General features: G+C 34.7%; 4 protein-coding genes and 2 long non-coding RNA genes across 8 annotated transcripts in view; 1 reads left to right on the plus strand and 5 right to left on the minus strand.

Annotated features, from left to right (window-relative positions):
• Positions 1–3532, minus strand: part of LOC144569113 (uncharacterized) — a 4831-nt gene extending 1299 nt beyond the window's left edge. The window contains exons 1-4 of one of the 2 annotated variants that reach the window (XM_078319304.1): positions 3345–3531; positions 856–2372; positions 166–444; positions 1–80 (exon numbers count right to left, since the gene is read on the minus strand). The exon at positions 1–80 is cut by the window's left edge and continues 1 nt beyond it. In XM_078319304.1, coding sequence (XP_078175430.1) covers positions 1–80; positions 166–444; positions 856–1758 — 1262 coding nt within the window. In that variant the 5' untranslated portion in view covers positions 1759–2372; positions 3345–3531. Of the gene's footprint in view, positions 81–165; positions 445–855; positions 2373–3344 lie in introns of both variants that reach the window. The other variant, XM_078319305.1, reaches the window with a different exon arrangement.
• Positions 3533–25531: 21999 nt separating this feature from the next.
• On the minus strand, positions 25532–31865 carry LOC144569451 (uncharacterized protein At2g33490-like). The gene is made up of 10 exons (XM_078319803.1): positions 31487–31865; positions 30736–30808; positions 30405–30479; positions 30101–30162; positions 29930–29998; positions 29400–29428; positions 28365–28599; positions 26971–27231; positions 25827–26649; positions 25532–25716 (listed from the first exon to the last, which is right to left on the minus strand). Exons 1-9 carry the CDS (start codon positions 31613–31615, stop codon positions 25876–25878), a joined length of 1707 nt encoding a protein of 568 aa, XP_078175929.1. The 5' UTR covers positions 31616–31865; the 3' UTR covers positions 25532–25716; positions 25827–25875.
• Positions 31866–55477: 23612 nt separating this feature from the next.
• On the minus strand, positions 55478–61832 carry MAB1 (Transketolase family protein). Of its 2 annotated transcripts, XM_078319804.1 has the most exons (15): positions 61666–61832; positions 61267–61322; positions 61079–61156; positions 60495–60575; positions 60368–60394; positions 60211–60273; positions 59695–59781; positions 59252–59377; positions 58808–58941; positions 58395–58467; positions 57826–57891; positions 57640–57678; positions 56953–57077; positions 56467–56581; positions 55478–55803 (listed from the first exon to the last, which is right to left on the minus strand). In XM_078319804.1, exons 2-15 carry the CDS (start codon positions 61315–61317, stop codon positions 55735–55737), a joined length of 1134 nt encoding a protein of 377 aa, XP_078175930.1. In that variant the 5' UTR covers positions 61318–61322; positions 61666–61832; the 3' UTR covers positions 55478–55734. The 2 variants fall into 2 exon arrangements, with proteins under 2 accessions (XP_078175930.1, XP_078175931.1); XM_078319805.1 differs by lacking the exons at positions 61267–61322; positions 61666–61832 and having other exon boundaries at positions 61041–61146.
• Positions 61833–73274: 11442 nt separating this feature from the next.
• On the minus strand, positions 73275–74804 carry LOC144569585 (uncharacterized). The gene is made up of 2 exons (XR_013516099.1): positions 74566–74804; positions 73275–73912 (listed from the first exon to the last, which is right to left on the minus strand). It is a non-coding gene; the product is annotated as an uncharacterized LOC144569585 (long non-coding RNA).
• Positions 74805–75074: 270 nt separating this feature from the next.
• Positions 75075–77076, plus strand: LOC144569615 (uncharacterized). The gene is made up of 2 exons (XR_013516105.1): positions 75075–75363; positions 76588–77076. It is a non-coding gene; the product is annotated as an uncharacterized LOC144569615 (long non-coding RNA).
• A 33604-nt stretch (positions 77077–110680) lies between these two features.
• Positions 110681–113159, minus strand: LOC144569564 (uncharacterized). Its single transcript, XM_078319961.1, has 6 exons — positions 113081–113159; positions 112445–112992; positions 112113–112276; positions 111824–111940; positions 111332–111395; positions 110681–111009 (listed from the first exon to the last, which is right to left on the minus strand). The coding sequence occupies exons 3-6, from the start codon at positions 112269–112271 to the stop codon at positions 110744–110746; spliced, it is 606 nt and encodes a 201-aa protein (XP_078176087.1). The 5' UTR covers positions 112272–112276; positions 112445–112992; positions 113081–113159; the 3' UTR covers positions 110681–110743.
• Between the last annotated feature and the right edge of the window lie 5541 nt (positions 113160–118700).

The following is a 118700-nucleotide window of genomic DNA, read 5'->3' on the forward strand; positions in this document are numbered from 1 at the left end:
TTGGTGCCTGCTGGCATGTCGGTGAGATCATAGTTAGAGAAGAAAGTATGAACAGGCGTTTTTTCTGGATTACTTACAACCTACCAAAAAGTAAATAAATTAAATTTTACAGTAATGATTTACTTGAAAGAGAAACAAATTTACAAACCGGCACTCGGTACATACCAGTTGAATACGTCCCTTGACCGGTATGCGCAAGCGGCTCTTGGCAGATCTTGACTCATCATTGGCACTAAGACTCCTCCTGAATTTGGCATTAGGACTAGAATTAAGGTTACGGTTTGTGCTCTTATTTGGAGATAACCTCCCGGCTAGGTCAATGGAGGCATAGTATAACAATGAAGTGTCACCGTCTATACTTGTGACAGAGAAAGGTAGTTTCTGTGTTGGAGGTGCGAAAGTACCACCTGTTATGTTTAGTACCGCCAGAAAACCATCTATGTTCTGTTTTAAGAAACATAAAAAAAGGGAGAGCTAGAGTTAAACAAAATTACAGGAGTTCAAAGTACAAATTGTTTCTAGAACTACTTCCATTTGATACATTTTCATCCGCCGTTATTATAGCACCGGTCAGGTATACATGAGCACCTGTTGGTACCAATCAGCACATTTATTTTACTTTTTTGGATTTTTCGACCTTTTTTATGTTATTCAAATAAAGTTTACTTGGAATTCTCAAATAGAATTGTGTTTGTAGTAGGAGGTCGTCTGTACCTATGTATTGCTGGATAACCATCAACAATCTGTATGTTTCCTGTCTAGAACTGAGCTTACTCGGTACGGTATCATGGCGGTACCAAAATCCATACTTCACATCTCATTTAAAGATGAAATAAATGTTAAAAAATAAGGGACCTGATTTGTGTTCCCTGAAGAGAGACGGCCCGACAAGAGAGACTCCTCAAATGAGCCAACCAGCGACCTCCTCACATGACATTTTGCAGGTGAGCCCACAAAATTAGACATATATGCAGCACCACCCCTACCCAATTCCCCACCACGAGGTGTGAACACCTCAAACTCATCATGACATAATAAACTAGGGCTCTCTTGACCATCTTCTTCTAGAATTTCATCCTCCTCAAAAGGAAATTTCTCCTTTAGCCCCTTTGCTTCTTGCAAATCCAAAAAATGGCCCTCAAAGTTCAACCCTCTCACATTTCTCATTCTATCATGAAGTTTGGGGCCGAGTGGAGAGAGAGATGGAGGGGGCGAGTGCTCTTGCTTGGTGCTAAAATCTCTCTCTACAAATATGGGTCCATCTGTGAATGAATCAGAATTTTGAAACCCGAGATTTCTGAACGAACCAGAATCACCGAAATACACCTTTTTACAAGAATCAGTACTGAGCCTTCTCACCGAATCACAATTATTATCCAAATTTTGTGTACTGCTGTTCGAATGAGAAATATTCAATAAATCACCATAGAATTGCTTCCTTAGGACAGTGTTGAGAGGAGAGAGGAGCCTCTTTCTGACAAGGTGGGGACCAACATTTGTCTGGCTGGGTACATCTGAAGACGAGCTAGACCGGGATTCAAAACCCACAACTCGTACTTTTGGGAGGTGTTGCCTCTCATTCGAATTGAGTTTCAATTCACCGACTGAAGGGAGTGACATTCGACTAGCTGTATTGGAATTGGAACTTGAAACTGAAATTGAATTTAAATTTGAACGGACGGAGGTTGAGATGAAGGTACTCAGTGCCATTGCTGTACCTCCGTCAGATTGACCTGAAGAAACTTGAGGTAAGCCCATAATTCTATAGCCTTTTGCCCTTTCTGTACTCTCTAACGTTCAAACATGCAAATGCTATCTGAATGTTCTTCTATTACACCCCTCCTCTCCAAATTCCTGGAAACTGAAAGATTCAACTGCTCAGGTCTGAAATGTAGGTTTTCTGTTGAACCAATACCCTTAGCAATTATCCGTCAACCCCAATATTTATTAAAATTCCTCCATTGCTCAATGAAACTTTACAACATCAGGGAGATTTCTACCTTGTCCTTCCTTTTCTTTAAATTCCCCTTCTGTATTAACCTTTTACCTTCTCCAAATTCAGAGTTTTTTCAATCACTTGAAAGCACTTTGGGTACAAATCTTCCTTGTTCAATTTTAGCCTAAATAAATCTAAAAATACTCTTAATGTGCCTAAACTAAAGTTTCAACAATGAAAAATTCAGAAATCTGCTTAAGTACATCTGTCCACTTCACCGCATATCAAGTTCAGGCAAAATGTGTTTCGGTATATCATGATCATTCCTTCCATTACAAGTTGCAAAATCAAATTTTGATTGGTCTTCTGCGCTTTTTGATGAAGAGCAAATGGACTGATTTATCATCTTACCAGAAAGAGAGAGAGGTAATAGATCCTGAAAATGCACAAGAAAAAAAATGACAAATAAACAACCTTATTTTCGAAGTCAAGTAAAGCTTTAAGCTCGATTGAACAATTGAACAGTTAATATAAAGGAACACCTGGTAAGTAACAATGTAGACACTATAATGGACCTATTTGGTACAACATTTAACTTATTATATCTAATTATAATGTAAAAAAATACTAACAAAAGTAAGGAATTTGAAAGCTTAAAAGTCGGATTTTATATCTTCCAAGAGGCAATGTATTTCATGGAAACTAAAACCAATTTGTTGTTCTTTTTCTATTCACTGAATAATTTTAACTGTGCCGTTCGCCGCCATACCTTTTTCTATTTTCCCTCTCTTTAGGTTGTTGTTAAAGAAGTGTTTTATAAGAAAGAATAGGCAATTATTGAACTAAGAAGTACACCAAGATACACTTCTAAAACAAAGAAAAAAAAAATTCACACAATTTTTGAACAAAAGCACGATTAGCTTCAACCAACTGTCAAAAATGTTTCCCAAATCATGAGAATTTAGAAAATTTTGGCTGATCAGAGTAAAAACCAATTAAATCGAGACTGGAAAATTATCTACAAAATATTTTTAACAGTAAATCAAATAGTACCAGTTAGAACTCCCAATTAAATGATGATTTTACAGAAAAAACCGCAATGGTTCAATCTGATGTATTCTTTTTTTTTTTAGAGTTGTTTGACAGTGGCAATCTGATGTATTCAAAGTTCTCCCAGACGAACTAGAAGAGGGGAAAAAAAAAGAAAAAAAATCACAAAACTAAAAAGGCGCAATCAGAATGAAACTGCATGAGCAAATCGATCAAGGATTTTAGTCTCCTAAATCAACAACTTGCAACCAGAAATTTACCCTTTTAATCCAAAATAAATAAATAAATAAAGCAAGAAATTACGCTAAGAACCGTAATCAATCAATTTTCAAATTATATCGATTCCGATTATACAAACCTTTCGAATCAAAAGGCTATGGTCCTAGTGTTCACCCATATTTTCACTATTATCGCTCTTTTTCTCATTCGTTAGTTCTTCACCTCTATCTAACCTTTTTACAATATCTCTCTCTCTCTCCTCTCCTCTCTCTGTAGCTATATATATTTTGAACCAATCGTTTTAAATAATAAATAAGAAAAAGAAATGGTACCTTTTTTTTCTCTGTTTTTTAGTTGGTCTTGATTTTGTTAAAGAAAATAATAAAAATGGGGGTGGGTTGCTTTCGGTGGAGACGCCAGAAACATTACAGTTGTGTCTGGAAATTGATTCCGGTCCACCTGAACCGGGTCCGACCCAAATAACATTTTTTTTTTTGGTTGAAAACGGTAGACAGTTTTATTGATAGAAAAAAATTACAAAGTAGTTGTTACATAAGATTAGACAACTAGTGTCTATAAAAAATAAAGTAAAGATGTTATTCCTCTTGAGTCTATCTCCTAAATGCCCTCCTAACTAACTAATGCATAAAGTACGATAGGGGACCACTAATTACATGGGGGGACTACTAACTACTTAGGAGACCACTTATATTTGAAAAAAATTACAAGTGACGCACACATGTATGGATATTTATACGCGCAAGTATTACCATATAATATATTAAGTATTCATACCTAATACATTAAGTATTAAAAATAAAAACTGGACATTAACTTTCTTTTACATTCTCATCTTTGGAACATGCTAGCATGCTATGCATAGCATAGAGCCCCTTCATGCAACGCCTTAGATTTTGACTTTTCAAAATCCTAACGGTCGATCCGAACCGTTCATCTTGTTCTCCATATTAATATGTGTTTGGGGACCAAATTTTACATTTTTTGGAATTTTTTTACTATTTCTTTATATTTATTGAAAATCGCTGTTTTCAGCAAATCTGGACCATAAAAAAACAGTGATTTTCAATAAATCTAAAGAAATAGTAAACAAATTCCAAAAAATGTAAAATTTGGTCCCCAAACACATATTAATATGGAGAAAAAGATGAACGGTTCGGATCGACCGTTAGGATTTTGAAAAGTTAAAATCCAAGGCGTTGCATGGAGGGGCTCTATGCTATGCATAGCATGCTAGCATATTCCCTCATCTTTTATACATTTTTAGAAGTGAGTTTTTATTGTCCGTTTAATCTCATCAATATTTCTAACGATCTGTGATGAATTTTGCGAATCTAAAATCACAAACATCTTCTACGTAATTTTCTCTTTCAAATGAGATCCATGATGAAGTACTTTCGAGTTCTTCGTCGTTCAAGTATTCATACCTCAGTGTGTAAATATTCATATCTTGTCAAGTATTCTTCTTTAAAATGCCGAGTATTCACACTTAATAAGTAAAGGGTAAATATTTATATTGTAAAATGTAAATGTATTGATAGGTACTGGGAGCGTCTAGGTGTTTATTACCAGCATGTACAAATTTGTTGATAAATATTGGAGATGGTTGAGGTTTATTAAAGTTTATTTTTAACATTAATATTTGTACATAAATTCATAGGTATGTATACAATTGTTAATATGATTGCTATTATCTATAAATAACAATACACATCTTCACACTTAAGTAGGAATACTAAGTGTTTTAGATATCAATAAATCAAATAAAGTATGTATGAAAAAAATAATAACATAAATGACTAGATACGAATACTTCATGTATTAACTATTGGTAAAACATATGCATCACAGTAACACCAAAATTTGTATAAGTAGATATGAATACTTCATGTCTTAAAAATTAGTAAAAACATATGCATCACAGTAACAACAAAATTTGACCAACTAGATATGAATACTTGTTGTCTTAATTATTATTATTTACCGTTTCATATATTAATAGCTTGAATATCATCAATTTTAAAAAATGTTAAATTAAGATACATTACAATGTAACAATTCATACTTCAATTATTAGTATGAATATTTTTCTGGGTACCTATCAATATGTTCAAGTACCAAACAAATTAATTGATTTAAGTTACATTACAACATAACAATTCAACTTCAATGTGTAAGTATGAACAATTAATGTGTTATATATTTTTTTGGAAATATAAATGTCATATGTAAACAATTCATGCAATTGGCTTGTCCTTGGTTTTCTGCATGTGGTCCCTATCGTAGTCGCTTTCAAGCGACGTTTGTGGCCCCCCCAAAGTCAGTAGTGATCTCCCAGGTAGTTAATGCCAAAGACACATCTGTCGGTTTCTCAGAAATAATTTACAACATAAATATTCACACTTTACTGAGTAAGTATGAATACTCGGCATTTTAAAGAAGAATACTTGACAATGTATGAATATTTTCACACTGAGGTGTGAATACTTGAATGACGAAGAACCCGAAAGTACTTCATCATGGATCTCATTTGAAAGAGAAAATTATGTAGAAGATGTTTGTGGTTTTAAATTCGCAAAATTTCTCACAAATCGTTAGAAATATTGATGATATTAAACGAACAAAAAAATCCGCTTCTAAAAACGTGTAAAAGATGGATGTACAAAAGAAAGTTGATGTCCAGTTTTTATTTTTAATACTTAATGTCTTAGGTATGAATACTTAATATATTATATGGTAATACTTGCACATATAAGTATACATACATGCACATGCCAGTTGTATTTTTTTTCAAATATAGGTGGTCCCCTAAGTAGTTAGTAGTCTCCTATATAGTTAGTGGTCCCTATCGTATTTTATATATCAGTTAGTTAGGGGGGACATTTAGGGGACTGGAGTAGGGGGACTGTTAGTTGATCCCTAAAAAATATACAACTAAAGAAAAAACTCAAGAGATATGTGTATCCTGTGGATGCAAATGATCATTCTTACTTGATTAGTGTGATAGGAGTCTGACGATGATTTTTTCTGAATAATTATCCTTGCTTGATTAGTGTGATGGTTTTCTCTACATGGAAAAAGAACCAATCTCGGTTGCTTTTTCTATGTCGTGAGCTGCCTACTTCCTTCTAATGACATGAAAAGACAATTAGCCCCCCTAGTTTTGGAATAATTGATGATAGATTACATTACCACCTCTCTAGTCTCTAGGCACACCCACCACAGCATGTGCAAATGAACCCAGAGTCAAAAGTCAAAACTGCGGTATTTTCTGATTTTACAGCCTTCCAAGAGACCAAGACTGCGTCGATTACAATAAATTATTTTACAATTAAAGTTCCTTCCAAGTGGAAATTTTTTTTCCGTAAAAATTAATAAAAAAAAGTAGAGAGAGAAAACAAAGAGTATATTATGATTTTGATTGGTAGAAAGATTAGTAGGAATTCTACCGATATTAAAAATTAAAAAGTTTTGAACGGTATAAAATTCACCGATCTTAACTCCGATCAGAAAAAAAAAATGTTTTGATCGGTACTACTCAAACCGATATAAAAATATAAATATTTTAATCCAATTATATATTATATTAATATGAATCATGATTGATTCAAATTAAAACTTGCCTCAATGTTTTGATCGGAAATTTCCTTACCGATCTATACTTCAAATTTGTTTGTTTCTGCATTTTTGGCTAGTGTTGGCATGAAAAAAACTGAAATGAAAATAAGAAATGAGTTAGGATCGGTATATTTTATACTGTTCTAATTTTTTTTTTTTTTTAAGATCGGCAGAATTCATGCCAATCTTTCTACCAATTAAAATCATGATATACTCTTTCTGTTTTTCTCTCTACATTTTTATTAATTTCTACGGAAAAAAAAAATTTCCCTTCCAAATTCCAACACTGGTCTCATAAAAGAAAATTAAAAATTTATAAAAAAATTATCGGTTAGCCGGATAAATTATTACGGGGTGTTTGACAACAAAGGATTAAGAGCTTAAGAGTACTAAGGAACCGATGTTTTGTTATCTTAATATGTGAATAAAAGCTAAGAAAGCTAAAGAAAGGGTTAGAGGTGCCTTAAGGTCCGGACAAAAAGAGACTAAAGGAGATATTCTTAATCCACGCTAAGGAATCAGTGTTTGGCTACAGAAGTTAAAGAAAGCAAATTAAGTCTTAAGAAGACTTAATCCTTTGTTGTCGAACAGCCGTACAATTTTTAAGTTATCCAGGTTTTCGCGTTTTTTCGAAATCTATCCAAATTGCAATTTTTTTTTGCTGCTTTAGACTGAATTACCGTAATTTTTTTTTTTGCAGTTTTGAAATTCCAAACCACAATTTTTTTTTTTTTGCGGTTTCAAAAACAAAAGAAAAATAGCACTTTGTGTTAAATGCTCAAACATAAAATAACACTCCAAATCAACGCTATTTTTAAGTTAACACTAACCCAGTCTCATTCAAACGGAACATGCACGTTATATAATATAAGTTGTATGCAATAGAAAGTGTGATAAAAGATATAAACAGTGTAAGTAGATGTATGTGTTTTGAGAAGTTTTAAAAAATTTACAATTTAAGTATAATTATTTAGAAAATTTTAATTGAAAAGAAGAAAAATACAGTAATATAATAGTATAATTTTGGAATTATTAAATAATAGAATCTGATCTTTATTTTATATGCCTAAATGTATGAATATTTTGAAAAGCTAGTTTTTATTATTTAATATACGGTGCAAACTTTTGTACATGCAATTTTGTAACCGAAATTTTTATTTTTAAGTAAAGATTGAAGGTAAAGCACCTAACTATTTAGGGGGGATTTCATGTATCTCCTTCAAAAACTTCAATATTACATATTTCCCCCTCAAAAATTTAAAATATCATATTTACCCTTCGAAATCATAGAAACTCACATATTTACCCAAAAATAATAAAATAATAAAACTTAACACCTAAATTTACCAAACAATATTAATTAATTTAAAAAGACCATCATACCCCTCTTCGTTCTCTCCTTTTCTCTCTCTGGAATTCAGATCCTCCCCTGTGCCTTTCCATTTCCTGGCGCCAAACAAAAATTGCTCCAAAAGAAAACCTAGCGCCTTGCTCCTCTTGCATATGGCATCCTCGCCCCTATCTTTGTATGTTCTGCGCCTCTCCGATAGTGCATCAGACTTGAATCGCTCCTTTTTGTCTACTCTGCCCAGTGTCGATTCCTTTTTGTACCAGTAAAAAGTTTCATGGTTTAGAAGTAATTACAGTAGTATGTTTTTGTTGAAAATAAATAGAATAAGTGTTGAAAATAATAAATAGGATTAGATAGGATTAGGGACTCGATTAGCCTCAGCGGACCCTTTTTTAGGGTATAATCATCATAGGCTAAATTAAGGCAATAAAGGGAGCAACTAATTATAAAGTTACTCAACCTTTTTTCCTTTACAAAAAAGTTACCGTTACTTTTCTTTCCAACAGCCCTTTTTCACTTTTGACCATATAAATACCCATTGTAACAACTCAGCCAATATTAATAATATACAGAATTTTTCTCTCAATTCTATTATCTCAGAATTACTGAAAAACATCATGGTATCAGAGCAGGATTAAAATCCCGACTCAAGAGAGAAAAATCAGCAACAGCACAAGCAGCTGTAAATCAGAATTTCCGAAATCAAAATTCTTGCAACAGCACAAGCAGCTGTAAATCAATACCAGTAACAGCACCAGTGGCTGTAAACCGAAAATCACAATGTCACAAAGTCATGAGAAACTCACAGGGGTAATGCTAGATGGCAGAAATTACCATGTGTGGGCAAGGCAAGTAATTTTCTCCTTAAGTGGCCGAGAAAAGAGTGAGCATATAGATCCTGAGGGCAAGGCTCCTAAACAATCAAATCCCCCAACTGAACCCGAAAAGAGAGCACTTGCAAGATGGAAAGTGAGCGATCATACCGTCATCACTTGGTTACTTGCAACAATGGAACCAAAGGTATCTGAGTTGCTCTCTTTTAAAGATACGGCATTAGAGATATGGCAAAGAGCCGAACAACTATATGGCCATAGAAAAAATTACTCACATATCTACCAAATTCAACGTGATTACCAACAAGCAAAACAGCAACAAGGGCAACCAACAATGGAATTATACGGTTACCTTCAAAAGAAGAAAGATGAACTTAGGGTATACCGGCCTCCCACAACCGATCTCGCTGAAATTCAAAAGCGAGAAGAGCAAGATGACATTTTTCAGTTCCTAGCAAGCCTCGATTCCACATATGAGGCAGTGAGGTCTCAAATCCTGTTACTAGCCGAATTACCAACCCCAGATGAGGTGGCAGCCATGGTAGATAGGGAAGAAACTAGAAGGGCTGTCATGGTGGTTCAATCCCCCGAAAAAATTGAAACCAAAGCATTCTCAGTAATGGCGAGACCAAACCCTAGCCACAGGTCGGAGGTAAGAGGAGACCAAGCACCGGTGAGGTGCGATCATTGCCGAAGAGAGGGACATAGCAGGGACCGATGCTGGTATCTCTACCCTCACCTCCGACCCAAGTGGCACAAGAAAGGCGGAGCCGGAGATCGAAAAGGGGAAAGAGGCGGCTGGGAACGGGGCATAGGCGAAAGAGAGAAGAGAGGGTTTTTAGCGGATGGAGAAGGCAGCGACTGTGTCGCTGGGAGATCTGGACCGTCCGTTGAAATCACCACAGCTTCAGACCCACGGGATCCCATGAGGCATTTGATCCAGCAGCTCTCCATGTTGCTAGATAAAAAACAGGAAAAACAAAAGACCTCTGGTATGGTTTGTGTTACAAATCTAACTTATTTTTCAAATAATTCTAAATGGATATTGGATTCGGGTGCCACAGATCACATGACCGGAAATAAGAAATTATTATCCTCTTTTAGGAAATACGAAACCAAAAAATTTGTAACTGTGGCAAATGGTGATGAAATGGAAATTATTGGAGAAGGCTCAATAATTATTTTCTCAAAAATAATACCAAATGTCTTGTATTTAAAAAATTGCTCATCCAATTTATTATCCATTAGTAAAATCACAAATGAGTTAAATTGTGAACTCATTTTTTTGACAAAAAATGTGATTTTTCAGGATCGGATAACCAAGATTATGATTGGTGAAGGATTTCTAGAAAATGGGCTTTATTATTTGAATGAAGAAAAATTCAATCTCAATACTACCAAAAATGAAGAATTAGGAGTACTTTGGCATAGAAGAATTGGGCATCCTTCCGACAAGATTTTAAAGAATGTTTTTAATTTTTCAAAAATAGATAATAGAAATTGTGAGACTTGTAAGCTAGGAAAGCATACTAGATTGCCCTTTAAATTATCAAGTTGTAAAAGCGGGAAACCATTTGATTTAGTCCACTCGGATGTATGGGGACCCGCCCCAATTAACTCTTATAATGGATACAAATATTTTGTCATATTTATTGATGATTTCTCTAAAATAACTTGGTTATATTTATTGAAAGATAAAAGTGAAATATTCTCACAATTCTTAGATTTTTATAAATTCATAGAAAATCAATATGAAGCTAAACTTAAGATTTTTAGATCCGATAATGGAACGGAATTTGTAAATCAAAAATTTTCAAAATTCTTTAAAGAAAAAGGAATTGCACATCAAACAACATGCGTTTACACACCTCAACAAAATGGTGTTTCCGAGAGAAAAAATAGACATTTACTTGAAATTACTAGAGTACTCTTATTTCAAAATAATGTTCCAAAAACTTATTGGTCGGATGCCGTTCTTACCGCTACATATTTAATAAATAGATTGCCAAGTGTTAACTTAGAATACAAAAGCCCATTAGAAATCCTTTACCAAAGAAAACTTAATATAGAGCATTTGAAAATTTTTGGTTGTACATGCTATGTACACAAAAATAATAAACAAGACAAGTTGGATCACACCTCAATTAAGACCATTTTTTTGGGTTATTCATCACAAAAAAAGGGATACAAATGCTATGACCCTAAGAACAAAAAATTATACATTTCAAGAGATGTAACTTTTGTAGAAAATGAGCCATATTACAAAGAAAAAATACATGAGGAGCCTATTATAGAATCTTTCGAAGAGAATATTTTACCCCAATCCAATCCTTTGATAGAAGAGGTAAGACCAATTGAAATTGGAACCACAACCGAAAATGAAAATGAAAATGAAAATGAAAATGAAAATGAAAATGAAAATGACAATGACAATGAAAGTGAAAATGAGGAGGAATTAGAAGAAATTTCATCAAGTGAAGAAGGTCAAAATATAGAAGGAACACCTTTGAGAAGGTCCGTCCGAACAAAGAATCCTCCAACAAGGCTAAGAGATTTTATAACGTACAAGGTACAATACCCTATACAAAATTTTATTTCGTATGATAATGTCTCCTCCAACCATAAAGCCTTCTTGACCTCAATTGAAAAAGAACAAGAACCAAATGATTATCTTGAAGCCGTTAATAACCCGGTTTGGATCAAAGCTATGAAAGAAGAGCTAAAAGCTCTTGAAAAAAATGAAACATGGGTAATCGTACAATTTCCACAAAATAAAAAACCCGTAGGGTGTAAATGGGTATATAAGATTAAATATAATAGTAATGGAACCATAGAACGGTACAAGGCTCGCTTGGTGGCCAAAGGATACACACAAACCTACGGTATAGACTACTATGAGACGTTTGCACCCGTTGCCAAAATGAATACCGTACGAATTTTATTTTCAATTGCGGTAAATCAAAATTGGAAACTATACCAAATGGATGTCAAGAATGCCTTTCTTCAAGGAACTCTTGAAGAAGAGGTATACATGAACTTACCACCCGGCCATGAAAAAGGAGATGATAAGAGCTTAGTTTGCAAGTTAAACAAGTCAATTTATGGATTAAAACAATCTCCAAGGGCATGGTATGGAAAACTAAGCTCCTATTTAATTTCTTGTAATTTTAAGATGAGTAATGCCGATCATTCCTTATTTGTTAAAATTATAGGTACTAACACTACTATTGTACTAGTATATGTTGACGACCTTATAATCACCGGAAATAATCAAGAAGAAATTAAAAGAATAAAATTGCAATTAAAAGAAAATTTTGACATCAAAGATTTAGGTTATTTAAAATATTTTTTGGGAATAGAAATAGCATATTCAATTCAAGGGCTATTTATCTCGCAAAGGAAATACACCTTAGATTTGTTAGAAGAAACCGGTAAATTGGGTAGTAAACCGGCCTCCATACCAATAGATGGCAAATACAAACTAAATACCGAGGATGGTGAACCATTAGAAGACATAAACCAATTCCAACGACTTGTAGGAAAATTAATTTATCTTACGGTAACTCGTCCAGATATTTCATATTCCGTAAGTCAAATTAGCAAATTCATGCATAATCCAAGAACACCACACTTAGAGGCCATTGATAGAATATTAAAATATTTAAAAGGAACCCCCGGCAAGGGAATTTTTATGAAATGCAATAATTCTAATGAAGTGTGTGGCTATTCCGATGCAGATTGGGCCGGAAGCTTCGATAGAAAATCGACAACCGGTTCTTGCACCTTTGTATTCGGAAATTTAGTCACATGGAAAAGCAAGAAGCAAAATGTGGTGGCAAGATCAAGTGCCGAAGCGGAATATCGTGCCATGGCATCTACCGCAAATGAATTAACATGGATCAAACAATTACTTTCGGATGTTGGGATTCAAGCTCAATTGCCAATGCAAATGTTTTGTGACAATCAATCAGCTCGGCATATTGCATCCAACCCGGTGTTTCATGAGAGAACTAAACACATTGAAGTTGATTGCCATTTTATTAGAGAGAAGATTCAATCAAAAGAAATTGAGACTCCATTTGTAAGAAGTGGAGACCAATTAGCGGATGTCTTTACGAAGGGTTTAGATCCTAAACCATTTCAACAAAATATAGACAAGTTAGGGTTAATTGATATTTATACGCCTAACTTGAGGGGGGGTGTTGAAAATAAATATAATAAGTGTTGAAAATAATAAATAGGATTAGATAGGATTAGGGACTCGATTAGCCTCAGCGGACCCTTTTTTAGGGTATAATCATCATAGGCTAAATTAAGGCAATAAAGGGAGCAACTAATTATAAAGTTACTCAACCTTTTTTCCTTTACAAAAAAGTTACCGTTACTTTTCTTTCCAACAGCCCTTTTTCACTTTTGACCATATAAATACCCATTGTAACAACTCAGCCAATATTAATAATATACAGAATTTTTCTCTCAATTCTATTATCTCAGAATTACTGAAAAACATCAGTTTTGAACATATGTTTGGGAATTGGAGTGATTTGGCGCCAGGCAATTAAAAAGGCACAGAGTGAGAACGGAGAGAACTTATGGGTATAATGGTCCTTTTTTATTAATTAATATTGTTTGGTAAATTTAATTGTTAAATTTAATTATTTTATTACTTTTGGGTAAATATGTGATTTTTTTATAATTTTGAAGGGTAAATATGATATTTCAAATTTTTGAGGGGGAAATAGGTAATATTGAAGTTTTTGAGGGGGATACATGAAATTCCCCCAACTATTTAATACCATTTAATACCAGGGGTTGTTCGACAACACCTCTTAATCCTAGTTAGGATTAAGTCTTAAGGAAGCTTAAGGAACCGATGTTCGGTTGTCTTAATCCGTGAATGATAGCTAAGGAGGCTAAAGGAAGGGGTAGAGGTGCCTTAAGACCCGAGCAGAGGATTAAGATCCGGGCAAAAGGAGGCTAAAGGAGGTAATCTTAATCCGTGCTAAGGAACCGGTGTTCGGCAGGATTAAGATACTAAGGAAGCTAAATGAGACTTTTTAGTCTTAAGGAGGCTTAAGGAAGCCTTGTCGAACAGCCCTACAACAAAGGATCTCCCATCCGGGTTTCGAACCCATGACCTCTCATATAGAGACCATGTGCCTTTGCCACTAGACCAAAGGCTGGTTCTTGTAACCGAAATTTTTATTAATACCCTTCTAAAAAAAAAATAAACAAAAGACTTCTAATTCCAAAGAATTCAAAAAATACTCAGACCACAACAATAAATGCATGCCTTCCAGGATTGGAGCCATCATTTATCATTGCGGCCCTGCAAAAATCCAAAAAAACTCAAACAATTCGTTGTTTTTAATTGATTTTTGGGTTTTTTCGGAGCCGCAACAATAAATAGCGGCTCCCAAGAACAGAGCCACAAATTGTCAGAGCGGTCTGGATATTTTTCGAATTCTCTAAAATTGGAGATTTTTTTGTTTATTTTTTTTTGGAAGAGTATTAATAAAAAATATGGATTTGATAATGCATAAACATGTACGATCAGATTTGAAATCTATAAAATCTTTCGTAGACATTAAAACGGTTGATTGACTTAACCTTCAATTTTACTATTAAAAATAAAATAAAAACATATACGATCGTGCCACATAAAATACTTCACCTATGAATCATCAACATGGTTATAGTTTAATATTATAAATATAATGACGCCATTATATCATTATTTAACACATCTTTCGATTCAATTCAGACATTTCAAATCAGATAAAATTCACGCCATATTATACAATCACATAAAAGAAGTAAGGCAACTTTTATATTTTTTTAGAGACTTTTTTACTATTTTTTTTAGCATATTTCAATTTATTTGTTTGAAACTAAAAAATTAGCTGTTGTTTTACTATTTTTTTAGATAGGAAGAAAATTTCCACTTTCAGAGGGTCTAGAATTTTTAGATTAAGTGATTTCTTATCTATTTAAGAAAATAGTAAACAAAATTAAAAAAATTGTAAATTTTTTTATATTTCATAAAAAAATCATATTAAATGATTCAAATTGAGTGTTTGAACTTTGAAAATAAATATATATACATTCATAATACATATCAATGTGCAGTTGTGCACTTAGGCACTTAGCTCTTGACATTTGCATTTAAAAAAAAAAAGGTTATTTTGACAATAAACTCAGAACCGACAAAAAATATTAAAATAAATATAAATAATTTTATATAGATTAGATATGTTGCAAAATCACACTAATTTTAATACAGGAATTTATTTAAATTACAGTAAAAAAAAATATCAAAATATTTAATTTTAACTTACAGATTGATTGCAGACGGGTGACGTATTTAATTATAATGGGCGAGAAGGGTAAAATGGTCATTTCACAAAACGAAGCCCACAAAAACGCATCGTCTGCATCAACTCAAAAGAGCATCTTTTGAGTTAATACATATCATCCGTCCAATTATAATTCGCAGTGATCAGACGGTCTAGATACATTATCTCAAAAGAGTCTCTTTTGAGGTAATGCAGAGGATACGAGCTTGATCTATTCCATTAATTAGGCCGAATCTGCACCGTTGGATTCATATCCTCTCTACTTGTCTAGATATACTGAATCTGAATCTGTAACGGAAAGACCGGTACGTGGCATAATAAGGCATTAAAGATTAGAGACACGTGTCGGGTTAGAGAAGGTGCGTGTCACGCGGCAGCCAAACTGGGGTTACAGGTGTACGGCTGTAATTTAAATTTAAAAATTTGCTATTCATAATTGCATTTATTAATTGGGATTGATGCAGCGTATGGGATTAGGACTCGTTGCTTCCTGTCACGAATTCCAGATAATTTTAAAAATTGGATTAAAAAAAGATGGAAAAAAAATTCGATGATTTTTTTTTTTTTATAAAAATCCGTAGATAATTGTATTGATAAAAAAAATTATAAAGTAACTGTTACATAAAATTAGACAAATTAATTATAAAAGAAATATAATTTGACCATTCTTACTTTATGAAGAAGTATAAAATTAATAATTAATTTCCAATTCCGGTCAAAGAAGAATTTGAGAAGTAGAAATAAATATGTCAAAAGAAAGTATGGATTCAAAGCAATTCCGGTCAAAGAGTTTTAAAGCTAAGGCAAATGGATTAATGCAATCATATATATTTTAATTAATTTCCAAAACGGTCTTTATGTTGAATTCATATATATCCAGTCATGCATGTACCTAACTAATATTGACATGGTAGAATGAGATCCGAATCAATTATTTAAATCTAGCTCAAATTTTAAAAACCAAAAAATCTAGTACTTTGTGTTGAAAAAATCTCAATTTCTATCTTAGATTTCAATCTTTCTTATGAAAAAAAAACGGTTGCTATAGTAATAAACAAAAACCAAAAAATCCAAACAACATGAAATTTGGTCTTCAAAAAAAATAATATATATATCCAAATCGAATACAGATAATTATTTAGAACCGAACAAATCAAATGCATGGTTCTCCCAAACTCGTGGAGCCCATCAATAATTCAATGAGGAATTGAGGATGAAATGTGTATCACTTTGTATGGCTGTACCGACGCCATGATGAATTGTTTAATTAAAAATTTAAAATCTTGAAAGAAATTGAAAGAGGGTTCATGTCTTATTCAAAGACAATGCTATCAAATTCATAAAAATATCTTTATAAAGCAAAATATTATCAATTTTATAAGAAAAAGCTTTCTCTTTATTAGTGACTTTCTGTATTTTAATAGAAGTTGGTAGGCTTTTTTTATCTCAAACATTAAATGAATAATGGTAAGTTCTTTTCTTTTTTTTTCAAATTATGCAAAATTTATCTACACAGAAATATTGAAGCACCAAAGTGGACATAAACTTAAAGCATGTTTCTAAATTGCCACAAAATTATTATCATTTACCAAAAATAATATTTGTTCAATTCACGTTAATTAAATGGATTAATTTGGCTCATTAATTTATAATTCATGTCATTTTAAATTTCAATCAATAAACAAACCAATTTTAATACAAGCTGGTGTTTAATGATTCTAAACGAATAATACAAAGTATAAATAGTTTAGCAACCTTAGATGAAGTAGCTATAAACAAAAAATGGGAGATGTTTATTAATTCTAAACAAAATCATTGGAATATGGGTACCAAATATGAATAGGGTTTCTCCTGTGAGTTTGTGGACCTTTTTTGTCACATGCCAACAGCTTTGGTTTTGACCTCCTCTTGCCTGAAGGAATAGTATCCTCTGCAGAGTTGTTTCGTGCGGAGCTGTACAGAGTTTTTAATCTGGTTTATTTATTTTGGATCAGACGGAACATATCAGATTTTGTCTGAATTGAAAAAAAAATTCTCAAAATTTGGGGAGCTTTTAATCTGGTCTGTCCGATCCGAAACGAACAGATCAGATTAAAAGCTCCGCACGGAACGACTCTGCAGAGGATACTATTCCCTTGCCTGAAATGGTCATCAAGTGTATTTTAATATAGTATTTATATTTTAAAATTATATATCTATATATATAGAGAGAGAGAGTTGGTCTATGGTGCATTGCAATGTATAGCTCCTCTTGTACATTGGACTATAAACCGTTGGATTCCAAGTTCAAACAGTCGATCTAAAGGGCTCAACATGTTCTCCATATTAAAATGTGTTTGGAGACCAAATTTTATATTTTTGGAAATAATTTACTAGTTTTTTAGAATTTTTGAAAATCGTTGTTTTTCAAAAATTTCTGGACTATAAAAAAAACAATGATTTTCAAAAATTCTAAAAAAATAACAAACAATTTCCAAAAAATGGAAAATTTTGGTCTCCAAGCACATTTTAATATGGATATCAAATTGAATGGTTTGGATCGGTTTTTTGAAAATAAAAACCAACGATTTATAATCCAATGTACAAGAGAGACAATACATTACAATGCACCATAGCCCATCTCTCTCTCTCTCTGTGTGTGTATATATATATATATATATATAGAGTTAGGCTGGGGTGCTATGGATAGCATAGAGGCCTCTATGCTACGGCTCAATATTCGAGTTTTCAAAATCCAAACGGTCGATCCGAACCGTTCATCTTATTCTCCATATTAATATCTGCTTGGAGACCAAATTTTATATTTTTATGAATTTTTTTACTATTTATTAAGTATTTTACAAAATTGTTGATCCAACTGTAGCTGCACAAAACAGTAAAACCGTTGGATTAGCGATTTTCAAAGTGGCTTAATAAATAGTAAAAAAATTCAGAAAATTATAAAATTTGGTCTCCAAGCAGATATTAATATGGAGAATAAGATGAACGGTTCGGATCGACCGTTTGGATTTTGAAAACTTGAATATTGAGCCGTAGCACGGGAGGCCAATATGCTATCCATAGCACCCCAGCCTAACTCTATATATATATATATATATATATAGGTTGCCATGCTTTGCAAATTAAAGTTGGTGTTTTAATTTGCGCTCATATATCTAGTTTCAAAGTTTAAATAGTCAATATAAACTTCTCAACATGTTCTTCATATCAGGGCTGGCCCTGGTGCTGAGCAGCCAGGGCGACCGCCCCGGACACCAAAAGATACTGTCAAGCGATTAATCGATATGCGGCCAGCTAATCGGATTATGTGGATGATTTTGAATTTTTATTAAAATTGTGCGTGCGTGTGTGTGTTGTGTGAATTCATAATTTATTTAACTCATCAAACTTATCAAATAAACTTAATTTAACTTAGTTCTATTATTATAATATGACACTACGCTTAACAATACACACACTTTACATGTGCACAACATATATATTTAATAATTTTATTTTTAGAATTAAGCGTTTTCAAACACTAATAATATATTATTTGAAAGACATGAAACATTACAACATAAAATCACAAACATCTTAATTTTATATATGAACATGTCGTACTAATTGAAAAAAAAATTAATACTAATAATATATTATTTGAAAGACATGAAACATTCCAACATAAAATCACTAAATTTAGTTTGTGATAACAACTTAATTTCATATAGGAACATGTTGCACTAATTGAAAAAATTATATCAATAAATAAGAAAAAATATATGGTATATAAATAATAGAGAAATTAATCAATTAATTCAAAGTAAGTAAGAAGAAATATATATATATATATATATATATAGAGAGAGAGAGAGAGAGAGATGTGCTACGGTGAGACGCGGAGTAAAACGCGTTTGTACTCCACGCTATTTTTTCATTTTGAAAGTCCAAATCGTCCATCCAAACCATTAGATGTGATCTCCATAATAAAATATGCTTGGAAACTAATTTTTACATTTTTTGAAATTTTTTTACTATTTATTAAGCCACTTTGAAAAATCTGAAAATCCGGGTGAACAGTAAAAACAGTAAAAATTTCTGGACCACCAGATCAGCGATTTTCAAAGTGGCTTAATAAATAGTAAAAAAACTCCAAAAAATGTAAAATTTGGTCTCCAAGCACATTTCAATATGGAGAACAAGATGAACGGTTTGGATTGGTTGTTTGAATTTTCAAAATGGATTTTTTGTGCTATGGAGTAAAAAACCCCTTTTACTCTATAGCTCACCATAGCTCATCTCTCTCTTTATATATATATAGAGAGAGAGAGAGAGAGAGAGATGGGCTATGGTGCATTGCAATGCATGGAGGGGTTTGTGCATTGGACCATAAATCTAAAATTCAAAATCTAAATGGCCGATCCAAACCGTTCATCTTGTTCTCCATATTAATATGTGGTTGGAGACCAAATTTTACATTTTTCTGAATTTTTTTACTATTTATTAAGTATTTTACAAAATTGTTGATCCAACGGTGGCTGCTGATTTTACTGTTTTGTTAAGCCACCGTTGGATCAACAATTTTGTAAAATACTTAATAAATAGTAAACAAATTCAGAAAAATGTAAAATTTGGTCTCCAAGCACATATTAATATGGAGAACAAGATGAACGGTTTGGATCGGCCATTTGGATTTTGAATTTTAGATTTATGGTCCAATGCGCAAACCCTTCCATGCATTGCAATGAACCATAGCCCATCTCTCTCTCTCTATATATATATATATAATGGGAATAAACAAAAAAACGGACGATCAAACGAGAATAATTGAGAATAATAAAAAATAATGGCCGATTAATTGGAAAATCCACTAATAGATCTTTAATAAGTGTATTCGTAACGGTTTGACCCCCAAAATCTTCAGGACTAACCCTGCTTCATATTGAAATGTGCTTGGAGATCAAATTTTACATTTTTTTGAAAAAAAATTACTATTTTTTTAGAATTTTTCAAAATCAGTGTTTTTCATTACATAAAAAATTAAGAAAAATACTGATTTTAAAAAATTCTAAAAAAATAGTAAATTTTTTTCAAAAAATGTAAAATTTGGTCTCAAGCATATTTCAATATGAAGAACATGTTGAGAAGTTCAGATTAACTATTTGAACTTTAAAACTAAAAATATAAGCACAAATTAAAACACATTTTAATTTTCAAAGCATGGTAAGCCCCTCTCTCTCTATATATATTATTAAAATGAAGTCCTATATATTGATTGCCGTGTAGAAAAAATATTGGGTCGTGCAGTGTCATGTTTGACACACGTGTCATTATTTATGCTACATAGATATGAAAGCCATGCATAACTTTAATTTACTGATTATAACGTTACTAATCATGTAAAATCTCTAATAAAAATAATGATAGAAACAAACTTAAATTGACCAATTAATTAAAAAAAAAAAAACTCATGCCTTGCACAATGGGGAAAAGAAAGCGCGTCATTTTGACAAATTCACCTCTGATTGGGGAAGAAAGAAGCTTTGCAAGGCTGGCCAAGCCAAAGCAACAGACCAAAGGCTGCTTTGCTTGTAAGCTATAGTCTCTTACAATTAATACATGCATTGCATGACCATTTATAATTGTCTTCTCATTGTAGGTTTATCAAGCCCCATCACCTAATTATTTCGTTTTTGATACTTTTACTTTTACTATGCCATGTCTTAAAATAGACGTGTATGGTGTACCGGATTTCATGAGACGTACCAGTTCAGACAAGGGCGGAAAATTACTGAGGTAATTGGTGCTAGCTGTAACATAGAGAAATGATGTAATTGTATACGATTTGATGTTAGGGGTGGATCTAAGGCTTAGTCGAAGGTGGCTAAGTCACCTCTATGATTCTAAAATTTTAATTATTTCGTTTTTGATACTTTTACTTTTACTATGCCATGTTCGAAAATAGACGTGTATGGTGTACCGGGTTTCATGAGACGTACCAGTTCAGACAGGGGCGAAAAATTACTGAGGTAATTGGTGCTAGCTGTAACATAGAGAAATGATGTAATTGTATAGGATTTGATGTTAGGGGTGGATCTAAGGCTTAGTCGAAGGTGGCTAAGTCACCTCTATGATTCTAAAATTTTAATTATTTCGTTTTTGATACTTTTACTTTTACTATGCCATGTCCGAAAATAGACGTGTATGGTGTACCGGGTTTCATGAGACGTACCAGTTCAGACAGGGGCGAAAAATTACTGAGGTAATTGGTGCTAGCTGTAACATAGAGAAATGATGTAATTGTATAGGATTTGATGTTAGGGGTGGATCTAAGGCTTATTCGAAGGTGGCTAAGTCACCTCTATGATTCTAAAATTTTAATTATTTCGTTTTTGATACTTTTACTTTTACTATGCCATGTCCGAAAATAGACGTGTATGGTGTACCGGGTTTCATGAGACGTACCAGTTCAGACAGGGGCGGAAAATTACTGAGGTAATTGGTGCTAGCTGTAACATAGAGAAATAATGTAATTGTATAGGATTTGATGTTAGGGGTGGATCTAAGGCTTAGTTAAAGGTGGCTAAGTCACCTCTATGATTCTAAAATTTTAATTATACGTATAGAAATTTAATTGAATTTTACAGGGGCGGAAAATTACCGAGGTAATTGGTGCTAGCTGTAACATAGAGAAATAATGTAATTGTATAGGATTTGATGTTAGGGGTGGATCTAAGGCTTAGTTAAAGGTGGCTAAGTCACCTCTATGATTCTAAAATTTTAATTATACGTATAGAAATTTAATTGAATTTTACATTTTTTAAACTTTCTATATAGTCTAGTCATTCTTAAGAAATGACAAATGTTTAGTTGTAGCATAGTGGTTGAGAGATCTTGGATTCAAATCGCACTCATTACAATTGTGCATTTTAATTTTCAGTCACTTCTATTAAAATTGTCTAGTTCGGTTCATATTTGATATTGTGAGCAAATTTATCAATACAACTTTGATAGTCACTGCAAAATTATAAAAAAAAAAAAAAAAAAAGGCGTGTATGTCATCACAATGTTTAGATTTTGTGATAGAATAGCTTGCTTGGAATAAGTTTTAAATCGATTAATTTATGGAACTAGATCAACGTATTTTTTTTTTCTTTTCTTTTTGGTTTTCTCTAGAACAAAATTCTGATTAACCCAATTTAATAGATTCGGATTAATAGATTAAACACTTCTATAACGCTTCATTATTTTTTTTTATGGTCGGCTGGCAAGTAGCTAGCTGACAATATATTAATAAAAAAAAATTATTTATATTTACATTCTCCAATGGAGCTCCTCTATAGTAATAACGCTTCATTATTAAAGAAGGCGAAATTCCACAGCTAGATGTGAAAGCGATTGGCACTTTTGCGTGCTTTTTTATTCTTTTTATAATAAGAGGCGCAAAAGAAAAGTTACCACAACAACAGAGAAGAAAGGTTGTAATGTAACCTTCTTTTATATACAAAGTTAAAAAAAAAAAAAAAAAGCTTTATTCTTGATAGAAGAGTTTGGCAATTTGGTTTTTCTTTCTAATTTTTTTTCCTGTTCTGCCGATTTAATAGTTCAAGTCAGAACCGGACTCTCATCATTTTCCTTTAAAAAACAAAACAAAACAGAGGAGATATCATGGTGTGGTCCTTTAATAGAATAATGGATAATGCAATCAATATCAAGTTTAAAAATAATGATCATATTGAAGAATACTATGACCTCAAAACTAAATTTTGCAATATATGCAAAAAAAAAATCAAAGTCAGAGCACGTATTAGAATAAGAACTTTAGAGAGGTGTAATTGCAAGTATAATATTCTATCTATCAAACAAAACCATGGGCCTGGAATCAGGGATGAAAACGGATCTATCTATCAAACGAAACCATGGGCCTGGAATCAGGGATGAAAACAAATCAGATATTATCCAACCGAATTCGGATTCGTATTCAAAAATTAGATACGGATATCGGATATTCGAATATCCGTGTGGATAATGGTACGAATATGATTTTGAATTTTAATTATCCGTATCTGAATAGTAGATATATAACATATAGTTTAATATATTTTATAAAAATATGTATGTATATATCTATAGGTTTTCGATATCCAATCCGTATCCGTATGTATCCGTCTAATATCCAATTTGTATCCATATCAGGAAAAAAAAAACAGATATAGATATGATTTTACCACTATCCAATCCGTTTTCACCCCTACCCTGGATACACTCTCCTCTAATTCAAAGTCTTCAACAAATGGAGTGGTGACAGTTTGATGGGCATCGGATCAAATTCAGTCCGACGTCCGGTTAGAGCCGTCCAATACGCATTAAGATTCATGCATACTTGATAAGCACAAATCTTAAAGTTGTACGTGCATCTTGATGCATATCAAACTGTTTCAACCTGATATCAAATCAAATTTGATCCGATGTCCATCTGACCGCCTTCGATAAAACATAGAATCACTTATTGCAAAATTAGCCTCCTTAATGATTTTATTGCCACGGAGATAGGAGTAGTAGGTCCAATGGGCATGGAACGTACTTTTAAGTTCAATTAGCTCTAACACCGTACGATTAGCATTAAGATCTGTGCGCACGAAAATTGATACAAACACACGGATTTTAATACAAAGAGCACGAATCTTGATGCAATTAGATAGTCACTAAACTATCGAACCAAAGTAGATCCGATGGGCATCGACCTACTCTAAACACAGTGCCATGCCCCCCCACTTTCCTCTATAGTTCACGGATGAACTACAACATGGGACCATTGTCTAATTTCTTATGCATGTATGTTTATATTGCTTTTCAGATGAAAGGTTTGATAGCTTTTGAATTTTAAATACCTTTTTAGAGAGGAAAAGAAAGCAACTTAAGCTTATCCGTTGAACTTGTCACACCGAAGACAACCACTTGATGTGATTCTTAATCAACTATTCTATTATCTTAAATACTTGCGTTCTTATTTTTTAAATGAAAGGAATGATTGTCGCCAGCCCACAAGTTCTCAGAAATTGAAGGACAAAAAAAATCCTAAAAATGAAAATAGAATTAGGAATCTCTTCTACCAACAAAAGAAGTACAATCCTACGGTTCCAGGAAGTTCACACAAGCATTTATAGCATGAAGAATGTGTATTCTTTTTTTTTTTTGGGGGGGGGCTGAGTACAAGCTGATAGCACAAAATATTACAAACAAAATGGAGATTGTCAAAATTTTAAAAACAGAAAATTATATTGATAAATAGTAACGATACAATATATTTTGTTAGAGCCAATTAATCAAAAGAGGACTTACTCAATCCTTAAGAAACTTGCTCATCCAGCAATAGATCCAATGGAAACTCACTCACCCTAAGGCCTAAACTTAACATCACACTAAGACAACAAAAATTAACTCTAATCTGCCTCTTCTCTAATCAAAGGGCTTATTTATAATAAACAAAAAAATAGTCATTATAGAAGTTTGCAAATATGACAATAAATCCATCAAGATTTAAATGGATTTCACTAATTACTATGCACGATATCCTCTTTTAATTGGCGTTTTATTATTGTTATTTCCTGCCAAATTAGACCAAGTGTTCTTATTTGATTTTGTATGTATTGGCTCCACCACAAGCTCACAGGTATAAAGTATAAACACTCCACATACAGAACTGTTCGGAATTTGGTCATGAATCTTCATACAAGCAGGCATTTATAGCATGAAGAGTATATTATTGCTCTATTACATGTATATAATTGTTTTAATAAGGTTCAAACTTTTCCTCCATGAACTACTCTTTTGGGGATGTGAATCAGCGCAGGTCTTCAATTGAAATCATGAATAATATACAAGAATCGGTGTAATATAGACATAAATATTAAGAAAATGGTGGTATACTGTAGATTTGCACCCTAACCCTTCTAATTAATGGTCACAATAGTGCGCCAATTATCGTCGATACTGACATACTGTAACCAACAATCAATGGTAAGTTATCAAACACAGGCACACACATGCGACCACGAACCAGAAAAAGGGAACAATAAGAGTTAACAGAAATGCGTGTTAAAAGAAATACCGTGCATCTCCTTGCAAATGGATTAACGGAAATGCGTGTTAAAAAAACAAAAAAACAAAGTAGAAAACAATTTGTACGCATTTATTTAGTAGACCAGATTATCAGCAATCATTAGTTATTACTAGAAAGAGAGATTATTTGTGCAGGCTAACTAATCTAATTAACAACTAATATACAAAAGCCAAATAAACTCGAGCATCGAACTATTTATCTAACACTTAATTTCTATCTCGGCATGCTGGCACCTGTAATGAAAAGACAATGACAAAAGACATTGATAAACAGTAAAAAAATTCTTTTTTGCCAACTCAATGAAACTAAAAAACAAGACCGAAGAATGACAACATATATTCACCTTATTTAACTGTGCCAGCTCTCAGTGCCTACTCAGAATCTGTGCATAATTAAGGTACATTCCTTAGAGCAATTGGTGTGAGAGGTGGTGACTCATCTTTTCTCAAGTTCATCTCCTTGAACCCCTCAACCAATTTTGCATCCATGCCCCCATCTTCTCTCCTATTCGTGACCCTTGATGGTATCGAGTAGCTGCGCGCCATAACAGCCCCCACTACCGGTGGCGCTGGAAGAGGTGATGGTACATTTTTCGACGCACCGACTGATGTCACTGTTGCTCTCTTCTCCTTTTCTCTTTCTTGGTTTGGTTTTGAAACCAGAGGTGCTGAATGCGGAACAAGAATGGGAGAGGATCCTGGAGAACGAGCTGGAGGGGGCCGTGGGAGCTCGTGAAGTTCACTAATCTTAGCCTTCTTAGTATCAGAATCATAAGAGTTTCTATTTCTATTTTTGGGATTAGCAACGTTGCTTTCCTTTAAGGGTAATTTTTGTGGGGTTGGCAGTAAATGTTCATTTTCCTTTGGGCTCTTAATTGTGACATTAGGATTTGGTTGCAGTGGGGAGGAGAACCAGAGAGGTTGAGACTGAGAAGTGCGGTCTGGCTTAGAAACAGAAGGACGGGGGTGACTAATCTCTCCAGTTGGGGTAGGGAGTACATACGAATTGGGATTTCTTTTAACAGACGAGTTCCTTTGCAACATTTCATTTATGCGGTCTGAAGGGTCTGGACTTTTGTTTGGTAGGAGAGGTTCTGATTGGCTAATGATTTTATTAGGTGCTCCAATAAAGGAAAGAGTATCAGACTGGTTACTGTCAACATGCTCCTGTAAGAAAGGAGCATTTTAATATAAACATACAAACATTTAATAGAACTATGACAAAAGAAGAAAATATTAGAGAATTCTGTCAATGATAATTAGTGCTGGTCCGGGTCCAGTGCCATCGGGGCACGTATTGGTGTGGTTGGTACCAACTAACATGTAATTAATGCTGGACCCAGCCAGATCAAAATAGGCAGGCCCTACCGGAAAGGGAAGAGTTCAGAATTGGAAGAGAAACTAACATTAATTCTGTCCAGAGGATTCTTTTCAGCAGTACAGTACTGATTCCAATCTGCTGAGTGTGGTACCAATTAAATATCTTACCTCAAGTGACTTCCTAGGAAATTGAGCAGTAGCATTGCTAGCCCTTTTGCACTGACCATAGTCAAAACTCAACTCACTGCCGTCATTGCTGATATCATCACGGCCATCAGGATACATGTCTCCATTGTCATCGTCGTCGTCGTCATCCAAATCATAATCGAGTTCAGTGAAATGGTAATCGATGTGCTGCAATTCAGCCACTGCTTTCACCTGTGGCTCTACTGCCTCTAAAGAGCTTACCCCTTTTCTGAAGAAGTTCAACTGCACCATGGTGCAAACCAGCAGTTAGCATATCTGTGGTTCCACGCATGTATTATGCATTTGGGAGTCCTTTTGCTGCTATTTACTACCTTTAATTCGCTATATATAATGTTTTTTCTGACACAAAGGCCACTAACGGCCCCCAGAAAAAGGTCATCATACTTTCATGAAACCGAAAGATTCCACATGGTAGAACAGTGCACTGGATATAAAATGGATACCACACCAAAAATAAAAAGATGAGCTTATTTTAGTCAAAAAAAAATAACTAAGATAAAGAAAAAAGAATGTGATCATAGGCTGAAATCGGAGCAGATATAATCCATCCAAATCAACCCTCATATCCATGTGGGATGCAGATATGGATGCAGACATATATAAGATACGGTAAAAGGAGCAGATATGAATAGAGATAATTTCTAGTACCTTAAAGATTGATACAGATATGGATATCTCAATCTGTATTTGATCCTACCAAAACTATAATTTTTCTTTTAGTGGTTGAAAAAAAATCTAATATTTTTGTATGTTTGTTATCTATAATGCAAATAAAAGAGTACATCCCTGCTCGCTATTCATCTTGCAAATGAAAAAATTATAAAAATGCTTATTTTGTTGTACCTGCATTATAGTTATTAGCCAACATCCATGAATAAATTGGATCATTTTTTAAATTCATGTCCAAAAAATCCATTCGGTATCCACACCCGCAATTAGGGCAGATAGGAATCATAAATTGCAACCTCTGACTAATATCTGATCCATGTCTGTTCAATGAAATGCAGAAATAAAAGTATTACCCGCTCCATTTTAACCCTGCAAACTTCATGTCAAAAGGTACTTTGACATGAAAAGGGCATATAGATTTACCAGTGCTATGTTATTGCCAGACAACAGTTGCATGTTAAAACTCATACATGCAAAATTAAAGTAGACAGAGAGAGAGAGAGAGAGAGTCATGCAAGGGTCCGCAGGCACCAACATGTACCCATGCACATGCACACAAGAACATGCAGGAACAATTAAAGAGGCGGGTGGCACTTACAAACAAATAGAAACATGATATATAACCACAACCAGAACACACATGCATACAACACTGATACATGTGACAAAAGGTTAGAGCAAGAGACCTGGGCGGCATGGTGGCGAGTGGCTTGTGTGAGAAGACTCCGAAACTGGCCCTGTTTAAGGGACTTCAACCGAAATACAAAAAGCGTTGCCTCTTCATTGTACTCATCTTGTGCTTGTTTCACTTGCTCATAAGAGAAGCTGTCTGCCCCCTTCCCTTGTTTGCTACTTGACTTCCCCCCTTTGCTGTTGGTGTTGCTATCCCTGAGTGTTTCTTGCATGAACTTGTACAATTCCCTAGAGGTAAGAATATACAGTTTCAATGATTTCAAAAGGGGAAAATCATTGTCATTTACGAGACATGGGTTGTTTCTTTATTATTTGGAACTTGTACAAGACACTACAGATATAATCATGAGTCATTTTAGTGAGAAACAAGAGACTTCCTGTATAATATAACCATCCATCTGTTTGTACTTCTTAGTATTTATTATTATTATTGTCATCATTATTATCCCTTGTGGTTGCAGGAATTTTGCATAAATTTCTTCAGAAAAAGAAATAGAGAATTAAAGGCTTATTTTCCCTTTTTAAAGAAAAATGGAGGACAATTTCCAATCTACCCTAAACAAAAGGTCAAAGAGACACTCCCATAGACCTGCTACCCCTCTTTAAAATGTTCCAACTTTTCTCCATTCTCGCTATCCACAGAGAAGAAGGTCAAAGTGGAGATAACAATGCCAGGCTCGGCATCTTACAAAAGATAGGCAAGGGATGAGATTTCAACAATTTGGCTTGTCTATTATATTTGAACTTTTTTCCAGAAATGCGAGGATAATGTGAGTAGAGTAGTTATTTCTCTCTCTATATCAAAAATTTGAGAGAGTGATTGTCTGGGAGGGGGGGGCAGCACCCTTTCGTCAAATCAAAAGTGAGATTGTCTAGGAATAGACAGTTCCCACTTATTACAAAAACATAAATGCTACTTTATATGAACAGAAGCCCTGGAAGTGACGAAAAATAGTTCCTGTAGTTTGCCCAATTACCCGTACAACTTAGTTGACAAAAAATGTAGAAGTGGTATGAATAATATGTACCTTTTATCATCACATTGCCGCTTCATCTCCTAATTAAAAAATATGACAAGAAAATTTGCATTAATAATTAGAAAATAGAGACCTTGTATCTGTTATCATGTCCTCCATGCATGTTATTTAATAATAACATACATATTTATTATGTATTATCCTTAGTTTTTCTTGGCTTGTTTGGAGATTAATTGTACAACTGAGGCTATACATTTGCAAGATTGAGGTCTCTTTTTAGATCAACATTGGTTTCGTTGTCAACGGGTCAATTGAGGACTTGGATAAGTTAATAGAGACAATTTGCATAACAGAAACTAAATTGGGCTAAAGGTGGATGGTCACTGTTTTTTAACATTCAGGCTCCTCACCTGTGTACCAACCAAAATTTTTGGTGGATATTCGGCCTCTTTACCTGTGTACTGTCCAAAATTTCAGTACATTCACTAAACTAAAACCTTGGGTAAAACCAAACCAATATTGACCAGCTGGCACCTACCAGACAAATACTGGTACAGTAATCCGAGAGAAAGAGAAGAGACCTCGACAGTTTGAAGCTCTCTAAGAAGAGATTCTGATGGGGTGGTTATGGTTTGAATGACATGGGCACGCTGCCAAATAGGAGTTTACAATATTAAAAGAAAATTAAAATTATCAGCTAGATTTTTAAAGTTAGAATAATAAAAATATATACTAAAAGCAATGTTACATACATAGCTATTTACAAACTTCTGAAGCTCAAATTGTGCTTTTCCCAGCATCCATAGAACTTTACCTAAATTTTATAATTTAGATATGAAATACAAAACATTATGAGAAGAGAAGCTCATAATATATACTTGATTGAACAAGCATCTCAGTTTGCATTTATGTACTGCTGATGTCTAACAACTATGCATCATTTGTGAGTATGCACCAGCATTCCTGCATCACTGTATTAAGGACATGGAGACAACAAGCAGAAGCAATAAGAAAACAAAATTGGAAATACTACGTATAATACATGAAATAACTTACATGATTCATCATCATTGTTCAGTGTGATTTTTTCTAGGAGGCATGAACCCATTTCCCCCAAGGCTTCTGAAAACTCTACAATCAACAAAAAGGAATAGGTAAGAAAAGCCACATTGATAAAATATTAATCACATAAAAGTTTCAAAGTTGATAGTAATAAGTAACGGAAAACAACTAAATTTTGTTTCAGAACAATTATAGTTGTTGTAACTCAATCCGTGTCAGAGGGCTAGTGAAACATACAATGGATTTCTTCTAACTTAAAATCATAAGCAAGGAATATTGAAAATTAAATAAAAGAAGAAAATAGGAAATAAAATGAAACAATTACCATATGCACTATTAGCAGTGGCAGCAGCAGCGGAAAACAAACTATCATACCCATTCTTCATGTCTTGCATCTCCTAACAATACATAAATTTAAGGATAATTCAGGGTTTTGAGCCAGTGAAGGTGAATTCCCCTAAAAAAAATACCTAATTGGCTACAGGACTCAGGTTACAATGAGCCTAGGTTGATTATTTCAGAAAACTCGCACAGTAGCTGACAGTTGTGATCCCATACAAATCAAGCTCGGTACCAGTATCCGTTACTCAAAAGCATAAGATTCCAAATATGATTAATTACTGGTGCCAAAAATAGTATCCAGCTTGTTTTTGAGATTTGCAATATCAAAATTGAATGGTTACGAACAAGTTCATTCCTTGAATCAAGGGTAAAGTGCATAATTTAATCCAGACTCAATTCTAACCCCACCCCTCCTCCTGCCCCAAAAGGCACACACACACACGACAAACACAGTGACCCCACACCCCCACGCCTCGAGCACAAAGAAGAAGAGAAACGTGAAGCTTGATTCTTAATGACTTGAATTCGATCACAAACTTCTTTGGAGTAATTTCTACCCAAGCCTCAGCCAATATCCTAAAAAAAATTGGAACTTAGTTCTCAAAATTTTGAGTGTGTTCTTGAGATTATCTACAGTCTAAACCCGAATTGACACTGCTTGAATACAATTACGATTTTTATCCCAGAAAAAGAACTCAAATCTTCAGAGAGGAAAAAAAAAAAATGAATGAAACCTTGGCAGCTTGAAGGAGCTCTTCGTGAGGAGAGACTGGCATGTGGGGCCCATCTCTCTTCTTCGAATCCTTGGTTTGGTCGCCTCTGTGCAACGCAAAGTCGCGTATCTTCTTCAAAGACGACTTCATGACCTCCAAATCCCCAGTTCAATTTCAAAATCAGTGATACTAGTTCGATTTCAAATTAGAGATCTGAAACCCTAGAGACAGAGAGAGAGAGAGAGAGAGAGAGAGAGAGAGAGTGGCGGGTGTAACGGGAGCAAAGAGAAGGGGATCTCTTTCTCTCTCTCTGTGTCTCTCGCACTAGGTGAGCTAGGACTGTAGCTGTCTGTCTTCCTTTTTGTTTTCCTCGTATTTTTAAGATTTTCTTACCGTAATAAATTTGCTTTTCCGTTTCTCTTCATTTCTTTTATTATTATTTTTATTTATTCCCGCAAAAGATGGTGAACTGGAATAACTCACAAGTTATTAAGTCATAACACAGTAACCTGATTCTGACTAAGCAATATTATAACTGCAAAAATATTAAAATAATTAAACAATATTGTCGGTTATGGAATTAAAATCCATGGTTTAGCGTAACATATACATTGCACGGCTGGTGGAGATTTCTGAATTTTGATATTAATTTGTACGTAAAGTTACTGATTTTTATTTTAACACCTTCTTTCGATCAGTATTGTAAATAACGGTATGCGGTCGTCGGACAAACAGGGTACCGCCAAGCGATTAATAAAAAATAATCGGTCAATTAGTCGAAAAAATCCATAACGGTTCGGTCACTGCCAACGACTAATTGGTATATTAATAGGCCCAAACGAATGTTTTTTATGACATTGGTTTGGATGGAGAGTAGAGGAAGCGAGGAATGAAAAGAAAAGAAAAAATTTCGTTGAATCGTGTTTGGTTGACAAAATTATGTCGGAGATGAAGAGTACATGAAGGGAATAATTTAACATTGTATCAATAGAATCGGCTTCCCTTTCAATTTAGAGTGTAACGAATGGAAATAAATTTTGTTACAAATATTTTTAAAAAATAATACAAATGTCCTGTTACGTTACGAAATTTTTACAATTAAATTGAAATGAATTAAAAGAAAGAATCAAGTTAATTGTGTTAATAAAATGGAAGTTTAAACCTTAATTAAGGTTTCCCTAAATAAGTAAGTTAATTGTGAATTGAAACCGCGTCGAAATTTCGAGATTTCGGAACTTTATAGGCTCAGTGCGGATTAGATTGACCGCAGTGCGGGTGGAAGTCATCCGCAGTGGCTCAGACTTTTTCTGGAACTTTGACAAAAAAATGACTAAGTAGTGAGTGCGGGTGAGGGATCCGCAGTGCGGATGGGTTTAGCCGCACTCATGAATTTCTGTATTGCACTGAATTTTTCTGAAATCGGCTAAGTAGTGAGTGCGGATGAGGTTGAACCGCAGTGCGGATCAGGTTCATCCGCAGTAGGCTCGGACTTTTCCTGGATTCGGCTGACAACCGACTAAGTCTCGAGTGCGGATTAAGTCACCCGCAGTGCGGATTGGCTAATCCGCATTCAGGGTAATTTTAACCCTAAAACCCAAATTAAACCTTCTCTCTCTCTCTCTCTTCCACCATTCCCCATTTCTAAGTGAAATTCGTCCAAGAGAGAAGGAAAAGATCCCGTGAGTTTCCGTTTCGTTCAGACTCCCGATTGTTGCGAGAAATCGAGTTTGGAACCGAGAAAGCAGCCGAGGATCTCTCAGAACCCTTCTATTTGGTATTTCTTTCTCTCATTTTTGCTTTCGAAACCTCGAACTTTCTCGATTTCTCGGATTCTCGTTTTAAACCCGAGATTTGTGCTCGAATTGCTCGAGGACTAGTTCCTCTACACTTCTTACTAGTTTGTTTGTCATTCTTTTTCCCGATTTCCTCCGATTTATGAAATCTGATTTCTAGGGTTTCGTGCCAAAATTGAAAGTTGGCATAATCGTGATTTGATTTGTTTAACCCGACCAATTAGACTTGTAATCGGTAGGGTTGCCTCCTGATCGTGAATTTTTAGAACATTTAACGGCTGATTTGAGATTTTGACCAAATTAGGGTTAACCAAACGGTGAATTGAATTGATCCGAGAACCAAAGTAGTGAAACAGTGATTGATGGTTACCAAAGTGAAATAGTATAAGGCTAGAGGGCCTAGATGAGATTTTGTGTGGTTTTAGAGGATTTTGATAAGAAATAATGAACCGAACGAATTGATACCAAAAACATAGGAATTGATTAGAGAAGGTATAAGCCCTAGAAGTAACTCGAATAAACCTCTCGATCCTGAACCAATGTTAAACCAAGTATACGCATAATATAGGTGTAGGCTCGGTCGAGCAAGAACTTGCGAGACAATACGAGACGTCCGATCCTTAAATTAAGCGGTACGCTCGTCATACTAAGGTGCGGGATTCTTGGACTTGTTTGATACTTTATTTTCAGGAATTAAACTGTGTATTCGTTTGTCATGTTGAATATCATTGATTGCATCACTGAATTGTGTAAAACATTTGCATAGCCCAATCAAATTAAACTCGAATTGATCTGAATTGAGTGATTTGCATGCTGGTATGGTTATAGGTTGTGTCGATCGATTATGATCTGATTTTGATTGAAAGTCACCACGATTTGATTTGGATATGTATGTGAATGGATTTACGAAGTTAAGCACTTGGATCCAATGAATTTGCCAAGTCGGGCTGTATGCTGACTTGGATTCCCAGGATCCTAAATGGCTTTAGGTGAACGGCCCTCGATATTCCCAGTACCGGTTGGGACGAGGGAGGGTGATTATGTTATGAGATGTGATTGGAAATCGTGGGTGACATGTGTAACGTCTATGGATCTGTGGCATTTTCCTACGTGTTAATGCATTTGAACGGTCGATTGAATATGACGAATATTGGAAACGATTCTAAAAAGGATTTTCTTTATGTGATTCGAACCAGACCTTAATAAACGGTTAAGCCAAGTGATTACAGATGGGTGTCAGATAAAGGGTCCAGCGGTTGGCCATCTGTAGGTGTCAGTAACCCTACAGATGTGGGTTTGATAAAGGTTCAGCTCGAAAGAACATCTGTAATTGCTACAAGCCCTACTGAACTGAGTTAGGAATCGAGTTAAGCCAAAATATATGTTATGTTTGAGATTCATCTTGGAAATTTCGTAAACTGTGTTTCAGGTTGATTAACTGTTGTCAAGTAGTGGCATTCTGTTATTTATGTTTTCTTATATAACTGTTTGCATTGTTGTTGTTTGGGTTTCATTATTGAATATAGAGTTTGATTGCAAGTCCAATAATTCAAATGTGGCAAATTCGCACTGAGAATTTATTCTCACCCCCACCTTCCCCGTTATTTTACAGGTATTGGTGCGACTGATTCCGGAGAGGCACGAGAGCAGTAGGCCTTAGTAGCTTACCAGTATATGACCCTAGATAGCTTTTGTTGTATAGATTTAGGATAGGCCTCGTGGTTGGTATCCGGATGAGATACTTTTATTGTATTATATGCTGACCAGACTGTGTACTCTGATATATATATATTAGAAACTTGTTTGAATTGCTTGTTGTTTGGTTTGAAATGTGAGTAGCCTTGTAAGCATACACGGCGTTGTATGCTTACGGCGGGGGACTGTTACGACCCGTGGCCGCGGGGTGTGACATGTCCAACCATATATCTTACCTATATAAATTCATACATATTTTTTTGTCACAATACTACAACAGCTACCGAATTTCTCATTAACCTTCTAAATTTTAATCAAACAAATATAAAATATGACAGAGAGGAAAATTAAATTTATTTTTCTTCATTAATCATTCAAACACAAAAATATTAAATACATTCATTTTTCTTTCTATTCTCTTTTATTCTTCGCCTCCCTTTCTGTTCTCTACTCTCCATCCAAACAGGGTGTAAAATAAATGAATAAAAATTTCTTTCCCCAGTTTATTTCCCCCATCCATCCCCCAATCATTAATTATATGAGGGGACCACAACTTCTAGCACAAAAAGACAAAAAAAATGCGTATTAGTCACTAATAATGTGGGGGACCACTTATATTTGAAAAACTTTGCAACTGATGCGCGTAAATATGTATACTTATACACGCAAGTATTAACATTTAATATAGTAAGTATTCATATGTAAGATATCAAGTATTTCCTTAAACAATTTTTCTTATCACATACTCATTTTTTACACATTTTTAAAGGTGTTTTTTTTCTTACTTAAATGTCGCCCATATTTCTGACAATCTGTGAATTTTTTTTTGCAAATCTAAAGTCTCAGACATTTTCTACGCAATTTTCTTTTTCAAATGAGATCCATGATGAAGTACTTTTGAGTTGTTCGCCGCGCAAGTATTTATACCTCGTAGTGCAAGTATTCATACCTCGTCATGCAAGTATTCATAACTCGTCGCGATCCCGATCAGACCGCATCACCTCCGACTTTTTATCCATCGGCTCCTATTAATCCACCGACAACAAGGCTTTTCAGGTTGTCACAGGCGATTTATGAATATTTTCCCAATGAGGCATGAATACTTGCATGACGAGGTATTAATACTTGCTCGACGAAGTATCAATACTTGCACAACGATGTATGAATACTTGCTCGACGTGGTAGAATACTTGCTCGACGTGGTAGAATACTTGCCCGACAAGGTATGGAACTACATGACGAGATATGAATACTTACGCGACGGACAACTCGAAAGTATGTCATCATGGATCTCATTTAAAAGAGAAAATTATGTAAAAGACGTTCGTGATATTAGATTCACAAATTTCCTCACAAATCGTCAGAAATATTGGCGAGATTCAATGGGGAAAAAAAATTCACCTCTAAAAACGTGTAAAAGATGGGTGTGACGTGTCCAGTTTTTTTTTAAATGTTTGATATCTTAGGTATGAATACTTGATTTATTATATATTAACACTTGCGTGCATATGTATCAATATTTGCGTGCGCCAGTTGTAAAATCTATCAAATATTAAGCGGTCCCTCAAGTAATTAGTCGTCCACCCAGTAAATGAGCGGCCCCTCAACTTAATAATCGATAATGACGCATTTTGTTTTGTCTTTTAGTGTTAGAAGTTGTGGCCCCCCTCTTAATTAGTGATCAACAAAGACAGTTATTGACTAGGAGATAAATGGGAGAAATGAATTGAATGATAGTTAGTTGATCCCAAAAAAATATAGGGATTAATCCTGCATAAGACACTTATTACTAAGTGTGGGAGTCAAATATGTCTGTATTTGTAGCATTTTTATCAAAACACGGAATATTAATAAAGAATTAAAAAAGAAGAATGAAGATTAATTGACACTGACAAGTTGGGCTTTCAAAAAGGGAAAAAAAAAATCTAATCTCTCCTAAAAGAAGGGAAAAAATGAAAAAAAAAAGAAAGACAGAGAAGATCTTTGTATCAATAAAATTATTTGAAGAAGAAGATGGCAATCGACAAACAAGTATCAAAATAAAAATATGGAATTATAGATACATTTATCGTAATTAAATAGATTATTTATTAAATTTAATGCAATTTAAAAACCGTTTGATCAATGATATAAATCTGAACTATTAATATTAGAATAATTTAATGAATAAAAATTATTGAGTGATTCTACGGTACTATGTATAGTATGGATTGATCTGTAATACATATCAATATTTTTGTTTTCTAAATTCTAACAGTCGATCCGAACCGTTCAATATGATTCTCATATAAATATGTACTTGTAGACCGAATTTTATATTTGTTAGATTTTTTTTGCTATTTTTTATGATAGGTTGAAAATAAAATTCTGGATTATCCAAAAACAATGATTTTCTAACTATCTTGGAAAAAGTAAAAAATATTATGAAAAGTATAAAATTCAGTATACAAGTACATATTCATACGGAAATCATGTTGAACGGTTTAAATCGACCATTAGAATTTGGAAAATGAAAATACTGATCTATATTACGAATCAATCTGTACTATGTATAGCACCATAGACTCACTCAAAATTATTTATAAAATAAATATCAAATTAATATGCCAACTATTTGAATTATAAAATTAGATTGTAATTTTACCTTTCTTGCATGATAACTAATTGATAATTTATTAAAATTGTCTAATAAATTTATCGTTGATGTAAACATGACCCAATTATTTACAAGAGTGGGGCTATGGTGTATATTGTTGTCAGCGATGTGAATTTAAATTTTCAGTTTAAAAATTATAACTGTTGATCTGAATTGTTTATTATGGTCTCCATATAAATATATATTTGTAAAGTAAATTTTTATTTTTTTTAGATGGGTAGAAAATTACTTAATATGAAAATTTTTGACTATCCAAAAACAGTGATTTTCTAACCATCTAAAAAATAGTAAAAGAATTCTAAAAGAATGTAAAATTTAGTTTATAGTACATATCCATATGAAGATCACATGAAATGATTTAGATCGATTGTTGAAATTTTGAAAACAAAAACATTGATCTGTAGTACACACCAATCTACACTATACATAGTACATAGCCTCACTCTATTTACAATACAGTTCAGTGTTACAAACAAGATCAAAGAATATATAATTAGTTAGTGTTATGGATATTCTTCTCGTAAGAACTTAAAACAAACAACAAAATTAATACTAAATATATACGTTTTAATATGAAGATCATTTTGAGCTGTATGAATTGATTGTTTGGACTTTGAAAACGGTAATATTGATGTAGAATATGATTGAAACATGAAATTAATAGTGTATTTTAACCTTGCTCAATATTCATAGCATTAACTTTGTCGTCTCGGCTTGTAGATGAATAAATTAGGAAAAACAATAGATCATTTGTTCTTACAAAATAAAAGTTTTTCAGTTGTCTAACAAATGTTTTCTTTTAAATCTTTGTAAAGACTGCAAAATCATAAAAGAAATTAAACTCTCAATCTTTGAGTAATTAACTGTGTTATTTTTCCTTTCTCTCGTTTTCTAACAAATGTTATTTTCTTTAATTTAAAGAAAACCATTTTGCCATTATTAATTTTGAAAAGAAAAACTTCATCAATTTCTATTGCGGGTCACATTCACCAGCTAAGAAAACTTCGGCGTAATTTGAAATCACTTGGCCGAACTATTCTTATACTCTAAGAAAAAAAATGTCCCCTACTAACTACTAAGATTCGCCAACAACAAAGTTGAATTATACATATTTTAGCGCATCACATACATTGATTATTTGGCCACTTTGACCAGGTTGTATTTTCTCTCTCTTATAATTTGCTACTGATCTCATATATTGGTATCCACTTTCAATGACAAAGTTGAATAGACTCAAAGCATGTAGGATGATAACACCGTTTGTTTGCATGTGTACATATTAGTATGATATTAGTGTTATTTCAGTCTATATAATACCTATCAATTCTAAACTTATTGAATTAACTTTAAATAGTGAATTCAAATCGTTCAAAACAAAATATTTCATTAGTTGTGAATTTTCATGCAAAATTTATAATTTTTTGAATTTCTTTAGTATCAAATTAAGCTGTTAAATATAGGAGTTTTTAAGTTAATTTATATACATTCATTTTTCAATATTTTTTACCACTAATTTGATACTAAAATAACTTAAAAAATAAAAAAATTATGTGTAAATGCACCACTCATAAAGTAAATTGGTTTGAACGGTTTAAATTAGTCGTCTTAAATCAATCAAATAAGTTTTAAAGTTGATGTCATATGATACCGATGTTATACTAATTGGATTCTATATGCATATATACTTCAAAACTATTTATTTTGATATGAAAACTTGTGACCTCAAATTGACAATTTCTAAGAAATCAAAGGTGCAATTACACTGAAAAAATCATGATATTGTTGTAGTACTTAACGACACTTAGAGTGTCAGTGAATTATAGTTTTAGAAACTCGTTCGATGTTTTTTGGTTAACCCCTAAACTAATTAAGTCAAACAGTCATGTACATGTAAAGTAAATAGATAAAGTTAGGGATATTTGACACTCAGGATGATAACGGAGTTCAACTTAAAATGCCTACGTCTCTGGGTTAGAGCAACCTTGTCGGTGTGCCTTTCCTATTACCCAATAAAGAAATGATACAGCTAGCGACACGTGATCCCAAATCATGTGGGTTGTCATGGCCAACTTCTTGTATAAGGGTGGGCCTAAAAGTCGCAGCTGGAGAGTCCTACGCAGAGGGTCATCACACAACTTTAGGTGTATTGAGTGCAACAGCTCATGCTAGTGCACTCCTTTGCATCCTACAATCAGACTACACTAGCGGGGATGTAAAGGCTCTAGAACTAAATCCTACACACTAAACTCTCTCCTAGAAGAAGATAAGTCGAGTAGATTTGAGACTGTTGAGAGGATATTGAAGTTATAATACTCAACAATTAATGGAAGCCTGGCAAGAGTTGCAACTTAATGCATTTTGAAATGTGAGAGGCGACTAGCTTAACAAATCTAAAGTGGATTGATTGTAGTGGGGGATTCAGACTTGTTAGATCCAGTCCAACGGGAAGAATTTACTCCCGTTGGATGGATGGTACAGATATTGAAGTTTTAGGGGTGGTTTTGCCTTTTTTTTAATTCAAATTGCATCTGACAATTCCGTACGTTTATGCTCATGCAGAACGGTCAATATACTTTGCCTCACATATTACATTCATATTGGATGGAGTCAAACTGGAACATATTGATTTTTTTTTATTAAAATTGGTTCCATTATTTGATCCATTCAATATGAATGCTCCAAAAATCAACAATGCTCAAATATACTTTACTTAACTACTTATTACAAATTATATAACTAAAGTAAAGATATTGTTGACTTCTCCAGTCCTTGCGGAAGAGTCTTGAAATTAATCGCTGCATGGACCTTGGTTCTTCTTTATGAATCTTGAAATTAAACTTGAACTAATTTTGAATTCTTTATTATAGATCTTGGAATTAAACTTGAACCAATCTCGGATTTTTCATTATAGATAATTCAATTGGAAGCTGATATGAGTACCCGCACTTGCGTACCCGCACAGTTACCGCACCTAAACTGCCATAACTGCTTGTGGGGATCGCAACCATTTCAGATCTGTAACTTTTTTTTTAATATTAATAGTCAAATCTTGAAGTACGTAGTCCAAAGAACACAAGTATTTATATCTATATAGTAAACAATGTAAACGATAAATTAATTATTTTTAAATAATCGTACCCGCAACTTTTTTTGAAATTTCTGACGTCGTACTCGCACCTAAACTGCCATAATTACTTGTGAGGACTAAAAATAATCGTACCCGCACTTTTTGTTTGAAATTTCTAACGTCGTACCCGCATTAGGAACCACTCAAATGGCATGGGGGAACCATAACTGCATGTGGGGACTGAAAGTATTAATATCTAAGTATTGAAAGTATTTATGTCTATACTACGCTATGCTTACAACAATCTCAAAAAGTGTTTATAACTATACAGTTATCATAAAATGAAAATTATTTATCTTGTATGCATAAATCATCTAAAAAATACACATTTAGATCAATATCCATTCTGATATTGAACAATAAAATGAAAATTATTTATCAGTTCAACATTTTATATATTACAGATGGAAAGTATTAATATCTGTTATAAGTAATGTAGATATATATCCAATCAAGTATTGCTAATGGAGGTGGGGGAAGAGAGAGAGAGAGAGTCTATTTTAGAAACTCGTTAGTTAGGATGGTCAAATTAGAAGGTTGACTGAATTGAAAAATATGTGGGTACGGTGCGAGGACAGAAGTGTGGGTACTAAAATGATTATTCAATTCAATTTAAGTTGATCCTGCAAACTCATCTAAAAATTACTGCAAAGGTTAAATTCAAATAATGTATATTTTACAAATTCAGTTAAACATATTAATAGAAATTTATATAATCCGACAATTGTTAGTAAATCACTTTCAATTCCTTTATCTTTTGATATATTTTGAACTTTAAAAATTTCTAACAGACTTGGAGATATTATCTAGTTATAGATAAGCATCGGAATTAGAGAAAAAGAAAAATTTGAACACGTGTCATATTGATTTAATTAATATTTTACCGTGACATAATCAAACGGCGGAATTAGAGAAAATAAAATAAAATTGAAGCACTAAATCATATAGACCGGTTCTATGTTAAATTGTGCAACTGCCAAGATCCAAACAAGTACCTACGTATTGGATGCTGAAAGTGAGACCACCACTTGTGACTGGAATATTTCCAAAACAGGAACAGGAATAATATATGGTCTCTCTGGTTCTCTTTTTCTATGTAATAGATTCATTTGCCTAAAAATCCTTCAAAAATCTTATTTTTACTAAAAAGTCCATATTTACATTGAATTGCAACTAGTGGATTAACAATACCCGGGTCGGGTATACCCGACCATACCCGTCCGTGCCCGCCGCCCGGGGTACCCGTGCCCGAGCCCGGGTATGGGTCGGGTACGCGGGTACGGGCATAAACCGAACCGGACCCATTTTTTTGGACCAATACCCGACCATACCCTACCCGAGTTTACCCGTACCCGACTATACCCGTACCCTAGTACCCGAGTACCCGATACCCGAGTACTGTTCATCCGAATTCAAAATTAAAAAATTCTGTTTTTCCCTCCAAAAAAAACCAGAAAAAACCAACAAAAAACAAGAAAAAAACCAACAAAAAACCAGAAAAAAAAAACCAGAAAAAAAACAGCAAAAAAAAAAAAAAAATACCCGTACTCGCCCTACCCGTCAAGGGTACACGGGTACGGGTATAGGACGGGTAGGGTATGATTTTTGAAAAATATACCCGACCATACCCGTACCCGTATACCCTTGTACCCGTCCTACCCGTACCCGAGACGTACCCGTACCCGTACCCGCCCGCCCATTAAACCTCTAATTGCAACAACAAAAAATATACGAACAAGGCAAATATAGATCTACGATAATGAATAATAAACCTCTAAAGTAATTTCATAAGAGTAAGGATATGGTAATATGCATATTATACAATGATCCGCGATGTAAACTCATATTTTTATTTTTAATGTGAAATAATTGATTCAAACTGTTCAATATAATTTTTATATGAAAAATGCACTTACTGACCATTTGTTTTTTTTTAACTTTCTTTTTACTATCTTTTAGATATGTTAAAAAATTATTTGATCTGAAAATTATGAATCATCCAAAAACAATAATTGTCTATCCATCTTAAAAAATAGAAAATAGAACAAAAATACTAAAAATGTAAATATAAACTACAAACATATTTTTATACGAAAATTATGTTTAACGGTTCAAATCGGCTCTTCATTACGTTCATGTTTAACGGTTCGGGTCATTCCAATGACACAAGCTTGTCAAATTTTTTATAATTTGGGAAATAAAGTCTCTCTTTTACTTTCCGTCTATATCTTCATTTTGAAGATGCGAATAGTCGATTCGAAACGTATAACATGATCTCCATATTAAAATATGTTCGGAGACTAAATTTTACTCTTTTTAAAAAAAATTACTATTTTTGTAGAATTTTTAAAAATAAGTGTTTTTATATGATAAAAAAATAGTAAAAAAAATTAAAAAGAAAGTATTTAATATTTTAATGTGCCTAAAATGCAACAATATACTAAAATAATGCTACTTTATTTGTTCAAATGTTGTTCTATTTTTAAACAATATTTAATTAATAATACATGCTACTGTTATTGTAAGCAATCTTCTACGTTGTTTGACTAATTTACAAAATATATAATCATTAAATTTTATAGTTTTTCTGTTTGAGATGTATGTAGATTTAGTAGTTACGACCAAAGGTCAAGCAAGTCAATGATTCATGTCATGACAAGTTGGCGTAACAAGTCGGAACGTGACAAACTGCACAAGATAATCTGTTGCATGATCTCCTTGAGCTACAACGAATGCTTTGATAAATATGATATAATGGAAGATTCACACGAGCCATTTGGAATGCCGGATATTGAAAAGATGATGAATCGAGAAGATTATAGAAGATCATAGAAGATCAAGATCATGAAGATTATGAATATCATACTTTACCATTTTGTTATTAATTTGTATTTATCTCCAAAAGTATGGTAAAGTATATCTTAGGTTGAGACCACCGAGTTTAGCCGTTGCATGGCTGGATATCAAATTCAAAATTCAAATTACCAGGTTTGGTCAATACTGAAAACTAAGCTCAAGCAAAATAGGCTAAATCATTATGTTGTATCTTGTGATCTGCATAGAGCCGTTGGCTCTCTTTTGAGTTCCACTATAAATAGTGGGCTATGTCACCTGTTTAAGTTGACAGAGTATACTCTAACAAAACTTACACTTTAGAATCCTTTGAGAGGTTTAGCCTAGCAGGGGTGTGGAACTAGGAGGGTGCAAGGGGGGGCCAGGCACCCCCCATAAAATCTGATTTGCTTACTGGAGTGATTATTTTCATATGATTTTTTATAGATGCATACCAATTGGCACCCCCAAACTTATCAAATGAACTAACCTTGGTTCTGCCCCTGCCTAGTTCATTATTGCTTGAGCATAACCTTCAATTATCTATCCAGCAACCTTAGATGTACTCCAGCTAAATTATTCCATTGTGAGATTAGAGTGAGAGTAGTGGTTGTCTGGACCGGACTTAGAGCCTGTGAGCTCGCCTATGTTTGAGCTGTGGTGCTCACCTTTCACTCTTCAAGCTGTTGTGCTCATTTGTCGTTTGTGTGGACTGCAGGAGTGCTATCTCGTACCGGTCACAACTTGTATTTCTTTCTTCATTAGGTAATAGAAAGACACGTCTCTTAAAGTTGCGTTGCTTCAAAGATGTAGGTCCTTCAATGTCCGAACTTCGTTACCAATCATGTGTCAATTTCTTTAACTCTATCTATTTACTTTACTGCACTTTAATATTTATTTAATTGCTATTTGATTTACAAATTCTTTATTCCACCAAAAACTTATAGTAGATATATTACTTAAACACAGAAACGAATTTCAAACTTATATATCCGATAAATAGTTATAAGTTGTAGTTAAAGGTATGCGTGTAATTTTAATATAATCCTTTATCCCTATAATAAAATATTATATTATAATAAAATTCGAGCAAACCATTAATATTAGAAATACGCAAGCTAAACTCCTCCGTTAACTCAAGAAAAAAATAGAAAATGTTGTGAGAGAATCATTATCGCAGACTTTTTTTTGTTAAAAGTAGCAACTGCCCGTTTCATTAATGAAACCAGTTAACTTTAAGTTGATGTTGTTCTCCACTAATCAATTATGATTATATGTTTGAAGTATAATGAATATTTTCAAAATTCAAGACACTACAGCAAAATGATTCATCTGGGACCGGATTTTGGGATCGATCTGTTCGCCGGACGTAGGAGACCTCCTGAAAAAAAAAAAAACCAGTGGGATGGATTTGGCCCCCAGCCTTCTGGGACTGATTTGGCCCGGTCCCAGAAGGATCCCCTGATAAATCCCGCGTCTCTCTGTCTCCCGCGTTTCTCTCTGTCTCGATTTAGGGTTAGCCAAAAAAAAAAAATCCACGCTGCCAGCAGTGCCACTCTCTCTCTCTAGCTAACCCCCGATCGTGGATTTGGTCCACGATCCTTCTCTCTCTGACCCCGCCAGCAGTGTCTCTCTTTATCTCTCTCCCAACTTTTCTTCAATAGATTTGATAAGAGCTCGATTTTTCTTCAATTTTCCTCAATTTTGTAGATTTTTCTCCGATTTGTTCTGTGATTTTGCAGTTGTCACCATGGAAAGACCTAAGAAAGTTTTTGTTTTGTCCTTTTCCAATATACTATAGATTATTCTGGGAATTAGGCATTGAAGCCTTCTCACATAGTACATTAATATAGGTTTGATCATCATTATGTTACATGATAGCATAGCAAATAGAGTCTCTAGTATGAGCTGTTTATTTCTTGCTATTGCTGTATGAATGCCTGTTCTTTGTTGCAAGAGTGTAATGAGAGTCAAATTGTACATATATTAGTATTACCTTTATAACTGTACAGATGGACTGTTTAGGGTTTTTTCAAATAGGAGCAGAGTTTTTATTGTATTTGCAAATTAGAACATAACTTTCTTGTTGCATGAATGCTTGTTCTTTGTTTTTATTGTATTTGTTTAGATAATCCTTGCTATTGCTGTATGAATGCATGTTCTTTGTTGCAAGAGTGAATGCATGTTCTTTTTTTTTTTCATCTTCCATTGCCTTATTTGGAGAAATTATATTTGACCGTAAAATTGGGGGCTGGAGAAAAATATATGAACATAATGGGTTTAATGTTATATTTGTTTGGTACATTTCATACCAATTGGGGAAAAAATAACAAAAAAATACCAAAAAAAAAATATTAACCTTTTGCGACTGGTTTTGGACACTTCTGTGACCGCCCAATCTGTCGCTGATAGTCTTCTAGCCACGTCAGCGTATAGCATTAGGGACAGATCTCGTCGATCGCTGAAGAGGTCATCAGCGACCGGAGCCTTACCCTTCTGCGACCGGTGACGTTAGCAGAGGAGTCATTAGTAACGAAACAACTGCAACCGACCCTTCTGCGACCGGCGCTCTACCCTTCTGCAACCGATTTGGCCGGTCGCAGAAGAGTGCTTTTGCTGTAGTGAGAATAATGCAAAACAAACATCCATTTCATGACTCGTAGTCATATGGAATCGATAAGCTAGATAACTTTGTTGCAAATAAATGTACTACTTTTTCTTTAATACTGAAATTTAAAAACTCGGGTTGCATGTTCTTTCAAATATTTGAAGATGCAAGTATATTATTTTATTATATAAAATAATGAAGGTTCAACATTTCAAATTTCATTTAATATTCTAAAAGAGCATTGTCTGAGTTTTGATCTCACAACTTCCCACGCAAATGATTTTGTAAGTTTGTGTGTTCTTCATGGATGGTGAAATTTTATAAATATGATCTTATTTTTCAGAGAAATTTTGCCTACAGCCTACTTAGTATCATTGTCGACAATTATATTGTTGATAATATTGTGTTAAATCTGATTCATGTATAAAAGAAATGTAGCCAATCTCTGACAATGCTAGCAATTATGTTTAATGTTAATTAAAATAATATAGTTTAAAATTGAAAAAAAAAAAATTAAGGATAGCATGTCTCAAAATTTTATTTACTAAATTTTTGGTACTTGTATAGATCAGTGTTGTAAAAAACGTTCGTTTAGACCGATTAATTGGTTGATTAGTCGTTGGCAGTGACCAAACCATTATGGATTTTTCCGACTAATCGACTGATTATTTTCAATTATGACCGATTATTCCCAATTTGTTCCTAATTAATCGCTTGACGGTACTATGTTAGTCCGATAATCGCATTTACGCATATACTGTTATTTACAACATTGGTGTAGATAGCACTTAAGGGATATAAAAACAAGGGTAATTATAATTCCCCCCCCACCTATCAATCCCCCATTTCATCCGTCAACTAACTAACTTTCTATTTTAATTATAACTACCATTTATAATAACTTTTATTTCTTTTATTTTCTCCATTCCTCTTCCACCTCCATCTTCCACTTTCACCTCCATCTTTTTCTTCCATCACCCTCTCCCACCTCCGCTTCCACCTCCCTCTCCCACCTTCGTCTCTCCTACCTCCGCCTCCCACCTCCGCATCCCACATCCGCCCCAACCTCCGTTTTTCCATCGATAAGCTCCCTCCCTCACCCATCTCCTACCCTCTCCTACCTCAAAATGGTAAATATGATAAGCTCCCTCCCTCTTACACCTCCGCCTTCGTTTTTTTCGTCTATGCCTGCTGCTCCCGCTCTAGCGAACATTCTTCCGGAGATCATCCGTCACTCCATCCAATCAAGCACGCCTCTGCCGGGAATGAATACTTCAACGTGTATGAATGAATACTAGAGCACGCCTCTATCGGGCATCACTGTCGACCGTATCAAAATAGTTTTGTATATGTGGATGCAATTAATCCCTTTCATATCTATGTTCCCCTTCCTTATGAAGTAGCGAGTTATTTGCAAATAACAAAGCTTTATTAATGGTGAATTAGGTCACTGCGTACTAAGTAAATGACATAAAAATAAATTTTGAAAAAAAATTAGAGGTATATGAATGAATACTTAATGTCTTAGATATGAATACTTCAACGTGTATGAATGAATACTTGAGTGACAAGATATTAATACTTGTGTAACAGACAACTCGAAAGTATGTTATCATAAATCATATTTGAAAGCTAAAATTGTGTAGAAAATATTCGTGATTTTAGATTTGCAAAATTCCTCACAGATTGTCAGAAATATTGGTTAGATTTAACGGAGAAAAAAAACCCAAATGTAAAAACATGTAAAATATAAATGAGTGATGTGTCCAGTTTTTTTATTTACACTTGCACCGTGCGGATGAATACTTTCTCGATAATATATGAATACTTTCTCGATGATATATGAATACTTTATCGATGATGTATGAATACTTGTGCAACGGACAACTCGAAAGTATGTCATCATGGATCTAATTTGAAAGAGAAAATTGTGTAGAAGACGTTCGTGGTTTTAAATTTGTAAAATTCCTCACAGATCATTAGAAATATTGGTTATATTGAACGAAGAAAAAATAAACCCACTTTTAAAAACGTGTAAAAGATGGATGAGTAATGTGTCCAGTTTTTTTTATTTACACTTGCACGATGTTGATGAATATTTTCTCGATGATGTATGAATACTTGCATGATAATAATGGATACTTGTGCAACGGACAACTCAAAAATATGTTATTATGGATCTCATTTGAAAGAGAAAATTGTGTAGAAAATGTTCGTGGTTTTAGATTTTCAAAATTCCTCACAAATCGTTATAAATATTGGTTTAATGACTGGGGATGAAATGGGGGATTGTTACGGGAGATAGCTAGCCAGGTCCTCCCTAAAAAGAAATGATGCATTTCGGAGGGCATATATGCAAAGTGGAATTATTAAATTATAAGTGGGGTCATTTCCAACTTTGGTTTGGGTCAACGATCAACAGTCAATGGTCTTCTTTTTCGGTTGTGTTGCCGTGTTTGGTAACATGCAGGAAACAGCAATCAAGGGATCCTATTTAATTTGCTGAAATCATTTAAAGAAAGGATAACTAAAAACTTCCAACTTTAATTATATCATGGGCTATGGTGATTGCAATGCATAAGCATTTTTGTGCATTGAACTATAAATCACCGATTCAAAGTTCAAATGACCGATCTAAACTGTTTATCTTGTTCTCCATATTAATATGTGTTTGGAGACCAAATTTTATATTTTTTGAAATTTTTTTACTATTTATTAAGCCACTTTGAAAATCGCTGATCCAACGGTGCCTTTTAATTTTACTGTTACCGTTGGATCAGCGATTTTCAAAGTGGCTTAATAAATAGTAAAATTTGGTCTCCAAACAAATATTAATATGGAGAACAAGATGTACTATTTGGATCGGTCATTTGAACTTTGAATCCGGTGATTTATAGTCCAATGCACAAAAATATCTATTCATTATAATGCACCATAGCCCATCTCTCTCTCTCTCTCTCTCTCTCTCTCTCTCTCTATATATATATATATATATATATATATATATATATTTTAATGTGAGCTTTGACCAGATTAATATGGAATTAGTTGGGGGAAGTTGATACCAGTTTCTCCATTAAATGACAGGACCATTGATATTAGTTAGGTCTATAAAACAATTGTACTTTGTTTAGTTTCAATTTATTACTAAAATAACTATACATCTATTCAAAGAAAAATAAATAAATATAAAAAGAAGAGTAAAACTAGGGTGTTCTTAAACTCACCAAGGTGTTTTGTGAGCTTAATTCTAAAATATATTATATTCGTTTCAAACGACAAATTTAAACCGTTGAAATCCATCTACTTCACAAGTAATGAATTTACATACAAATATTTTAAGTTTTTGAATTATTTTAGTATAAAGTCAATTAGTTAAAATTAGAAGGTTTATAAATTAATTTTAGTGCATTCATTTTTGAACATTTTTTGACCACTTGACTTTATACAAAACTAATTCAAAATTTCAAAAAACTTTACATATAAATTCATCACTCACGAAATAAATCGGTTTCAACGGTTTAGATTTATTGTTTGAAACCAATCTAATAGGTTTTGGAGTTAAGCTTACCAAACACCTTGGTGAACTTAAGAACACCCCAGTTCTACTCTATTCTTGTTTCATTTTTCCTAAGCAAGCAATTTATTTTATTTTTTTCGGAAAAGTTGAAATTTTAAAATAAAACAACTTAATTGTAACGCAAATAAATATTTTGTCAAAAAAATAAAAGTACACACAATAAAAAAAATACACCGCAAAATTTACTATATAAATATACAAATAAAGTAGCATTATTTTATATATATTGTTGCATTTTAGATTCATTAAATACTTCACCTTTGAATAAAAAGAGAATCATTTAAAAATAGAAGTCACATAATCATGATCATTGAAAAAAAATAAGTATCCTCTTAATATATTTACAAGCTTGTTCAACCGAAACAAACTCTTTAATTATCCACTAATGAAAAACAGGGGAGGACCTAGTAAGGTCATGGGGGCCTAAATTTTGAATTTTTATGAGATCTAATCTATAGATAGATCTAGACCAACTTGGTTCCCTTTTGAAATTTTAAATTTTATTTGCTCTTTTTTAGAATGCTGGTTTGTAATTTGGATCAAAGTTAATAAATTTATTAGTAATTAGGATTAGAAGTCAGAGCATTGAAAAATTTAAATTGAAGCATTTTTTTTTATCTAGTACCAAATTAGCTAATAGGTTTGAACCCAATTAGCTATAAAAATTGATTTGCTATTTTCTTGCCCACCCTCCTTCCGACGAAAATCTTGGATCCGTCCCTAATAAAAGGGATAGTTTTGAGCTTGTGATCGACTACTATATTTTCAAAAATAAAAAATAAGGATGATAATGATGATGATGATGATAATGAGGCTATGGTAATATGTGAATATTATACAATATTATACAACAACCACTGCTATGGACTCATATATATGTTTTTAAAACCATTTAACGCGATTTTCATATGAAAATGTATGTACAAATCAAATTTTATATATTTTTTAATAGATAAAAAATCACTTGATTTGAAAATTCTGACACTTCAAAAAATAAACGATTTTCTACATATATAAAAAAACTAAAATAGTAACTTTTTGGAAATATAAAATTTAATCTACAAGTACATTTTTTATATAAAAATTATAATTTTGAACCAATTATTTAAACTTTAAAAATAAAAATGTGAATTCATAGCACGATCCGCAATGTGCAAATTACAATGGCCATACTCCAATGATAATATATTATGAGGAGGGTTCAAATGCCTCCATTTTTTGTGCCTCCATCATGCCTCCATTTTTTAAAACTTTAATAACTCAAGATTTAAAACTTAAAAGTCAAAATAAAACCGTTAGATGTGATCTATGTTATTTTCTCTATGTGCTCATAAAAAATTATCACATTTCAATTTTGTTTTTATGTGAATCAATAAGTTCAAAAATCAACGTCTAGAAATCATCCAAATTAGTGCATTTTTTACAAGCTCTTGATGACAATCAAAATAAAATTGAAATGTCATAATTTTTTACATGTGCATAGATAAAATGGTGTAGATCATATCTAACTGTTTTATTTTGATTTTTATGTTTTAAATTTTGAATTATTAAAGTTTTAAAAAATGGAGGCATGGTGGAAGCACAAAAAATGGAGGCATTTGAACCATCCTCATATATTATTGGGTTCCATCTTTAACTTTCTAGGCCCATTGGGCCACACCACTTGTTGCTGCGTATGTTGTATTTTTCATTAATTAATTATCCTAATAAAAATTGGAGATAAATATATTTTTGAAAATTAATAGAACAGTTCATTCAATTTTCTTTAGCTAACTTCGATTCATCTCCTCAATTTCAAAACTCGGGGACATTGTACTTATGGACATGTTTTCTTTAAAATGTTAAAATTACTTTCACATTAAATATATTTTTGGTGCTTAATTAGTAGCTAAGAGAGACATGTACCGATTAATTGTTCAATTTCCTTTTGTATTATAGATGGTGATGTTGATTTTTTTGCTTCATGCTTTAAATTTAAATTTGTTTTTGTACTCTGTGCCTTGTGTAAAAGAATAAAATGAATAACATAAGAAAATATATCTCATCTTTATGTAAAAAAGAGAATCAGAATTATTTTTTATTCCTCAACTTTATATCTCTATCAACCATGACTTAAAAAAGGACATTAACAGCAGCAGCATTCTTTGAAAACTTTTAATTTTCTTTTTGCGAAGGAATTTCCCTTTAAGCATTAGATATACGCATGACATTTTCTAAAACTAATTAATGCTCATCAGCAATATAATTAGCATGTTTCACCATTCAATGCTCATTTTCTAAACCAGAATCGGCAGGGGCGGATTCAAGATTTTCGTCATGACAAAAAAATATCGAATCGGGTTTAAATAACTAATCGGATTTAAATCTATTAACTAATTAATTGGGTACTCCATAAAAAAAAAAGCTTTGACTTATATTTTCCAATGCTTTGACTTGTAATTTCTTATGCTTTAACTTATAATTCTAATTAGCAATGATAATTCAACAAATTTATTTTGATTTTAACACTAATATTTAACCCGAATTACAAATCAAATATCTAGAGGAGGAACAAAAATTTTTCCAAGAGGAGACAAAGTCGATAGATCACCACTAAAACTCAAAATTCAGAGGAGCGGCTACCCCTCCTGTTACATGCTGGGTCCGCCCCCGAGAATCGGTACCCACTCTTCGCACTGGGACTGTTTCTTACACAAGGAAAAATTGTCAATAAAACATATGGAAGAAAAATCCCTTTCTTGAGGGGGGTTGTCTCGATGATGAAATTATTATTTTTTTTGTTTATTGTTTATTTTTACTGATTTGTTTTCATTTTTGGAGTCTTGTTTCCATTACAACAACTGGTATTTTCATGAGACAAAGGGGTCACAGTAGTGGCCACAAGTCTGCCATAATCTATGATGACTGCAAATATGCTATTATCAGCATCCATCGTAGATCACAAAATCAAACCATTTATATCACATTAAAATATTCTTTATGTGAAATCAAGGTATAATCTGAGGCACTTGTATGGCATCACGGCTGCCAGGGACGGATTCAGAATTTTCATCAGAGAGGAGCAAAAAAATATCGAATCGGGTTTAAATAGCTAATTGAATTTAAACCCATTAACTAATTAGGTACTCGATAAAAAACAATGCTTTAACTTATACTTGCAATTTCTGATTCTCTAATCTATAATTCAAGAAATTTATTTTCATTTTAATCCTAAATTTAATCTGAATTACAAATTAAACATTCAGAGGGAGGCAAAAAAAATTTCGGAGGAGACAAAGTCGATTGGAACATCCCGATCACTACTAAAATTCAAAATCCAGGTTCCGGATATACATGGGTCCGCCCCTGACAGCTGCAGATAGCTTAGAGGTAAATGCTGCAAACTCCTCCTTCCTGAGGGATCTTGCACTACTACCTTTCTTTGCATGCTCGGTACAAAGGGAGAACATATACTGGAAATGAACTTCAGATGGCATGTTCACCTGTGCTTCCACATATAAAATGATGCACAACACGGGAATACAGTTGGCATATCATAGAGCACTATGGAACTTCAAGGTTCTAACGAAGGTGAAGATTTTTGCACGGCTTTTACTCATAGGGCAAAATTCTCACACAACAAGTGCTACACATGAGAGGTTGCTCAGTAGCTCTGAGGCGCTTCTTTTGCAGGAGCACGAACATGGAGATGCGAGACCATATTATGTGGGAATGCACTTGCGCTCATTGGCGGACTCAAATGAGTTCAGAGGTAGACACTTGTCTACCCCTGGATTCGAAAAAAAAAAACATTAAATTCAATGTTATTTCATACCTGTGCCTACCCCTAAATCTCTACTAATGCTTACCCCTAGATTTAATTTACGGTTTAGTAAAAGAAAATTGCGTAGAAAAGAAAGTCAGTTCAAACTGATTCGTGTAAAAAAAAAGACAGTCTGATTCACTACTCCACTTACAATAATCGTTGATTAGTCAGGAGAAAAAAAATGTTAATTACTAAGGATATAAATATGTACCATGAGTTGGATCACTTGTCGTGTCTTACCGTGACCAAATTTGAAACAATAGTCATGGCATGTGAATGGTCAGAACCAGTGTTATAAAAAACGTCCGTTTAGACCGATTAATTGACCGATTAGTCGTTGGCGGTGACTAAACCGTCACGAAATTTTCCGACTAATCGGCCGATTATTTCTGATTATAGACCATTATTTCCGATTAATCGCTTGGCGGTACCCTATTTGTCCGACGACCGCATACCGTTATTTACAACACTAGTCAAAACACATTAATTACACCGTGATCACACGTGATGTGTTCAAATTCTCGAAAGATGGTCATGACACAGGACACGCGAGTCACATCAAGTAAACGTCACGCGTGCTGTGATGGAACCGTGTCGTGTCGTGACATATCCAGTCATGCCGTGATTTTTTTAGATTCCTATCCACTACTCCGCTTTGATTCGTCAGAAAAAATTGTACTCTTGTCAATATTTTGTGCTTATCCCTGATCAAAATCCTAGATCCACCCCTGCTTACACCTTAAGATTCTGGCGTGGCCTGTGGGCATAGCTCAACCTACAGGTCAGACACAAGAACAGCATTGCAGAAGCATTAATACAGGGAAGGAGACCCTTGGCGAGAGAAGCAAGGAGACTATGGGATATGGCATGGACCCTTTGAAAGAATAGAAATAGAAGATCCTTCTCAGGAACAACCGCCTCTGGAGAGGGGGTTGTTGGGCTTTGCGAGTGCTTACTATGCACTTCTAGCAACAATATTTAACAAATAGGGGTCAAATTGGGATTTGTAATTATGTTAATCTTATAAATAACTTTCTTTTACAATCAATATATCTGTTAGCGGCATTTGTCGTCAACCTTAAAAAAAAGAAATCAAGGTATAATCTAATCCGTCTGATTCAAACATCTTTTATATACAATAGCATAACGTTGTCATCATAAATTCATAATAGTGGTTTCAGTGGGTGAGGCGTACTTCAACCACCTGTATTTTATTTTTCTTGACATCCCTCTGCTTTTCAATGAAAAGGGTTAAGCAGAACTATTCCCAACCTGCCGACCAACATATAGATACTTCTATACGGCGCAAATCAACTTTGAGATTCCAAGTTTGCATTTTAAAATCAAGAAACGACACCTCAAATATGAAATGGTTGGTCGAGGTCATAAAAAGAAGCCTACTGGCAAGCAAGCAAGCCGAATGTAATTTGGAAACATCAGAGCAATTGAAGAATTGCTTCCTGTGAGATGTACTTTATATTAACTTTCAAAACGCTCACTTATTGTAAAGTTGGGTTAAAATATATCATTAGTTTTACGATCTATTATGTTTCACATCATTTTGTTTCAACATCCGAACAGTCAGATCCGAACTGCTCAACATGTTCTCCATATTAAAATTTGCTTGTAAACCAAATTTTATATTTTTTAGAAATTATTTACTATTTTTTATATAGGTACAAAATCACCTATCATTTTGTATCTATCTAAAATAATAGTATAAAGTTCCAAAAAAAAAAATATAAAATTAAGTCCCCAAGCATATTTTTAATATGAAGATTACGTTGAGCAGCTAGGATCAACTCCTCGAACTTTGAAAGTGGACATAAGAATGTGAAACATGATTGGAGCGCAAAACCAAAGATGCATTTTAACCCTACTCTACCTTGTAATGACTTAGAAAAGTACAAAGAAAGTTCTATATCAAACTCTGTAATATAGTTAAATTATTGGACGAATATAATAGTTATTATTGCACCGGGTCAAAAACTAACAGGATTTCTCAGATCTCCCATGCCAGCCAAAGACACGTACAGTCATCCAACTGCAAAATTGAAAAGCTGAAGGGCTAATCTGTGAAATTAACCCAGATTTGCCAAAGGGTGTGTACAGATTTCTTTTTCCTCTCCAATTAAAAAAAAAAAAAAAAAAACATGACATTGCAGATGCAGCCTTATGCGGTAGCTGCCAATGGGACAGATCTGTAACATGCACGCTTGGCAGCACGTACAATATCTTCAACCTAAAAATTCCACAAAAAATAAATAAACGTTAAGTTACAGAAAAAAACCTCCCTTTCAGATGTTTTACACTTTAGGATATAATACTCAAAGCAGAGATGAATGCTGGATTGGTATTATTTGGTTGTGTTAACAGGTGTTGGTATGTACTAGAGTTTTGTTTCTGTTCTTTTAGTGCTCCTTTAGGTGATCAGAGTGCTCAGTCTGAGGAAATTGAGATTTGAGACCTCAAAATATTAAATTCAGAGCTATTGAAGTCTAATCCAGATTGGGTAGCACAACTGAGGTTTCTATGGAGCTCAATCAGGTTAAAATCAGACTTGGTTAAATAAATGATGAGCTAGCTCAGTAAGCGGGGGTTCAAATGTGAAACCAAGGATTAGATCCTTAATTTGAGGCCTAATTATATTGCGTAACAATAATTCCCTTGCATTGTCAATATTTGCATTACTAGAGAACTGATACAATACCCAACCTGCCATTGACTTACTGCACACATAAGACGCAGCACCTAAAAGTACAAATCCTAGGGCCTACCTCGTAGACATGAACCTAATTCCTCCCACTTGTATCCAACAGTGAGTACCATATCTAAAATTTTTATTTATTTTTTTGTTTATTTAATCATCTGTATTTTGGTTGGGAGTAAGGCAGAAAAGTAGTACCTGAGGCACAGCCAATCGCTCTAGGTTAGGGGCATATGGCATGGGGACGTCAGCTCCACAAATTCTCTCTACTGGTGCATCAAGATACTCAAAGCTTTCTTCTACCACTGACATGCTGTTTTCAGAGAGTGGACCATGTTAGAAAGAGACAAAAAAGAGTGGGTGTATGAGACAGCAACAGTTCCTATCAAAAACACTTGTAGGATATGTACAATATTCAACCAATAGCCTAAAACAGGTTTTGACTACCAGCCTGAGTGGTGGTACCAGAATCAGCTGGTCATAAACCATTGCTGACAATTATTTGAGTATTAGCATCTGTACTATCCCTGATACTTTCGTCTTTATTTTATTTTATTTATTTATTGTGTTCGTAACTAAGCAATGATCAACAATACAAAAATTAATCAGTAGCAAAATTAGCGATGGTAATCCACTAATTCTTTGTTGTGTGCATGGTTTGGGGGGGGGGGGGGAGAGAGAGACCAGATCTCAGCACCAACACCATGCTGGGGGAAACCTTCTTCGACAGTGACTAGGCGGTTGGTCTTTCTAACAGATGCGTTTATCGTAGCCCGATCCAATGGCCGAATTGACCTCAGGTTTATGACCTACAATATTTCACACTTTTTGTTAATGGCCTACAAAACATTAAGTTTGCTCCATTTGTTTTGAAATATTACCCTACAAACATTTCTGTAGTTATTCTTTTTGTGAATCAATAAGGAAGCAACTTAATTTGTGCATCTCATCAAAAGAGGTGGAGCAAAAGTATTGCAATATTTGTACTGTAATGAAAGGAACTCTCAATTTTCAGGGCCACCATGGTTGCCTGAAAGTCTCAGAGAGAAGTTTTGTTATGAAAACACCATCTCCCTTATCAAGGCCTAGAAGATACTTTTCCTTTTTCCTAAGTATGGAAAAGGGAAAGGAGATGCATCTGATTTTTAAAAGACAAATGTTTTGCATCTCCAATAATACTCATCTATGATTCATAGGCAGATATTTAATAGTAAGTTGACATTTCACTAGGTGAGGGTTGCAAATGAATTGCATCATGATTTGGAAGGTTAACACATCTACTTTGGACTTCATTAGGTCTATGTTGATGCTTGACACTCAGCACTAATACACTTGTGACTTAACAAACAGATCTTCAAAATAAGTTATTACCTCAGCACTTATACCTTCCTTGGACAGTATTTCTGCAGCCTGAGGAAAAAAAAAAGTTACAAATATTACAAAAAAAGAGTGCGTTACATGGCCAACCATGTAATGATTTAAGAGAATAAAAATAGTGATAAAAGAATTAAGATGAACAATGTTTATGTCAGTCAAATGACATTATATTCAATACACCTTAAGGGCATAGCCAACCATCTTAGAGAAGGCCGTGATAGTGACATCTTTTCCTTCTTGCTCAATCTGCAATTAAAAAAATACTTTATTAAAAGATACCTGAGTTTCCATTCAACAAATATATTTGATCCTATGGCATAATTAACTAAAGTAAACTTAACCTCAATAATCCTCAAATTTAATACAGCTTCCCTCAAACAAATATTATACTCAACTAGCCTCAACTTTCAGGCGAAGAACAGAATAGGGATTTTGCTAGTGCATACTGTTTTATGCTAGTGGTGCTTTTCACCAATTAGTGGAAACTGTAATATTTAGTTATTTAGTTATTGAGCTAGGTAGCTACGCTGTAGCTTGTACATAGAGTGTAAAAACCTTTTTTAATCAATAAAATCGTCAATGGGCACTGTGCCCACTGACCTTAAAAAAAAAAAATAGACTCAAGTTTGTGTAATCCATCCTCAAGACTCACTTAACCATTATTTTAATTCAACATTGCAGAAGGCTTATCACAAATGGAACCTTAGAACAAGTGTATGTGTGGGTGTGTGTGTGTGTGAGAGAGAGACCTTGGCTTTGCCGATAGGGAGACAGAAGCTAGAATCAAGCACCTCAGCAGAGACCGGGAAAGACTCTCCATATCTAATCAACAAAACAAATAACAAAATCATTTGAACAACCAATATTGTAACAAATATTCAATTATAAGAACTGACATTTTACATATTAGCAGAGAACGCTAAAATGTTACACAAGGTACCGGTTTCAAAGTATTAACATTGTGACCCTGAATGTTGAGCCTACAATGCCATTATATATTGACAATTGCTTAGTAAATTCATGTTGAAAATTATAAAATCATGACAAGCCACGGGAAACTAGTAACACAAACAATCTTATCTTTCAGAGCCATTTACAAAATAACCCATTAACTTAATAAAAGTTCTGTAGAAAAAATAACAAGTAAAATAGTAAAGCATACAAGAGTTCGTTCTCAAGGAAAACAACAGGGTCAGGGTCACGAATAGCAGCCTTGAGCAAGCCACGGGCATCTTCGGAAGAGTAGGGACAGAGAACCTTTAGCCCAGGTACATGTGCGTACCAAGCTGCATAACACTGCACACCAAAAAGCATCACCATACTATTATAAACCATATTTATGCATAACTTTTTGCTAACAATTTTGGCCGTGTACATGGATTATAAACCATACTTATGCATAATTTTGCTATTAATTTTGGCTTTGTACATAGGATTTTGATTCTGGCCCCTCTAGCAACATTTCATTGGTAGATTCAGTACCTTACAGGAGCAGCACGATCATTATAATGGACAATCGTGATCCTCAGAATCTATTTTTGACATGATCAGTTTCGATCAAACATCTTGACCAATATTGTAAAAAATGTTAGAGAGAGAGAGAGACCTGAGAGTGCTGAGCACCAACACCAGCAGCTGCACCGTTCGGGCCACGGAAAACCATGGGAACTGATAATTGACCAGCAGACATGTAGTTTGACTTTGCCGCTGAATTTATTATGTGATCAATGGCCTAGACAGAGAGAGACAAGAGTGCTTGCTTAAAGATCTGACAATAATTATAGATAAAATTTACCAACAAAAAGATGCTGGTAGGTTCTAGGATTCGTAGCAACACCAGCTGTGCCCACACCCCACGAACTGTAAGGCATATTTGCTTCATCCATTACTCATTATCACACTACTTGTGCTTTAAGATATATGATTTTATTTCTATATTGCAATAGCTAGTAAAAATTGACTCATGAGCTTTCAGACCAATACAGGTCAGCTAAGATTTTGAACACCCATTAATGAACTCGAGACTTTTTATTTTCAGAAAACCAGTACCTGCATGGAGAAATTGAAGGTCATGAACTCTACAACTGGTTTGAGACCATGGTACGCTGCACCAACTCCTATTCCTGCAAATCCAGCCTGCATTCAAATTTTAAGAAAAAATTAAATCAATGACTCATGGTATCAATGATATAATGTTCAGAAATAGTTTTCAAAGAGTTGTCTGTACAACAACGACAACAACAATAACCAATCCTTTAGTCGCAAACCTCATAGAATTGTCTGTAAGTTTAAAAATTTGAATTAACGACTCAATGGTATTAAATATGTCATGTTCAGAATTTTTTTTGACAGAGTTGTTTGTAAGTTTCAGGCAATAAAGGAATTTGTTTTAATTCAGAAGACAATTGAACTGGTAAAGACAAATATAAATTCTGTGGATTGGTAACGAGCATAAGACGTGATACCCGCCACAAAAACTATACAGAAATGCTGAGGTGATTCACGTAATATTATGAAAGGTTAAACATAATTTCAAAGAAAATTAATCGAGCGAAGCATCGTTACCTCTGTGATAGGGGTGTCAAGAACTCTCTCAGGGCCGTACTTCTCAAGCAAACCCTTTGTAATCTGTAAATTACGTAAAAAAGCAAGTTCAATTTATCACAACATCACAAGCATATAAACCAAAAAAGGTTATCAAGTTGGTGAAAATATTACTTACTTTGTATGCACCTTGGTACTCGCCTACCTACAAAACCAAGAGAAGAAAAAATCAATCAAAGAAAAAGTACCCCAAGAAGCACACTGTATCAATTTTTGTTTCTTTTCTAATCCTATTTCTAAACTACCTCTTCGCCCATGATAAAAACTTTTGGATCGGCTGACATCTCTTCATCTAGTGCTGAATTGAGAGCCTCCCTCACCATCATCTATAACATATAAAACAAAAGTCAGACTAAAATGGCCTCACTTCCCTATCAATAAACTTTAATTTAAACTTGGCCCAACTACACTACACCTCCATTGACCCTCAAGTATGTGACAGTTATGTAAAATGAGATTTAATCAAACCAAAATTTCTTGTTCAATTATACAGTTGTTAGGCCTCTGGTTAAGTAGCCTTCCCAGATGCTATTCCTGGTCACACTTTGCTGTTTAATTTCTAAAGAACAAAAAAAAGTTGCAAAAGAATCTAAAACAAAAAACTAGGGGTAGCTGATTGTTTCTCACTTCCTTGTCAAATTCACTATTTCTGTTTCTTTTTTGTTCCTCATTCAACCAACTTGAGCACATTTTTATTCTAAGTCAAAACCAAAATTGAGCACTTAACAAATATTCAGTTTGGAATTGGTTCTTATTCAGCACTTAACAATTGACAAGCAAACAAAAAGAACCAGAGGGAAAGAGTGGATTGAAAGGAGCAGTGAGAGACCTCCTTAGTTGAGCCAGACAAAAATCTTGGCAAAACTGAAGTGATAGGAGAGATTCTTCGCGACACCTGGTCTCCAATCTGAAAAATGTAAACACACAAAATATTAAATTAAAATCCAAGCGTAATAATTTTTTTAGAAAACATCAGAAACTGTCGCTCTACTTTTGCTCTAATAATGATTCCATTACCAGTGTCGGCAAATTTCCAGATCCGAGCTTCTTTCTCGCAAGGCCTAGCATTTTTCCTGAAACGGATACAAAAAAGAACTACAGATGAAAATCAAACGAAAATTGATCTTGTTTTTAGTTTGTGTTACAAATCTAGAAGAAAAATTCAGCTCCTCGCAATAGAAATGTTAGACAAAAACCTAGCTGGTGATTTAGTTCCAAATTCAAACTAAACTAGCAGTTTCCAGCTAAAAAAATTCACAAAAAGTTCAAAGAAATTGAAAAATTCAGTTAAATAATATTTCTTATAACAATGAAAGCGAAAGGAAGTAGGTGCCGATCAGATAGAAGTTGGATTAGAAGACAAACCCTAGACAACAACTAAATATAGAGAACTGAGAGAGAAGATCTACAAAATACCTGATTTTAAATGGAAGAAGAAATCACAGAGACAATTTGGTCTGAGAGAGAGAGAGAGTTCAGACGCCCCTTTGCAGGAGAAAAGAGACGAACAAAATAGAAAATTGGCTACCGATATTTTTTCCGTGCGTCTTATTTGGCAGACGACCTCGAATCCCCATCCTCTGCATTACCGTAATATTTTTGAGTTAATTAATGACCGTACGATCAGAATTCGGGCCAATCCGGCCACGTCTATAATGCGTGGAGTTCTTTAATATTTGTGTGGATTTAAATTGCACGGTCTTGATCTTACCTCAAAATATAAGTTAATGCAGAGTATACGAATATGACAGCCTCCTGAGTCCTGATAATAAAAAACTAAGAAATTCTTTTTATTAGTTTATTTGATAAAGACATAAATAAATAAATAAAAGATTTCGTTAATTTTACTACGAAAATATATATGAATGAGAATTATTTTGAATGTTTTACTCTGTAGATTAATTAATAAATATTAAATATATATGAGGTTTATTTATTTATATAGTATTTATGAGTTAGGTTAATATGCTTAATATATTCTAATTCAAAAATATAACTAACGAATGAATATTTTATATGATAATTCTTTAAATAATCAGACTGAAAAGTTTTCCAGTCTACACTAAATACTTTTGTCTTAGAGTCTTAGACAAAAACTATTTTGCCACAACCGCTCGAATTCACATCCTCTTACCGGACTGAGTACAATTGAATTCAAAATTATTCTTTCTAACTGAGTACGAATCTCAAAGCACAAATAATACTGCTCCCTCAGTCATTCTAAGCAAGAATCGACTGAAATTAAATCTGGACCGTTCTTTTCAATTGTGTTGAGTCAGGTACCTGGGAGGATTGTATGTGCAATACCTGGGAGGGGGAAAGTATCATGTGCGAAGTTTTTCCGTGCGGAGCTGTGCGGCGCTTTTAATCTGGTCCGTTCGTTTCGAATCGGACGGACCAAATCAGATTTTGCCCAAATTTTAAAAAAACTCAAAATTTGGTGAATCCTTAATCCAGTCTGTCCGATCCGAAACGAACGGACCAGATTAAAAGCGCCGCACAGCTCCGCATGAAAAAACTCCGCAGAGAATAGCGTTTTCCTGGGAGGATTGAAAGTCTGACTCTTCTCTTAATTTTACTCGTGATTTTATTGTAAATTATATTTTTTGATTCTATGCTCATAAAAACATGTCTCATCAAATTTGTTGTCGAACAAACCTCCATCGTTTTTTTCCTACAAAATTCATTTATACATCCTTACAAAAACACATGTTTTATTAAATGTCACATCAAGTTTGTTTTCCTTCTCTCTTAAGTTTCAACGATCCAATAATCTTTGGAATAATATTCTCGACAAAGTTGTCAAATATTAATTTAGTTTTGCTTTTTTAAGATGGCCAGCAATGACCGAATAAAGAATTATGAAGACGTTGTACTAAGACATTTTTTTTTCTCTTCTGTTTTTCATATCCCAAATAAGTTAGAAACCACAAATATAAAAAAATTAAAGTGTGTCTAAATGTTCTCCATTCAACTCATTCAGATCCATTCTCTGATTGTTATGTTATTTAGAGGGTCGATTCAGTGAGAGATAACGAAGTCAATTGACTCTCATTTATTTTTAAAATTTTGTTCTTAGACAATTTATTTATATAGTTTAGAGTAAAATATTATGTGTATTATAAAATCGACCTATATATTGTTTGTCACGACTCCCTTATTATTTATATTAACAGACAATGAACTTACACGTACGTTAACGCCTATGCATTATGTGGACGCAGAGGCGGAGCTACATTCAAGGAACGAGGGTCAATTGACCCCATTTATTTTGAATATTTTCTGTACTTGCACACAATTTTCTATATACTATAGGATAAAATGCTATGAATACAGTAATATTGACTCTCATTCGCAGTATGAAAATTTTATATAACTGATCTCCTTTCATATTTGATCCCCATAACTTGAAAATCTGACTCTGCCCCTGCGTAAACGTCTACGCATTCAATCCATGCTAGCATTGCATTGTCCAAAACTCACATGAGTATTTGTTCCTTCAATGCAAGATGTTTATATCTGTACACTCATTTATACTTTCAATGTTGGATGTTTATAATAACAAGTATGGTTCCATCCACTTAAAAAAATAATAATAATAAATAAATCATTTGCCCACGACCCACATGAGATACACACGCTCAATTTTCGTTCACACCAAGAGTAGGTGCCTATGTTAATTTAGTTGCACTCGGATGTTTATTTTTTTTGTACTGAAAACCTTTACAGCTTCTTCTGCAAAATCGTTCACACCAATAATTTTACTACTTGATTTGATACTAAAATAACTTGAAAATATAAAAAAAAATACATGTAAATGCATCACTCATAAAGTAAATCAGTTTGAACGGTTTGGATTAATCGTTTGAAGTCTATTTAATCAATTTTGAAGTTAGTGTCATATGACACCGATGTTATACTAGCCGGACTCCTGATTAAGATTAGTATAGTTATGTTTTTTTTTATATATAGAAGATGTTTATTGTATTGATATTAATGTTTTGTATTATTATGTTGTGTTTGTTTGATTAATTATATGCTTGTGCTTATTTAAATTGTGTTTATTTTATTATATTACTATTTTTTACTTGTTTAGTTAAAAAAAATTGTGCAAGTAAAATATAGATATCACATATAGATTTTATACAGATATCAAATAGACATCACGTAATATATATCATATAAATATAATAATTATTACAAATCAAATATTAAACGGAACATATATTAATTTGGAGAAGATAATGAAGGAACTTTGTGTGCTCTAGATTTTGAGAATAAAAATTGAAGTCAGTGATTTTTCTTTCCCACAAAAAACAACATACCAAATAGGAAAAGAGTTCTTGAGATTTTGAGAATGGGTAGGAGCGCATCTAAGGCTTGGTCAAATGTGACTAAGTCACAATTTAAAATTTTTAATTATACGTATAGGAATTTAATTGAATTTTTTCTTGAGTTCAAATTCCACTCAGCACAATTGTGCATTTTAATTTTCAGTAACCTCTATCAAAATATTCTAGTTCCATCCCTGAGAATAGATATTATAACCAAACTTCCAAACAATATATTGATAAAGTTACCTATAAAGTCATTTTTTATGAAATCCCAAGAGAAATGTTGTTACTGAAAAGAGCAAAAATAGATTAATAGTGGCCGGCCATACAAGAGTGAAATGGTGGTCATACAATGTACAAGGACGAATGTGTAAATATTGACATATTAATCACATTCATTGCATATGATAATGAGAAGGGTAATTTGGTCTATTTACACCTGGGTTTGCTCTAACTTTCAATCTATTTAAAGAGAAAAAAGTGATCTCCCCACATCCATTTCTCTCCTCTTTTGAGATTTCTTAATGATGGCTACACAAAAAAGAGCAAAAATGATCTCCCTCATATCTTGCACTAAATGTTGATTTATTAATTAGGTTAACAATTTAATTTAGAGATTAATTTTGAAGCCTACTAAGAGGTTAATAACTTTACGCATGGCATAAATTAGTGGATCTCTAGCAAGATCTTAAACTAATTCTTGTTTAGTTCAAGGTGAACACTTAGAAACGACAGTGTGAAAGTTTTCAGGAGATCTAGAGAAAGTCAAATTGACATTTGACTAGATATAAATCTTAAGTCTTGATTTAGATGTACTTGCATAAATATAGGTTAATGCTTTCAGTTTTGTATGCAAAATGTTTAATTAAATACTTGAGTAGAGTTAGCATACAAGAGACGATCCGTTTTTGATGATTATAAGACATAATTTTTTTTGTATATAACATTCAATTCATATCCTATGAAATGTTGATGGGATTTCATGATGCTTAGAGGTGTGAAAAAAATAATTATCCTTCTTAATCGTCTAAAACATATTATCTTTTTTTATGCTAATTCTACTCAAGTATTTAATCAAACATTTTGAATACAAAACTAAAAACATTAATATACATTTATTCAAATACATCTAAATCAAGATTTATATCTCATATCTTGCGTCAAATGTCAATTAGACAGTTAGAGAAAGTTGATTTTCTTTAGATCTCTTGGAAGCTTTCACACCATCTCCTCTAACACCTTGTTTGGATGGAGAGTAGAGGAAGGGAGGGAATGGAAAGAAAATAAAACTTTATGTCGAATTATGTTTGGTTGATAAAATTATGTCGGAGGTGAAGGGTACAGGAGGTGAAAGGTTTAACCTTGTATCATTGTAATTAATAGAATCGGTTTTCCTCCCAATTTGGAGTGTAATGGATGGAAAGAAATTTTGTTGCAAATATTTTAAAAAAAATATCACAAATGTCCAACTCTATATCTTACCATTATAATTCTCATACAAAGTTTTTCATCACAAACCTACAACAGCCACCAAATTTCTCGTTAACCTTCTAAATTTTAATCAACCAAACAAAAAATAAGATGGAAAGGAAAGTTAAATTTATTTTCTCTCATTAATCATTCAAACACAAAGATGTTAAATATGTTAATCTTCCTTTCTATTCCATTACATTCCCTTCTATTCTTCACCTCCCCTTCTTTCCTCTACCCTCCATCCAAACAGGGTGTAATTTTTCACCTTGAACTAAATAAGGATTAGTTTAAGATCTTGCTAGAGATTCACTAATATATGCCTAACATAAAATTATTAATTCCTTATTAGGCTCCAAAATTAATATCTTAATCAAGTGGCTAACCTAATAAATAAATCAAGTGTGTAGAACAACCATTAATCTAAATGTTTATGCATTCGCATCTAGATGTTTATACGTACAAATTTACTTGCTCAGCACTTATTAATATTTATACATGCATTTGCTAATTATTAATATCTACAATGCCAACAAGTGTTTATATCATTACTACTAGTTTATATTTGTCATCCTGCACAAAACACTTCGCACCTACAAAATCAGGCCTTAATACTTGAAACTTTAGATTTTAATATATAGTGACAAAACCTAAATAAAAGAAATTCCAAACAAGGGGTAATTTCACCGTAAATTAATATATTAATGAAAGTAAGTAAAGTTCCAACTTGAATTTAATAAAACTATGATACTTTTTTAAAAAAAAAAGTTGCTACATATCTTTTAATTACCATATATTTAAACAATTAAAATAGAAAAAAATACTACTTGAAGATCTTCATCCACGATTTAGCATATTTTATTAGTACCTCATTTGATTATCGACCATCATATCAAATATTTCTTCTCAATATAAAATAACAATGTCGTTAAAACTTGATCATCCATTTTATTGTGCAACTCCTTTTTTTATTATATTTTTTAATGGAATAAACTAATTCTATTACGGCCAGGGGCAGACCCATGTGGAGCCAAGGCAGTTGCTTTCTCTGGATTTTGAGTTTTAGTGAAGATTTATCGGATTCGATCAACTTTGCTCCTCTGAATGTTTAAATTATAATTCAGGTTAAATTTAGGGTTAAAATCACAATAATTTTTTTGAATTATGATTGGTAATTATAATAATAAGTCAGCGCATCATAAATTATAAGTCAGAATATTGGAAAATATAAGTCAAAGAATTATTATTTTTTTTATCAAGTACCCAATTAGTTAATGGATTTAAATTCGATTTGATAATTTTTTGTCCCCTTCCGACGATAATTTTGAATCCGCCCCTGACTACAACCATCGCAACTTTACAAGTTTGATTAACTTGTAAATCATATTAAATTAATATCGTGTTATGTTTCGTCAATTTTATGGACAAGATAACCTACGTCATATATATAAATTAGAGAAGAGTATGACTAATATAACATCAGTGTCATTTCAGTCTATATAACACCAACTCCAAAACCTATCAAATCGAGTTCAAATGGTGAATCCAATCCGTTCAAACCGATCTACTTCATTAGTTGTGCGTTTACATGTAAAATTTATAAGTTTTTGAGTTTATTTGGTATCAAGTCAAGCGGTCAAATATGTGAGTTTTTAAGTTAATTTTAATACATTCATTTTTTAATTTTTTTGCCGCTTGATTTGATACTAAAATAACTCAAAAATATAAAAAGTTTGCATGTAAACGCATCACTCATAAAATAAATTAGTTTGAACGGTTTGAATTCACCATTTGAACTCGATTTGATAGGTTTTGGAGTTGGTGTTATATAGACTGAAATGACACTGATATTATATTAGCCATACTCATTAGAGAATGCTTCGTTAATGTTATGTGAATATATAGAACAATTAGAAGCATTGATGCGCCTTTAGGCGGATTCAGAATTTTCGTCAGGTTTAAATAGTTAATCGAATTTAAACTCATTAACTAATTGGGTACTCGATAAAAAAAACAATGCTTTGATTTATATTTTTCAATATTCTGATTTGTAATTTCTGATGCTTTAACTTATAATTCTAATTACCAATCATATTTCAAAAAATTTATTTTGATTTTAATACTAAATTTAATCCGAATTATAAATCAAACATCTAGAGAGAGGCAAAAAAAATTTCGGAGGAGGGAAGAGCTAAATCGATCAGTACCGATAAATCACTACTAAAACTCAAAATCCAGGAGAGCGGCTGCTGTTACATGCTAGGTCCTTCCCTGCCTTTAGACAAGGAAATTATTGATATACATTTCCTACTAATACACCACTTGCTCTTTTTTTTTTTTTTTTTTAATTTACATGGGCCCATAGGCTAATAAAAAACAACAATAGAATGCACATAAAGTTTTGTAATCATTCGAGTAAATCCTGATATGGTAACAAAATAAAAGAGATAATTAAAACTAATTTCAAGGGGCAAATATCTCCAAACTTGAAGGGAAAAAGGAATGAACTATTCAGATATTAAGCAATAATTAAAATTTAATGTATACTTTTGTCTCTGATTATACGATTGTATTTTCAATCAATATTCGTTTTGAACAACTAATTTACTATTAAAAGTATCTGGCTAAGTATTTTAAATGCACAAAATATTTATTAAAAGAACTAATATACATAATTGGACATATTAAAAATATACATAAGGTCATGAAAAATGAAGGGTCAAATGAGGGTTTCATGTTTGACTAATTTATTTAATGAGCAGAAATCAATACATTCATATTTATTCAATGCTGTGTTGTATTAGCAGCATTTGAATAAACATAGCATTGAATAAATATGAATGTATTAATTTTCACTCATTAACATCCTTGGATGGAGAGTAGAGAAAGAAAGGGGAGGTGAAGAATATAAAATAATAGAATTGAATAGAAAGGAAGATTAAGCGTATTTAATTTTTTTTTATTTGAATGATTAATGAGAGAATATAAATTTAGTTTTCATTTCCGTCTCATTTCTTGTTTGGTTGATTAAAACTTAGAAGGTTAATGAAAAATTCGATAACTGTTGTAGGATTGTGACAAAAAACTTGTATGAGAATTATATAGGTATAATATATGGTTGGGCATTTGTGTTATTTTTTCTAAAAATATTTGTAGCAAAAATTATTGAGTGAGTCTATGGTACTATGCATATCACGGGTTGGCACCGTGCTACGGCTCTATATTCGAGTTTTCAAATTCTAACGGTCGATCCGAACCGTTCATCTTGTTCTCCATATTAATATGTGTTTGGAAACCAAATTTTACATTTTTTGAAATTTTTTTACTATTTTTTGAGATATTTAGAAAATCACTTGATCTGAAAATTCTAGACCATCCAAAAACAGTGATTTTCAATAAATCTAAAAAAATAGTAAAAAAATTTCAAAAAATGTAAAATTTGGTCTCCAAACACATATTAATATGGAGAACAAGATGAACGGTTCAGATCGATCGTTAGGATTTGAAAACTCGAATATAGAGCCGTAGCACGGTGCCAAATCGTAATATGCATAGTACCATAGACTCACTCAAATTTATTTCCATATGTTAAACCTCAAATTGAGAAGGAACCCGATTCTATTGATTACAATAATACAAAGTTAAACCTTTCACCTCCTGTTCATTCACCTTCGACATAATTTTGTTAACCAAACACAGTTCGATAAAAAGTTTACTTTTCTTTCTATTCCCTCCCTTCCTCTACTCTCCATCCAAACAAGTGTAAATAAATTAGTCAAACATGAAAACCTCATTTGACCCTTTCAATTTTCCTGACCTTATTTATATTTTTAATATGTCTAATAATTAGCTCATTAAATACAACCTTTTTCCTATTTATTCGTCACGTCTAGTTGAGATGATAGAGATGGATACTTTTGCAAAATGTCATGTCCAGCAGAGATGCTAGGGATGGACAGAAGAATAAAACACAAAAAAATGAAACAAATTTGCCAAAAATAGAAACCTTGTATATATTGTGGTAATATGACATTCTTTTATCCACTTTTATCTTTTATTCAAAATAAAATTTCATGGATTTTGTTGACTATTCTTGTGTTGCTGTTATCAATTAAAATTAAGAAAGGAATGTCTGGTCTCTACCAACCCTGGAGTTAGCAGGGTTGATTTATGTATTGTCAATTTTACACCATTTGTGCGTTGCGAGTCATATAAAACCATTGTCATTGACCCGCTACAAGTTTACTACAGAAGGGGTTATTCAAGATTGGTTTTAAAAAATATTAAAATAATAAAGGTAGAAGGATAGATTTAGTGCACAACTACCAGGTGTGGAGGCATAAAAGATGGAGGCATTTGAATCCTCCTCCTCTCTCTCTCTCTATATATATATATATGAGTAAAGCTAGGGTGTGATGTGCTCACCAAGATAGTTTGGTGAGCACAACTCCAAAAGTTCATCGGATTGACTTCAAACGCAAAATCCAAACCGTTGAAATCCATGTGCTTCATGAGTGATACATGTGCATGCAAAATTTTGAAAGTTTTGAGTTTATGTGCTACACGGTCAAGCGGTCAAAGAAATAATAAAAATTGACTATATAAAACAACTTATAAATTAACTTAATAAAATGTTCATTTCTTTGACCGCTTGACCGTGTAGCAAATGAACTCGAAACATTCAAAATTTTGTATGCACATGCATCACTCATGAAGCACATGGATTTCAACGGTTTGGATTCGGCATTTGAAGTCGATCCGATGAACTTTTGGAGTTGTGCTCACCAAACTCTCTTGGTGAGCACATCACACCCTAGCTTTACTCTCTCTCTCTCTCTATATATATATATATAGATATATAGATATATATATATATATATAGAGTAAGGCTTGGGTGCTATGGATAGCATAGAGGCCTACAGTGCTACGGCTCAATATTCGAGTTTTCAAAATCCTAACGATCGATCGGAACCGTTCATCTTGTTCTCCATATTAATAAATGTTTGGAGACCAAATTTTACATTTTTTGAAACTTTTTTACTATTTTTTTAGATAGGTAGAAAATCAAATATTTTAATGGTGCAGAATTTTTTAGATCAAGTGATTTTCTACCTAGCTAAAAAAATAGTAAAATTTTTTCAAAAAATGTAAAATTTGGTCTCCAAACACCTATTGATATGGAGAACAAGATGAACGGTTCTGATCGACCGTTAGAATTTTGAAAACTCAAATATTGAGCCGTAGCACCGTAGGCCTCTATGCTATCCATAGCACCCAAGCCTTACTCTCTCTCTCTCTCTCTCTCTCTCTCTCTCTATATATATATATATATATATATATATATATATATATGAGTTAGGCTGGGGTGCTATGGATAGCATAGAGGCCTCTATGCTACGGCCCAATATTCGATCTTTCAAAATCCAAACGGTCGATCCGAACCGTTAATCTTATTCTCCATATTAATATCTGCTTGGAGACCAAATTTTACATTTTTCTGAATTTTTTTACTATTTATTAAGTATTTTACAAAATTGTTGATCCAACGGTGGCTGCACAAAACAGTAAAACCGTTGGATTAGCGATTTTCAAAGTGGCTTAATAAATATTAAAAAAATTCAGAAAATTATAAAATTTGGTCTCCAAGCAGATATTAATATGGAGAATAAGATTAACGGTTCGGATCGACCGTTTGAATTTTGAAAACTTGAATATTGAGCCGTAGCACGGTAGGCCACTACGCTACTTTGCAAATTAAAACCCCTGTTTTAATTCGCGTCTGTGACCGTCCGATCTGCTTCAAAAATCAGAAAAATCAATCTGATCAGATCTCTCAATTGCGGAACAGGAGACGTCCAGTTAAAATGCCTTTAAATTTGTGTTTGTAAAATTCGGAACTGGAGCCTCCAATTTTCATCACAGACGCGACCAAGTCCCGACCCAATCTCTCTCTCCGCGAAAACCTAAAGCGCCTAAGAGGCGACTGACCAGCGACTCCTTCCCGACCAGCGACTTCTCCCCGTCCCTGTGCCGACCCTCCAGTGACAGCGGCAACTCTCTCTCTTTCTCTCTCAGTTGCCTTTAAAAATTTTGGTTTTGTTTTTAGGGTATTTAGGCTTAATTAATTAGTTGATTTAGAGTAGGAGGTTTAATCAAAAGTTCAGATGTGAATTTTATAGCAATTTTTGGTTCAGATAGTAAAAGAAAGAACGGTGGTATAACTTTTTTTTTTTATCATATTTGCAAAATCAAGGGTCCAAGCTAAGTAAGCAGTATCGAGGCTGTTTGAGAAACTAAAGCTGAGGGTAATAGAAGAATAAAGAGTTAATTAGGCTTAACCAGGACTTACTTAGGTAAAGTGTCAAATATCTGATAATCCTTTTAGGGGTAACTCTTTTTAATATTAATTATATGTAAATGGTGATAAAATAAACTTAATACTAGCTTGAATAGAAGGGTTTAACTTGGATGTCTATGGTACTGACCAGGTAAGTTGGAGTGGTTCATACCAACTACATCCGGACCTTTGTACTGTTGGAATTTATGTTGTTAGTTGCAGTTATAATTCAGAATGGATGATGCATTATTGTACTGTTGTTATACTATTTGGAAACCTCTTTAATATGATGTCGTTTATATATTTATTTTTACTGATTTTGACATTCTTTCTTCTTTTCTCTATTTTCAAGGTAATTTTGGCATGTGTTACAATGGGGAGCAGTTTGCTAGTCTCAAGCTGCAAAGATGATTTTTAGCCATATATTCAATTAGATATTTGATTTATGCAATTTTTGTTCATTTCTTGTTACTCCATTGTTTATAGTTGTTAATTGACAAGGATGGTAGAACTTCATAATAAGATAATGTTAAATCTGAAAATTTTGTAAAATTTAATTTTTTGTTGTTATTTTCTGTTTTCTAACTTCAACTATTAAAAGTAATGTACTGGTACAGTAATGCAATAATATTGTTGAGTACATGATTTCACAAGGATGAAAGAACTTCATTTTAGTTCAAGCACTGTTTATATTTGTGATGGACTTAAGAGTCTTGAGTGCACATGTTTGATTTTACTGGTAACTTGGTTTACACCTCAAGTATGCATCCCACATTGAATGCCTTTTTCTAATTTCAACTATTTTACAAAAGAAAAAAATAAAAAAGCTGCACCAACAACACATTCAGAGCATTATCCTCTATTGTCAGTCAAAAGAAAAAAACTGAAACATAAACCATGATTTATTATATCTCTAACAAATTCAACAGATTAGCACATGGTACCAGTACCATAGTCTTTTACTTATACATCAAAAATTGTAACTATGTAATCTAAAAACCCAAGCCCAAAAACTGAAACTTCCATCCATTATATGTCTCTCTGTGTACCAACCGCTTGGACTGAGACCATACCCTCTAACCCGTTAACAAAATTGCATCCATAACTTAACCTCTTGTTCAATTCTGTCAGCCAATAGGTACGCTGGTACCATTTTCTCTCTAAAAACCAGCGCATTTCACTGTTTCCAAATCATCCACATTATTCCTAAAAGCCAACAAATCCACGTCTTCTTTCTTATCTTGCCTTCAGTTCTGACAAGATCCGCAGAACAACACCATACTTCCTGTACCGAATCTCCTGGTACCATCAGCCGGCAACCCAATTGTAGAGTAATCAAGCTTTAAATTGTCCTCGCATAGGAGCATTGAAAGAGAAGATACGGCTGTTTCCATTGGATCGCATAGCTCCACATCATATTCAAAACCGACAAGCTTCCATAAATATTAATTTGATACCTTGTCCATTCAAACCTCTTCATCTCTTCGTCCTAACTAAGTCGCAATCAACTTCAATACATGTCCTGTATCACAATTTAATATACAATGTGTTATAATCAAGGTCGAACAATTTAATATATCAATCTAGACTCAATTGAACCAGTGGTGATCTCTCAAATTCTGAAATTAGGCACAAAAATGCTTAGAGTTTCAACACAAATGCCCTCAATTTTACCCTCAATGCAACATAGAATCTATGAATTGCTGGAACTGTAGCTATACTGGTGCCTTAACATCTAACAACCCAAAAAATCCAGATCCAAGATGGAAATTTGATTGCTAAATTTAACAAAAGGTTACCAAATTTAGAATTCCTCAAGTCAGTGAGAATTGCGACATCACAACAGATACCAAACAAGAATTTTCAAAACAATCTATAATCTGACAAAAGAAAGCAAAATGACTTTTAAGAACATCCTAGTTTTGCTTTTTTTTAATCTTAAATTGTCATTTCTTAAGCATTCTAAGATACAATTATAGTAAATTGTGCTAAGTACAAGTATGATATCTCAATAAGCCAGAAATTAAATTAAGCATTAAAAGGAAAAAAGGAAAGAGGTCAGGTAGATTGGTACTCCTCATCAGTAGTAAACCATACCAATAGTCCAGCACAAAACTAGACAGGATTCTTGTTTCCTCCGCTAGTTATGGTTCCAGAGAGAGAGAGAGAGAGCACCTGGCAAGTCGGAGGCGGAGGGAAGTAGAGAGAAGGAGAGGGGTCGGAGTCGGGGTAGTGGAGTCGGAGTTGGGGCTGCGCTGAGCGACCAGTCGAACAGTCGGAGGCAGCGACTGAGCTCCAGTTTCGCCTCTTAGCCTATGCGTGAGAGAGAAGGAGAGGGGTCTCGCTGTCTAGGGTTTTCATTTTCTCCTTTGCCGTTCTTCTTTTTCGCGTGAGAGAGAAGGAGACGCGGGGAGCTGTCTAGGTTTTAATTGGAGGCCTCCATTTCCGAAAATTGTAAAGGAAATGTAAAGGGTGCTCAACAGGAGACGTCCAGTTCCGCATTTTGGCGATCTAATCAGCACTATTCTTGAAGCAGATCGGAGGGTCAGAAACACGAATTAATACTACGCTACTTCGTGAAGTAAACGGTCTGTTTTACTTCACGTTTCTAACCCTCCGATCTGCTTAAAAAATTGTGCTGATCTGATCTAAATCGGGCGGAATTGGACACCTCCATTTGAGCTCCCTTTGTATATCCTATCTAATTATATGAATTGGAGATCTCCAATTAATTCACGGACGAGTTCCTCCCGCTGTTTCTCCTTCTCTCTCACGCGAAAAAGAAAACCCTAGACGCTGAGAGAGTGGCAGAGGTGATCAGCGCCAAAACCCAAAAAAACCCCAGTGCAACCCAAAGAAACCCCATTTAAACCCAATTTAAACCCCAGACTCTCTCTCAGAGGCAATCAGTGGTGCCTCCGCCCCCGACTCAGACTCACCTAGCACCTCCGACTCTCTCTTAGAGGCGATCAGGTGCGCTTTCTCTCTCTGATATGTTATTTTACTGGCATAAATGTAAACATCAGTACTCGTTAAAAGTTGGTTTATTAGTGTAACAAATTGGTACTATTATACTGATTCGGTGATTGTTGGTTCAGCACATGGCCAAGAAATCAACACTTGGGTCTAGGCATGTTGGTTGATGTTCTAAAATGCAATATTTTGTCAAGTCTTTTTTTAGGGCTATCTCATGTCTAACCTTACTGAATTGAAAATGCCGTACTTACACACCTACAAGTAATAAAAATTTCCTCCACACATCCTTTCTCATTTGCTTTGAAATTATGTCCAAACCAAAATTTTTGAAGTATAATGATACCAGTAATTAATGTGCACAAGTGATCATATGTGCTTTGAGTTTAAACTTGTAAATGTGAAGTTTCCTTCTTGCTTCTGGAGATGTGTTTGGGGGCAACAGCACCATGACTTGCGAGTTGCCAGTAAATATTTTCCTGGTTCTTTTATTTCTGCTCTTGGTTCGGTCAAAGGCATGTGCATTACTGTAGCGTGTTCTATGTATTTTTATATTCTTTTGTATGTGACACCAGGGTGGAAACTGGATTGTGCATACCTAGGGGAAAAAGGATTGTGCATTGCTGTAGCGTGTTCTATGTATTTTTATTAGATTATAACATATTATATGCAATGAGAGTATTAATTAGATTCAAAACTAAATAACTAACTATTGCATACATTTCAACTTCAGATAACAGCTTCTGTCAAACTGGTTATTTTGCTTAACAATAGATACAATACCTTCTGTACTAAAAATTGATATATATTTATTTTTATATTTACTTCATATAGCTGGTGTAGCAAGTCGTATATTAAGAAGAAGACAGATAAATAAAGAGATTAATTAGTATTCCTAGGTACTTATTCTGACTCTTGACATAAAAAAGTTCCTTTGATCTGTTTGTTCACATAAAGAAGAGTAGGACAAGCTATAAAACTTGACTCATTTCAACTTGATGCTATCTCAATTAAAAACATGGTCTAAAGAAACAAATACATAATTATTTGGTTGATAAATTTACTTTGTAGAATATGTAGAGGTGTCAATTTTTGGAACGTGTTAAGGACAAACCATTTTTGGTGATACTTCATAGTAGCTTAAGATTTTAATTTCATGACACTTAGTCTATTTTGGTGTCTTGTAGCTTAATATCTAACCATGTTTTGATTTTATTTGTGTAGACGGAATGAGTAGCCAATATAGTCGTTCTTCATCAAACCCCTCTTGCAAGGCATGATATAAGTCTATGGTTGTGAAGGTTGCAATGACCAAGAAGAACTATGGAAAAGAATTTTATAGTTGTCCAAATTGCAATGAGTGGAATGGTTGTTGCGACATCACTATTGATATCAATAACATAACTCAACTGCAACATCACAAAAAGGGTTCAAGATATAGGTTTGAAGCGGAAATCACTTTGGTACTCAAGAAAATACTAGTCGGAATAATTATACTTTGTGTATTGATGTGTGTACTTTGTGTGTTAATTGTTGTTAATTAGTGTAGTTTGTTAATTGTACTTTTTGTGTAAGAACCTTGTGCTTATGGTGCAATTAATTTATTTACATGAATTGCGTATGTGTAAGAACCTTTGTAAGCTAAGAACCTTGTACTTTTGTGTATGTGGTTGTTAATTACATGATTTGCATATGTAAGCATGTATGAATTTATTATTTTTTCCAACTCGGTTACACATGAATTACGTATGTTTTGTACTTAAGTGCATCACTGTTTGTGCAAGTTATTTCTACTCCTTGTCATGTAGAAAATTAATGCCAATTTATATCATGAAAAATGGCTTCACACAACGAGAGATTTGCAAGTCAACACCAAAAATTGCAGTATGAAAGCAAATTAACATAGTCCAAATCTAAACAAATTAACATAGTCTCGGTTTCTGTACATCACCCTTAATTATGTAGGTAGCATTGTGCACGTCGTACGTGTTGCACATAGCTTTCCAACGCTTCTCAAAATCTAAAACCGTCTTACTACGGATGATTGTAGCCTTTAATTCATTCTCGAAACCAGGCTTCTCATGGTAAAGCTTCGCAAATCATTCCCTTGCCTTTCTCATTATATGCCACTGGCAGCATCAGTGGAGAGTTGTTGGAAAAATCAACTCAACTGCCTTCCTCATTGCGGGATCTTGGTCGATAATAATGGCAGAAGGATGCTTGTCGTACATTGCATCTAAGAAGGTTTTGAACAACCAACAAAAGTTCTCCATAGTCTCACATTTGAGAAGAGCCATGCCAAATAAGATGGATTGACGGTGGTGATTCACTCCAATGAAAGGAGCGAAAGGCATGTTGTACTTGTTTGTCTGATAGATGGTGTCGAAAGTCACGACATCACCAAACCCTTTGTATGCTCTCCTTCCTCTACCATCAACCCAAAAAATATTCTTGACAACACCATCCTCATATGCCAATATTGAATAAAAGAACTCGGGATCATCTTGTTTCTGTTTGAAATACATCAAGGTTGTGTGAACATCAACACCTATGAGCTTTGCATTATCCCCCGCTATCAGATTGCTTATATCTTTTTTCTTGAACCTAATATTCCCCTTACCATCATGTTGGGCACCCATATATTCGTGAATTTGTGATGTTCCCACATTTTGAGCACTCAATTTACGGATGGTCTGACTTCCCGTCATTAGCTTATGGGATCGCAAATTTCGAATATTTGAAGGACTCTTGATTAGCTCATGTTTGTGATCCTCCTCAAATACGCTCACTTTCCATTTTCCACTCCCCATTTTTCTGATCCTAAACGAGGCTTTACAGTCGCACCTTGTAATCCTATGTTCTTTCTCAAGGGTAGCAAATTCCATCGAGCATCCAATTGACCTCTCTTTTCTTTTATGCCACTCTGATTTTCCTTCTTTGGAACAAACATACCGAATTGATGACAACCCATTCTTATTAGTTGCTTGAGTGGCTTTGCAAACACTAAATCCAACACAAAGTGCATAATTGTTGTAGAAAGTGTATGCCTCTTCATGTGTATTGAACTCCATGCTGACATACGACTTACTTGTATCATTTTACAAAGGCTCATCAACTTCACAAGCTTCCTCATAATAGATGTAGGGATCGATGAGTTCTGACTGTTAAACATAAGCAAACCATTCACTAAATACTCTTACTTAAGTTGCAATGTATATGTTTTAAAAATATAAAATAACAAAAATTACATGCATATGAACTCTCAGATTATTTTCATCTTCATCGACATAAAAGTCATTTGAGTCTACCTCTACACTATTAGAAACATCGCATGATGACATTGGTTCTCGTCGCTCATCAGTGGAAGTTGAATGCGAAGACTCGTATTGGTGGAGATATCCCTCGGCTTTCTCGATGTACTTTTCAAAGCTCTTCTCTTCTAGTTTACATGTTTAACCATTTATTTAGTGTGCTTTATTTGATGATGAAATGATTGAAATCTAAGAAATTCTAATTGATCGGCACGCACAAAAATCCAATTTGCATATTAATGCTCATTTAACCCAATTTTTGCTAGATTAAATTATTAATGCTCAAATTTAACTCCTAATTTTATAGATTTTATTGTTAGACAGCTAGTGCAGATAACTGATCAGGTACTAATTGTACCAGAGTTAGCTAGGATCAGTACCAGTGTGGGCTAGGTGAGTCGGTACAGCTGATCGCATCTGAGAGAGAGAGAGAGAGGGGCGATTGAGAGAGAGAGGCGCTGGGTTTTGGCGTGAGGAAGAAAGTTTGGCACTGATCGCCTCTGCCTCTCTCTCGCGTCTAGGGTTTTCTTTTTCATGTGAGAGAGAAGGAGAAACAGCGGGAGGGAGATGTCCGTGAATTAATTGGAGTTCTCCAGTACCACCTATTTTAATTGGGGACATTGGAAGGCTCAAATAGAGGTGTCCAGTTCCGCCCGTTTTAGATCAGATCAGCACAATTTTTGAAGCAGATCGAAGGGTCAGAAACGTGAAGTAAAATAGGCCGTTTACTTTGCGAAGTAGCGTAGCATTATATATATATTTATAGATTAGTTGTATACATGTCTATATGCATATCACCTGTTATAGATATACCCTAGTAATTGGACCTAGTGTGTACCTTTAAAATCCATCTCCCTTAGATTATATTGAAATTTAAGAGTTGGGGAGATGGTTCAATTGTCAATTAGTTTTTCCGAGACTTAGGCACCCAAACAACATTCCTCATGTTGTTCTCCCTCCTAAGTTCACATTCCAGTGATGTGTGTCCCTCACAGCAACAAAAGTGACACGTGATGTTTGATTTCCAGTTCATTGATTTTGTGTTTAACTTTGATTTTGAAGATAATTTGGAGTTGTGAGTGGATGATCCTATGAAGTCATGAGATCTAAATATAGTTTTGATTGGTGCAATTTTTGTAATGTCTGCTATCCTTATTTTCTTCATGTTTTCCTGTACATTCTCTTGGTGGTTACCTTGATGAGTCAAGGTACATACTCTTCCAGACTTACGATAGGGTTTAGCAATTTGATTATAATGTTTGTTACTCTTTTTTCTGAGCGTGTTGTATGTTCTCTTTGGTTCATTATGATAGAAGGTTGCCTTCTTATAGAATCTAGGTTGTGTATGGTTTGATGGATCAAATTTAGATTGTTGAAACTTCCTCTTATTGAGAGGTTGATTTTGATTCATCTTGGAATATGAGTAAGGACTTGTCAGTAAATTCGAATCAGGTAATCTTCTAGTCTTGTGTTGTCTATTCCTAGGTTTTCTTGTATTCATGTTGTCTATTCGAATCAGGTAATCTTCTAGTCTTGTGTTGTTTATTATGTGGATCTGGATCATTGATGTGTTTACATCCCCTAGTTAACTTTAATGTATCATTTTCTAATTCTAAATGATGCAAGATTGTTTTTAGTATTTCAATTTCTTGTGAAGGTGACATGTATTGGCGGTTTAACTTAGTTTTCTCATGTTATGTGCTTTGGATTCCCTGATTTTGAGTTTTAGACTTCAACTGGTGTTCGGTGTTTTTGAGAACCTCACTTTCACTCACATGCATAATCTTAGTGTCTAATTCTAACACTATAGATTCTAATCCCTTCACTTTTGTTTCTAGACTTAAAATATTTTAGTGCATATATTGAATCTTACTATTTTCTCTAAGTAATCTATCGTGTATTTCCTCTATCAATGTTGTTAGATTGTTTGTGATTTTGTTTGATTTGAGTTCCGTAATCATTTCATCAGTGAAGTGAACTTTACTCTCTATCTTATCTCCATACACTATTGTGTTTAAATCAAGTGGTTGAGTTACCTTAGATTTGTCGATGGATGATATTTCACTATCAACTTTCGCTACCAGGGCCAGGTTGACTATCTCCTCATTCTCCGACTCAGTGGCATCCTCTTCAACACTACCGCGATAATTTGATTATGAGTTGTTCTCAACTTGCATTGCTGTTTCTCTTCTGTCGGTTTTAGCTCCTTCTCTTCTGAGTTGAGCCGGATAACTATGAAACTCACCACCTTTTCTCAGATTGGGAAAAATTGTGTAGCATGATTCTATGGAATGACCCTCCTTACTACACAATGTACATTGCCTTTTTGTAGCATGATTCTATGGGAAAAATTGTGTAGCATGACTCAATGCACATTGCCTTTTTGTTTTTCTCCAATCGCCGTCTGTTGTAGCTCTTTTTGAATTGTAGTGCTCTTTGGAAAATAATGCTTAGAAATTTGGCATTGGTTGAGGATACATGATGTTATGAGTTTGAGGATGGTGGGTTATAATCTTTTAACTCTGTAGGTAGTTAAGTCTGAGCATGTAGGGATGCATGTTTAGCGTTGTGTTTATGATCCTCGATTTGTCGGAGTTTTTCTTCACAGCTCTTGAGATGTGCGAACAATTCTTCTGGAGTGAAGATTTGTACTCCTAACAATATCTGTAGTGCACTTACCATTTACTCCTATCCGGGTTTCCTAAGCATGACACGCAAAAGCTTTCCTACAATCTTATTGTTAGATAGTGGTTGTCCAAGTTCAATAAATTCATTTTGCATTTGTAGAAGTCTGTTATAAGTATATTCTACAGTCTCACCACTTTCTACACAAAAGGTTTCAAACTTTGTTTCTAAACCAGCTAGTTTGGTTCGTTTAATTTGGTTATTACCCTCATATTTTGTAATAAGAAAATTCCACATCTCTTTTGCATTTTTAGCGTTTGAGATCATAATTTGTATTGATTCATGTACTTCACCCATAATGACATTCATGGCAAGGTCATCTACCTTTTTGGCAAGTTTAGACTTGGTGGTAATTATATTGGTGTCTTTGTTATAAGCCGGTGTAAAACCATTTTCTACGGCTTCCCATACTTCAATCAATTTCATGTAGTTGGTTATAACCCTTTTCCAATAACTAAAGTTTTTGGTATATGGTGTTAACATGGGAGGTTCTCTAACAAATTTTGGTGTACGATGTGCCATATCTATGATCTAATTAAATATTCAAATTAAGTGTATCTTAATTTGAACTTCCTGCTTTGATACCACTTGTTGGTCCTAAAGGCACCTAGAGGGGGGTGAATAGGTTCTTTTTAATTTTTAATCTAAGTTATAAAGTTCGAGTGTGTCCTAAAGTTATTCTTGGTAGAAACTTAGAATAACTTTGTCCTAAACTAATATAAAATAAGTAAAGTAAGAGTAGAGTTTAGAGACACTTGACACAAGAGTTGTTTACGGAGTTTGTCACTAACGCCTACGTCTCCGGGGCCCGCGACCTTCGAGATAACGCGCCTTTCTTTACTCAATGAGAAATGATTACAAAATAGAACCGGTGAGCTCTTACAATCTTCTGGGAAGTCACATGACCCAAACAAGGAGCACTAAAGGCTCAGTCATTTCTGCGACTTGATTTATTCCGTTGCAATGGTAGGCCCCACTTAGTTCAGTCTCAAGCTTATTTTACCAATTTTACAGATTAATTATCCTTAATCTTGAGTTATGCTTTTGCTATCCATACTCTTGTGCTTCATGACCACATCCTCGATGTTATATTGGAGTTCATCAATTCATCATCGATGTGTATTTATTGTATCTCCAGTTGTCATGAACCTGCACATGTCTCAAGAAGGAAAACTGTAAAATGCAATTATGTATGTTTTGCAAATCCAGTCAAACGAGTAAGTCTTGGGCTCCAAAAGCCAACAATCGTTGCCTTAGGTACTTCTGCACACATTGCGCAGCGAGAAGAAATATAGTACCCGGATGCAATAAAAGGTTATTTGACTGGCTTTGCTAACCTTGAAAATACGCAAAAGGGGAAGAAGAAAGGAAACAAAGAGCTCAATGCAAAGGGAAAAGGAAAATGTCCGAACTCGAGCCTTCAACAAGCACCCAAAGCAACTCTTCGAAGGGTTCTGATGGAAGTGTAGATGCTCAATGTCCTATGACCGAATATGATTTAGATTTAGAAAGCTCCAACATGGGAGGTGAACCTGGATGCTACATGATCTAATATGACTCTAATGAAAATGCAACATGGTCCGACTCATATGGCACCGAGTCTGAGTTAGAATGGGACTCTGAAGGAAATCTAAATGCCAAGAAATACTATCCATAAGAGAAAACCTCCGCATAGCCTAAAGGACCTAACTCGCCGATGAGTGAAATTATCTCGAGCAAAAAGTAAGGTCCCTCAACTACACACAAATTCCAAAAAGGCCTCTCGCCACAAAATGAGCTTTGTTGTGTTGTGCCCTTAAACAACCTACACATGGGTTTTGTTAAGTTTGTACCCTTAAGCAATTAACACTGGCGTGTCTGTCCGGTCAGTATGTAAAATAGACAGACAAGTCTTAAACTTTATACTTTGAACAAATTTGGGCTTTTGGTGTTGTGTCCACTTGAAACAACTACCACCGGTTTTGTCTCTCCTCAATTTTGAATAATATAGAGACAAGGTTTCTCTATTGTCCTTTAAACAATGGAGTGCCTAGTGATGATATCTCAAATAAAATCAAAAGATAAAGAAAGTGGTCGTTTAGACTATTTCAAATCTGAAGGCACAAAACCCCCTTCTAAAATAAGTATTCAAATCAAATCAAATTGGCAATGCATTTTTCGCAAGCCACAACCTAATGATTGACGCCGCATAGGTTGTCCAAGAAGGCATGAGAGGAGTGAAGCAAGATACCACCCCACAAATCATGTCTATAAAACAAAAGTCCCACCGTCTAAATAGAGTGGAAAGATATAAAGACCACAAGTAAAGCCTTAAGCACAAAATGGACTTTGTCAAGATTGTGTCCTTAAATAATTGTCACTGGTACGTTCGTCTAACCAGTCATTTAAGTAACGAGCAAGCTTTATATTTTTGTACTGAACAAAACAAGGCTTTGATATTGTGCCTAGGCCATGTGTGCACTAAAACTATTATCTATGTCTAATGATTGACACCGCACAGGTTGTCCAAGAAGGCATGAGAGGAGTGAAGCAAGATACCACCCCACAAATCATGTCTATAAAACAAAAGTTCCACCACAAATATAGAGTGGAGAGATGTAAAGATCACAAGTAAAGCCTTAAGCACAAAATGGACTTTGTCAAGATTGTGCCCTTTAAACAATTGTGACTGGTACGCTCGTCCAACCAGTCATTTAAATGACGAGTAAGCTTTCTATATTTATGCTGAACAAAATAAGGCATTGATATTTTGCCTAGGCCATGTGAGCACTAAAATAATTATCTATGTCTAATGATTGACACCGCATAGGTTGTCCAATAAGGCATAAGAGGAGTGAAGCAAGATACCACCCCATAAATCATGTCTACAAAACAAAGTCCCACTGCAAATATAGAGTGGAGAGATGTAAAGCCCAAATAAAGCCTCAGGCACAAAATAGGCTTTGTCAAGATTGTGCCCTTAAACAATTGTCACTGGTACGCTCGTCCAACCAGTCATTTAAATGATGAGTAAGCTTTATATATATGTGCTGAACAAAATAAGGCCTTGATATTGTGCCTAGACCATGTGTGCACTAAAATAATTATCTATGTCTAATGATTGACACCGCATAGGTTGTTCAAGAAGGCATGAGAGGAGTGAAGCAAGATACCACCCCACAAATCATGTCTATAATACAAAAAAATCCCACCACAAATGTAGAGTGGAGAGATGTAAAGCCTAAATAAAGCCTCAAGCACAAAATGGACTTTGTCAAGATTGTGCCCTTAAATATTTATCACTGGTACGCTCGTCTAACAAGTCACTTAAATGACGAGCAAGCTTTATATATTTGTGCTGAACAAAATAAGGCCTTGATGTTGTGCCTAGGCCATGTGAGCACTAAAACAATTATCTCAAATCCCTCAACGAAGGAGGCCCGTGACTAGTCCCACCGGCCCAAATAAGCCTCATTTTTCAAGAAAAGTCTTCTTTGCACTAAGATCAGCCCCACTGGCTCACCTTCAAAGGATGCATATAAACCCATATAAACCTCATAGAAATGCCATAAGAGGCTCATGTTAAAACCAAATACCCGGAGGAAGGCATATGACTAGTACCACCGGCCCACTTCTTTGAACCAAAATCAAACCCCCAAAATGAAGGAGGCCTATGATCAGTCCCACCGACCTAAAACAAGCCTCCTTCACTCAAGAAAAGCTTCATTTGGACCAATACAGGTCCCACAGGCTCAATACCAAAGGAAGCCCAACAAAAATAAACCCTAGCCCCGGCCTGGGCTAAACCCAAGAAACGCCACAAAAGGCTCATGCTAAAACCAAATACCCAGAGGAGGCCCATGACTAGTCTCATTGGCCCAAAGAAAAGCCTCATTTGAACTAAAATTAAGCCCACAGGCCCAAGAAAGCCTCCTTCAAACAAAATCAAACCTAATATTCAAGAAAGATTCATTTGGATCAATACAAGTCCCACTAGTTCACTACCAAAGGAAGCCCCAAAAGTATAAACTCTAGTCCCTACCAGGGCTACACCCAAGAAATGCCACAAAAAGGCTCATGCTATCTTCAATTTTGTCTAAAAAGCATGAAAATGCATATGAGCTCATTCAATTAGCTCTTTTCTTTTGTGATGAATTAAACTTTTAAAATTTAGCTAATTTCTTTTGTTTGAGGTAAGTTGGTAAGGCGGGTTGGGTCGTATCATCAGCTCCAACATGAGATTTGTTTGCAAGTAATATATGATAAATTTTATTCATCGATTATGTAATATGTACTACAAAAAATAAAATAAATTATGTACACAAAAAAACAAATGAATATTATATAAAAAGAAGAACAAAATGGACATATTGTGCATGTACTCGGATAGTTTGTTTCTTCCTCATTTGTTTATCTACTAACTTTGTTTTAGATCACAACAGAAACACACATATATCTTATGGTATAGTTCCAAGCATAAATAAAATCGTGTTTACTATAAATGTGGTAATTTGAAATACTCTGTCAGAAATGAAATTGGTAGATTAGGTTTTGCGTATTCTAGACTGAGCAATTCCCAACAAGTTCAATCTTGCCTTTTGAAAATAACATGTTTCTCAAATGTGAATTATGGGACCATCCCAAACACTTATGAACTTTTTTCAAAAATCGTGTGTTCTAGTACTACTCATTTCGGCACAATGAAATGACATTCCTCCCAATTATGTGTTAGTGTTGTGACCTAGAAGCCAATAGTTTGACTATTGTATCGTATGTTTTATCATTTATTGATCGTTGAGTAGAGGAGTTGAATTTTGAAATTGTCCCTAACCTTGGATATTAGAGAGAAATACTCATTACCAATATAAGGTTTGCATGAGGATTAAATAACCGTTATGTTTTTAAAATTAAATGATAAAAATAACAAATTAGCCTAAAAGATGCATATTAAAGAACAAGACACTGGACAAACACAATATGAATAATGTATGGATTGTGTTTTTGTCATTAATTCTTCCATAGAGTGTTAATTTTGGAGATCTGAGAAACTCAATTTGTTAGGTCGCGAGGCACGCTAGAAGGTACATTTAAAAAAAATTACTCACATGCATGATTGGTGAACCGTGATGCGTGCTTTTAAATTTATAAACTCAGTTGCACTAGATCAGATAACAAGCGTATAATCCTATCGAGTAGTATAATCGAGTGTCAATCCGCAGGGAATTAATTTTACGGTCTTAAACAAATGTAGAGTGGAGAGATGTAAAGCCTAAATAAAGCCTCATTACCAAATGTAGAGTGGAGAGAAATACTCATTACCAATATAAGGTTTGCATGAGGATTAAATAACCGTTATGTTTTTAAAATTAAATGATAAAAATAACAAATTAGCCTCAAAGATGCATATTAAAGAACAAGACACTAGACAAACGCAATATGAACAATGTATGGATTGTGTTTTTGTCATTAATTGTTCTATAGAGTGTTAATTTTGGAGATCTGAGAAGCTCATTTTGTTAGGTTGCGATGCACGCTAGAAGGTACATTTAAAAAAATTGACTAACATGCCTGATTGGTGAAATCGTGATGCGTCCTTTTAAATTTATAAACTCGGTTGTACTAAATCAGATAACAAGTGTATAATCCCATCGAATAGTATAATCAAGTGTCAATCATCACGGAATTAATTTTACGGTCTTAACTAATCGCAATCCTTTGAAGGGTTGGATGTAATTAGATCTTGAGATTTATTGGTGATCAAAGATGCAAACTTTGTATTTAAAGGAAATCAAAGATAAATAGAATAGTAGAATAAGAGATGTTAATTCCTAGATATTCGGTACACCATTGTTACTTCAATTCTTACTTTTGTTTGATGTTGGTTTTCAGTTGTTGTAAGAGGATTTGTAATTGACAAATGTAGAAGAACAGTAAATTGGAAGAGAAATATTTCTGTTATTAATGATTTCTTGTCCTCATTACATTTACAAGGAGGCTTTATATAGCCTTGTAGAATCTTGTAGAATCATCTACAGAAAGCCTAACAGCTGTCCTAACAACCTTGCTTAACAGCTGTCCTAACAGTATTTCCTAACAACCTTTGACTGTGGTCAAACTTATGTTACATCTATCACCCCCCCTCAAGTCCTGTGTAGCTGGAAGAACACAGAGCTTGGTACGTAAGTCGGTAAATCGAGAAGATCCCAAGCTTTTGGTGAGAGCATCTGCAATTTGGTCATTTGAAGATAGAAATCGAACTGAAAGGCGACGAGAGGCCACCAAGTCACGAACAAAATGAACATCAACTTCAATGTGTTTAGTGCGGGCATGATGTACTGGGTTGGCAGCAAGGAAGGTCGCACCCAGATTATCACACCACAAAACCGGGGGAGAAATGGAATCAGGAATGAGTTCTTGAAGGAGAGTTTGAAGCCATACCACCTCAGCAGCAGCTGTAGCAAGGGCCCTGTATTCAGCTTCGGTACTCGATCGGGCAACAGTTGACTGCTTCTTAGATGACCAGGATACAAGAGAGCTGCCAAGAAAAACACAATACCCAGTAGTGGAACGGCGGTCATCAGGGCTGCCAGCCCAGTCAGCGTCAGAAAAGACCTGAAGAGAAAGATTTGAGGAAGGGCGAAGAAGCAACCCATGGGTGATGGAGCCTTTGAGATAACGAAGAAGGCGCTTAACAGCTGTCCAGTGGATGTCTGTAGGAGAATGCATGAAAAGAGAGAGACGGTTGACCGCAAAAGCTATCTCAGGACGGGTAATGGTAACATACTGAAGTGCTCCTACAATGCTCCGATATAAATGAGGATCTTGGATAGGATCACCTTGATGTTTAGAGAGTTGAAGACCGGTTTGCATAGGAGTGGTAACGGGCTTGGCACCTTCCATTTTAGCACGGTGTAAGAGATCATCAATGTACTGGCTTTGAGAAAGAAGAAGACCAGCACTAGAGTGAGTTGCTTTAATGCCCAGAAAATAAGATAGAGAGCCAAGGTCTTTGATAGTGAAGGTGGCATGCAATTTGGTGATGAGGTGATCAACAAGAGAGGTGGAAGTGCCGGTGATAATAATATCATCGACATAAACAAGGAGGTAGACAGCATCATGAGAAGTGCGCTTGATAAAGAGGGAAGAATCAGATTGGGATGCCACAAAGCCGAGAGAGGCAAGAAAATCTCGAAGTCGATGAAACCATGCTCGTGGGGCTTGCTTAAGACCATATAGAGCCTTTTTTAGTCTACACACATGATGGGGAAAATCGGGATCAACGAATCCAGGAGGCTGTGCCATGTAAACAACTTCTTTGAGGTCGCCATGAAGAAAGGCGTTATTCACGTCAAGTTGACGAATGGACCAGCCTTTGGAGAGAGCCAAGGAGAGAAGAGTGCGAACCGTCACAGGTTTCACCACAGGACTAAAGGTTTCGGTGTAGTCAATACCCTCCTCTTGAGTATAGCCTTTGGCCACAAGACGGGCTTTGAATCGCTCAATAGACCCATCAGATTTTCGTTTAATCTTGTATATCCATTTGCAGCCAACAATGTTGTGGTGGTCAGGTGGTGGGACAAGTTCCCAAGTGTTGTTTTGAGCAAGGGCAGTAAGTTCAAGAGCCATGGCACGTTGCCATTCAGATGAGGCTTTGCTTGAGTAAAACAGGTTGGTTCAGACTCTGAAAAATCTGAAGCTGTGTAGGTAACAAAACCAGGAAATTGGCGTGTAGATCTGGTGTTATCCCTAGTTCGAGTGGTCATATGATGGGTATAAACAGGAGAGGTAGAAGGGGGAGAAGGAGTAGAAGGGTGAGAGGTAGAAGATGGCAATGAAGGTGCAGAGGAAGGAACAGGTGGAGTAGGGGAAGTAGGTAGAATGGTTAAGGTATTGAAGAAGGGTGAAGATGGTGAAGAAGAGGTAGATGGTAGAGATGAATTTGAGAAAGGAAAGGTGGTTTCATGAAAAACAACATGCCGAGAAATATAAATCCGATTAGTCGGTAAGTGTAAGCACTTATACCCTTTGTGAAGGGAAGAGTAGCCAAGAAAAATGCAAGGCATAGAACGAGGTTCCAATTTGGTTTTCGCATAGGGCCGTAGCCAAGGGTAACATAAGCAACCCAGAATCTTGAAAAATGAGTAATCAGGTGCTTGGCGAAAAAGAATCTCATATGGTGACTGAAAATTCAGCAAAGCAGAGGGTAGCCGGTTAATAATAAAAACAATGCTCTCAAAGATATGATCCCAGTAAAGAAGAGGAATAGAGGCATGATTCATTGTGGCCAAGGCCAACTCCACTACATGGCGATGCTTTCTCTCAACAACACCATTCTGCTCAGGAGTATAAGGGCAGGAAACCCGAAAAGTCAGTTCAGGAAATCGGGTCATGAGAGGCTTAAACTCAGTGCCACCATCACACTGTAAAGTTTTTATAGAAGTAGAAAGAAGATTTTCCACTCGAGTTTTAAAACCCGCAAAAATATTGAGTACGTGGGACTTGGCAGAGCATGTAAACAGCCAAGAAAACCGAGAAAAGTCATCCACAAACAACACATAAAATCTATTGCCAAGTTTAGAAATTTCGGGAGAAGGCCCCCATACATCAACATGCACAATTTCTAATGGCTGAGAAGTCTTATTTGTAGACAAAGAGAAAGGTAGTCTATGAGATTTGAATTTATTACAAGCATCACATGGAGAATTATGTGAGCCAGAGGAGATAAGCTGATGAGAAGTTAAGTGCTTGATGACAGGAGCAGAGGTGTGACCAAGACGATAGTGCCAAAGGTTGCCATGAGACACATCAGATAGAAGAGCAGCAGGACTGGGAAGAAAATAAAGCCCTTGAGAGATTCCTCCTTCAAGCAGCACCCTTTGGGTCTTGAGATCCTTAATCACACAACCAGAATGGTTAAATTCAATTATGACATTATTATCCCGAGTGAGACGAGATATGCTAATAAGTTTTTTGGTGATGTGAGGAACATGAAGAACATTGTTAAGAAGCAGGTTATGATGATTAGTGACAAGGCAAGAGGAACCAGAGTGCAAAATAGAGAGGCCATGGCCATTACCAACTCGAACTACATCATTACCTTGGTAAGGAGTGTAGTCAGTGAGGCAGTTCAGATCCGGGACAATATGAGAAGATGCGCCGGAGTCAAGAAACCAGTCACTGGTAGGGGAAGAAGAAGGTTCAGCCAGGTTGACCTGAGGTGCAGGAGAGGGATCATCATCATACCTGTACCAGCATTCTTTGGCGACATGACCAATCTTGGAGCAGATTTGGCAAGTCTGATTGATAGTGGGCCCCTTGCTGCCAGTACCACCTGAACCTCCATAGCCCCTATTGCCTCGTCCTTGTGATGCTCCAGAGGATGCATAAGAGTTGCCACGACCACGGCTACGGCCTCGGCCCCTGCCACCACGGTGGTTAGAACGAGTAAGTTGCTGAGAAATATAGGCGGTTGCCAACTGTTGCTGAGTCTGCCATGGAAGAGTGGAAAGAAGGGCGGGAGCCAGAACCTCAGTCAAAATTGGGGCTGTAGAGTTTGACCTGGGAGGTAGGCTAGTAGAGAGATTAGCGGAAATAGGGGTAGGAAGAAGCGGGTTGGAGGATCCAGGAGAGGTAATAGCGGGTCCAAAGTAATTAGAACCCGAACCAGACCCATTGGAAATAAAAGAAGGCACAGGGACTGTTCTGGAAGAGTCGCCAATAGTGAGGTGAGCTGTCTGGTTGCAAAGATCTTGAGAAGCTAGGCGAGCCTCAAAATTTAGGAGATGACTATGGAGATCAGCAATTGAGAAAGATGTAGATTGAGAGGTGAGAGAAGTCACCAAGGAGTTGTACTCAGAAGGCAATCCAGCGAACAGATAGAGCGTCAAGTCTTGATCGCTAATGTCACAGCCAATAGACCGAAGCTGCAAGGCAACCGAGTTGAGGCGGTTGAGAAACTCGGTGCAGGTAAGGTTCCCTTTCTTCAAGGATTGGAGCTGACGCTTGAGCTCAAGAATCCGAGAGGATGACTGCGCGGAATAGGTGGAATTGAGCATACGCCAGAGATCAGCTGAGGTATCGCAGCTAATAGCTTGAGGAAGGATATCTGTGCCAAGGCTGGAGAGTAGCCAAGCCAAAATGAGCTGATCTTGGCGATTCCACGAGTCATGCTGCTGGTTGGAGCTGGAGGAGGTGAGAGCAGTACCATCAAGAAAGGGAAGAAGACCATGACCCCGAATCACAGGTAATACTTGCGATCTCCATAGCAAGAAATTAGTTCCATCAAGTTTCGGATTGATTGAGTAATGAAATTGAATTGGATTGATAATAGTGGGTAGAGAAGAAGAGATTGGGGCAGATGTGGTGGAGGAATCAGTCATGATTCCAAGAGAAAGAGAGTACTGGTAAAGAAGAAAAGAGAGGATCAGTTCAAGGCGTTGGCCATGAGACGTCTGATACCATGACAAATGTAGAAGAACAGTAAATTGGAAGAGAAATATTTCTGTTATTAATGATTTCTTGTCCTCATTACATTTACAAGGAGGCTTTATATAGCCTTGTAGAATCTTGTAGAATCATCTACAGAAAGCCTAACAGCTGTCCTAACAACCTTGCTTAACAGCTGTCCTAACAGTATTTCCTAACAACCTTTGACTGTGGTCAAACTTATGTTACATCTATCAGTAATCCTAACAAAGTGACTGCCGCTTTCGCTGTATCAGCCACACTACTAATCAATCCATCCCGTTAAGGCTTGACTTGAAAAGTGCAAGGAGATATGTGATTAGGCCAAAGTCACAACCTTAACTTGACTAGGTCCCTCGATTGGTCCTATAGGGTGTCCCCATGGTAAAGCACGACAATGCAACATTTGTCGACAAATGTTGAGACTCCCATGTATACTTTTGTTGATCCGACTATTGGCTTCTTAAGTTAAGATCTCCCATAATAGTCTAGTATTTTTATTCTCCCTTTCCTGATCCGGTTAATCTAATAGTGACTAACTTCCATGTGTGGCCATCACAGTGGGGGTCTTTGTAGGTCCCTAATGGCACTTATAGAGTCGGATAATTAGAGTTTTAGAAACTCTTTGGACGTTTTTCAGTTAACCCTCTAAACTAAACAAGTCAAACAGTTGTGAACTAGAAAAGTAAATATATAAAGATAGAGATATTTGACACTTAGGATGATAACGGAGTTCGACTTAAAAAGCCCATGTCTCCGGGGAAGATCAACCTCATCAGTGTGTTTTTCCTATTACCCGATAAAGAAATGATACAGCCAGTGATACGTGATTCCAAATCGTGTGGACTGTCTGGGCCAACTTCGTGTACAAGGGTGGGCCTAGAAGCCGCAGCTGGCGAGTCCTACATAGAGGATCGTCACACAGCTTTAGGTGTATTAGGCACAAAGTCTCGTGCTAGTGTACTCCTTGGCGCCTTATAAGCAGACTACACTAGCAGGGATGTAAATGCTCTATAACTAAATCCCAGACACTAAACTCTCCTAGAAGAAGATAAGCCGAGTGGATTTTAGACTGTTAGGAGGATATTGAAGTTATAATACTCAACAATTGAAGCTTGACAAGAGTTCCAAATTAATACATTTTGAAATGTGATAGGCGGCCAGCTTGGAAAAACTGAAGTGGATTAATTGTCTTTATAGTGGGGGATTCAGATTTGTTAGATCCATTCCAACGGGAAGAATTTCCTCCTGTTGGATGGATGGTACGATATTGCAATTTAGGTTTTCCGCATTTTAATTCAAATGGTTTCCGTCAATGGTGATAGTTTTTTGAAAGATCCATTGCTGGCTTTAATTAGTTTAGTCATACGGGTGGAGGGGGCGGTGTGTGATTCTGGTATGTCTTGGACGTTCTCTTAATTTGTTGCAGCATAACAGATGTGTTAATGAATGATGGTACTTGGGTTAATTTAGTGCTGCAATGTTATATATATATGCGTGTGTGTGTGTGTGTGTGTGTGTGTTTGTTGGTCTTTTTTATACCCTAAAATGGTGCTAAATAAATAAATGGAAAGTTGACAATATTTAAATACTTCGAAAAATGTCAAAATATATGAAGGTTCTCCAAGATGAATAGAGAATAGCATGGTAGAATATATGATAATATTCTACATGATAAACCATGAATTTTGATAAATTATATACTTCCTAACTCAAAATAGTCGAAGAGTTATGGATTTTTGAAGATTGAATAAAGTAAGAAATGGACGTATCCATTAAGCTCGAAATGGAGAATAATGGATACATTTATTTAATCATAAAAAGATGCTATCGGCTTTGATTAAAGCAAAATAAATTGAAATGGGCCAAATCTGGGCCGAATGAAATTTATATCCGACAAGTGGGGCCCGATTTCACCTCAACCAATCAGCAAAGAGATGTAAGAAAATATCGGGAGTGAACTGAGCTTAGCTGGGCCGAAGTAAATTGAAGATTGTTTCTTCACAGCTTCGTTTCTCATTAGACCCGACATAGGGGACCCACGCTGTCTCAACCAATCAGCTGCTGAGCTCGAATGAAAGAAGCAGCGCTTCATGCCTTCTCCTCCAATGGCACAGTGGAGAAAACAGACAAAAACGCAAGTAACAGCAGGTTCTGACTTCTGCCTCTTTTGTTTCCCCACTGCCTTCAAATACCACCATTGGATGCCTTCAAGGGATGAGATTATGCCAGCATCATTATCAATGCCATAGCTGCTGCCAGCTCCTCAATCCAGCCCATATTTACATTGCACGCCAACTGTTCGATGAAATGCACGGCCAAAATGAAGCTGCAAAATTGACCCTAGTGTTGCTCTAGCCTTGAGGCTATATATGAAGCATCCTAGAAGCAGAATAGATAGACAATTCGGCTTAGAAGTCTAATATGATGGCAAAGCCTTGTCTCCATATAGCTCAAATGTAGCTAAAAACCCCCCAAATCTCAATATAAGCTATAGATAATTAGCTAGAAATGATGTAATGTAATGCCTCAATGGCCATGATATGTATGCATGAAACCATGGATGAATAAAATGCTTCTTATTTGGAGCTTGAAATCTATCTTGTCTCCCTGTTGTGTTAATTCTTGTTCTTGTTTGTTCTTCTTTTTTTATTCATTTTTGCTTGATTTAATTCAACTCTTTGTTTCTTTCTATTTCTTGCCAAGAAGAGACTTAAAATTCTTGCTCTAACCATAGCCATGAATTTTAGCTCTCTATAAAGATGCTAAGCTTCCTCTTGTTACAATTAATGAAACAATGAGGTTTAATAAAAAATATGTGTTTGATTGAGAGGAGGAAATGCAACTATGATTGTTGATAAAATCCAAGGACTCTCCAATATTTGTACACACGCTCTTCCCTTTTCTTGTTTTTGAAATCTAATTGAAAAATCTAAAAAAAATGTGCATTTCTTTCTCCCCTTTTCATGAAAAATACAAAAAAACATGTTTCTTTCCCTTTTCTTTTGTTTTGATCTTTTCTTCTTTGCCTCCCTTAATCATCTTTATAATTTGATTAGGGGTTAAAATGAGTGTAGTGAGCCAGCTAACATCCTTGCTCATTAGATCCTCGTAATCTCTTTATAAAAATAGTTAAAAAGGGAGGAAAAGTGACTTAAATAAAAAAATAAACACACAGGGGTTGCTAAAAGAAGTGAATCAAGCTAATGATCACTTTGCAATCCTCAACCTAATGATCACTTGATGGACCTATTTTACAAAGGGAATCAAGCTAAAAGAAGTGTTATGCTGCTGAAAATTGCAAGATTGCATTTCTTTCATGCCTTTCTTTGTAAAATAGTGAAAAGATAAGGTTAAAAATGCAAATAGATATTAGTTATGCTAAAAGATGTCATATGTACTTTTTAATCCATGATTCTTTGATGATATTGTCCAATGCAAGTGAAAAGAAATGCTTCAAGCATGACTTTGAACCCTTTCAAGGACTTCTATGCTCAAACATTAGCATGGATGGTCCTTTGATATATTAAAATGATGATTTGATGAATCTTTAATGTTTGAATTTCTTTCTCTTTGGTTACTATTGTATAACCGTGACTAAATGCTCTCAAAACAGGTTTAAATGACAAACCACATCTTTGCCTATATACATGACACCCTTGAATACACTAAAAATGCTTAACTTGACTCTTACTGGTAAAACAGTAATTATGAACTGATACAAGGACTAAATGGTAAAAATGAATATACCATCATCTAGAGTATTGAAAAAAACACAATATGGACTCCAATTTCATATTATTTGGATTTTATTTAAATTTATTATGAATTTTGGAAGTTCAGCTTTTGAAATGACAAAAACCAGTAAAATACCAGTACTGTTCTATGACTGTCCCTGTGTTTAACCCTCTGTCTGGTACAGCTAGTAGCTTCAAAATTCATGAAATTTACCATAATACAGAGCACTCTGTCTTGAGAATTTCCATATAAGGAACATGAAATTTGGCTTAGCAAAACTCTTGGAATGAATTTTTGAAATTGGCTACCAGAATAGTAACAGCAACCATTTACCAGCAGAGTTCCATGTAGAAAAACGCATGTTTCATACATCTCTGGATTGAGTTTAACGATACTGTTTTAGGTTCATACAAGTCATGACTCAAGGAAGATTTTCATATAAAGAATATTAAATTTGGTGTAGCCAATTGACGGGAATTAATCTCCAAAGTTCAGCTACTCAGAATAATGCTGCTGTCAGAAAAATGGACATTTCACCCCTGACAGTTGCATCGCCAATTTGAGACCCCTAAAAGGGTAAAAAGTCAAATAAATTACATATTCGGAAACTAGACTTCAAACCAGTCATGAGACATCAAATTTGTACCATTTGGACTCATATCCATCTCTGAATTGAAATTCAAAGTTAAATCAAAATTAAATACAAAAACTGCATAAAACATGGACAACAATGCCCCTGGCAGCATAAAACCCTTTCAAATAGGCCCTTGAAAGCCCATTTTCCACTCCAGATCCTGTCAAAAGCTCAAATTATAGCCTCAGGTCACTGAAAATTTACAAATAGGTCCCTGAAAGTACAAAAAATTCATAGACAAGCTGTCACACCCCGAGACAACCTGCCACGTATTTACACGTAAGGCGTGTGCACATCACATACATTATCAATAATAAATATTCATGCAACATTTAAAAGTCAATCAAGTCTTCCAACACTACAATTAATTTGAGTACATAATACACATTCAACATAAGATCAAGACAAACATGGCAAACAAACCGATAATTGTCATGTTAGTCAATGTATCCACTTTTAAAGAGAGAACTAGAGTTTAACTAAAAAGAAAATAAAAAGATACTCGAGTCATCTACTCGTTGACCTCCAGATCCTCATCCCTCTTATTCGTGCTCCATGTCGGCCTCGTCATTTCCTGGAACCCACATAAAAGTGGAACGGGTGAGAGATCGAACAGTCTCTCAGTACGGGATTTAGTTCCAGTCCCGAAATTTGTCAAATTCACTTATTAACACAAACAGGATATTAAAATTATATCCTTACGTGCGATCTTACTAATGAATATTTAAAACACACACGCGGGCACACACACACAAGCACACATACACTTCTTTAGTTATCTTTCATGTTTTTAACTGCCTCACCAGGGGGACTCAAACCCCACTAGATCTTGGCCGTGACACTAGACGGGGACTCGAACCACCGCTAGATCTTCTTTGCCTCACCAAGGGGACTCGAACCACCCCAGATATTGGCGTCTCACTAGGGGGACTCGAACCACCACTAGTTCAACTGTCTCACTCAACGGGGACTCGAACCACCGCAAGATATTGACCCGTAACGGAAAGTCCAACTAACGCCACGTTAACGAGGGGTCCAGTCGAACATAGACCCAATGTATACATTCCAACATGCGTTCAATGCATATTGGCTCCTTTCCTTTAACTTATCCGTTACTTTCCACGTTTATTTCGTTTAATCACACAAATATCATACTCTACACTACACATCTTAAAAATCCGTTGATCAATCGAATAATCTTATCCTAGTATTCTAAACAAAACCAAAATGATCGTTCGATTCAACATGCATAATTCCATAAATAAATAAATGCAAACAAAATGATAAGTAACAATTTGATAATGTCCAGGAAATCCGTACCTGATGTCGAAGTGAATTCTTGATCGTCTCTTAAGTTGTTTAAATCTTTAAACTTCGAATCTAAAACATAGACATATATTTTAATTAACGCTGTTTGAATTAAATGTTCATTTCTAAAAACCTTAATGTTATATGTCATTCACCTTACTTTACTATCTAGGCCAACTGTCAATGTTTTAGATTTGACTATTTCGATAAAATCCCATATATTAGATGTTATATATTATTTATTATTAAAAACTCTGACAATTTTAAATTCGGTTAAAATAATTTGAAATCTAACCTCTGTTTTAGTATAACGAGAATGAAAGGATTAAAATAAAATAAGATCAAAATAAGATCACTGATTTTGCTTCTGCCACCTTGATCGTTTTTATAAATCCAATTAAATATATAGGAAGTTTGAAATTCTAATATCATAATATAATTTAACATATCAACTCTACAAGAACAGGGGGTACTATTTTTAAGAAGATATATACATGTACATACATAGATCAAAGTGATTTATTTATATCATTCCAATAAAGAAAGCGGATTCGAAATAATTAAAATACTAATAAGAACTATTAATTAATTTAGACAATAACTATTTAGAGTTGTCAAACCCAACAAAATATACATCCTGTTCTAAGTTATAACAAACTATATGACGATCTGTATATCATCAATTGAATAAAAAATCAAGAGAACAGTTTTAGAATAACTGAAGAAATTATTGTAAACTAGAAAAGTTTCAGATTATAATATCATAAAAGAGATAGATTTTCAGATTATAATTTAAATGAATACAATCATAAATCTCTACAATTTATGAACAATACTTGATTCGAATCGACATCTCTATTATCATATCCTAATCGATGAAATGCATGCATCAACTTATAAAGAAAATATCATAATTTAGGTTACCTTAATTTAGATAGTGCGGCAGCGGGCAAAGAATTGAAAAGGGTATTCCTCTTTGATTTTTAGCAAGGCTTCATTGCTAATTTACTTTTCAATTAAAACATTGAGAGATGGGAGTAGTTTTTGAGACAAAATAGGAACGGCAGAATTTAAAAGGAAGGTTTATGGTTTTAATTAAAAGGGATGCATCGGGATAATATTTATAAGGAACAGGGATTTGAAAGGGTGCTTAAAAAAATATAGGGGAACGGTTATATCTGAAAGGGTGGCTAATCAAGGGTGTGAGTTATTGGTAGTTATTTAAAAGAAACATGTTATATTATTACCATTATTAATTTTTATTTATTTATGTCTTGATCGCATAGAAGAAGAGATGATATTTTTTTTATAATAAGACAGTTATATATATAGTATTTTGATTTAACGTGATGTTACATTCTTCCCCTCTTTAGAAAGAATTTTGTCCTCAAAATTCAAACACTAATTATAATTACTCTTATACATTAAAATATAACTAATTGATGAAGTGTTACATTCACCCCCTCTTCAAAAAGAATTTTGTCCTCAAAATTCCAACATAACTATAAATGCTATTACTACGCTTCCGCAGCGCCACTATGATTAAATTATCAATTTTTTTTAAGTAATAATAAACTAATAATAATATATACATTACACGAAATATTAACACAAGTTTAATGAGATCAATAATAAATGAGGATTTTAACTATAGTCAGGCGAGGTATATCTATCAAGATTATAGGATTCAATATCAGACTTAATTTGTTAATTAATCTACAGTAATGAGTTAAAAGAAATTTGATTTTGATTTTTTTTTTTTTTAACCTTTTAGCATTGCCACCAAGATAGTTTGGTTTTATTGTATCTTAGGTTTCATAGTTTATATGATCATGAACCCGACGGAACCATAATATGACGAACTAAGTGAAGAACATAACTTTCATTTAATATTCAAGGATTAGCATAAGTTATCTTAAATTTGGAGTAGAATTTTTTTTTTTTTCTAAAATAATGGAACCATATTAATCAACATTCTATATGTTCTTATCTCAACCAAGTCTGGTTGTTCCCATCGAGTCATCAAGTACGTATGATGAATAAGATTGTATGTATTTGGAAAGTCCTTCTTGTACACGTAGCCGTTATAGTGGGGCATCGGTCCCCCAAATTTTTTTTTTTATGTTGAACCTCACAATTGAGTTCATATCTCGTGATTACCATCTGTCTTTTGTGACAATTAATACTAGCATTGTGTTTTGTAAGTCATTATAAAACCAACATAAAGTCATGAAGACTTGTCTCTGAGAGAATAGGGTTTAGGGAGAACTCCCTCCTTGCGATTTTCAGGGTTAGTCCTAGACAACGTAGTCTTGGGGTCATGTACTACATAGCCAGTGTCTGAATTTACAACATCTTACTGGTGTCTTGATTAGAGATGTCGTATTTGTTCACCCATTCTTTAGATAGTACAGAGTGACTGCACCCGATGTCTATGAGTACGTAAATAGGATAACCAGAAAGTTCTAGCATACCTGCCATAAGTTGCGTTGCCACTACTTCCTCTCCCGTCATCTCCTCTACCTGCTCTGCCGGGTCCACCCAGTCACAAGTGCATTGATGTGCATTCACTCTCACTCGGCCACTACCCTGGTTTCCGCCCCTGTTGTTGTTGTAGCCACCTATAGTGTTGGCGGTTAGAGGGAACAACTTGGTGTATTCTCTATTGAAACCTCCATCCTGATTTGCCCTTCCTGATGCAACACGTACTGGGCATTCTCTAGTGAAATGTCCCGATTTAAGGCAGTGATGACACAGCTTGTTAATGGTACTACACTGTGATGTGGCGTGGTCGTTACCACAGCGGTTACACTTTGCCCCGGGTGCGATAGGATAATTGTTGTGTGGCAGGTTGGTTCTTGCATTTTCCTCCAACTTAATTTGGTCGGACATTCCTGCTTCCCATGCTCTGGCTGATGCGAACTTCATAGGATTCCGCGGTGGAAGCCCTAGACATCAAGTCTGCTAGCCTTTCTATACCTGGCAGGTCAATAGGCTGAGCGATGCGAGGGTTTAGACCTCCCAGATATTGCTATTTTAAACGAAATTCATCATGGACGATGTCAGGTGCGTATCTCATTAGGTTTTCAAATTTGGAGTTGTACTCCGTCACCAGACTGCTTCCTTGTTTCAGGCTTGTGAACTTTTGGCGGAGTAGTTCTCGAGACCTTAAATCCATGTACCTCCCCTCAAATATCCTCTCAAACTCTATCCAATTTACAGGGTCCGTGTTCTGGCACTTAACCTCCTGCCCCCTAGGGGCCTTACATTGAATCCAAGCTCTAATTACCTATCAATTAGGCTTGCTTATCACAGAGGGAGCTTATGGTGTGTGTGTGCACCAATGTATGTATGTGAATGTGTGTGTGTAAACCAATCAAATTAAGCAGAGCTGTAAACCAATCAAATTAAGCCATGTTGGCAATCCATGGGATGTTTAATCATGGCCCTTGATTCAATTCGTTTTAGGGCCGAGATTTGGATATGGGGAGTCATGCATCTCCTCAGGTGTTGAAGGAAGATTCCCTTATTTTGTCATGTTGTAAAGATGTCAAAACAGGTGTGCAAGGGGTCAATTTAGTGTCAGAGCCACCTTAACAGCTAATTTTGCATTTCAGATTTACTGTGAACTGGTTTCATGCATACCAGTGGTGCCAGTAGGCAATTCGGGCATGTGTGATACTCTTCCACTTAATTAAAGCATTGGAACCTATTTTAGAGACCTCCACGATCGTGTTAGAGCGTTCAGAAAGTCTTGAGCCTCCTTCTTCTCTTTTGATTTCACAAAACCCATAACTCGGGTGTTCTGAGTTTAGGTCATCCGAGACCGTTTCTCATCAAATTGACTGTTCAGAGGTCATCGCCTGAAGGTAAGAAACCTTTATGTGCTTTCAATTTCATGTTTTAAGCTTTGCTCCGACCGAATCGAAGTTCTCCATCATCGGAGAAGGGAAGAAAGGAAGAGAGAAGGAGAGGAGAGGCTGATCGGTGGAGCCCGCTGCTCAGTTCCCTCTCTCTAAATCTTTCTTTGTTCTATGTGGGCTTGGCATAGCGTGAGCCGTGTATCGGCCGGTGTATGGTTCACGCAGCACCAGGTGTACGTACCCCGAAAGGGTCGATCTACGCCGAAGCGCTGAGGTTTAATTATCCTCAATATCGCCTGATCTTGGTGCATGGTGAACCATCCGACTGTCAGCTCGGTTTACACGTTCATTTCTCGTGTCCTGGGTTTATCCATATCCATAGTCCAGCGAAATTTCTTTTATTTCACTGATTAGTGGGCCCAGGGTTCAGGGTATCGCTTTGATGCTCCAATTTGCACCCAGAGAAACCATGCTTATTGCTAAGGGTACCCTGTGCCATGTGGCACCAATCAGAGTATGCCATGTCATCAAAACTTTGAATATCCATAACTCTTTAATTGTTTGGAGCTAGAATCTGAATTTTATATCAAAATTCATGGTTTTAAATGTATAATATTACCATGGATTTTAATATGTCATTTCCCTTCATTTCGGGAAGATTTTAAACCATTTGGCATCTTTCGAAGTATTTAAATTATTATCAATTTTTGTTTATTTAATTGGCAATATTTTAGGGTACAACAGAACATTGCAGCACTAAATTAACCCAAGTACCATCATTCATTAACACATCTGTTATGCTGCAACAAATTAAGAGAACGTCCAAGACATACCAGAATCATAGACTGCCCCCTTCACCCGTATGACTAAACTAATTAAAGCCAGCAATGGATCTTTCAAAAAACCATCAGCACTGACGGAAACCATTTGAATTAAAATGCGGAAACCCTAAATTGCAATATCGTACCATCTATCCAATGGGAGGAAATTCTTCCCGTTGGAATGGATCTAACAAATCTGAATCCCTCACTATAAATACAATCAATCCAGTTCAGATTTGTTAAGCTGGACGCCTCTCACATTTCAAAATGCATTAATTTGGAACTCCTGCCAAGCTTCAATTGTTGAGTATTATAACTTCAATATCCTCTCAACAGTCTAAAATTCACTCGACTTATCTTCTTCTAGGAGAGAGTTCAGTGTATAGAGAATTTTGTTCTAGAGCCTTTACATCCCTACTAGTGTAGTCTACTTATAAGGCGCGAAGGAGTACACTAGCACGAGACGTTGTGCCCAATACACCTAAAGCTGTGTGACGATCCTCTATGTAGGACTCGCCAGCTGCGGCTATTAGGCCCACCCTTGTACACGAAGTTGGCCATGACAGTCCACACGATTTGGAATCACGTATCACTAGCTGTATCATTTCTTTACTTGGTAATAGGAAAAGCACACTGATGGGGTTGATCTGCCCCAGAGACATGGGCTTTTTAAGCCAAACTCTGTTATCATCCTAAGTGTCAAATATCTCTAACTCTATCTATTTACTTTTTTAGTACACAACTGTTTGACTTGTTTAGTTTAGAAGGTTAACTGAAAAAAGTCCAAAGAGTTTCTAAAACTCTAATTATCCGACTCTCTAAGTGTCGTTAGGGACCTACAAACACCACCACTGTGATGGCCACACATGGAAGTTAGTCACTATTAGATTAACCGAATCAGGAAAGGGACAATAAAAATACTAGACTATTATGAGAGATCTTAACTTAAGAAGCCAGTAGTCGGATCAACAAAAGTATACATGAGAGTCTCGACATTTGCCGACGAACTGGTCAAGTGAAGGTTGTGACTTTTGCCTCATCACGCATCTCCTTGCACTTTTCAAGTCAAGCCTTAACGAGAAGGATTGATTAGTAGTGTGGTTGATACAGCGAATGCGGCAATCCATTTGTTAGGATTAGAACCCCTCTTACAAGAAATGAAAACCAAAGAAAGAATTGAAGTAATAATGGTGTGCCGAATCCCCAGGAATTAACATCTCCTTTTCTACTATTCTATTTATCTTTGATTTCCTTTAAATACATAGTTTGCATCTTTGATCACCAACAAATCTCAAGATCTAATTACGTCCAGCCCTTCAAAGGATTGTGATTGTTTAAGACCGTAAAATTAATTCCCTGCGAATTGACACTCGATTATACTACTCGATAGGATTATACGCTTGTTATCTGATCTAGTGCAACTGAGTTTATAAATTTAAAAGCACGCATCACGGTTCACCAATCATGCATGTGAGTAATTTTTTTTAAATGTACCTTCTAGCGTGCCTCGCGACGTAACAAAATGAGTTTCTTAGATCTCAAAAATTAACACTATATGGAAGAATTAATGACAAAAACCCAATCCATACATTGTTCATATTGCGTTTGTCCAGTGTCTTGTTCTTTAATATGCATCTTTGAGGCTAATTTGTTATTTTTATCATTTAATTTTAAAAACATAACGGTTATTTAATCCTCATGCAAACCTTATATTGGTAATGAGTATTTCTCTCTAATATCCAAGGTTAGGGACAATTTCAAAATTCAACTCCTCTACTCAACGATCAATAAATGATAAAACATACGATACAATAGTCAAACTATTGGCTTCTAGGTCACAACACTAACACATAATTGGGAGGAATGTCATTTCATTGTGCAGAAATGAGTAGTACTAGAACACACGATTTTTGAAAAAAGTTCATAAGTGTTTGGGATGGTCCCATAATTCACATTCTAGAAGCACTACGAGAAACATGTTATTTTCAAAAGGCAAGATTGAACTTGTTGGGAATTGCTCAGTCTAGAATACGCAAAACCTAATCTACCAATTCCATTTCTGACAGAGTATTTCAAATTACCATATTTATAGTAAACATGATTTTGTTTATGCTTGGAACTATACCATAAGATATATGTGTTTCTGTTGTAATCTACAAAAAAGTTAGTAGATAAACAAATGAGGAAGAAACAAACTATCCGAGTACATGCACAATATAACCATGTTGTGCTTCTTTTTATATAATATTCATTTGTTTTTTGTGTACATAATTTATTTTATTTTTTTGTAGTACATTAATCATAATCGATCAATAAAATTTATCATATATTACTTGCAACAAATCTCATGTTGGAGCTGATGATACGACCCAACTCGCCTTACCAACTTACCTCAAACATAAGAAATTAGCTAAATTTTAAAAGTTTAATTCATCACAAAAGAAAAAAGATAATTCAATGAGCTCAAATGCATTTTCATGCTTTTTAGCCAAAATTGAAGGGGGGTCTATGTCACAATAATTCATGCAGTAGACCATTGAACCCTCAGCATCGCCGAGTGAAGATCTGGTATTATCCTTGTATTGTTTTGAAGGCTTCTTGGAAATTTGATCGAGGGCTTCAGATAGAGAATTGATTGCATTAGAGTACGAAATTTGACAGCAGCTCAGGCCTTCCTTGAGATGACTATATGTTGAGTCCGAAAGTAGATATCTTACATGTGACATTACATCTGTGGTATTTTTAATTGTAAGGTTTATGCTATTCTGAAGAAGACCGGTTAAGTTGGCTGATGCGCTTGTTGGATCAACCTGTAAGGATGTCAAGCAAAAATCAGGGGATACAGTTCGGAGGCTAGCTGCTCTACTACAAGCAGAGGACAAAAGAGAAGCATCGGTGAAACGTGGAAGAGAAACAAATGATACAAGGAGCAAGATAACAACTAAAGGAGAACGATAATTCATGTTTGCAGCAAGCATTTTGTGAAGTTTGTCGTTCAATATGAATAAATTAATGTTGTAGGTACTTTTTTGCGTTTATATAATAATATTATATTTAACTGCTTACTTTCTTCTTTCTATTTTTGGCGGATTTAGTTAATGGAAATTAGGAGCTATTGAATAAGCCAACTATTTATCCATAAATACTTCCACAAAATATGTATGTCTGATAGTGTCAAAATTTATACCAACACATATTCTAAGAATACTTGTATGGAAATTTATTTGTCCAATAATTTTAAAATTATGACAACACATTCTAAAAATACGTATCTGAAAATTTATTAGGCTACTACTTTTAGACATAATTGTTTGTTCCCATATAATGGGCTGCCTTTAATGAATCTTATATTTTGAAGCCACAATTTGTTCACTACTAGAGAAAAACACTTTGGTATAGGTTGAAATTGCTATCCGCCATCGGGATCCAAACCGTTGCCTATCGTCCTGAGAGAAAATGCGTACCCATATGCCATCGGTATGAGCTGATGACATTAAGCTCCAACACGATCCGTTAGAAATTACGACCCGACGAAAATATTAGTTTTTCGGCCGTTAAATATGCCATTAACATAGAAACACCAATTCCTCTCGGTGTTATTAGCCGTTGGCAAAAGTGTGTTACACCATCTGATGTGTTGAGTTGGCGTTTGCATGTCGTAGTTTGTCATCTGTTATTACTTTGGACCGTTCGTGATTTCTGTCTATATATTTAATTATATATACCTGTATTAGGGGCTACCCTCCATTTATAATATCTCTCCAGATCTATATATATATATATATATATATGTATATTAATATGTGCTTGGAGACCAAATTTTACATTTTTTGGAAATTTTTTACTATTTTTTTAGATTTATTGAATATCGCTGTTTTTTATGGTCCAGATTTGTCTGAAAAACAGCGATTTTCAATAAATCTAAAAAAATAGTAAAAAATTTCCAAAAAAATGCAAAATTTGGTATCCAAGCACATATTAATATGGAGAACAAGATGAACAATTCGGATCGACCGTTAGGATTTTAAAAAGTCGAATATTGAGCCGTAGCACAGGAGGCCTCTTAGCTACCTATAGCACTGTAGCCAAGTCCTATATATATCTCTCCTCCTTATTAAGGAGCTTAATGTCTAGATCCTACAAGGGTCCTGATTTACTGTTTTTTTGCAAAAGGATGATCTGAACCTTTTAATTAAATAATTTGTCTCATTTTGATTGAATGTATTTAGTTTAGATGTAGAAGTTCAAATTTAGTTAATATCGTATCCGACAGACAAAAGGCCGCACGCTATTTGTAATATTGTGTCGAAACTTTTTTCCTTGAACTTCCAAACCCTCCCGAATCCCGATGCTTCATTTCTCTTCTCCTTCCCGCTGCGTCTTCTCCTTCTCTTTTCTCTTTTCTCTTTTCTCTTCTCCTTTTCTTATCGGAAGAAAATTAAGTAAAGCGAAATTATGGATTCCGACGAAGGGAAGTTGTTTATCGGCGGGATCTCGTGGTATTTGATGCTGCTGGTATTGGAGGTGCAGTTACTGTTGGGCTGTATTTCTACTTGTACATTAAATGCCGGTATGCAAGTGGTACAGTCTTGCACAGCCTGAGTATCGGTACAGTCTTGCATAACCCATCACCAGTTAATAGGATCCTGAATCAAAGCAAAAATGAATTGGAAGAATTTGTACCTCTCGTATTGTTGTTGCACACCATGTGCACGGTTTAACAAAACACGACCATTGTCAACAAGGTTCCTTTGTGTATGACAGAGATCAATTGCCTTTGACAAATCCTCCAAGATGCTAGCCTCAGACCCACACAGCTTCAAACAGAATTCAAGAGACTCTAAAACTGATGCTAAAGCTAAATTCGTGCCTTCTGTACCTGTGGAAGAATTAATAGCTTGGTTGGTGAAAGGAGATAATGTTGAACGGTTCCGGTTGTTATTTGGACTTCTAAGAAAAATAGTAAAAAAGCTAAATTCGTGCCTTCTAAGAAAAATAGTAAAAAAGTTCTAAAAAATGTAAAATATTAACCAAAGGTACATTTTAATATGGAGATAATGTTGAACGGTTCCGGTTGTTATTTGGACTTTAAAAATGGAGATACTGATCCATAGTACTAACCAATATGCGCTATGCATAATACCATAGCCTCACTCTTAATGAGATTTTTACTGTCAAAATATTAATAAGGGAAAGGGGGGTTAAGAGGGACAGTTGAGGCATGCAGATACCTAAAGCAACAGGAAAAAAAGAAAATCAACACCTCATGTGATTCTTTAAATTAAAGGACCAAGATCTTCATATGCTAATAAACCAGAAATTTGATTTTAAGTTTGGCAAAATGTACCAGAGGCCTGGAGGGAGAATCAACAAACCTGAGGATTGGCTGGTAACATGTACAAGCTATTATCAAGACTTTGTGAAAAAGGCAGAGAGTTCTCACTCTATAAGATCTTTAGCAGTAGTTGACAATTCAACCACAGCCTTGCATGCTGGAACAATTGTCCTTGATGCATAGTCTCTTGCGGCCAATGGCTGTTGTTCCCAAAATGCAGATGCATCCTACAACGACACAAGATACAGATTTATTAATAAATGATATTATCTCTAGGGTTCACGCGATCTAGCGTTGTCGCTCGAGAGTGTCTGAGACGGTGGGAGAGTGATTAAACCCTAAAACTGGGCGCCGTGACTGGAAGAGCGGATCGAGCGGGTTTGGTGGGGGGGTTTAGTGTTGAGAAGCATAGAGAACTGCTGCGATTTGAGGAAGAGAAGTAACAACAGAGAGGGAGAGATTGAAGGAAGAGAAGGTTTGGTGGAGCTGCTTCTGGTGTTTAAGGTGATTTGGGGAAGACAAGTAACTATGGATTATGGATTTGGGGATCGCATCCTCTGAGATATCTCAAACTTTGAGCTGTTTTTATGGAAAATCCCAACCGTTGAAGCACATTCTTCGCGAATCTAAAAGCACACATAAAACTGCCCCAGCGCTATCCCTTCCTGAGCACCGTAAAAGTCAGACACGCAAATGTTGAGATATCTCAGATAATGCACAGATGCGATTTGGGGTTTTAGCGGGAAGATTCCCGCTGGAATTTGGACGACCCCTGAATTTAGATTGAATTTTATCTTAGAAATTTGAAAGATTTACATATCTACAACAGTTTTGTTTTATTTTGAAAAATATTATGAAAATGATACAAAACAAAATTAGGCAGCAAATCATTTGAGAAAAATTTAAAAAGTATATTTTCAAACTTTTTGCATTTCTTTTACTTTTTGTATTTTTATTTTTATTTAAAAAATTAGTTTTTTTGCATTTTTTGCAGTAATGCATATGAAAAAAATTCAAAAAATAATATTTTTATTTTTCTTACCTTTTATATGGTCAAATAATACTTACAATATCATTTTTATAGACTTTCATCATTATATATTCATTGAAAGTTAGAAAATATTTTTGGACCGTTCGTTTTCATGCGGGTAATGAACGGTCGATCTGCAACAAAATCATTCCAAGTCTGATCTAAAATGATCAATGTACAACATTGAACTTAACCAACATAAAAGTTCGGAAGTTTTGTTATGTATGAGCTTTGATCCAACACGAAGTGTTTATAACCATACGATGCTTCAATTTTCGATCAACTAGATGGATGAGTAAATAAAAACAAAATTTTATCAAATTTGGGCGGAAGACAATAAATGCAGTGCTATTTGATTTCAACGGTTCCGATCGACCAACGGACGACATATCCCCATGCGTCTTCATTAACTCACAAGACAAGAGTTTATGTTTAATAAAACATAAACTCTTGTCTTGTGAGTTAATGAAGGCGAACGAAAATATGTCATCCGTGCTTCAATCAGGACCGTAGAAATCAAAGAGCCCAGCATATATTTCCCTGCAGCAAATTTTGATGAAATTTTAGTTTCATTTACCTTTCCATCTAAGTTAGCGAAATATTGTAAAATTGAAGGGTTATGAACACTTCTCGTTGGATCGAACCTCGGACGCAACCAAACTTCAGAACTATTATATTGGTTAGGTATAATGTTTTCTCTTGATCATTTCAAAATAAATTTGAAATCATTTTATTACAGATCGACCGTTGATCGCTCGTGTGAAAATAAATGGTCCACAAATATTTACACACGTTGAAGGAGCTAATAATTATGAGATTATATAAAATTATCAATTAGAAGTGTGATTTTGTCATAAAAAAATACAAAAAGTTTGAATTTTTTTTTCCAAATCATTTGTTTTTTTTTTTATCACTTTCGTAATATTTTTCAAAACAAAATAAAATTGTTCTACATGCGTAAATCATTAAAATTTCTTAGATAAAATTCAATCTAAATAAACTAAATTTGATTGTTCAAATTATTTTGCAAAATTAATTACTTCCCTCTAAAATTTGTCCATTGCATTTTGTTGAAAATTATTTATATTTTTTACATTTCTACAATTAAATACATTTTTTGGGTTTTTTTTTCACTTCAGCAGGCTTTTAATTTTTTTTCTTCTAAATTCTTTTTTGTAGCAAAATCAATTGTTGAATTTTTTTTAATTTTAATTTGATTTCTGTAGTTGACGAATTATCAGTCTTTTAGAATTTATTTTAGGAAACAGCCGAGGCAAAATCAATGCGTTTGAGTATATATTTCTATTATGCTATACACAACAAAAGTAACAAAATTACATTACATCTATTATGCTAAAATCACATTTTTTATTTAATAATTTGAAAAGCAAAAGTAAAGGAGTATGAATAATTTGTTCCATTGATCAATATCTTTCTATAATCACAAAACTGAAATCTGTACACATCGGATTATTTTATCCATCATTGCAAAGTACAAAAAAATCAGACGATCTCGCGCAATCGGCTTAGAAGGATCTCGCGCGAACTCAACCTGGTTAGTCATGAAAGAACCGAGTAAGCAAGCAAGCACCGGTACAAGATCAAGCAAACATTTCTGCCCTCACAACCCTAAATTAATAAAGAACGTTACAGTTTAGGACTGACACCAATTGTTATACTTGCACATCCAATTTTGTTGTACAGCAAGGAAATTCTCAAGACAGGTCGAGTAAGACCAAGCAAATGGAATCATTATAATCAGAAAATGAGAACATTGATATTGAGCACAAAAGAATAATACTAAAAGGGAATAAGCAAGGCTGGAGTGGAGTGGTCATGCATCACAATTTGGCCATTATCCCATAGAAGCTCCGCAAATTCATTGTCAAACCTTAATTAAGCAACAAAACAAACAAAAACAATAAGCGAATAAAATCACAAAAAGAGATAAAAAAAACTAATTAATATTGAAGAATTAGTTACTTTATTCTGCACTCACTCTCTCCCATGTAAAACCAGATTTTGCACAGTTTCAAGAAAAATAAAGAAATCAATTTAGCAAAAGTGCTTCCAACTCACAGTTTTCACGTAGGTCAGTAGCAAGGCAAATCAAATCTTAAATGAGTGCTGATATCAAATCAAATCTTAAATGACCAGTGTCACAATTCCGGTACGATTCGGTACAAGGCCAAGTAAACAAGTTTACATGAAGTCATGCCAACAGGAAACCAGTAGGCCACCTGGTTATTATCAGATTCCGGCGCAATGAAATATTAAGAACAACAAGAAGAAGAATTTGAAATTTTACCCTTTTTCTTTCGAGCAGCTTTGTTCTGCTCCAACTCCTCGAGTGCACGGGACCATCTGATCTCTCTAAACCGCTTGCCTCCTCGAGTGCACAGCCTCTGCCACCCACTGTACCAGACTCCGAGTAGGAGGCGGGCGGACGGCACCACTTAGCTTGGCTGATTAATAGACCTAAAACTGTATGGATTTTGTAAAATTCTTCCCATAATTGTAAAGCTTTTGTTTCAAAATTTGAAAATAATGCTTCACTATGCACCTAGCAAATTGACCAAACACAAAGTATCTAAACTAAGATTCTTTTTATTTCCAACCAATAGGATGACTTCACCACTATTTCTCTTTACAGGTTTTACAATAATTTTATTTTCTAAATTGCAGTCATTGATGATTTAACATGTACAAAGAGACTATGGGACATGAAGAAGCGAGGGGACTAACTTTTCACATGGCACCAGATAAGAAAGTAAAGAGAGATGAATTTGTACACACTTACTCTTCTTGAAACATAAAGCCGTGTTGGTCCAGTACACCGCCATTTTAGGGCATAGAGCTATTTCCTGGGAATACAACACCCAAAATTTCCAAAATTAAGAAATTGTATCCAGAAAGTTCCTCAATTATATTAGAGATAAACAAATAGCTGAACAATGAGCTATTGCATTGAAAATTAGGGAGCAAAGCGGCACGGTTCATTAGGCACAATTAATCATGTATATTAAAATTTGGTTGAATTTTTATTTTTGTTAATTTTTTATATAGTTTAACCCCCTCATGAAATGCTAAATGTGTTTTTATATAGTTTTTATATAGTTTAGAATTTCATTTAGTGGTTGTGGAGATTTGGGTCCCCCCCAACCCCAATATCTAAACTTTCCAGTTCTGCCCCTCGGTATAAATGGAAATTATGGTACAACAATATGTGTAATTGGCAAAGGGAAAGGGTCGTACTATATTGGATCTAAAGAGGTTGGAAATGTAATGTTACCTTAGCACCTCCTAGAACCATGGTCGTGGCACAGAAAACAACATGTACAACGGCTAATACAAAAATGAATATGTGCAGCTGATGCAATGCCTCCAAAGATAGCAGCGGCACCTCTCCCTGAAATATAAAATTTAATAAGTAGATGTAGCATTCGACCTCTCATAATGCCTGTCATGGCTGATAGAGAAAGAGAGAGAGAGATTGCCAATTTGGTTCCAGCAGTACAAAATCTGTTTAAATGGTATAGGGTTTTAATAATAACCCCTAAAACTGAAAATAAATTTTGTACCTCTTTTGCACAAGTTTTATTGCCAGCTTCATTTGAAGAATTGGTTAATGTTTCCTTCTTGCATGGCAACATACTCGAAGATACCATTTTGGGTACGCAAATGTTAGTAATTGAACCTTGAGAGACCGTTAATAGAAGGGAGATAAACCCTAGAAGCATCAATTCTACACACAAAAGGACGACCAACTGAAACTCAATTTAATCTCAACTGTTACATTCATACTGACATTGGACTTAGACTGACATGATCAGAGTGCAATCAGCTTAACTTAATGCAATCAGAAAAAATATTATAAAATCTTTGTTTATAGGGCAAGGATACATATACTGACCTTCTTTGATTTTCTGCAAGGCAGAAAAAAGTGCCTTTTGCCCCTTGTGCCTGAGAAACTGCAATCAATTTTTAAGGGAAAAAAATAATGAATAGAAAAGATACTTAATCATGGAGTAAAATAAAAGCATTATAAATGAGAAGAAATTAGAGTAACATTGACCAACTCATACACCATAAAGTTCAAACTATTTCACAAAATTTGAACCGTTTGCGTAACTTTTGGTCCTTAATGCACCAATTTAGTACCTTACTGCTCACATTATGAACCAGTACTGTCTCAACCAGTACAGGATTGTGATTCAGACATTGATTTCAACCATGATATTGATGCCAAACAAAAGTAAGTGACTCGACATTATTTAATATTTTTTTCTGTTTATAATTTTGATTGTTTGTTGTGCTAATTCAACACTGATATTGAATATTTTTCTTCCAGGTATGCACAACAAGCACTTCTATTTCCTTCTTGTCAACAATTATTTTTTCAAACTTTTTAGTGGCATCTAGAACATTCTCACTAAATTTCTGGGATAACTTCTCCAGCTCCTATAAATATTCAGAATAAATTTTTAGATAATCAAAGCCATACAAATGTGTCTCTAAACCAAATAAGTATTGAGAAAAATAAATGTGCTTGTTGGATTTCATTGTACTTCTCTCTCTTTTCATCCTCTAGGGCAACACCATCTAGAACAGCCTCCTTAATTTTATCTGAGAGGAATAATTACTACATGTTAATTGTACCAAACTATATGGAAATAAATGCATTTGCTTACTAGTAGATGCCTCCTCTTAAATAACCCAATTAGGTGGTGACAGTGACATTAAGACAGTGACATGAATTTAGAAAACTCCAAAAGTAAATAGATTGACAAAGTGATTGTAGACTAAAAGCCCTTAGACCTCGTTATCTTGATTTACAAACCCCTTTTAGTTGCATTTAATTTAGTTTCTTGTTACAAACCAACTGCTTCGGGTATTGAACCCAAATTTAGTTACTTTGCAACAACCCCCCCCCCCCTTTTTTTTACTTACTTGCATTTATTTAGTTAAAATAGAAAATACAGTTGCCTTAGTATTTGGATCGATACCTCATTTACTACAAAGATAGATTGTGCGCTTGCAATTCAATCTACTTTGCGTATTTAGGTTTATAAATTTAAAGCAAAAGTGTACGAATTAGTCCCAAAATAATTACAACTAAAATACACAACAGTCTTGCCGGCAAAATTGGCAGTTCCTATATATATATACACACATGTAATTAGGGATAATAATATGCAAACACGAGTCGGAACAATTAATTGAACTATATATAAATTCAATTCAGGACACCCTACTTGCATGCATGCATATATGCATGTAATTAATTAGCACACCAATTAATATGCATATGCAATTGATGGGGACCTTCGAACTATGTGGGTCCATCATATAAAATTACATCAATTCATATGCATGTAATTAATTTAGGACCATCAAATTAACTAGCTATGTGGGTCAATCATGTAAAATTAGCACTGCAATTTGTGATCTTAAAACTATAAATGTGGGTCAATCACATAAAATTGAATCTGATAATGTGATTGGGGGACAATTTATTTAATTACAGTACTCAACATTTTATTGTAAACACTTCATTAGACACCCGCGCGCGTCAATTAGAGATATTAATTAATTATACCTAGAGAACTCACTTGAGATGTAACTCTAGAAGATAAATATCTATAGTAATCTTCTCAAGTAAATTAGCAATGATCCATTCCATGGAATATTGGGCTTGAGAATCTCTCACATTGATGTTGAGGACGGGTAAAGAGGTCCACAGGTTGTTCTACCTCTTAGACAGTACACATGTACGCACTGCCTCTTAGGTGGCCAGCAGCCCTAAGATTATGAGAAGTATTTGGTTGTCAAATTACTAATATAGTCACTCATTTTTCCTACAGTGAAAGGGGATCTGGTAAGCAGAGAAAGTAAATTTAAAGATGTGAGAGATGATCGGATAGAGAAGCCCCAAACAGTCGAGAGAGTACTGTGGCTCGAGGTGGAAGATGAATAGACTTATCGAAGCTAAGAAAGTAAATTAAATTAATTCAATTGTCTAAATGCCATCGGTTCAACCGATGGTGTTAAATTTGAACACATTCTTGCATCAAATTCTTGTATAATACCAAGTATTGGTGCCAATTTAGTATCAAACCGAGATGCCAAATCATGCTCAATCCTCAACCAAACCCCAAATTGGAGTTACAAATAGCTTTTATACCCTCAGACGACATCAATTGACCAAATGGTTGAAGAAAATCAATTAAAAGCTCAAACCATGACTTAAATCCCTAACTCAGCCATAACCGCCATACCGGAGCTTCTCTGACCGTCGAAGATGAGTCCAAAACACTCCCTATGCCAAGGTGATCTCAATGGTGTGCTTGGCCGGCGCTGCTGTGGTCGAAAACCCACCAGAGCTTTAAACCCTAGAGCTTGGGGATAGACCCTAGTTCATATCTGGGTTAGCACAAAGATTGAGGCAGCCCAGAGCGTCAAATCTTGGTGCAAAACAAAAGTTCAAATGAAAATTCAGATCTTAGCACAACGCATGATCCGAAGGCCCACATTCAAAGCGGCAAGCCCAATGGTCCCCTGACCAGCAGGCCCCGCTTGGCAACAGCCCATTTAATCCCCTCTTTGCGAATATTGAAGCCTAATATCCAAGGATCTAAGGCCGAGCACACATCTTGAAACCCAAATTCCAAATCCTAAGGCCTAGTAACAAAATCTAATGGCTAGTACACATCTCAAAGCCTAATATCATGATCTTAAAGCCCAAACACTAATCTCAAAGCCCAAGAATAATTAAATGAAGCCCCTTTGACAGTGCAAAATACACAGCGCAGTCCCTAAAAATTTACAAAAAGGTCCCTGACAACTTCAAACTTCTTCAAACTTCTTCAAACAAGCTCTTGCAAGCCCAAATTGCATTCCAGACAAATGAAAGGTTGGATTTAGAATAATAGGACCCTACAATCCCCCTAGGATCATAGCATATTTATTTCCCAACACAAAACATAAACAACCAAATAAGCTAGCTATGCATCAACTAACCTAAAGAAGTGCATCGTGACTTCCTTATCTTTGATCCCATGAAGAAGGATTATATCACTATATATAAATTTCATAATAAAATTGATTAAAGATATTTGAAAAATACATGTTCTTCATGTCATTTTGATCCAAATTCCAATTCAAGCATAATCAAAGCTTCTACTATACTCAAATCCCTTTGAAATGGTCAATGCAAGTTCCCTGAACCTTTGAACCAGTTCCAATGCTTCTGTACCGATCATCGGTTCAACGGGTCCTGACATGTGGACCCCACTTGTCAGCTGGCTGATTTAATTAAAAGAATCAGTGCGAATCTTAAATCTCAAATGCTTGATATCCATGCTCTGCACACTGGTTAATGATCCAGTGCACTCATTGAGGCCTAAAAGCCCAAATCTCAAAGTCTTTTTATCAAATCACATCCTGTGCTAATTTCAAAGCCCGTATGATAAGATCCAGTGCTTTTGCACACTTATTGAAGACTCAGCACACATTTTGATACATCAAGCCCAAATCTCATAGGCCCAACACCAATCTCAAAGCCCAGAAATGATTAAAGATATCCCTTTTGTATATAAACCCCTCTGTTTATTAAAAATCTACAAAAAAAAAGCTCTTGAAAACTTACAAAAAGGCCTCTGACAGCATAAAACTTCTTCAAATAGGCCCTGAAAGCCTAATTTGCACTCCAGACTCTGTTAAAAGCTCAAATTATAGCCTCAAGTCCCAGAAAATTTATAAATAGGTCCCTGGAAGTACAAAAACTTCACAGACAAGCCATTTTCAGTTCTTTTTTTGTCATAACTTCTTCGTTTTAAGTCCAAATCGACTCAAACCAGTTCTGAATGAATCCAAATTCAATTCTCTACAATTCTTAGTAATTTAGCATATCCAAACTTTACCCAAAATCTGAAATGACCAAAATGCCCCTCTCTTGACATATTTTTATAAATAAAAATATAAAAACAATGTTTAAATATATTTTTCTTAATTTTAAATCATATAATTGATATGTTTCATATGTTCTCACATGTCTTAAAAATAGAAATATACATGCACATGCACATATGTCCAAATCATGTCCAAATCGGTCGAGAACCTACCAAATGACCAAATAAATCATACATGAGCCCTCTTTTAGCCATAATTACCCAGTTTACACTAATATACATGCACATGCACATGCGCCCGTCGGGAGTTAAAAGTCCCCACAATCAAATAATAAAACCCCAATATGCTGATTATGATTTGTAGGCCTGTCACAAGAGTGAACCGAAAGGAATGTCGAGAGATATCCCAAAATCATATTCCCTATTGTACTAAGGGATCAGCACATATATTTTAAACTGAGTTCCCCCTCTTTTAGTGCAACTCTCAGTGCCCTACAAGATCATACACATAGAACTATGAATGAAGGAACGTATAGTTATAATGGATGGGATTGGGCTTTAGTAGAAGATGAAGCTCCGGGACTCACCACTATGCATGTCGAGAAGAGTTTGCTGTTATACTAGCTAGCTAGATATGTTCAAGAATATATTTAATTTGTATAGATATACACATGTTGTATTTTGTGCATTTGGATGTTGTGTATTTTAATTTGTGTATGCATGCATGAATATATGTTGCATGAATATTAGTTTGGATGATACATATTTAGATATATGTTTCAGTATTTTTGAAATTATGGTAGTAATGTTGAATGAAATGTGTGTGTCACTTGTGCATTTGTGCTTGCAGTGTATGTTATTATTGTTCTGTTAATGATTACAACACAAAAGATATTAATTAGGAGCAAGTTAATCTTTAGTTAATTATTTATTGAGTTGGTATATCATGTATGCTATTAATTAAATAATTATCTCATTAATTATAATTGCACCATATATATATATATATATATATATATATATATATATATATATATATATATATATATATTATATCTCTAAATTAACTTAATAACACAATATACATAACCATCAGTACTTGAATACATGGAGAAGTTTTTTACTTTTTGGTCTAGCTAGTTATTAATTATTAGATTCAAGTATTACCCTTTAGAACATCTGATAGGGGTGAAATAAGTTGATATTTTCCCTATCACTTAGTCTAAAATATTGCTATTTATCGAGTTAGAGCATCTACATCCCTGAAATTATTAGAGTTTCTAATCTGACGTGGCAGTTTCTAATCCAGTTTCAGGGATGTGGGAGAGTTTCTTATTTAGAAACTATGCAGGAAAGTTTCTTATTAAGAAACTGTTTATAAACTCTATGTTGGCCAGATGATTGGCTCAAATTATTTCTCCTTTTTTAATTTATTGCTGACGTGACTTAATAGAAACTCTGAAATGAGTTTCAAGGATGTAGAGGTTAGAAACTTTAGAGACCATAATTTCTAAAAAGTAGTTAACAGTTATTTAGAAACCCTTTTGAGTTTTAGGGATGTAGATGCTCTTACAATTACTTATTTTCCAAAGAATCATATTCATTTTTGTTATTTTACTTGATCTTAGAAAATTACATATTTCTGATGATATTCGAGTTAAAACAAGCAAAAAAACGAAGCAATTCTGACAATCAGCCTCAGTTGTGTGGATGCCCTCATCCGCATGCAACCTAGAAGAGCTCCGCAGGAGGTTAGGCCCTCCGTGCGGTTTACACCCAAACTGCATGCGACTTAGGTATCCACAAGTAGAAACTGCCAGAACAACGGTTACAGCTCTAACTTGCCAACCAAGGCCTATATAAGCATCTAGATGCCTACACTAGTGGAGAATGTACAATTAGTGTCGCCTCATTAGTATCAGACTTCTTAAAAATGCAATACTAATACTATTAGTGTCGGCCATAATAAACAGCCGACACTAATTGTTAGTTATTAGTGTCGGTTGATTATAAACAGTCGACACTAATTGTTATGTATTAGTGTCGGCTATTTATAAACGACCAACTCTAATTGTTATTTATTAGTGTCAGCTGATTATAAACAGCCGACACTAATGTATTAGTGTCGGCTGTTTATAATCAGCTAACACTAATTGTTAGTTATTAGTGTCGGCTATTTATAAACAGCCGACACTAATGTACAAGTGAAAAAAATTTCATTTTAAGTCCCGCGCACCTCTTCCAAAACGTTCCTAGGGT

The sequence above is a fragment of the Carex rostrata genome, chromosome 18, assembly GCF_964058835.1.
Source record: "Carex rostrata chromosome 18, lpCarRost1.2, whole genome shotgun sequence".
Taxonomy (NCBI): domain Eukaryota; kingdom Viridiplantae; phylum Streptophyta; class Magnoliopsida; order Poales; family Cyperaceae; genus Carex; species Carex rostrata.

What these genes read in the sequence shown, in the direction of transcription:
- LOC144569451 (XM_078319803.1), bottom strand. Translation starts at nt 31,615, where the DNA reads ATGAAGTCGTCTTTGAAGAAGATACGCGACTTTGCGTTGCACAGAGGC. An exon ending in AGCTCCTTCAAGCTGCCAAG is followed by an intron (nt 30,809 to 31,486) that starts GTTTCATTCATT and finishes ATGTATTGTTAG; the next exon opens with GAGATGCAAGACATGAAGAA. An exon ending in CTCGCCACCATGCCGCCCAG is followed by an intron (nt 27,232 to 28,364) that starts GTCTCTTGCTCT and finishes ACCATGGTGCAG; the next exon opens with TTGAACTTCTTCAGAAAAGG.
- MAB1 (XM_078319804.1), bottom strand. Translation starts at nt 61,317, where the DNA reads ATGCTAGGCCTTGCGAGAAAGAAGCTCGGATCTGGAAATTTGCCGACA. An exon ending in TTGGTGCTCAGCACTCTCAG is followed by an intron (nt 58,942 to 59,251) that starts GTCTCTCTCTCT and finishes TTTGGTGTGCAG; the next exon opens with TGTTATGCAGCTTGGTACGC. An exon ending in TCCCTATCGGCAAAGCCAAG is followed by an intron (nt 57,892 to 58,394) that starts GTCTCTCTCTCA and finishes TTTTAATTGCAG; the next exon opens with ATTGAGCAAGAAGGAAAAGA.
- LOC144569564 (XM_078319961.1), bottom strand. Translation starts at nt 112,271, where the DNA reads ATGCTTCTAGGGTTTATCTCCCTTCTATTAACGGTCTCTCAAGGTTCA. An exon ending in ATAAAACTTGTGCAAAAGAG is followed by an intron (nt 111,941 to 112,112) that starts GTACAAAATTTA and finishes TTTATATTTCAG; the next exon opens with GGAGAGGTGCCGCTGCTATC. An exon ending in GGCTTTATGTTTCAAGAAGA is followed by an intron (nt 111,010 to 111,331) that starts GTAAGTGTGTAC and finishes ATACAGTTTTAG; the next exon opens with GTCTATTAATCAGCCAAGCT.